Source organism: Symphodus melops (genome assembly GCF_947650265.1).
Source record: "Symphodus melops genome assembly, chromosome: 5".
Lineage (NCBI taxonomy): Eukaryota > Metazoa > Chordata > Actinopteri > Labriformes > Labridae > Symphodus > Symphodus melops.
In genome coordinates, this window is record NC_136695.1 from 20775207 (window position 1) to 20915376 (window position 140170).

At 41.8% G+C, this 140170-nt stretch overlaps 11 protein-coding genes across 21 annotated transcripts in view; 6 read left to right on the plus strand and 5 right to left on the minus strand.

Annotated features, from left to right (window-relative positions):
- Positions 1–11313: 11313 nt before the first annotated feature.
- LOC306824787 (small ribosomal subunit protein eS27-like) lies at positions 11314–15470 on the minus strand. Its single transcript, XM_079345137.1, has 4 exons — positions 15373–15470; positions 14773–14881; positions 14189–14299; positions 11314–12460 (listed from the first exon to the last, which is right to left on the minus strand). Exons 1-4 carry the CDS (start codon positions 15376–15378, stop codon positions 12432–12434), a joined length of 255 nt encoding a protein of 84 aa, XP_079201263.1. The 5' UTR covers positions 15379–15470; the 3' UTR covers positions 11314–12431.
- A 684-nt stretch (positions 15471–16154) lies between these two features.
- On the plus strand, positions 16155–31242 carry fam189b (family with sequence similarity 189 member B). 2 transcript variants are annotated; one of them, XM_079344945.1, is made up of 20 exons: positions 16155–16806; positions 17507–17567; positions 17903–17963; positions 18087–18164; positions 19803–19892; positions 20194–20259; positions 20413–20463; positions 23981–24037; positions 24898–25005; positions 25154–25270; positions 25635–25742; positions 25902–26062; positions 26187–26286; positions 26369–26441; positions 26671–26968; positions 27091–27452; positions 27530–27571; positions 28571–28749; positions 28852–28998; positions 29109–31242. In XM_079344945.1, exons 1-20 carry the CDS (start codon positions 16683–16685, stop codon positions 29361–29363), a joined length of 2538 nt encoding a protein of 845 aa, XP_079201071.1. In that variant the 5' UTR covers positions 16155–16682; the 3' UTR covers positions 29364–31242. The 2 variants fall into 2 exon arrangements, with proteins under 2 accessions (XP_079201071.1, XP_079201070.1); XM_079344944.1 differs by lacking the exons at positions 16155–16806; positions 17507–17567; positions 17903–17963; ... (2 more) ...; positions 20194–20259; positions 20413–20463 and adding exons at positions 22329–22595; positions 23588–23885.
- Positions 31243–31514: 272 nt separating this feature from the next.
- fdps (farnesyl diphosphate synthase (farnesyl pyrophosphate synthetase, dimethylallyltranstransferase, geranyltranstransferase)) lies at positions 31515–35156 on the plus strand. 2 transcript variants are annotated; one of them, XM_079345136.1, is made up of 10 exons: positions 31515–31697; positions 32170–32322; positions 32401–32541; positions 32874–32954; positions 33073–33195; positions 33274–33362; positions 33455–33527; positions 33647–33724; positions 33827–33961; positions 34489–35156. In XM_079345136.1, exons 1-10 carry the CDS (start codon positions 31695–31697, stop codon positions 34687–34689), a joined length of 1077 nt encoding a protein of 358 aa, XP_079201262.1. In that variant the 5' UTR covers positions 31515–31694; the 3' UTR covers positions 34690–35156. The 2 variants fall into 2 exon arrangements, with proteins under 2 accessions (XP_079201262.1, XP_079201261.1); XM_079345135.1 differs by lacking the exon at positions 31515–31697 and having other exon boundaries at positions 31801–32322.
- An 861-nt stretch (positions 35157–36017) lies between these two features.
- rusc1 (RUN and SH3 domain containing 1) lies at positions 36018–53159 on the plus strand. 3 transcript variants are annotated; one of them, XM_079343108.1, is made up of 13 exons: positions 36018–36118; positions 37733–41042; positions 44017–44847; positions 45887–46009; positions 46098–46174; positions 46605–46622; positions 46933–47107; positions 47433–47538; positions 48440–48486; positions 48563–49050; positions 49137–49372; positions 49576–49743; positions 50576–53159. In XM_079343108.1, the coding sequence occupies exons 2-13, from the start codon at positions 37847–37849 to the stop codon at positions 50739–50741; spliced, it is 5631 nt and encodes a 1876-aa protein (XP_079199234.1). In that variant the 5' UTR covers positions 36018–36118; positions 37733–37846; the 3' UTR covers positions 50742–53159. The 3 variants fall into 3 exon arrangements, with proteins under 3 accessions (XP_079199234.1, XP_079199235.1, XP_079199236.1); XM_079343109.1 differs by lacking the exon at positions 46605–46622; XM_079343110.1 differs by lacking the exon at positions 44017–44847.
- A 489-nt stretch (positions 53160–53648) lies between these two features.
- LOC306824420 (histone-lysine N-methyltransferase ASH1L-like) lies at positions 53649–70439 on the minus strand. 5 transcript variants are annotated; one of them, XM_079344556.1, is made up of 14 exons: positions 69479–70434; positions 65523–66385; positions 60387–64485; positions 58482–58830; positions 58130–58303; positions 57949–58043; positions 57782–57855; positions 57656–57701; positions 57038–57078; positions 56886–56956; positions 56618–56793; positions 55994–56085; positions 55718–55863; positions 53649–55643 (listed from the first exon to the last, which is right to left on the minus strand). In XM_079344556.1, the coding sequence occupies exons 2-13, from the start codon at positions 66174–66176 to the stop codon at positions 55735–55737; spliced, it is 6000 nt and encodes a 1999-aa protein (XP_079200682.1). In that variant the 5' UTR covers positions 66177–66385; positions 69479–70434; the 3' UTR covers positions 53649–55643; positions 55718–55734. The 5 variants fall into 5 exon arrangements, with proteins under 5 accessions (XP_079200682.1, XP_079200684.1, XP_079200683.1 ...); XM_079344558.1 differs by lacking the exons at positions 53649–55643; positions 55718–55863 and having other exon boundaries at positions 56609–56793; positions 69479–70436; XM_079344557.1 differs by lacking the exons at positions 53649–55643; positions 55718–55863 and having other exon boundaries at positions 56605–56793; positions 69479–70436.
- A 1169-nt stretch (positions 70440–71608) lies between these two features.
- Positions 71609–77477, plus strand: dap3 (death associated protein 3). Of its 3 annotated transcripts, none has more exons than XM_079344572.1 (13): positions 71609–71702; positions 71980–72021; positions 72821–72934; positions 73045–73146; positions 73270–73378; positions 73478–73570; positions 73658–73788; positions 74402–74482; positions 75708–75872; positions 75957–76016; positions 76113–76202; positions 77031–77148; positions 77247–77477. In XM_079344572.1, the coding sequence occupies exons 2-13, from the start codon at positions 71983–71985 to the stop codon at positions 77330–77332; spliced, it is 1188 nt and encodes a 395-aa protein (XP_079200698.1). In that variant the 5' UTR covers positions 71609–71702; positions 71980–71982; the 3' UTR covers positions 77333–77477. The 3 variants fall into 3 exon arrangements, with proteins under 3 accessions (XP_079200698.1, XP_079200696.1, XP_079200697.1); XM_079344570.1 differs by having other exon boundaries at positions 71613–71824; XM_079344571.1 differs by having other exon boundaries at positions 71613–71790.
- Positions 77478–78018: 541 nt separating this feature from the next.
- On the plus strand, positions 78019–83118 carry gba1 (glucosylceramidase beta 1). Its single transcript, XM_079344568.1, has 12 exons — positions 78019–78280; positions 78365–78442; positions 78591–78782; positions 78891–79037; positions 79948–80081; positions 80176–80348; positions 80427–80516; positions 80594–80741; positions 81098–81322; positions 81771–81934; positions 82386–82502; positions 82579–83118. Exons 2-12 carry the CDS (start codon positions 78370–78372, stop codon positions 82682–82684), a joined length of 1569 nt encoding a protein of 522 aa, XP_079200694.1. The 5' UTR covers positions 78019–78280; positions 78365–78369; the 3' UTR covers positions 82685–83118.
- A 63-nt stretch (positions 83119–83181) lies between these two features.
- Positions 83182–90228, minus strand: rnf115a (ring finger protein 115a). The gene is made up of 9 exons (XM_079344573.1): positions 90057–90228; positions 87668–87726; positions 87319–87373; positions 86814–87097; positions 86580–86648; positions 86410–86482; positions 86222–86315; positions 84886–85001; positions 83182–84311 (listed from the first exon to the last, which is right to left on the minus strand). The coding sequence occupies exons 1-9, from the start codon at positions 90132–90134 to the stop codon at positions 84192–84194; spliced, it is 948 nt and encodes a 315-aa protein (XP_079200699.1). The 5' UTR covers positions 90135–90228; the 3' UTR covers positions 83182–84191.
- A 63-nt stretch (positions 90229–90291) lies between these two features.
- Positions 90292–95246, plus strand: polr3c (polymerase (RNA) III (DNA directed) polypeptide C). The gene is made up of 13 exons (XM_079344567.1): positions 90292–90374; positions 91218–91364; positions 91698–91962; positions 92070–92362; positions 92515–92619; positions 93198–93371; positions 93464–93515; positions 93602–93662; positions 93757–93907; positions 94434–94535; positions 94645–94694; positions 94817–94966; positions 95071–95246. The coding sequence occupies exons 2-13, from the start codon at positions 91218–91220 to the stop codon at positions 95153–95155; spliced, it is 1635 nt and encodes a 544-aa protein (XP_079200693.1). The 5' UTR covers positions 90292–90374; the 3' UTR covers positions 95156–95246.
- A 76-nt stretch (positions 95247–95322) lies between these two features.
- On the minus strand, positions 95323–121264 carry itga10 (integrin, alpha 10). Its single transcript, XM_079344563.1, has 30 exons — positions 120500–121264; positions 114312–114423; positions 114105–114214; positions 113925–114013; positions 112079–112193; positions 111853–111980; positions 111079–111227; positions 105099–105249; positions 102399–102564; positions 101961–102034; positions 101739–101883; positions 100775–100923; positions 100515–100658; positions 100128–100334; positions 99890–100020; positions 99523–99689; positions 99214–99356; positions 99006–99116; positions 98275–98360; positions 98026–98167; positions 97827–97919; positions 97647–97723; positions 97462–97551; positions 97263–97347; positions 97059–97172; positions 96833–96940; positions 96634–96747; positions 96453–96548; positions 95808–95921; positions 95323–95712 (listed from the first exon to the last, which is right to left on the minus strand). The coding sequence occupies exons 1-30, from the start codon at positions 120549–120551 to the stop codon at positions 95659–95661; spliced, it is 3516 nt and encodes a 1171-aa protein (XP_079200689.1). The 5' UTR covers positions 120552–121264; the 3' UTR covers positions 95323–95658.
- Positions 121265–135580: 14316 nt separating this feature from the next.
- The window catches only part of crabp2a (cellular retinoic acid binding protein 2, a), a 5318-nt gene continuing 728 nt past the window's right edge, over positions 135581–140170 (minus strand). Inside the window, exons 2-4 of the mRNA XM_079344178.1 lie at positions 137424–137602; positions 136702–136818; positions 135581–136254 (exon numbers count right to left, since the gene is read on the minus strand). Of these exons, the coding sequence (XP_079200304.1) occupies positions 136204–136254; positions 136702–136818; positions 137424–137602 (347 nt within the window). The 3' untranslated portion in view covers positions 135581–136203. The remainder of the gene's footprint in view (positions 136255–136701; positions 136819–137423; positions 137603–140170) is intronic.

The window sequence follows — 140170 nt, forward strand, 5'->3', positions numbered from 1 at the left end:
GACACTGGCATTTATTTGGAACCGAAACAATGCTAGTGGTTTTCTGTCAAAACGTCTTTGCTTTCCTAGATTAAAGTATTACACAGAAAAAGAAGACAACCAGAGTTGAGTTAACGTGCATCAACACATATTTGCATTCATCAAGTTGAACACTGGGATGAGGCAATACCCCTTAAACTGGCATGTTTCATCATACAACAAGAACAACTGCAAATGAATTATACTTTGTACAAGGACCGCTGTCTTCTTAGCTTGATATTACTGAGCGAGATAGAGTGGAATTATTCCTTCCATATTAGCACTTTTCCTATTGCTGTAGTTTTTTTAGAGGCTTCGGAACTTTATGACATTATCAATCGTTTAAATAACAAAAAGCATAAAAAAGTATTCAATGAGGAACATTTTGACAATGTTAATTTTAAGCTTTAAGTGGTCATTAGTGTGGTGGTCCAGAAATCCTGGTAACGTCCCAGACTTCATTTACAAGTATACCTGATGTTAAACCTTTAAAACTCCTTTTAAATTATTTTGGTTCCTAAAGATTGTCTTTGCCATGGGTTGACCCTTCATCCATACTTCATCAAGTTGACTGCGGATCATTTTAAAATCTAAATCTTTATATTTCATAACCCCAAAAAGGTGAGGATTTGCCAAATGAGTCTTTCTTTGGGGACAGTTTGACGCTGTATTTCTTGCAGTGGCTCAGATATATTAATTTGATGAGATGTGAAACAACAGCTGCTATGATTGTCCGCAAGATGAAGTCCAGATTATTGAAAACAGAGACCTCTGAGTGAAAGATGCAGACAGAGGAATGCCAGAGGTTGGCTACCTTTCTCACTTTGGATATCTTTAAGCCCCTCACTCTAATGCTTTATATCATGCTGTTTCCCTGGTAACCAGAGAGACTGATCTACAAACACACACAGGTTAGTCTGTGTGTGAGATAGAGAGAGAAAGGAATAAGGGATTTGATTTACAATTTGTATGTCCAATTAAAGTGCAATTAAATCTGTGTTCAGTTTGTGTAAGCACTAACATGTTAAAGAGATGGAGAGTATTGTGAGCAGAACAGAGTGATGTTATTGATGTTGACGCTGGTTGTGTTGATAAAATGAGAAAGAGTTTGCTACAGTATTAACACAAAATCCCAACTCACTAACACAATATTGGTTAGAAAATACAGACACAAAATGACTGTTTTATACAAACCTAATACAACACATTCAGTCACCTTATGTGTCATGCATGCCGTGTCTATACTGTAATAAATGATTCTGTAGTCATTTAAATTTCATTTAATATATCTGATAAAATGTAATCGATATAAATGCACCCTACATTTAGTTAAGTAACTTTCAAACCAAAATGTTTGAGATAGTATCTTATTTTGGTTACATTAAATGTAATTGTTATGTTTAATGTAATTCTAAATTAAGAGAATTTTTAATGACTCCAACTCAATAGAATGAACCAGGTTTTATTTGGTGAGCACTTCCTGTTATGTTGCACCTTTTATCTGCTTTGAATTCAGCAGCTATCGTCCAGTCACAAGACATAAAGAAAGTGTGGATGATTTAACTCAACAATTTCATTTGGTTGACAAAGGCAAGGAGAGCTATTTTATACTGTAATGCTAATGACAACTTGTGGGTGGATGCTACGTGTAATATTTACAGTCGGATGCTTAATTACAAAACGAAATTTGCAAACAAAGTAACACTCATAGACACAGCAGAAAAGTAAATTATGCATATTATGTTAATGTGGGCTATAGTGTGATGGTATTACGCCATGATATCAGATAGATGTCACGAGTATTTGCACTAAGAAAACAATGAGCTATATTTTGAGAGTTACACTGTAAGCAGCTGTTGTTAATCTATGGTCAATTTTCAACACTAAAATACTGTTTTAATCTGTAGCTAGCAATGCATTGTGATGCTCACCCTGAAGCAAAGGGACAAAAGGCCATAAACAGTATAATGATGTTTTAAATTACAGGACACTACAGTATTTTTTTGAGAACTTAGATCAACTTGATCAGTAGTGTGGTATGTTAGACTGTTTGTCTTTTGTTTCTAAAAATATGCTACTGCTTATTTTTTTCAATTAGTTTTCTTATAAAATACCCAAAGCCATCAACTCCTTGGAGGATCATTTGAATAGCAGTATTAAGAGAAGGACACAATATGGAGGACATGTGCTACACATCAACGAGGCCTGCTTCATCAACATGCATCGGATTTTCAAACTACAATTAGACGGTAGGTCTTATCTCATCACGCCCCTCTTATCTCTCGCTCCCCCTTTCTCTCTCTCCCTGCTTTCATATCTATTGCGACACAGTTAGTAAGGCAGACATGATGAGGGAAATTGTAATTGTTTGAATTTAAAAAAAAATTAAAAAAGGAGGGTGAGGTTGCCGCGACCTCTCCTGACCCTCCCCCGCCCCCCAGGGGGCGTGATGCACGCCCCCCTGGGGGGCGGGGGAGGGTCACGCCCCCTTTAACAAAACATAAATACTTTTATTGTCAGATGATATAATTCACTCTAATTTTCAGTGATAAAAGAAGGAAAGTAAACTTATAATTAAGGTGAATTTATTCCAGTTAAAGGTCAGGTACAGTGCTGATAAATCTGAGAGAGTTGTATGTATTATTCATTAAGGTCATTAGAATATTTTTTCTCAGAATCTAACTTAAAAAATGACAGAAATTTGCCTTAGGACTATTTCTTATTAAAAAGATTAGCCTTGATTATTCCAAAACTACATTGTATGCCTACATCTTGAGTAGTATAGTTATTGAAAATTCATGGTTTGACTGATTTTTCTTTAACATGGTTAAAAAGTCAGAAATGTAAAAACAATCATTATTTTTGATCAAGTGCCTTTCTGTTTGGAGTTGGAAGTCATTTCTTCTTCCTGCTGGAGTGCATAGCACACTGGAAAATCTACAGAAAAGTAAATAAACTTATAAACTTCAAAAATCTTCATGTTATTGTGGTGGTGAGAATCCCCACCTCACAGCAAGTTGGTCCCTGATTTGTTTCCCAGAAGGGGTCTACCATGTTGAGCTATTTTATTTTGGCTTCTGCCTACTGGAGTCTGAACTATGCTTTTGAATTTCCGTTATGTAAAGGTTTGCAAAAAAAAAGAAAAAGATTTAAACTCTTCTATCTATCATTAAGTGTCATGTCTCCTTTCTCAATCAGTGCCACTTATGATATCTCTTATTATCGCTTAATAGTTAGTCAAGAAACCTTTATTTACTGAATGAAATCAAGTGATCTCAATCTTTATTTGTATCTCAATCTTTATTTGTATAGCGTCAATTCATAACAGGCGTTATCTCGAGACACTTTACAAAAGCAGGTAAAGGACCTTACTGTTTGTCTGTTCACATTAACGAAAGAGCAGGTAACAAGACCATGCTCACTGTTATGTTTACATATGTGATGCACCGTTGTACCACAGTGACACCTTGACATTAAAGTAGTAGTTAAATAACAAAACTGTAGGAAGATTTTACACTTCAGTGCTCAAGCCCAGTTACTTTTAAGTTTAATATGCCCCAGTTTTTTTCTTCCAGATCCAGATACTGTTTTAACTTCAGGATTAATGATATTAGAAATGAGTGTGTGTGTGTGTGTGTGTGTGTGTGTGTGTGTGTGTGTGTGTGTGTGTGTGTGTGTGTGTGTGTGTGTGTGTGTGTGTGTGTGTGTGTGTGTGTGTGACTTCAAGTCTTCAGCCTTGTCCAGTTTGGCCTAAGAAGCGATCCCACACTTACTAGCAGTCAACCACTACTTTTTATAGACACCTATGTCTACGTTATCATTCAATAGGGCTGGACGCACACAGTAAATGTTAAGTTAGTTACGACAATGTGCTTTCTGCATTTTCTGCTCAATTATCTTCTTTCATGCTTAGTGCATGAGAGGCTCGATTGAATTAGTTGGTTGTGCAAAACATACACAATAATGGAAGACATGTTGTCATTCTATTAGCGATTATTAATGCGTGCTTTTGTTAGTAATAGATCAGATGAGGGGCTCTTAAATATCTACCTGATATATTCATGCTTATATTTAATGTGCATTCAGCTGAAATCTAACACAGCCTCACAGCACAAACAATCAATAAATCTGTTGTGTAGTTTTAATACTCAAGAAGTTTGCCATCACCCAAAGAGGAACTCACACGGCAGTGTGTAGAGTAGATATATCTCTATCCAGGCATCTAGATTAATGGAGAGCAAAATTCCTGGAAAACCTTATTAATCCTGGTTTAGACTGCTGTGCAGTGGCAGCAGTGGGTCTTAACTTTGTCACCATCACCCATGAAGTCGACTGATACAATATTAACTCCATGGCAACGCAAGCCGCCTACACTACCCTCAGGCTGCGTGCAGTGGACGATCCTGTTTGTATGTGTGTGACTGAGAGAACGGGAACCATTGAGCGAGCAGAGGTTGTTAATTGACCTATTTTTCAGACTGCTCAGTTGAATCGGGAAGAAGGGAGAGACGATGGGGTTTTTAATGATGCCACGGGGGAATCGTGCTTTGCTTCCTCCCCTGACAGGACTTCATCTGTTGCCACTTTCTCTGACATAACTCGTCTGCCCGTAACTCTTGCATACACCCTCACAGCCGAGGACCATTTTCATTCCTACATTCAGTTTCTTGTATCCATTAACTCTGTTGGGGTCTTTTTCTGGGGTGGTGTCCCTGTCAGTGTCACGCCTCACTGTAGATGAACTGAAGCAGGTCCCAAGTCGGGACCTCAGAACAGTCAGCCAATTAGAGCCTAGATACAGTCGACTTCATGTCAGTCGTAATCATACCAAGGTGTTACCATTCAGGTGGGACTTCATAAATTGTGCATGTGTGATGGGTTTGTGTTTATTAGTGTTCAGGAAATTAAATAAAAAGAGGTGATAAAAAGTCAGGAAGTAGTTGTTGTTTTTTTTCGCTCCTGTGCTTCTTCGTGTATGCTATCTCCTCATCCTCTTCAGTCACAACCAAAACCTTGCTCACCATCCAAACACTCCCACAGGAACAGAACTTTTTCATTCATTTTTGTATATCTTCTGCTCTTTACTATTCTTCCCCCCTGCTGTTAGCTCTGGAGCCTTTTGCTTATCACACTTGAACACTCAGACAGATGCAGACTTGCACACACACAGTTGGATACAGTCACACACACACACACATACACACCAACAGAACTATAAATTATGTATTCATTTTAACTCTGTGCTTGCGCCCAAACCCTTGTCTTCACCTCCCTCTATCTCTCCCATTTTTGCCTGAGAAAGGATGTTGGTTTCTATAGCAACCGTCTGTTTCTGTACAAGATAGGAGTTTCCTTACACAGACTAGAAAAAGGATGCTGAGCGAGGGGAGTCACAAAGTCACACGCATTTACACGCAGTCTCTCTTGCACACAGAACTTAAATGCTTAACTTATTTGTGAAACTGATTATTAGCAATCAGTTTGCGCTTCACACTTTTAATTGAATATAGGATACATTGAGAAATGTTTGCTAATGAATGTAATTTGTTCAATTGTGCTTCATACTCATATTATACTATACTTGGTATAGAGCAATGATGAATGATGTTCCATGACATGTTTGTGTCTCATTATATGATACTGAGTCGCCGTCTCACTTTCCAGAGGGATGTAGGTCAGGTGAATGGCTGACTATAAATTGCTTTTTTGTGAGTGTTTGTGTGTTCACCACCTTCCTGCAAATGCTTGTACTCCTAGACGCTGGTTCAGTGTAACCTTGAACAGGAGGAGTGTAGACAATGAAGAAAATGGCAAACAGAGTGAATTTAATTAAATGAATAAATCAATGAATAGAGCTAACTGGAGCTATAAGCTGTCTTCAACATACAGCAGCACAAGTTTCATTTTTCAAGCAATTGTCCAGGTACTTTTTAAACTCACCCTTTATGAATTGTTGCTCTAATACAGAATGAATGTACGGTACATGCTTTTGCGTAAACTACAATGACAAATGTATGTGCAGCGCATTATTCTCTCATTGTGGAACATTCTATAAAGGGAAATAAACCCCTTCGCCAGCTGTGTGTAAACACACTTAGTAACAACTTGGCAAAACGAAACAACTGAATGACATCTGGCTGGTGATTATATATTTACATTTGATGAGCCTCTCTCCCATGCTACTATTGACAACAGTCCTAACACATTATCAGCCTCCTCCATTAGGGGCTCAGCTGCAATTAGCCAACACAAAGCAGTGTGCTCAAACATGAGAACAGCCTGTGTTTACATCTTCTCCCTGCCATCCTGTTTTTGTCTCCCTCTAATTCAGGAAGATGATCTGAACAAATATATTCATACTTTCGTATTTTAGAACTGCACTAGAAATGATTTATTCCCTGTAAGTCTACCAAAGTTAAATTCCCTGTGTGTTAAACATGCCTGGCCTAGTAATAAAACTGATTCTGATTCTGGGTATCCTGTTGATTTCACTTCCATTCTCCCTTTAGGCCATGTAGTGAGGGTAAAGAGATGAAGATGACAGGGTTTGACCAGAAGGGGGTGCAGTTTGATATCCCCACCTCCCCCTAAGAGACTCCCCATACTCCTCTTCATCCTTAAATGTTCTTTCCCACATGGTGCTGGCACACACACTCTCAGTAAGATGGCTATTTAAGAAACATGGTCAGAATAATTAATGCAGGAAATTATCACAGACACAGAAATGATTAATTTCAAACTGTGACAAGTTGGCATGATTGATTGTTTTTTACCAGGTTGCAGAGCTTTTTATACTCTTGGCCATTCAGGGAGAGCATCCATCACAGTGACCCCCACTAATACAGAGGAGTGTATTATTGTGTAAGTGTTCCGGTTCCTTGTGTGTGTGTGTGTGTGTGTGTGTGTGTGTGTGTGTGTGTGTGTGTGTGTGTGTGTGTGTGTGTGTGTGTGTGTGTGTGTGCTGTGTGTACTGTACTGTACTGTACTGTATGATGCCTGTGTGTGCTTGTAGGCATGTTAATGTATTTACTATGCGACTCTAAAGCTTGGGGGGACCCTGACTCTCTCTGTCTCTGAGAGATTAATGTATAAATATACTGGATGCACTAAAGTACTGAATGTAGAGGACTATTTAACACATACTAGGCTAAAGAGAAGCTTTTCTTGATAATAAAGAGTGGATTATAAAGTGTGGGGAATAGCTGAGATAATGGAAATGGCCTGCTGATTATACTACAGATCAACCAGTGTCATCAAAGGCATTACCATTACAGTCAGCAATCACAGTGATTGTTGCCAATTATGTCTTTACAACCCAATTACTACCTGCTTGTATATGTGTCTTTCTCTATGGCAAACAGGCAACAGAGGTCAGAAAACTCTTTAAATCAGATAATTGAATTTACATTTTTAAAATCCTTCACACTCACTCCCTATCTGTACCAGTGGCAGTGGTTTAGACAGTGGAAACATTTTGGATTATCCAGTTTAAGTTTACACAGCCAATATTTTCCACTGACTACATGTATAGACTTGATATTGCTATTTGACAATATCAATTATACATTGCTACTGATGATTAAAGGAGCACAATGTAAGATATCTACAGAATTAAATCCTAAAATTACCTAACTACATCATCATACATTAAGAAAATACACAATGTTTAAGTGCTGACTTCACTGTCAACAGTGCAGCACCCAGTATGTCCTCCTTCTAAGTTTCAAATCTGGTCCAGTATAGTCTGTTTAGGTTTCGTCCAGAGAAGTAGGCGGTTTTAGGGCCACCCCACAAGGTTGTTTTGAAGGCCCCTTGGTTGGCCAGGCAAACTACAAACCAACAGGTGATGCAGCAACAGAAGCAGGCAAGTGAACTGGTTCAGATATAACTAATTTAACACAACCTAAAAAGCCTCCACATTTTCCTCGTAAGCTCCATTACCAGAAGTGTGTGTACTAGGATAAGTATTGTATCTAATATCTTTTAAAAAAAATACAAATTTGTTAAAAGGCCGATGCAGAGTAGACTAAACACTGAAGCTTCACTGTCTGCGACATGGCAACCTTCATGGACATCGGCTCCTTTTGGTAGTTTTACACTGGACAAAAGTATATGGTGAATAAAATATGGTCATATTTCAAGATTCAACCAAATATTGGATATGTCAACAACAACAAAACATACAAAGTATGTTATTGTAAGACAATAATGTCAATGAAAATATTATTCCAACATTTTTTGGATAATCCAGCCACTGACTACATCACATTACCATGCACAAAGTGGCTCTGCACAATTCTGGTCAATTTACACTATGCAATATAGGAAAGCCTTAAATTCATAGCTGGCATATTGATGTCAATTTGAAGATATTAGACTATATATTTGATAATTCATTAGCTAAGAGCTAACATTAGCAGCCAGAGCGAGCTGAGTGCTAAAGCCTATAACTACACAATACAACAGGAGAGGCTTGAATCCAGTGTTAATGTAATGTAAGTTTGGAACAAATAACTAGCTGTTTAATTTTAGCCAAGGTGAAGTCATCTAAAACATATGGCAGCATGAGCTGAAATTCAATGGTGTAGCTAATTAATTAACAAATGTGTTGTTTTACTTTAATACATGGACAGATATACCTCTGGACTTTTTCAGTTTCTCGAACCAGAAGTTATGACAGGTAAAACCTGATATACAGAAGCACAACAAACGGCATTTGCTCTTCCAAATGCCGTTTATATGCCAAATGGATAATGCTTTTTTCCCCCCTTTTTCCCCCAGACAGAGTCTGTTGTCCATGACCTCTGTGTGTTGTCTTGTGCACAACGGATGCCAGCAGCCCTTTGCCGTGTTCTGTGTCAGTGTGTGCCTGGACACTAGCTCTGCTCGGCTGGAGGTCATTTCCATGGAGACTCACGGTATCAGCCAGACCTTGCATTAAAGTTAAGTTCCGCTAATTGTGCACTGGATGCTAATGATGTGTAATTGCTCTGTCCTTGGCAAAGAAGAAACCCCAACAAACAAAATGTTGTGCGTGTATGTGCATGTGCATTGACCAAGGTCACTGCAGTTGGCTTTGTGCATGTATTCAAACAGTGAAAGCCACACTCTCCACAAACACAGAAAAAAAAACACACTTCTTCATCCCTTCAATCTCTCCTGCATTCTGCTATAACCTCAGAAACATGCCTGGTCCTTTTTTCATTCATTCTTTATTCCTTTCTTTCGTTCTTTCTCTGATATATAAAGCTTATTTATTTCCAAGGACTTTCATTTTGCCAGATTTAAAGCTGGGACAAGAATTCAAACTGCTCTGATCAATACTTTAAAAACCTCATCTTTCCATGTCTCTGAATGACTTTTTCTGCACTCCCTATTGATCCTGCAGTCCAACCCTCCTCTCTGCCTCCTACTCAGAGATGACCTGGCACAGATGAATTTAAGATTCAGTAGCCACAGTCTGGTCTGCAGCACAACAGACACAAGCAACACCTTCCACACTTTTGTATGTATCATTCCAAGAACCACACAAACAGGAGAGCATATAAAATACCACATTAATGCTTAGATCAAGGAGCAGAGAAAAAAGGGGCTAGATGTAAAGATAAATGCAAAAGATCTTCCAAGGGCACATCTAATAATATCCTAAACACACTGACCGATGAATGTGTGTGTGTGTGTGTGTGTGTGTGTGTGTGTGTGTGTGTGTGTGTGTGTGTGTCAGCTGCTATAAGTGCCCTCTGAAAGAGGGCAACTAACAGAGAGCAAGGCTGCAAACTCATACGCTTCACTTGAGCACCCCCTGTCTACACCTTTACAGATTACAGTTCTTAAAGCCTTTTCACATTGAGATAACAACACCAGTAACAACATAACAATATATTTGTTTTTATTCTCTACAGGTGTTTACAGGTGTTATGTGGCTGCTGCTGTTCTTAAGAGAGTCCACGTTCCAGCTGTTCTTCACTGACCCTGTATTTTCTTTTAAGCACTGGCACTATTCCATAGTTCCTCTTTGTACATTTATTAAATTACAGGTAAATTGCCAAGTGGCCAAAACATGGATGGATTATGCAATAAAAATGATTCAGTCAATAATGGTTTTCTAAAGCCAGAAATAGTGGTGTTCGAAAATGCAGAGTGAAAATCCAGCTATGCCAATTTATGACTAAAATAACTTGTTTTAACAATTGACAGTTAAAAAGTAATATGAAAAGTATTTGAAACATTTCTTTGAATAAATCCTGCCACAGAAACAAGATCATATAGAATTGTTAAGAGGAAAATCAAATAAAGTAAATTATCTCATTTAAATAACAGAGAAGGTATTTCTTGGCCTTCTGCTTTTTAGTGTGTTTATTAATGTTTTCTTTCAAACTTGTCATGGGCCTTGTTTTGAGTCTACATCAAACAGGTTCTGTTTCTCTATAAGAAAACAGTGCTCATGTGGAAGTTTTAAAGTTAAGATAAAGCATGACGAAAAAAGGGATTCATGAGTTCAAATTCTTGAGAAAAGTTCAAGCCACAGCTCAAGTTTGATAAATATGTAATGACAATCTCAAAACCAACTAAGCTAATTAGTAACCACATACCTAACCAGGCAGCTCAGGTGTCCATGTATTCTATGATTATCTTTCATTTCTAACGCCCCCAAAAATAAATGCCAGAAAAGCAGTCAAGTGGCATCACTGCTACATAATGACAATATAAAACCTATTTTGAGGTCTTTTCTGCATTTATGTTTTCTTAAAGTTGTTTCCAGATCTATCAATTATCTTGCCCATGAACCTTTTTCAAGATATGTACAAAGACAGCACAACAACAGTGGTGAATGACCAACTGTAACATAAAACTTTGAAGACCTCAGCTCTCTCCATTAAGGCCTATGAACTCTAAAAGACAATACCAACTGAAATAAAATAACCAAGACCCACTTTCAACAAAAGGTCAAGTGCTAGCTAAAGACAGAACTGAGCTGTACTTGTGATAATCAGTGTTTAAAACTTGCAATTTACATTATTAAATTCCTATATTACTAGATAATGGTCTTTCACTGTATGTACTAGCATGAAGTGATTTGTCCGATTTTTTTGTTCCATTCATTTTAGAAATCAAAAACCCAACTACAGATGTCAGACATGAGCAGCAATAAACTGTATGCAGAAAGTCAGTTTCATGTTCAGTACTGTGTAACATAATGTACCTATCAATTTGTTTTGATTTTTTTCCAAAATGGCTGACAGACAAGTGATTGCTTATAATATATTGGTAGCTCAGTAAGCAGAAGGCACAACATTTAATCCCATTTGGTATTTATTTTAAATTATTTCCAATTTACAAGGAAGACAAGAAAAAACCTTCACCATAACATGAAACATGTATCATTCATTCCTCCCCAGATTTTATTTCTGTATACTGATAATTGCTTTCACATTAAAAGAGTGTGCAAACACCCTACATGCTCACAAACAAAAACAAAAGCTGTGAATAAACTGTAGGGCACAAATAATGTTCTATGTTGTAGCTCATGCTGTTTTTCTCTGCCAAAGCTTTTATTGCAGCTGCAGAAGAAATATATTACAGCATTTTATCAAGATAGCAAGCATGTGTAAAATCACAACCACAATACCCATTATGGTGGCTTTTAGTGATGCATCACTGTGTATTGGGTTTCTGTCAAAAAGCATCAATCAAGCAGACAATGATTCTCTATGAATCCATCCTTACACAAAGAGAAGCCTTGTACCAACACCACTTGCTTCAGAGCAGGAAGGCAACGCTTTGAAAACTCTATACTAGAATAAAATGTGGACTCAACTCTTGCATCAATCTGGCAGGTATACTTTGTTTTTCTTATAGTGTTTGGAATATAACCAGTTTGAACACACATTGTTAGGCAACCTGCACCTTCAAAATTGTATAACCTGCAGTGATATTTTGGCAGAAGTGTCTCTCATTGCGTAGAACTTTTCCACAATAATTCTTTAGAAAATTACACTTAAAGCCATGCATCGGTAATTCGTATGCTTCGAAAACAAAGCGCCAGAGCACTTAAATCCCCTGATCTGTTTGAGCCCTGTTTTAAGGGTCCTGAGTTTAGAAGTGCCTTCTAACAGACAGGTGACATCTGAGAGCCTTCATGAGAAAAAACAAAAGAACAAACTGGATGACCAAGTTGCAATATTATTTTAACATAAACAAACTATGTTTATTTAGAGAAACTAATTAATGGATATGTGTTGTTGATGGGATCTCAACAATGTTGATCACTCTTCTGTGCATATTCTGTAGACAGGCCTCTTATATTCAACGATTTGTATTCACGCCCTTCATTTTCTCATTGCGGCATCAGCTCCATGGCAGTGTTGCTCGGTCCTTTCTTTCTCAACTTCTTCCGACCACCTCCAGTCATCCTAGTGCTGTTTCCTTCTAAATGAGCATCCTGTAGAGAGATGAAGAACATTAAGTATACAACTTATTCCGTGTTGGTGCAAATCTAACCAACCCTCTAATTGAAAAGGCTGAATCTTGTGTAGTTTGTTTTGGCTGTTTAAAAGACATGGGGATCAAATTGTGATGATGAATTGTGACTACCCACTCTGTTTATATTACTTTAATTACAAATGACACAACCGAATCCAAGCTGTGACTATTTAATGTGTTTTACTAGTTTGCTAAATATACAACCTGAAAAACAAGAAAAAAATGTATGATGGCCAAAGTCACGGTGAAATTTTAAGATTCATCTTTGACTTGACAAGTTAGAATAAACCAGGGAAACCAAAAGCACTTTCAGATGGATTTTTTTCACAGCATCTTAAATGCCAGAGGTTATATATTTGTGGCCTTTTGGAAATTACTACGTATACAGTATAATAGAATGAACGTATTCAGCATGTTGTGTATAAACTGACTCACTGCCAAGGACACAACACAGAATACTTAAACTAATGTTATCTGCCTTTTTAAACACTGAGTCACCTCCAAACAACTGTGGTTTTAGTGCCGACAGTTGCAGCTGTGCCCATAGTAACTCATAGCACAGTTTACTGAGGAGCCCTTGGTTACCATGGCAGCAGAGTACAGGATAGAGTGGGTGAGACAATGAGACTCGGTGAAAACAAACCTTGGCCTCGCGCTCAACCAATTCACCAAAATGTTACATACGGTACATCATCACTTCTTCAGAGACTGACAGTGTTTAATGGTAGAAGACTTATTATACCTTTATGAGAATTTAAAATGTAACTTTGCTTTTGCTCAAATAAGCCTTAAAAAAAACATCTGAAAGAAAAGGTTGTGCTTGTAGCTGACTGTGTAGAAATAAATCAATCATGATGAATTTCTGTCACAGCCACAAGAGTCACTGTGTGCCTCAGTCGACACCCTCATCATGAAGAAAACATTGAGAGGGCAACACAGAGGCACGCACCCAAAAACAAATAAAAATGTTATATGACTTATATGCATTTTCTTATCTATATTTTAAAATGATATTTAAAATAAAACCATAGTTCAGTGAGAATGTGTTCAAATAAAAGAAATGTCTAAAAATATTCTTCAAATATGATTGCAGCAATGCATCCATCTGTTGCTCTTTGATAATAAAAAGGCACAAAGAGATGCTGAAATAAAACAATCATTAAAGGCTACTGAGGTCTTTTGTATGATTTTAATGCCAGTGTTTGGATAGACCAATAAGAATGTGCGTCTGTGCATAACATTGTATGCATTAAACCTCTTTCAGGTAAAGTAGGGGTCCCCAGTCTCTGGCACCATGATTTTGGGGCACACGCTGAAAAGTTTGGGAACCCGTCCTGGGGTAGTGGTCCTTTTAACCATGAAAACAATCTTTCAAGTCATGCGTTTGATTTTTGACATTTATGCTTTTAGTTGGAAAGTTAAGGGTCGGTGATAGATGACATGAAGGGTATAAAATGGGCTTGAGTCGGTGCAGACAATCCCCCCATATGATATTAATTCAGATTTTAAATAACTCAATTCTAAACTGTTACTAAATCAAACAAGGCAATGCTCAGAAATCTAGACCTTCGTATTCACTTTGTATCTGTATGCTAAATGAAAAAAATCAGGACTTCACATAAAGAGCGACAGGTGTAGTTGTAGTAGGAAATGCATAAGTCCCTCTCATAGGCACTTTTTTTTGTACCTTCTGTAAGACGAGCTTTCCCTCCTGTAGGCTGACAGAGGACTGTGGAACAGCCGACACACAGCACTACTGTCTGTGCATGACTGAACACTGTGGTGATCTTATAGCAGCCTGCAGAAAAGAAAGGGATTCATTTAAACAGCAGCCATGAAAATTAAACATTAAAAAGAAGCAGCAAGTGGCTAATATATATATATATATATATATATATATATATATATATAATATCTTATGACAGGTACACCTGCCTACTGATGTGTCCTTGTAGCTGTTTGTGTGTTAAGGAGTCACATGAAACTCATTATACAAACAGTCACAAGTATCCCTGTATGCCTCATTTGACACCCCGATCACCAAGGAAGTAATGAAAGGGCAACACATAGAGGCAACAACGTTTAAAAATAATAATACATCGAAACAAAAACATCCCATATGTTGAAACTCTTAAATATAAGCTCCAACATTATATCTAAGTTTATATTGAATTAAAAAATGTGTTCATAAGTACAAATGATTTTTGTTATTTTAAGTAATTTGTCTTTTCATATTTAACGAGGCTTTGCCAAGAAAAATCCACAGCTGACCTGGACATTTGACATCCATGAAGTAGGAGTTAGGACACTGTACGAGACGTTTTTTCTTGTGTGTCCTCTTTTCCTCCTCTGTGCTGGGGTGCAATAGATCCTTTGCAAGCTGAAATGAGTTCATAAACTGTTATTTCACTGATTCATGCAGATTAATTAAAATAACAACATGCTCTGTTTGTTTTAAAGATCCTATTTACGACTACAAAAAGCAAAGGTCGACACGTCTTTACAGCTTTCATATGACAGGAAATGTGATAACAGAAAATTAAAGGTGAAAGGACATTTTCCATTTGTTATACAGAATTTACGCTGACACAACCTAAGATGTCTTTGGAAAGTTTAAGTCTTTATCCTGAAAATAAAGACAATCTCCATGTGAATTACAGGAAGAAAACCCCCGAGCCTCGTGGCCGCTTTGTGTTACACGTGTCTCGCCATATTGCGTCCCTTTTCACATCTTCACAAATACATCATATCAAAACCAAGCGCGTCGACTACAGCGTGCACGGAGGTTTATTTAATATTGTATCAAGTTTCCGTCGTAAAATACACTTTTAAAAGTCTGATATTAAATCTAGAAATGTTAGAGTTACTTACTGGCATGTCTGCGTATCTGGGCGCTTACCGGAACAACACTGATGATGCACCGGAAACTCGTGGCTGAAAGAAAAGACAGGCCGGAAGACAGATTTTTCAGCTAACGAAATCAAATTTGAATCGATTTCTTTCCCCCCCTTTGTTTACTTTGTTTGTTTTTCAATAAAAATTTGTGCTTCATTAAATAAAGCAGTTAAAAAGAATTGTGTTGCTGTTACACTTGTCTGCAATGGATAGGTACGGTTACACTCTAAATATCCACCTGGTTATTATTATTATTATTATTATTATTATCATTATCATTATTATTATTATTATTATTATTATTATTATTATTATTATTATTATTATTATCGTAATAATGCTGCATTGTATCTAAAGGCACCTTTCAAAACACAGAGATAAAAACAGAAAAGTAGCAATTACATCGATAAAATTAACATTAAAAATACAACTTGTTGCTTTTATAATATTTTATTTTCAAATAAAAAGTGCTTTGTCCTTTCCGAGTAATAGTTAACTTAGGCCTACTACTTGAAACCAGTTATACAGCATTCAGGTAACATCTAAAACAGTTTATATGGTCTTTTAAAAGAAAAAAAAGATCAGACGAACAGTGACTTCTTACTCAATTTGACGTCGTATTTAATATGGAGGGTATGAAAGTATTCGGTTCTACGGAAGCACATTTCCACCTGGTAAAAAAAAGCCAAGTTTTCATTTTTAGTTTTTTAAACTAGGCTTCTCTTAGATTTCGGACAGCCAGGTATTCTTTTATTTGTTTTGTGATTAATTTGCGCCACCTTGTGGTCATGCCCTCAAGCTGCAGTTAGTTCCTGAGCCGTCCCCGTCATGGAGACTCCCACCCTACGTAGACCTTTTTCTGCGGATCTGGGATCTACGCTGACGGCAAGTTTTACTGCAGGGGGAAAAAAACACGTAGCCACCCCGGTGCGTTTGTAAACTGTGTAAAACACAGACTATCGGAGAACAGCAACAATGGACCTACTGAAGATCTGGACTTTTCCACAGTAGACTGTACAACTTTTCATGGAGTGTTTATTAAATCCAGCGCAATCCAAACAGAGCACAGAGGCACTGAGGGGGATCGGAATTTACCGGTGACAAGTCAGAGGGAGGAAAAAAGGATAGACTTGTAACATTATAGAAAACTTTTTCATCAAGTTTGCTTCATTTTACTGATCCAGATTTTCAAACTGATGTCGATGTAAAGTAGGCTACTCCAAGGAAGGTACAACAACCAATCTACTTTTCCTCATTTCCTAATTTCAAGAAAAAAAACTACAACCATGGCGAAAAAGTATGATTTCCTTTTCAAATTGTTGCTCATCGGAGACAGCGGAGTGGGAAAAACATGCCTGATTATTCGCTTCGCGGAGGACAACTTCAATTCTACATATATTTCCACCATCGGTATGTTGTCACTGCAGTGATATATTTGCTTTTTTAACCTAAACGACATGTCTGCAGGGGCTTGTCATTAGTGAGACATGTTGACATGATTTCAGTCTTTGATTCCAGCACTGTACCAACTGGTTTCTCGGGCTGTTTTCGTGTCTGAACAAGCCCTAGTGTTACAATTTCTTTTTTCCTTTTCATTCAGTCTTATCTTTCTCCTTTTTTCCTCTCCTATTGACTGTGTGTCTTTTCCCTGGCCCTCTCTCTCCCATCTCTCCTTCAGATCTCATTCCTCTCACTTGGCTCTTAGAGAGTCCACCCACCCTCATTCCTATCTTTTTCACCATCTCTATGTTCCCAGAAGAATGGTTGGTTTTTTCCTGGCCTGCACAGAACCCCCCCCCCCCCCCCCCCCCCCCCCCCCCCCGCCCATTGCTGTCTATCTATCTGTCCATCCAGCAGGAAAAGAAAACACAACTCACAGGGCTCTTTTCCTTTATACATCTCTGCTTGTTGAGTGTTCTGAGGGGGGTCAAAATCACAGGGGGAGTGACCACGAATCCACTTCTCTGAGGGTGACCTATATTCTATTATGTGTGTGTGTGTTAGTTAGTGTGTGTTTGCTCACTTGGGTTTGTTTTGAGTTCATATCTGAGGTATTTAACTCATCATCCCCCTCCTCTCTGCTCTTTCCTGTTCTCTTGTTGTCTCTCAGGCATTGACTTTAAAGTGAAAACCATCGATGTGGATGGGAAGAAAGTGAAACTACAAGTCTGGTGAGCGTTGACAGTTGGTTGTGTGTCTATGAGTGCTTTATTTTCGTGATTTGGCGTGGCAGAGTTGGCTGAGTAATACGAGTTAAAGGAAAAAAAGGAACCTCCCAATTGTTCTTCAAGTCAGGGCTTTATGACAGAGTTTATTGCCAAGTAAGCTATTTTACATGGCTGTCATGTAAGATTGTTGTGTCAGCAACATGAATTAAGCTTGCTTTAGCAGTGTACGATGGATTATTAAATTCCTGTATTTTCAATACCTCCAACTTCCTTTTTTTTTCTACAAGATTCTTGCAAGACATGCACAAGTTAACTCTGAATGTGTGTGCTTTGTGTAGGGACACAGCAGGCCAGGAGAGGTTCAAGACCATTACGACAGCTTACTACAGGGGAGCCATGGTGAGTAGACTGCAGACTGGAAAATCAGGCTGACATCACTGCTGCTTTTTTTTTGTTTTTTTGCTGCTCTTTACCTTCAACTGACTCCTTAAACCCTGTATCGTTTTTGTATGTCTGCGTCAGGGTATCATCCTGGTCTATGACATCACAGACGAGAAGTCCTATGAAAACATCCAGAACTGGATGAAGAGCATCAAGGAGGTGAGACTATGTCATGAAGACCAGGGGACATTTTAAAATGGTGATAAGTCAGTTGGATAAATGTTAGTCATTGACCGTTACGATTATGAACAATAAAACAGGAGTGATGTACCACTTGGTATTGAAAAAGGAAAGTTCACCCAAATCAAAATAAAAAGCCAAAAAGTTTTCACTGAAATATGTTTCTACGGAAAAAAACAAAAATCACGCCCCATCTATTATAAATAAAACTACATACTGATAAAGAACATTTTAAAATGATCAAAGTAGCAACAGATTCACACATCAATAAAAGTGATTGTGTGCTTTCGTACTTTCTTTGAATCCTTTCGGAGAGACAGAGTCCACTGAATAACATTTTGAACATCTGAATCGTTCTCTGAGACCACGACCTCCATTTATGGAGAGGCACAAGAATGTCATCCTACTCTGCTAGCAGTAGAATAGTTTTTTACAATAATGGCTAAATACTGACTAAAAAACGTTTATTTCTTCAGTTTGCATGATGTTTCAGAAGTATCAGAAGAAATCTAATAAATTATAACAAACCTACACCAATTGTCACTTGTACTCTATTTTCAGGGCACCTTTAGCTTAAAATGATAGTGGACAGGTCTTTGTTTTTTGACAAGAAATAAGGAGACAATGAAGAAGAAAACTGAATGTTTTTAGAGCTCTCAAACAGTGTTGTAGCAGGTCTCCATCATCCTCACATTATTATGAATGTTCTTTTCAGGTGAAAATTGTTAAAGATTATGGGTCATATTATGTTATGTTAACATTTTGTTGCAATGAAAAACAAAACATGAGCAACACACTGTAATTACAAATGATGATGCCTGGCTTAAAACTTCAGTTACTGTTTTCAGGCATTATCTGTGGAAACTACTTGAAAGAATAAACTAAATCCATAATAATCTGTAAGAAGAATCAATTACAACCCATGATACGCTTGAAGGATAGACAGCATTTGAGTCTTTTTTCTCAACTACTTTCGATGCATGGTAACTGTCTATAAGACTTCAGAAACAGTTTTCATATTGTTTGTAAACTGTTTCTTAACCATATTATGTTTTTTATGATGCGTGCTGCTGCCCTCTTGGCCTGATCACCCATGTGGAAAATATCTTGATCTCATTAAGTTCATTACATGGTTGAATAAAAGTATTAAAAAAAGAAGAGCCCTGTCTAGAAAAAGTGTTTATTCTTCGTTATACAAACTATCTTTTTGCATGAGATGTCTTTAAGATGAACTGGTGTTTGTTTTGTCTTGGTAGTCTAGCTGGTCAACAAATTCATAATACAAATTTAACAAAAAGGAAATTTGAATGCATTAATAGAGAAGTCGTAGCATCTGTGAAGTTGAATTTCAACAATTTCATGAAGCAGTCAAACTAAATATGAAAATGTACCCATCTTAGATCTTTGCTAAATGAAAATGAACAGCCTACAAATGCCCAAAGTCAACGTCCTCTCTCTAAATATTACGTTGTGGGTCAGTGCATCTCATTCAGTTCTGCCTTGACATGAAGACGTCTGCTTGTTCCTCTTTCTTTATTAGTGTACTTTCTGATACACTGTCTTCTAGACAAGATCTGAAGTTTCACTAATCAATTAACTGCATTCCTTCATTCCCAGAATGCATCAGCTGGGGTCAGTCGAATGTTACTCGGTAATAAGTGTGACATTGAGACCAAGCGGAAGGTTTCCAAGGAGACAGGAGAAAAGGTAAGATGCCCCTCGGAGATATATAGCACTGTATTTAGTTATATTTATTATAGTGTAATTTAGCAGTACATTAGTATATGAGTAGTGTTGCTTAACCATAATACTGCATTTGTCACAGGTCTCATTGTAAAAACCAGATCATAGAAGTGAAGACTTTTATAATTAATCTGAGGGAGGATTGTTTGAAGAAGGCACTGTGTGTGTTACATGCTTTCACTGTGCACCACTTTTACATTTACTCAAGATAAGAAGCAGGAAACTATTATTACCCATATCCTGACCTGCTGTCTGTTGTTTACAGTTGGCTAAGGATCACGGCATCAGGTTCTTTGAGACAAGCGCAAAGTCCAGCATTAATGTGGATGAGGTAAGCTGCAACTTGACTACTGACTGACAAAGTGCTCTCTTTATATTCATTAATATTTCACTTAAAAGTATGTTAACTTAGTTATATACTACCAAGTCCTAAACTTGACTTTTCTCTCTTTTTTTCTTTTTCTCTGTCTTTGTTTCCTCTCAGTCTTTTCTGTCTTTGGCACAAGACATACTCCAGAAATCCAGCAAGAAACCAGTAAGTCCAAACAAACGAAATCCTACGTCCTATGAAATAATACAGAAAGGAAACATTTTTTCTTCCTGAGTTTGGATTTGTAACTTTAAGTTGCACTAATTATGCTTGTCATTTTCTTTATTTGTGGATATTTTTTTTGTTCAACAGAGCCCAACAGGCCGAGAGGTGAAAATCACAAGCAGTTCAGAGAAAAAAACCTCCAAATGTCTTCTGCTCTAGATGTCATGCTGAGAACCAAATATAAAGCACTACACAAATCTAACAAACATGACAGTATTACTGCGCGAAATATACCACAGCAGGTCCTCTGTCTCCATCTGGTGGGATAATATATCAAATACAAACGTCACCATTTTTAAAAAAAATTATGTTTTTATACCAAAATGATTTTTCCTGTTATACTGTTTCCCCCGTAAGTGCAGTTTGACATAGAAATGCGTTATTGATTTCTCATTCTGCCTGTATTTCACATTGACATGTGAAAGTTGCGAAGAGGGGTCTTGGACATCTCACAGATAACTGACACAGCATTCTGTCTGACTCTCTACAATATCGCTACACTATCACCATGTTATCATTCCTGCAACACTCACTGCTTCACGTCTTAAGAGAACTTCAGCTGTATTTTGAGAATCTTTGCTTTCAAACATGTTCACAACACATATTTCAAAGTCCTTTTTGTTGTTGTGTACTGTACATAGGGTCTACCCTTCAATAATTGATTAACTGTGTCAGAAGTGCCCATTATAATGTATTCAACAGAATCCACTGTAACAGATGCCTCTGAATATTAAAATCCCAGAGTCGAGTATAAAGCGGTTATCTGGTTACATCCCATGAGAAGATGAAAATGTGCTCTTCCTCATGTTAATGAATTAAACAACTGTTGTGCGTAGCTGAATCACAAACAAACACTGATGGGTGAGCAAGCTTTGTTTTAGCCAATGAACGAATAGAGAACGTGAGAGGAGGGAGCAGAGATAAGTGCAATATGAGAAGTTGAGTGGAGACATGAAAGATGATGGATAATGCAAGTGAATTGACAGGATGTGAGGAAAGCAGCAGTGTACACTAGTACCCCTTTTTAATTGGTTTAGTGAGTCTTGCTTTTATCTGAAGTGCTTGGTAAAACTCCCTTAAATACTGTCATACATTAGCTACATTTGACACGACGGTTTTCTTCTTCAGGCAGTATCATTGTTTAAACTTTCTGATTTTAGGGATCATCAGATGTACTGTATGTCTTGAATCTGCCTTTCGTTCATTTCAGTCACATTGTTTTTTAGGTCTGCCACACAACTTTGTATTATACAGACCTACTGCTTGCTGAATAAAAATGTGAAACAAAATGATTTCTGTGCTTTATTTTGTAAATTGCCAAAGCATCATAATCACAGTTGGTAGGTTGTTCATGAATTTTGTAAATGTTTTTTGTTTTTTTCTGAGAGGTTATACAAAGTTTAATACAACCCCAGAGAACAATAACAAGCATTACATAGAGATTAGGAAGTAAAACAAAACGAAAGAAATGTGCAGAAGAAGCCATAGGAACTGAGACGGGTTTGTCAAGAGATGAAAGAATGAGGAAAACATATATTACCGTTTAGTTAAATAATATTTTGTGTGTGTCAGGAACACTTACAGAAAGTACAGTATATCAAATTACAAAAATAATGCTGGTTATACCTATATCAGTTGGCTACGTGGGACACCCGTTTTTAGTAGGACCCTCTGCGGCCTGCTTTTTAAACTATCCTCAGTTCAGCCGCCAGTTCGACGACAGTGTTCCTCCTTACTGCTGCTGCAGCAGCATGAGCTTGTCGCTAAGCAACCGCCCCTCCCTCTCAGCATCAGCACCACGACGGTGTGCGCGCGATATGCCGCATCCTCAAGTTGCCTGCACGTTCTTCTTCTGCTGCGTGCCTTGTCATCACGCAGGGCAGGATTTATTTCGAAAACACGATACATCCCTCTTTTTTTTCCGTAGCGTGAGAGCTTTACCAAAGACCCGAGGAAATAGCGCGAGGGCTGCAAGGGGAGGGGCTATTTAATTTAAGCGAACTTGGATTCTTTTAAACATGTAGGTAGGCTCTGTTTTTGTTTTCATGTGACGCCTGGTGGGAGTCAGAGAGGTAGGCTAAACGTCCGGGATACACACAATCACGCACACACGCGTACACAGACAGACACACAAACACACACACACATACACACACGGGTCTGAACGGGATGCCCGCGTGACTGCAGGGAGGAAAGAGACGACGGAGAAGCAGGAGGAGGGGGTTTAGGTGCGTGAGTGGACCACCACCGCAAAACCCCCCGAGGTAACGTAGTGAAAGATTAAAAACTGTGAAGAAACTCCCACCCCGGCAGCTATTTTTGGTGCAGTTTGAAAATCGATGTAGGATCTATATTTCCTGTTCATGTCGAGGTAATAAGTCTCAGCTTCCCGAACGAACCGATGTGATCTTGGGACTTTGATCTCCACATCGTTGTTTCTTTTTTCTCCTTACGTGACGGGATGAAGAGGAGCTAAGAGAAGGTCGTGAGAGGAGGGGAGGGCACATGAAGCTCCTCTGGGGTGGACTCGCGACGTGACCGCCTCATGTTATCTCTTCGGAGAGGTGAAACGACGAGGGATCGGCCGCTTTCTTTGGGATGCTTTAACATTTTGCGGCCTGCTCGGGTCTTCAGTTACCGTAATGCCACTGACGCTTGGGGGCAGAAGAAGACGAAGAGGGGGGAGCAACGCAAAGAATATCAGTATAGCAGTAATTTCTAATGTGTGATTGTGTTCTCACCAGTATGCATGACTGAGCCAAATAATGCTGAGACTGTTTTCTCAAGCCTGCAGTGGCCCAGGGAGAAATGTTCTATAGACTAAAAACAATTATGGCTGAAACGTCAAATGAGGTGAGAAAAGTGGCTGTGAGAGTTTAGTGGCTGCTCAATTCTCTACTTTATGCTGACAAAGTTCTTGGACTCCCTGACTGGACTACACCATGGGGCATTGCGGAGAACCTATGGCACTTGCCAGTGGAGAGATTGGTGCATCATTTTGAGTGGAGCCCTGAATCCAGCATTTATGTTCCTCTTCTACTCTCCTGCACTTCTACCCACATAGCTGAACTTCGTTTTATGAAGGTGTAAGAGTGATATCTCGCCATCGCCAAGCTTCCTCCACAATCATGCCTTCACCATCCGACTCCAGTAGCGTGGCTTCAGCCTCAGGTTCTCGAGGATGGTCAGACAGCCGCAGGGGCATGTCCGGTCGGGGGCCTGGTGGGGCTCGCCTGCTCTTGTACCTGGGGCTTTGCCACCTAGGCCTCGGGGGCATGGTCCTGGCCTTCTCTTTTACCAGCATAGCCTTCACCTCATCAGCTCGCGTGAGGCAGTCTTGTCCATTCTGGGCTGGATTTTTTGTAAGTGTAACTCATTCTGATAGTATTTGAAGTAAAACAACAGAGATTCTGAAGGGTCTGTTGTCTGATGTACAGTGTGTGGTGTCTCTCTGCAGGTGGTGGCGTCAGGGATAGTTGGAATCATCTCATGGAGGAGACCTCTTACGCTGGTGGTATGTATATGTCTATCTGATTCCTAGCTGTGAGTCTCAAATTAAGTGTCACTGAGCAATACTGGTTGAAGTTGATTCCTAGGCCAAAGGGCCACAGGGGAAAAAAAACCTTTTAGCTTCCCAGAAGGTCCTTTAAAAAGTGATGTGGAGCTTTTGGTCTAATGGTACAATCCGCAGACTGAGTGTATATCCAGCTTACATAACATTATAAAGTTGTAAATGTTTCTTAACAATATAAAGGTATAATAAATTAACTATCCTCATTTCTGTCTAAAATAAGGTGTTGTATTTTGGACAATATCACACATGGTTCCAACAATGTTCAATGAATTGATTGAGTTTGAATTTGGGGTTGTAATGTGTATCGCACTTTACTTAATGTACTTCTATTAACAAGACTTTCGACCCGAGTCCAGTCCAGCTAATTTTTGGTGATTATGGTTGACTGTCATAGAAGAACTCTACAATGCACCTTACGACATCATCAAACTTCAGTATTTTATTATTGTTTTTTTTCAGTTATCTCTTAACTTTAAAACCAGCAGTTCAAATGTAAAAAGTGAAAGCGGTAAATCACAATTGCAGTAAAGCCATGAATGTTCTTATATTGCATCTACCTCAGAATATTTTTGGGGCTTAATCTTCCCATGTGCATGATTTCAGTGCAAAAACCAAACAGTTTACTTTGCTCATTAACACTCCTTCCCTTCAGCAGAAGGGAAGGTTGTTCCTCAAAGCTACCTGCCAAGTTGTTTGGTTGGAAGAATAAAACTCTGCACACTCTTGGCTGAACATGACACAAGTTTTGACATCCTGCACCAAATCTAAACATGGCTCTGTGTCTTTGTGTTCCTGACTAGGTGTCTCTGTTCATGCTGCTGTCCGCAGTGTGTGTGATCCTCAGTCTGGCAGGCTCTATGCTCTCCTGTCAGAACGCACAGATGGTCAAGTCCATGCTCACCTGCCAGGTACACAACAATGTGCACGTATTGTCTTCTGCCTCACGCTGAAATGCCCTTCTAGCCAGATACATAAGAGAATGTGCAGGGACAAACAATCAAATCAATATGTTTGTAATGTGAAGTTCAGTGTTTTAATAAAATCCTCTCTGTGTAGGTGGAGAATGGTCATTGTGTCTGTTGTGCACCCACACACTCCTGCTCCATTACAGAAGAGGAGACCCTGGTCCTCTATCTGAACGCTGACTGTCACTCCATCAGACGTCAACTAAAGGTGGGTAGAACGTGTATTGACGTGTACTGGAGACCTAAATCAACATTTTATTGCCCTAAGTTTATTGTGAAGGAAAGGTTCAAAATTGTTCAAGCCTTTGTTGGAAGACACGTCAGGTGTAATAATTAGCTGTAGCCATTTCTCATGTACACGTCAGTCATTTTAGATTTTTATGAATTTTATCAGTGCATTCAGAGTTTATCTAAGCGCCATTTTCAGTCTTCAGTTACATAGACAAAAACTGTAAAACAAAAGGACACTTTCACTTATATGAAGAAAAAAAACGTAACCTCGACCTACAGTCGGACTAACATGCCTCTACTCTGACAGAATTCCATTTTCTAAGTCTACCATCTCTCTGCAGGACCTTTTGTTCAGTGCGTGTGGTCTCAGCATTCTCTCCACCATCATCTGTACTCTGTCCACTGTGACCTGCAGTATTCACATATTCTCTCTGGACCTTGTGCACCTGGTGAGTGCACACACAGCACATTTTACACCAGTCTGGCTTTTTGTGTTGTCGTTATTGCAAAAGTACTCAGCAATAAATGATACTGCTGTATTCAGGGATTAGACCTTAGAAATATTTATTTCTATTTTTTCATGAGCTAAATGTGTTCTCCCTCCTTAGCTGGCCCCACATCGCTCTCGTTCAGTCAACCCAGAATGCACCACTCCCCAGGATGCCTTTCTGACCAACATCATGGACTTTGAGGAGTTTGTACCACCCATCCCTCCGCCCCCTTATTACCCTCCCGAGTACACGTGCAGCTCTGAAACAGATGCTCAAAGGTATAATACATAATTAGTAGGATTATATATCACGAACAGTCTTGCACATGTTAAGAAAACAGCCACACATACGAGTAAAGGGAGGAAATGATCCGTTTGATGTTTTTGTTTGAACTTCACATAGCATCACCTATAATGGCTCCATGGAGAGTCCTGTCCCTCTCTACCCCACTGACTGCCCCCCTCCTTATGAAGCTGTGATGGGACAGAGAGCTGCGAGCCAGGTGGGTATGGGTGTGTCTGTGTCTGTTTGTGTTAAGTATGACTTATTGACCTTGCTTATCCTTTTCTACTGTGGCTGTCAAGGCAACAATGTATGATGCCCACGGCACTGAGCTGTCTGGAGAGAGAGGAACTTCTACTGCCTTCAGTGGAGAAGGTGATCGACTATCCCACATTGTAACTTTTACGGTACTTGTTGAAAGCTAAGGTGGCATTTTGGATTGGACAGGAAAAATATTATTCTAATTAAAATTGTGAGGTATTAAGTGTTACTAATAATGTAATATACCTAGAAAATTAAAATGAATACGAAATACTTTGTCAGTCAATCAAGGTTATAGTGAAACAAGAAAAACAACAACTCATGATTACTTTATTTGTATTAGTTTCCATGGACAGTGGCTCTCTATTGATGTCAGAGATTGTGGACATACCTGACGATTCTTCCCCGTCTGAGGACTCCTGTCTGATGGAGGTGGGTCTCAGGAACCAGGGGGAGAGGGGAACAAGGAGTGCAGGTGAGGGGGGAGATGGAGGGGAGAGTAGTGAGTACATCAGCTTTAGAGGCCCGCCATCTCAAACCCCCGAGAGTCCATTGGCTGGAGGGCCGAGAGCCAGGCGCTTCATCAGAGGAGAGAGGTCCAATTCCTGCTCTTCCCCCAGCACTGCGACCACCACATACAGGTGAGGACGCACACGCAAACATACAGAACCAGTGTCAGCTGCGTTACTGTCGTATAAAATTAAGCCGTTCATCAGCATAACCACAAACAGAAATAGTATAGGCTCTCGTTTTTTTCCTGCAGATCTCCAGTTTTACGTCGCCAGGCCATGCTAGCTAGCAGCTGTTCCCAGCTGGAAGCTATAGGAAACTCCACCTCTACACAGCATTCCTCTGTCACAGAGACACGTGGCCATTCCTCCCTTTCCTCACGCCAAGGAGCTGCCCCGATCTCCTCTGCGCCTCCCATTTCACCTTCCTCAGCGGCCCTTGAGCCAATTGCTAGTCAAGGTACTGGGCCACAGCTCCTGGGCCAACTGCTGAGCTTCCGACGAATGGCTGGGAAAAGTGAAAAGGATGGAGAAGGTTTACGAAAGGACAGCGAGGGGCTCCTACGTCTGGTGAGGTCACACAGTGAGCCAGGCTTTGGCTCCTCCACTGATACAGGTAAGTTAGACACAACTGTGATTGCATCTTTTTCATCACCATTTAATGTTGTGCCACTTATGCGTCTTTTTTTTCAGTTGACTTTGGCTCTGGAGGAAGCAAAGCATCTACAGACACAGGTGAGCAGAAAACCGAGGGGATGGGATTCGATGATGTGATAGCACTTGTTTCTGTCTTTTCATATCTGACATTTCAACAACAGAAAAAAAAAAAAAAGCAACGCCCTCAGTTTGTTTTGGAGTGATATAACTCGAGACATTTGCACATCATCACCATCATCAATCAAACACTCTTGGAATCTATTGCTGATTTAATCATGTGACAGATGTTGAATTGACAGACATGGATCAAAATACGGTTTAGAACCCTCACGCCCACAAAAGGGAATCGTTGAGCATTCAAATTTTTTTGTTCAACCATTTTCCTCCAAATCATTTTTGGAAGATTTTGCCGAATAGGCATATTTCTAATGTGGTTAGAAATTGTTAAATTTCTGGAGTGATGGTAGCCAAGTGGTTATATTGTGTGCCCCATATATGGAGGCTATATTCCTCATTGTAGGTCTTGCTGCATGTCACTCTCTCCACTCAACATTTCCTGTGTCCCTTCATCTGTCCTCTGCAAAAAAAAGCCAAAAGCCCCAAAATACATAAAAAAAAGAAATGCTGTGTTTCTGTCGTTGGATTGAAGGGATTTAGTGACCTACTTTCTTCATTAATTAAAATAAAACTTTAAAAGACGTTTGTGACACAAATGCAATGGATCGTTTCTAAAATTCAGCAAATATCTCCTCCTGGTGGACCAGCTGTCTGTTTGTTCACAGCCCCTGACTCTGTAAATGGCAAACAAACAGTGGATCAGAGTGAGCTAATACACACATGTATATGCGTCGGCAGATTCCGACAAACTCCTTGTCATTTGCTTATTATTAGAGTTGGTTTCTTGGCATTGCCATGGATTTAAAGGATGGAAAATCTGAACCACTATTGAGAAGGGGTTTATTTGTTTGGCTGTTGAGTGTCGGCAGCCCCCCCTAGTTTTATCTTAACCTAAGCTTTAAAACTTGGACGATGAGTGCCTCAGTTTTTTCTCCTTTTTGCTGATTTTACCTCTTGAAGGTCCGTCCTCTGAGGCGTGTTTGTTGCCGCGCACCTCTTTGCCTCCTGCAGCAGCTTTGCCAAGAAAAGGCAGCATGAAATCAGCAGCAGCCACCGGGATACAGGTTCCCTCGAAACCACCACCCACCTCACCTCTGCGTTTACCTAAAGACTGCAACCGTTCTCTTGGAGACCTAAAGGTTAGTCTGACAGTCATTAGTCCAACATACAGAAGAAAAAGTAACACCGATGTAAGTCTATTTAGTTTTTCTCCTTACTGATCTTTTTTACTTCACCTTCAGGTGACTCGAGTTTGGATGGCTCGCTTCCTGCAGCGCTCCAGACGCAACCTCTCGCCCTCCTCTGAGCATGCTGGGAACACAGGGCAGGGGCAGAAAAGAAGGACTGGAGCTGAGGGCGCTGCCACCAACCATCTGCCTTTGGAACAAGTATGACATCAAGTTCAGATTATTCATTACTTTTCAGATAACTCATTATTTAATTGTTTTTCTATATTGGCTTTACCACTTTGAAAGTGTTTTCTTTCTGAAATCCTCAGGTTTTTCGGACCACTTGGAGCACCAACAGAGGACACCCCACCCATCACTCCCATCAACCTCATCGCCGCGGACACCATCATTCCCACAGTGACAGTCGCCACAACCGACAATACAGCGGCCGAACTCCAGAGGGGATCCACCTGCGCAGCTGTGGGGATTTAAGCTCCTCCTCCTCTTTGTCGCTACGTAGATTAGTGACACCTCATCCTCCGCATGGGTCATCAGGAGCTCTCTACTTTGAGTCTGTGCTGTGATGAGGAGAGTAGAGGGAATCTGAGTCCACAGAGTTGTGACAAAGTGGAGGTACAAGGAAGACCTGAGGTGGTTTAAGTGGAGACATCCAGTACTGAATTTTGATGACTTCCCTTCATATCCTCCATTTCACCTGAAGCCAACTGTGCAAATGGCCTTATTCAGTGGTGCTCTTTAACACTCTGATTAACATCAACCAAGCGCTCCGATACTTTTCAGGATCAGTGAAAGTGTCACTGGATGCTTTTCTCTTGGTGTCCCCGTTTAAACAAATTTATTCAAAGACTGGTCGAGACAACAAATCAAAGGCATCCCCTCTGCTGTATTCTCAAGTCCCTCTCTCCCACCTTGACTAAAAATGTGTTTTCCTCAAGGCTGGGGGCAAAAGTCAACAAGCATTCATGCTACAGCAGCCACTGACTCACGTCTATTACATAGTTATGGGTCACAATATGCTTTTGACCCTTTTTACATTGCTATCCATCCACAGGATCGCTCGGGTCAAGTGACAACAGAAACCTGTATTTCGTCTTCCATTCATTAAAAAATTCCGTCTCGAAGTAAAAAATTAGTAAGAGGAGTACAATCAAAGAAAACCAGATGTGGTTGCACGAGGACAACTGCTCCCACATTCAAAATCTTTTACTGAGTTGCTCATTTTTGTCCTTTGTTTTGCAAATTCAGATTCATACTTTCTCGACACTCTTCCACCCACATTTCGGCCTTCAGAGAAGAAGCAGTCAGCATTTGTCACATTAATCTGAACACATAGACACATACTCAGCCTTTGAAATATATTCTCTGAGGGTGGTGCTTGGACACATTGGTTTGATTTGCATTTGTGCATGTTTTTGCAGCCTCCCAAATACAACAGGAACCTTGTGCATTCAATCCTGACCGTCTGTTTATCTGAGTAACACACCCTCAGAATGTCTTTATCTGCATGTTTTGACAATGCTTCTGATTTTTTTTCCTCTTGCACCCAAGACCTATAATGGTTTCCATTTTAAAATGTGTGTGCGTGTGTGTGTGTGTGAGTTAACATATAGCTGGAGAAGGTCAGAATCAAAGATGGTTCAGTGCTCCCGAAGTTTCCTTGCAGATGGCTCCAAACATGCCTCAGCATCCTGATTTCAATTTGACAGGGTTTGAAAGTGTTTAGGGTGCATAGGTTTTTAAGTGACACCGGCGAGAGCAGCCTAATCGTGTAAGATAAGGAGGAATAAACTGCACTCTGATCATATGAAGAGTCTGTTGCAATAAATGTACAGACAATATTTTACTGATGTTTGTCTTGAAACTATTTGGTGGCACACTTCTCTTTGGACTTGCAGGGACTTGTGGATGGGTGCTGACAATCCAGTGACGCTGAACTTAAGGGGTCAGACTGATCAGGATTCTTGAACTTTAAATATTTCAATATTTGTGGCCGATCTGAGTTTTTCTGTCTTTGGAAGTTGTTTTTGGTGTGCCCACAAAGTGATGATATATTGACCCCATAAGAGTAATGGTACATTTTGGATACACTACTATTTAATTAACCAATTTTAAAAATGTACATAATACACTATTAGCCTGCACACAGATACAAACACACAAATACACTCCCCTATAAAAGGCACTGAGCTGTATTTCTACCTCTCTTGTCTTGCGTGAATTATTATTTAATTGAGGAAAAAATGTATATCTGTATGGCAGGATAGCCAGGATAGAGCCTTGTTACCTGAATTATAAATCTATCTAAATATGACAACTATTTCAAGATTTTGATGCTGTTTTAATGGCAAAGCTTTCAATGCAAGTTATGTATTTCAAGATATGAAATAAATGAAAGACATCAAATAAAAATACCTGGATGTTTGATACATTTCATGAGGGCACACACGATATATTTTCATTTGTGTTTCTTTTAGTCTCATTGATTCACTTCTTTCACCTTAATCCACTCCTTCACAGTAAAACTATAATGGGCTCATCCCTAACTACACAAATCTCCCCTCTCCACACTTTAACCCCGCCCCTTCTCAAGCCCTATTGGTCAGGCAGTGTGAAAGCCCATCCTGGTTCGATACTACCGGCCAATCAAAGTGTTTAATGTCAAATGGAGCCTTCGAAATCCTCGCCTCCACGCTACATTCACAATGAATGCTGGGAGATTTAGTTCTGTTGCTTTGGAATAAAATGGGCAGTGCCGCGAAAGTGAACTACAATCTGCATATCCTGGTTTCAAGAGACGTTCACAGACCTCAGGTTGACAGCAAGACATAGAAACAGAAGATAAACTATTTTGCTGTACTATACTGAACACATTGGGATAAGGCGACAGTTTCATTATGGTATGTATAGGCATGTGTATGATGATTATTTTTTTTAATTATAATTATTCGTAATGCTATAGCTAGCCTTGTTGACAGACTGGATGCATGAACACAACGCAGACGTACGTCAGCTAACGCTTCTTTTCGTGACAAGGAAATTATATACTGAGTTATAGTGTTGTCTTTGTTCTTGTTTAGTAGGCTTAAGTAGTGGATTTACAGTATGCCACAGTGGAGCTAATTAGCTCTGAAGTTTCCCTAAACCGGAACAAGTTACTAAAGCTGTGATGTAGTAGTTACCGGTGCAGCCCGACATGGAGGACACATCTCTTTAACCGTGGACGAGGGGAGTTTGTCGGTTTTATCAAATATGAGACGCTTGCTCTGCACGGTCCTTCATGGCCCTAACATACTTCGGAGCATGTGGCTGTCCGTCTCTCCGCCCAAACTGAAGCACAAATCTCTTCTGCTGTTCGCCTCGTCTTTGCAGGGGGACAACATTTGCAATGGGACACACAGCAAAAAGGCACTGCTGTCAGACCCGCAGCTATTTGAAGCCCAGTTCGAAGAGTTGGTGACGGAGCTAGCAGAGCAGGATCACACCGACCCTGCTCTAACTGATGCTCTGAAGAGGCTTAAAGAGGTATGCACTTAATGCTGTCTTATCTGTTGCTGATTTTCTTTTAACAAGGACTTCATAGAGATCCCATTCATGTTGTAGGTGTTGGTGTACAATTCTCCTGGAGGCAAGAGGAACAGAGGCTTGTCTGTGATTGGTTCACTGAGGGAGCTTCTCCCACCCACTCAGCTCTCACAGGACACAGTGCAGAGGGCCCTCACGGTTGGCTGGTGTATAGAGTTGGTAAGGACTTTTCTTTATTCCACCCATATCTGCAGCACATACATTTATATCAAGTTGATGGGTTAGGAAGGTCAAAAACCAGAGTAACAGATTGATCCATTTTTTGGCTGGGGTCTTTTCAATGACTGTGTTGATGAGGAAAAAATAACTTGATTTCTTACAAATTAAGTTTGTGGTGTTGGATTATCTTTGGCATTAAGGTCATGCTTTACAAAATGTATTATATTGCTTGTCCTTCATCTCACAAGCTCTGAGGCTGACTGTTGTAATGCCACTTTGCAGAGAAGGTACATTCCTAAAGTCACCTGTGTTGCAACTTTGATCCTTTGCAGCTTCAGGCGTTTTTCCTCGTGGCAGATGATATCATGGACGCGTCTGTGACACGCAGAGGACAGCCCTGCTGGTACAAGAAGGTGGGACTTGTAATGTAACTCACATTTTTGTGTTGTTACTTTTTCTGATTTATAAAAAAAAGTGTTTCACAGTAGCATGTCATCGGTTTCTCATGTGTTCTTTCCGTTTGTTTTAAAGGACGGGATAGGTCTTGATGCCATCAATGACTCATTTCTCCTCGAAGGGTCAATCTACAGACTTCTTCGCAGACATTGCAGAGATCAGCCCTACTACGTGCACCTACTGGAGCTGTTTACTGAGGTATTATAAGTCCTGATAGATCACACATCCACAGACACAGAAAACATAGGATTCTCACAACAGCTCTGTTTATTTCAGACATCTTTCCAAACAGAGCTCGGACAAGCGCTGGACCTTATGACAGCTCCTCCTGGTCAGATTGACCTGAACAGATTCACCATGGAGAGGTGGGGAATATAAATCTGTAAAGTAACTTTGCATTGAAGATTGTTGTTAACAAAGCAAAGCGGTTAAAATATGTCCTTCTCTTGTCTTCCAGGTATAAAGCTATTGTTAAATACAAAACTGCCTTTTACTCATTTTACCTCCCAGTTGCAGCTGCAATGTACATGGTGAGTGTTTTTAACATTTTCAGCCATGACAGAATGATATAGGCATGACTTTGATGAGATGACATTGGAAGTTTAAGAGAACTTGTCTGTAAATTAGTTTTTGTACCTCACTTTAATAGGCTGGCATTAAGAGTGAAGAGGAACACAATAACGCAAAACACATCTTGCTTGAGATGGGAGAGTTCTTTCAGATTCAGGTAATATATTTTTATGTCATCCTGTTGCTGAGGCGGCACATAATAAATAATACGCCGCCGACTTTACAGAGTTAATAACAACCTGATGTGTGTTGCTTGCAGGATGATTATCTGGACTGTTATGGAGACCCTGCTGTGACAGGAAAGATTGGTACAGACATCCAGGATAACAAATGTAGCTGGCTGGTTGTGAAAGCTCTGGAAATTATGAACTCTGAACAGAGAGCAGAGCTGGAGGTGAGACATCATATGACAACCCTTTGTTATTTGAACACACGTGTACATGTGTTTCTTGGCCACAAACATGCCCAGAAGTTTGTGTTTTGCACGTTACAGGTTTCCATCGCAGTTTCCTTACATTTCTATAAAATGCTTTTTTGAGAACCTGCCTTTTCTGTAGATCATACTTCGTCCTCCCACCCTCTCTGGATTTCCATAAAGAAAAGCGCAATCGTCACTTTAAATGCAGGAATAGCTCCCTGAGATGTAAAAATAATTAAGTGGATTTTTCAAATAATGGTTATACATTATAGAAATGCAGCTGTGAATTTCTTTTCATACCATAATTACAACAACTTGTAATGTACAAGGAGGTTATCAGAATGAAGTGTCATTTTGTCACAGATATTTCATACTTTGTTCATTTAGCTAAGTCATCATTCAATAAAGACGCAAAGTCCCTGCAGAATCAGGACCGAATTCATTTTGATAATGTGTTCCTTCTTGATTTGGTGCAAAACTTGATTACATCTTCTCCTCCTCAGGCATGTTACGGACGCCATGATGATGCAAGTGTTCAAAAGGTCAAAGCGCTATACAACACGCTAGAGATGCCAACAGTCTACAAGAAATATGAAGATCAGAGCTACCAGCGGCTACAGGAACTAATCGCATGTCACGCTCAGAATCTCCCTCACGCAGTCTTCCTCAGCTTCGCCCAGAAGATCTACAAAAGGAACAAGTGAGAGGGAATGGATCCATTAACACTGTGAGGTGCATGAGCCAGGTTATCATGAAACTCTAAACATGGCTTAAAGGCTCTGCGACCCACTCGCAGGAGCTGAAAAGGACTGTGTACAAATCTTCTGGAAGTTTATCAACTGCAGTGATGTTGTAGATATTTGTTTGTAAATTACTTAAAGCTTCCTGTTTTTTTTGCTTCATGTTGTTTCTTTATTTAAGAATCTGGCTAAGGCTAAGTTTTCGATTGCAGGAATAAGAGATACATAAAATCAGATTAGATGGTCAATGTAGTTTTAAATTTGAGGAGAAAAAAAACTTAATTGGTGATGCGTTGGTTTCCTGATAAAGGAAACAGTCAAAACTGATCCACTTTATAGTTTTATATGTTTGTACATGGCTGCTATAAAGTCTGTATACTGGCCTGGATGTTATGTTTTCAATAAATAATAAATAGACTGTATTTTTCTCACATTTGTACTCTTTGGTTGTTTTTTAAGCAAAAACAAATCTCTTATTGAAAAACAAAGTATTGGTCAAATGTTTCACCCAATCACTTAAATATACTAAAGTTTGCAGCTGTTGAAATGTAAGGCTTTGGTAATTTAGGTTGTCGTGTGTACACTCTTCGGTTCGGGAAATATTGGCCAGTGGAGAAAAATCAAGTAACTTCATATTGGAAATTATGAAACTTTTATTAAATCTTAGTGAATCATTGTTTTATTAATATTATTGTAAACCACAACGAGCAGTCGCAGAGGATGTCCACATCATTTAGTTTTCGGTAGTAAGACACTTTAAGTATTGTCTTTTACAAGACAGTGAAAGTCATACTGAAATTATATTAACCAAAACTACTTCTCTTTTGAGAAGATGGATCTATGAAATGACCTAGCTTTCAATAAAGATAAAGAAAACAGATTACAAACCATGAAGATATTGATGATTGATAACTATAGGCTACATGCTGCGTTTGTAAACAGTTGGAAAATGTCTTTTTGAAATTAAAGCATATTTTACTATTTTAGTCTACATGTATAATGTGTAGACTAACTTTTGTGACCCAAGCTGTATAAAAAAAAGTAAAGCAACAAAAGCAAGTCTTTAGTAGTTTTATTCACTTAAAGACAAAACAAATAAGTGCATGAATGAATGTCGAACACACAGATTTTAGACTCTCTCTTTGAACGCAGGCCTTAAAAGTCGTCATTCGAAGGATAAACACTGAAAATGACTGACGTTTAATTGGATTTTAAAACAAGGCAACCGAGGGGTGGGGTTTGGTGGTGGTAACGGGGATGGTGGTCTGATGCTCGCGCGAGAACACAGATGCTGATGCTGTTAACGTCGTTCACAGATTCACATTCACTCGGACTGGTATGAGAGTCGCTCGACGAGATGGAGACCTTCATCCATCTTAACCCCAATCTGACGGTGAGTCGAGTCTTTATGCATTATTTGAAGATATTTTATTTGATGTGCTTTCAAATGCGCGTGCAGGGTCTAGTCTGGTAAACCAAACCGTGTGATTTACGCACGGAGTCTGCGTACATCAAGAAACATACAGACCTTCTTATTAACAGTGATATCTCTGGAATCGTTTTGTGCAAAATTCTCCATTATTGTCTTATTTATATCTGTATCCTTATATGATGTGTAGTCATCTAATTACAATAGGGTTGGATGGGCCTATATATCAGGACGATGCGGTTGGAAGTACCCCCTCTCCTCCTCCCCCCTCCTCCTCCTCCTCCTATCCTCCCTGTCTCCATCAGCTCTGTGGGATCAATATGTGCAGGGGTATACACTGTGCACAAGACGGGTTAAATTACATATGATCATAGCCTGTTTCTTATGTTATTTTAGAGCTATGATGGCTTTTGTGTATATTATTCCAAACCAAAGGCGTAAGCAGATGAGTGTTAAATATTCCTCAGTGACGTGAAGGGCACAGTGGAGGAATATATGAGCAATAGCCCTTGGTATATGAGCTTAAAAAGGCACTGTTGTTCACTGCTGCTGCATGATTATTTCATGCTCCAGTTAAATTGTCGTTATTTTTCATGTTTTGCTCCAGGTACTGTTTCTTTATAGACTTTTCTTTTCATGGAGATGGTTCTGTCTCTTATCATCTTCTAAGGATGGACTGGCACAGATGGAGACAGTTTGACTACAGTCATGAATGTCAGAGCTCTGTGAAGCTGAACATAACAGATTCAGATGATGAGTGACAGTTATTAGGCTATAAATTAGATGACAACGATTATCATAGGAACCATTTCATGTGATATGTGTGGGTGTGTGTTTTGAATTTCAATAGAAAGATAACAAAGCTGAGCACAAAGAGCACAACAAAACAGCAGATAAGACGTTGAAGACACTCACCTGCAGAAAAACTACACTTCATTGTGCCACATCTTTTTTTAAACAGATTTTTGTTGTGTCCTGAATGTTTAAACAAATGTGTTTTAAAGTATAAAAGAAGAATACAAAGAATTATGTGGTTCATTGGCCAAATGCTTTATTAATTACATGATCTATACTATGTCAGACTAAAAAAAAAAAAAAAATATCCCAAGATGTCACCTCCATGTCTTTGTTTTTATGAGCCTCAAAAACTTCAACATGCTCTTTTTACTACAATACATACCTAAAAGAAGCAAGTGTTTGATTTCAGAGGCTCGAGCCGATAACTATTATTCATTAGATAATTTAGTCACTGAGAGTTTGCTTGTTCATGTTCTGTCAATTTATGGATTGAGTAACTTAATTAGCTCTTCTTTCTAAAGTGGTGATGCAGTATCTTTTCTTCTCTTCTGTGTGTTTCAGTGTGTGTGGGTCCTTATCACTGCCGTCTTGTCCCAGGACGTTGGCTGTGATAATTATAACAGAGAAAGCCCAGAGCAAAGAGACTAAATGAACAGTCCAGATGAAGGATTTAACTTCAAAGACATAGCCTAAGATGGCACATGTAGAGCATGAAAACCGTCTTTGAAGAGCAGAATTTTGTCATAGTCGTTATTTACTCTATTTCCTTTTATGTTACAGGATCTTGGGATCCAGGCCAAGATGTGACCGTCACGACGCGTCACCGTTTGGATCTGTCCAGCTTTTACAACCCTTGTTTCTATAGCAACGTAAATATCATAGCATCCTTAAACAATGCAGTCCTCCTCTCAGCCTCTAAAGCCACGGCGCTTTGACGCCAGCAGACGGACCAGTGCTTCAGCTGGACCAAAGGCTCAAGGCGCTGCATTTCAGAGGGAGGATAAAAACATGAACACAATTACCACGCCCTCCCCACGCCGTGCTACCAAAGGCCCCACTGCACCCACCAGGGCCAGGGTTGGAGTGCAGCCTCGAGCACCAGTAAGCCAAACCAGGTTTAGCTCACAAAAAGCAAGTTCTACCATCTCCAAAACAGCCAAACCCAAACCTAAGAGTGCTCGTACATCTGCCGTGACTAAAATTGCACCGGCAGCCGCACCTCCACTGCTCCCCTCTGTTCTCCCACTTGACCCGAACTGCAACGAACCAAGCCTTCCGTGTCTGTGTTGCGATGGACGCTCGCCGCAGGATAACAACAGCATGTTCAACCATAACCATAACAACAACAACACCATTTCTATCAGGCAGCAACTGAAGCTACCACCTCCTCCACCAGCATTATTGCCCCAGAGGCATGATGGGAATGGAGCCAAGGAGCAGTCACAGCCTGTCTCAGAAGCACATGCCAAGATGGAGCCCTCAGCCTGCCCTACCGGTCTGGAAAATGAAGCGAAAAACACGGATAAATGTGCCAATCTCATCAACAAGAAGCACGTAAAAGTCGAGGAAGACGATGATGAGGAAGAAAGCAGCGGAGATTTTGATATTGACGATGATGACGAGGCCGACAATGATGATGACGACGATGATGATGACGACGACACTCTGGTACCATCATGCTGTGACTGTCCTCCCTCCCTCTTGGAGTTCTCTCTGTCCTCTTCTACCTCATCGTCCTCCACTTCAATCAGCTCCTGCTCTGATCTGGAGTCTGACTGTGCAGATCAATCCGCCTCCATCTGCTCTTCTCACGACCAAGATGATCTATCCATGGCTCTGTCCCCTAAGACCCAATCTTTTGAATGCCAGCCCCCCTTGCGTTCACCCCCCTCCCTCCCTCTTAGCAATCCCTTCTCCCAAAATTGTCCTTGCTCCCCAGATGAGGGCTACCCCTCCGCCCTTGACTCCCCATCTCCTGACTACCTAGGTGTCAAAGGTGATTCTGAGGTTGCAAAACTAGGCTTGCTTGACTTTCTCGAGTCAGTTGGTGAGTTTGGTAAAATGGAGCGCTTCAGCCAAGTGATCCAAGTGGCTCGCTGGGATCTGGAGGGTGAGCAACACTGGGATGTTCTGAGGGATCGACTGGATCACCTGGATCGCTTGGAGAAGGTGAATAGGGAAGTAAAACTGGCTTATATTGCCAAACTCCACGAGAAGGGATTTGATCTAGGAGATCTGGAGGAGCAGGATCTCTCAGATGTAATGGATGAAATGGGAAACATCGACATTCCCTGGAAGTTGTATAAAAGTCGAGGGGTGATGGGAGAGTCTCAGGAATTCTCAGATGCAGGGGTTGACCTCACTGCTCCCTCAGATTGCGAGGATCCTCTTGCTCCTGATTCCCTCACCCCTTCCCCGGTTGAGCCGCCACCTAGACCCCCTAAACCCCCAGTTCGTCATGCTAGTGTAAGCTCTGACCTCCACACCTACATCAATATCAGCAGGGAGACCACCTCCATGGCTGTTTCTACATCCCCTACTATGACTACCTTCTCCCCCAACTCTTCCTCCCCAACATTCACCACTTTTAGGTGTGAGAAACCCCTACCACCATCTCCTCCCTCCATCCCTCCCCTCCCCACCTCAAAACCAGTCCCATACCTTACCCTCTATACCACTCCTTCTCCACCTCCAGCTATTCCCACCCCAACTCCTCCTATCCCCCCTCCTCGAAAGCGTCACCTTGCCAGAAAGGAGGCCCAGCGAATCGCCGCTCTTCAACAGGAACAGGAAAAGACCCCTTTTTGCCTTCCTCCTCCAACCACACGACCCCCACCTCTACCTCCTCCCCCTGTAGTCTCAGTGTCCTCCTCCTCTCCCCCTGCCATACCACCTCCGCCCGCCCTGCCTCCTCCCCCATCCTTCCACACACTGGATGTGGAAATTCGGAAGCTGCTGATGCTTGCCGGGTTGACTCAAGCTGAGCTCCTCAAACTCAGCCCCGAGCTCGGAGTTTGTGTTGGAGGCCTGGAGGATGAGGGAGACGGAAATAATGTTTTCTCGTCCAGGTCTGTTGAGCCACAGGAGTTCAGACTAAAAGAGCAGGAGGATAAGGAATGTGACACAGAAATGTTAGCCAGAGATGCATGGAGCAGCAGAGGCAAGTTGATCTGCGATGGTCGAGCAGATGTAGCTGAAGAAGGCAGAAAGAAAGAGGAAAACATGGATGTTCAAAAAACCACCTCGTTCACTGAGTTGGCAAGGAGAAGAAAAAGGAACAATGGTGTGACCTCTGACCATTACTACAGCACCAACCTTAGCAATACACATGAAACTAAAACAAACAAAATTAACCTTGAATCTTTCCAATATCACACAGTGTTTCCAGATTCACCTCCCCCTCCTCCTCCTCCTCGCCCCTTACCCCCTATCCCCTCGTCTCATCCACCCGTCAAAGTTAGCACTCTCTCAGCCAATTCTGCCCAACCGGAGAGATTTGATTGGCTCATAGCATTCACACCTGAATGCGAAGGCCCCCCTAAAACTCGTACCCTGGAAAGGAAAAAATCTCCTAGGGAAGCTCCCAAGAAGCTCACTTCATCAGGGTCGTCTCCAGGCGTACCTCCCAAGACCACAACTTTTAAAGAGATGCGCTTCCGTAACAAGAGCGCCTCCCTTCCAACAAAGGTGATTACTGACCCAGATCCCGATCCAACAGTTATTACACCAGATGCAGATATACTCTACAACCTGAGGTGGAGAAGAGAAAAGGAAGGAAGTGATGGCCAGCATTGGGAGTACACATCTCAGGCTCAGGCCTTCTTCATGCAGCCGCCACCGGCCCTCACCTCCATGGCCGCTCTGAAGGAGATGCTCCAGAGAGCGGACAAGGAGGGGGGACAACTGGAGCTGTGCCCATCTCAGAAGATTGGCTGCTCCATCAGTGACAGCAGCCTGTGGACCACTGGCAGAGAGTGGGAGTGTGAACAAGATAAGAGTGTGGAAAAGGAAGTCAAAGAAGAGGAAGAGGAGAAGGTGGAGGTGAGAGGACGAGCCGATGGAGAGAGGACTTTCGAGTCAAGAACTTCAGGTGAGTATGAATCCCGATGTTGCTGCCATCAAAAATAAAGTAGGAAGGTGAAATTGATGACACGCGGGAAGAAATCTGCATGTGTGTATATTTGTGCGTACAGTTTGTATAGACAAAAACATAAATAGAGCTGTATCAACACTGACACCAGTATGTGGTATCGGTGAGTATGCCAGTTAATTTACAAATCAAATACCTAAGACTAATTAGGCTCCATAACTTAATAACAAACAACAACAATGCGATACTAACAAAGACTGTAAAATTAGTCAAAACTTAATGCTTTTGCACTAAGGGTACCTTTATTTATAGCCCAGTACAGATACTTGGGATCAGCCATTACTCAAGTTGAGGTATCAGAATTGATATTGGTATCCAGAAATAACAAGTGGTATCATATCTGCACATTTACTGCAAAGTCACTCAGCAGAATTTAAAAGAGACAACAACTCTGGGATGGCAGAGGATGAAGAGAGACAGACAGCATAAACAACAAAACAGTCAGCTAGTTAACTTTTTTCAGGGATGCACAAATAATATTTTCAAACAAAAGAAAAAGACAGAAACCAAGGGAGGTGAAAAGTTGACTCGCTTATAGAGATGATGCACTGATACAACAGAGAAGAGATGTGGGATGAGCCTGAGCCAGAGAGGGATGATGCATTATATGACAGATAAATGAAAACAGGGAGAGGAACAAGATAGTGAAAGCTGGAGTTGGAATATGAGTAACAGTAGGAAGATGGAGAGAGAAAGCAAGTTAAGGGAGTGAGGGTAATATGAGGAGAAGTAGGAGGTTGGAAAGTTTCCAGCCAGTATTTCCTGCACTGGTTATCAGAGTGTGATGTCATCACTGCCTCATTCAATTATTCATCCACTCTTCAGACCAACAGGAGGGGGATAATGGTGTGCCCACTGAGCTCACAACCTTTCTCTCCCTCCTTTCCACCACTGACTCTCAGCTTTACTCTCTTGTTTGTTTCTTGCTAAATGTCTTTAAATATCAACATATTATCTTCCACTATTAGCTGTAGTTCCAGTCGAAGTAGGATCTTTGGATTCTTTTCTATTGATGTTTATCCTCTCTCTCCAATGCCCTCCACCCTTGCTCCCTAGAGTGGCACAGAGAGCTAAGATCAAGTTACTCATCTAATACAGAGCCGCAGTAGTCTCCATAGAAATCAAGGGTTCAAGTGCTAATGCCTAGGTACTGTAATGTTTAAATGAAGCAGCTCATGTTCTTTCAGAACCAAAAAGTGTCTCATTTAATTGGTATACACACTTTTGAGAGATGTACAACAATCTTCTGCACTTGTGAAACATTACAGTGTGCATAAAAGATGGCATCCCAAAGGGATTCACATAAAACACAAATGGAAAAAAATCACAAAAAAAGAATTTTGCCAGAATAAGAGATGAAAACTTTAAAAACATTAAAAAATACAAAAATCAATTCAGAAAAAAATCATGAAAAAAATAAACTAAATGCCATGGATAAAGCTAGTGTAGAGCACGTGAGATGATAAAGTTTAGACCGAGGCTAAAACAGTACATTAAAATTACATTACATTAAACATTAAAGAGAGAGCTTGTCATACTTGTGGGAGATGCGTTATAAACATTCACTGAGAAGCAGGAGAGGACTCTAGTGATCTCGCTGGAACATAAATCTCTGATGTTTGGGGCAGGTTCATTATAAACTGTTTTTAAAAAGGAAAGTGTCTTAAGCCTGGTGGATATGTGTCCCATTATTACTTCAGTATTATCACATTACTTACATTTGCTTTCTGTTTCCCACATTCAAATGAATTACAAAGTAACTATATGCTGAGGGGAACAAGCCAGTAAAAAAAAAGAAGGTGTGTACACCTTTAAGAACCCAAGGGGCGGACCTAATAAATAAACCAATTGCCGAGAGCTGTGCCAGAAAAATAGGAAGTATCATGTGTTAGTTCCTTTTGAGAGTCAGCTCAAGTCTAGCTACGGTATGGTTGCATTTAGCTGATTGTTTTAACCCATATCCTATCAGTCTGTCTCAGGCAAATGAGTGTAAAGAAAAGTACTTCTTCACAGTGTTTTCAGCTTCACAGGGATAGACACAGTGATTGAGAAGAAGCGAACAGAAGTCTGTATCTGTCTATCTGTTGACTGACTCAGCATTATTTCGTATGTGCTGTCCTGGTGGAGAGGGGAGAGAGGTAGAGAGACGTAGAAACAAAGAGAGAGAAAAGAAAGAGGGAGCGAGAGAGAAGGTGATCCAGAGGTGATGATGGCATGCACTGCAGTAAAGTACTAAAAACTGTTCGATTGGAACTCACTGTACAGTATCATACTTTATATTCATAGCTTTTAGGACAAGCTGGAAATGAAAGTGAAACCAGATGCTGTAAAGAAAACTCTGATTTCTAATATGATTAATCTTTGGGATTGATGGTGGCATTTTAATTTCAGTCTTTAGTGAATGAGAGGCTGATTGACAGAGTAATCATTTCAACTGCATCAAATAGACTGCTGAACAGTGGTGTTTTATGGCAACGATGTCATTTCCTGTTGTGTCACAATCTAAATAAAAAAAGACTGCAGTTATTACTCTTCATAAATCAACTCCATTGACTCATACACTGTCTGTGTAACTGTCAATCAACTGTTTGACTTGTTTAAATGATGCATTTCTGCATGATATTACATGTTAACGATCTCTGCTGGAAAACATTCATGAATGTGCATTTTTCTCTGGACAGACTCTAACATAATTCTGCATCTCTTTCTCCTTCCCATTTCGTTGCCACTTTTTTTTTTGCTTTAATATTCCTTGTTTTTCTCACCTTTCCATCCCATTCTGCTGTTTCCACTTGTTTGTTCACTTTTCTCCCATATGTCACTATGCTTGTGTGCCCCTCTGTATCCTGCACCTTAAAATGTCTCTCCTCTTTTTTTTTTTCTTCTTTTTTTTTTTTAACTTTCCAATATGCAGTTTCCTCCCCCCCACTGTCCCTCACCCAGTCCTCCCAACCCTACTTCCTCCACGCAACCCTCCCTCCCTTTCGCCCCGGCTACTGTAACTCCCAGCCTTTTGCAGATCCCAGACCCAACAGACATGCAGGCAGGGAGTCCAGAGACAAACACAGCAGCACTCAACAGGGCCCGGCTGACAGCTCAGCTTGTGTCCACACGGATGTTTCTAATGCTAATATAAGCTCTGGGTTTAACTATGACTCCCTGGCTGATTTTGGTGTAGACTCTCCAGGTGATGATGGGGATTTCATTAACACTTGCAAGGACTTTGAGTCTGACTCAATCTGTAATTTTGACTCCCTCTACTGCAGTGAATTAGACATACACACAAAGTCAAAAACACATGTGTGTGAAACCGGAGACACTCTGGGTTGCTCCACCCCATATAAGAACATTGATGTCATGATGACCTATTCGAACAGCATCAGCACCATGGACTCACTGTACTCAGAAAAACGCACACACTCGCATACGGACAAGGAAAGAACATCTAAAGAGCTTCCCCCTCTTCCAACATATTACCTTTACCACCCTAAAAACTGCCCCCTGCACAGGGGTGCCCCGCCCCGACTCTCTCCTATTGGAGCCCTCTCCCCTCCTCTGCGCTCAGGAGTGCCCCCACCTGGTGCAGCAGGCTACAGCCTCAGCTCCCCGCTTTTCCCTCGCTCTCACACCTTGCCTGCCCTCGCTGCTCCCCTCTACTATCCAAACCTCTACCCCCCTATCCCACCCAGGGCGCCCCCCCTACCCCCAAAACTCTACCAGGCTCCTCCGCAGTCAAGTGTGGCGAGTAAGATTTCTCTCTCCCTACATTTTACTCTCTCTCTCTTTTTTCTCAGCCATCTTGCTTGCATGTACGTCTGTCCGTCCTTCTGTGTTCTCTTCTGTGGATCTGGTGGCCTTCACACTTCTGTCACCTACTCAATCCAGCTAGTTTGCAGATTTGAAAGAACTCTGTAACTGTAGATGTTTTATGTATCAGGAGTCAGCTCTCTGCAGGTAGCCTGATACGTCTCATCTACAGGGTGCTTTCATATCTGCAGAAGGCCCGTGTGCGGATAACAGCTGCTCCTGTCAGAGGGTGTCTCTCATCACTCTCATCACTCTCTTTGTCTTCTTCCGTCTGTCTTTGTGTCAGTCCCCCTCTTGTTTTTGTTTTTTGCACGACGTGGTAAAATGCATTTCATGCCAGGCAGGCACAGCCCAAAAAAAAGCTTGATGATAATCCAGTGTAGGGATTTTTTTAATTTGGTTTAACCTTTTTTGTCTGTGTGTTTACTTACTAGCTAAGGTCCACTGCATTCTGTTTATTATAAGAATGTTTGTATTTATATAATTACATTATATAAATCTGTCAGAACATCAACTTTCCCTTTGCACTTCTGTGTAGTTTTTTTTCCTGACTGATGTGGCAGCTCGTAGGTTTGCTTCCCCCCCCCCTTGTAACTCTGCAGTTCCTCCTGTGCATTGTTGTGCTTGTTTGAGGGGTTTTTTTTTGTGTCAGTCAACATTAATGCATGGGATCATGTATATCCCTGCTGCATACAGAAAGTACTGTAGTCGTCTTCACAGATCCAGATGTTGAAAGCCAGTCACAGTAAACAAATGTTCACAGGATGTCCTCACACGCTGTTGTCAGTTTTACCATCTGCTTTTAACTGCCTTTTCCAATGCTTCTCATTGCTTAATTGCTCCCTCTAATAACACAAATATTTCAGTGAAAGTGTAACTGTCTGTGGTGAGCTATTATACATCTCACATGAACTGTGGTTGTTTAAAACAAAATCTTTTTCAGTAAGTCATTTTTTGTTTTGTGCTGTCACTATCAGCTGTTCGCAGTGTTTCATTCGCTGGCTCAGTACAGAGGACAGGGACTTCCTGGATGGGCGAAGATGTGGATTATCCAATGAGAGGTCTGGGCCTGTCCTCTCTGTTCCTGCAGGAGAAAAAAGGTGAACACATTATTTCAACTGTATAGATCTTTGTTCCTAAATGTTGTAGCTCTCACAGTTTAACAGACAGTCATTATTTTTCTCCCAGCTCTGGTCAGTGCGGTCAGTGTTGCAGTGGAAGCCATCTTGGCCCAGTTCAGTTCTTCACGGACAGTTGTTCAGAAGGTCAGTCCCTGCTGGATTGGGTTTTGACATGTTTATGTTTCACTTTCTAGCAGTTAATCTCCAGGATTTTTTCAAATTAAAAAAAATAATTTTTTCAAGTTTTTAGCGAGGAGTTTATTGACAAAAAGTTTGATTGCCCTGTAGACTTCAGCTTTATATGGCTACCTTGGGAAACAAACTGCATGTAAGTGTAATGACAGATCTATCCTGTCGAGAGAAAATACGTTAGTTAAGAAGGTTTTCTAAGATAAGAAGAGGGACATTTGTTGGTCACATCTGCACAATGTGTTCAAAGGTGCCATAAACTGAAACAAATCTTTGTGTCGAGAAACAGAATGTCAAACTGTATTCATTTGTTTTTCATCTTTTAAATCCTTACCCATCTGTTTCTTCTCGTCCTGACTCTGCTTATTTTTCCATCTCTCCTCAGTCTATCTCAGTTAACAAGGTACTAGAAAATCTTTTGACGTACCTATCTTGTAGAATTGAGACATTTTAACTAACTCCGCCCCTGAATCATCTCTCATGACATCATACTGACCCTCGTTGCTCGCTGTTTCTCTCAAACTCTCATTTGTGTCCCATTTTCTTCCTTCTCTCTCTCTCTCTCTCTCTCTCTCTCTCTCTCTCTCTCTCTCTCTCTCTCTCTCCTCCTGTCTGATTCAATCTGCTGCTCTACCTCTCACTGCACATTTTCTTTCTCACTCCATTCCATTTTCCTCTCCTCTCCACTGCCCTCTTTTTTTCACTCCTCCCAGGCCTTATCAGGAGACAGCACTATAAATCCTTCCCTGGGCCGTCTGGTGCTGCAGTGCCTCTGCCCTGCCCTGCACAGCCTGCTGACTGATGGTTTGAAACCCCACCAGACTGACCTGATTGCGGGCAGGAGGCCAAACTCTGCCTGGGGTCTGGTCCAGGCCTCCACACAGCCAGGTAGCATTCAAAGGATCATAGGGGAATTAGCATTTATAGATTTTGACTCTAAAGATACAATGTTAGGCAGATTTTTTGTTTGTTTTCCCCAGGGTGATAAAGATGAACCCTGGACTTAGTCTCTCTGTCCTTTTTCCCACACATCAGTCAATACTTGTTGATTTTAGTGTCTGAAATGCTGAATTAAGCGAACAACAGGATGCAGATATTGATTGGCCTATTAGGCCCAAGTTTCACTGCAATATTTTGCTCCCAGTAGTAAATTCTTCTATTGATCCCTTTCATCCGCTCTTTGCCTACGCTTTCTCCCAACCCACTTCTCAAGGTCCAAAAACACAAGCCTTGTTCAACCTTCAAGTTCGAGTCAGAGAGCTGCCCCAGCTGAGACAGAGCAAGCAAAGGTTCAATGCGTTCCTGCTCGGCCTTCTGAAGTAAGTCTAGTTTCGTGTGGTTGACTTATTTCACACAGAAATGTAAAGCATGTTAATGATTCTGGTAGAAAAAGTAAATGGATTGAATGAAAACCACCCCCAAAAAACCAACACAAAGTTTGACAAACACACAAAATCACCCAAAAAAACCAAAACAAAAGTAAAAGCCCAGAACTGAAGATACACACACAAACCTGCCAATGGCACACTCATTCACACACACTCACAGGGAGGAGGTGTACTATTAATTCCCAAAACAACATGTGAAGTACATTTACAACCATATGTTGTTGTTGTTTAACGTGACTCCCTCTCTAACCGTTTGCCCTGCCGCTGTGTGGCACTGCCCACTCAGGGACTCTGTTTCTCGGGTCTTTATAGAGGACAACGGATGGACAACCAAAATATTTTCTTTGGCCTTAAAAAGATAAAAGAGATAAAAATCTAATCAACTTTGAGCTACATATTGTCACTTGATATTGATCGCAGACTCTTGTTGTCAGATGTTTATTAGAAGTCGTCACTTGCTGGGGAATCAGGACGGGAGGAGCGGGTTAAATGTGGAGACAGGAGGGTAGGGATGAAGGAGGTGTGTCGGAGGAGAGCATTTGTTTTGGCTTAAAAATCTGCTCTGAAAGTCACATAGTAAGCCTTTAAGTCTCCAATTACAGCAGTAGTTTTCTAAATGAGGCTTTTTCTTCCTCAAGATATCCCTTCAGAATTGAATCCAAACTGACCAAAGGATGATTATTACAAGCGAGATAAAAACTTTCTGATGTCCAAAACAATTCTCAAATTAGTAGTCAGATAACAATTTTTTGAATGTCTACCAATATTTTTTTTATTTTCATGCACCTCTTTATATCCTCATGTTTACTTTTCTCTCTATTTTTCTCTTTAGTACGAAGCGTCTTGATTTCTGGCTGTCTCACCTTCAGTCCTGCTGTGGTAAGTTTCCTCTTTTTCTTTATGTATACATTTTAATGTTTTAGAAATGTGTAACTGTGATCTCTCTTCCTCTCAGATGTGCTGGAGACATATTACCGTCCCACTTCTTTCATGCGACTGTCGCTGTCTGCATGCCAGCCTCTGTTCGAGGAGCTGCTCCTGGTGCTGCAGCCTCTCAGCCTGCTAACATTCAACCTCGACCTGCTCTTCCAGCACCACCATCTAGAGCCAGACAGTCACAGGCCGGAGATCCCCAGCCCACCTTCTCAGGATGCTGGATCAACAGAAAAATCTGGAACCACAGGCTGCAGATATATTGAAACCCTGTCAGAGGTCAACTTTGAAAGCCCAGAACTGCAGGCCACCAAAGAAAAAGCATCAACTCTGGTTAATGCAAAGAATGGAGGATCAGGAGAGTCAGCACAGATCAGTGCTGTACCCTTAAAGGTTTCTGTCTCTCTGGCACAGACCAGTCCTCAGCTGATGTGGGTACAGGAGAAAGAGATTGGAGCATTACCTCCTCCTGAAGATGATGAGGACAGCCTTGCCCAGCAGGCTGGACAGGTATTCACCTCTGTCTAGCTGTTGAGTTTGTGTTGTGTAAGACGATGTTTGATCCCATGGGGCTGATAGTTTTGTTTTAATCACAGGTGATCCAGCAAGGATGGGGGGCCGTGATGCGTTTGGGGGGAAGACTGAGTAGGAACTTGTCAGAGCTGAGCCTGAAAAAGGATGAAGTGAAGACGGACCTGTCGGATCTGCAGATCCAGACAGAGAGCGACTTCGCCCCGGTCAGCTGTAGCGCTCAGGTTCCCTGGGGTTTTGGGCGGCTGTTTGGAGCCTCTAGAAGCCTCAACAGCCCACCTGGAAACACACCACCTACCAGGTTAGCCAACACATGATACACTTCTATCTTAAGCTACAGATAAAGCAAAGAATTTATCTGAATGAAAACATAGAAGAAAACAAATATTAGGTACTTGAAAAACTGTAAGTGAATACAATTACATAAACAAAACTTGCATGATTTAAAAGCTGAGACAGCTTTGTTTTTCAACTCCTCTTTTCCTCATTGGTCCGTCTCCACAGGCGACCCTCTCAGTGGCTTGCTCCTGGTGTCACTGCACTGACCCGAATGGTGAGCAGCAACTCCACCCCACTCTTAAGGAGGGCTGCAGAGCAGCAGGAAGAGAGTGAAGCAGAGCGAGAGAAAGACATTGATACACTAGAGATGAAGGACAAGCCCAGGCCACTCAGGTAAAACAGACATAAAGGGTGATGCATTTTTACAAGGACAGAAGCAACGTAATTGATTAGAGACTGGAGTGATAGATACATTTCACAATGAAAATCTCCAACCACAGATGCAGTGTTGATTTAACTTGATACATCTGACATTTTCTATTAGCTTCAAAACAAATACTAAAGAATCATATTACAACTAACAGTCTTGTCTCGGATGACAGTTGCCCACCACAAGGTGGAGCTTTACTCAGAGGTAAAAATGAACTAAATGTTCAAATATAGAGACAAAAAAATATCCAACAACATAGAGTTGTGAAAATCACGTCTTCCCTCTTAAAGACATTTATCCAACCAGCAGACCTCAAAGACACCTTTGAAACATGAAAAATAAAGTGAGAGAGAACACATAAACAAAAGAACTGACATGTTAATGCAACTGCGTCATCGGCCATTCAATCTGACCACATAAAAAATGCATTAAATATGCTCATTTTGATTTAAAAAAATCAAAATTTGTTTTAGAATATATTATTAAAAAGTCCACAATATGGTAGATAGTTGAAAATAGATACATTATAGAAATCCGATAACACTTAGTTTGCTGTAAATGTCCTTTAGGGCGTCATGGTGTCTCTTTTTTAGACACGTTTTCTTTCCCTCCAAAGAGCACATGTGGGTGTGGGAAGTACTCCGCAACTCAATATTTGTCTTTCTAAGCCCATAACTGATGACTCATCCGTTTGACTTTGAACAATCCTGCGATCTGACTCATCAAAAGATTTAGCTGACGTTGGTGTAGATGTGGTACAATTGGGCTGAAATGGTCTCTGCTGTGTGTCCTCAGGTCAGTGCGAACGCTGTGCGACCACAACGGAACTGGATCAGAGCTCAGCTTCTGCAAAGGGGAGGAACTTGTGGTGTTAGGAGGAGTCGATCAAGACTGGATCCGCTGTCGTCAGGGAGACATAGAGGGGCTGGTACCTATTGGCTACACCTCCCTCATCATGTGACTTCAGCACCAAAACTGCTGCAATCAGACAATAAAAAATAAATAAATAATTATAGATATATAGATATATTTAAGGCAAGTATTGAGAGGTTTTGGTGAGGCTCTACTACTCAGGAAAAGGGATATTTCTCTGTTTAAGTTTGACTCGAGTGCAAAGTACCATCTGCTCTGCTCTATGTGCATCAGGAGCAGTGTGCAGCTTTTCTCCCTGTATGAACATATGGGAGTTTTTCCTAGCATCATCATCCACCCAGTTTGGTAGCATTAAACTAATGTATTTTAACAGCAGGAATGCAGCAGATGGTGTGAAATAATGACTCGAGTCAAACTGAGATCATTTCACACTGGAAGACCTTTGATCTTGAAGTGAAGTATCCCTTTTAAAATGTCCCCCACCCCCCATTTCTGCTTCCCTTGTCAGCCACTGATCTGAAAACAATCACAGGGGAACAACTCTGTGCAATCAACTGCAAGTAGATTCAAGTGCTGTCAGATCATCGGCTGCCTGTTGTGAGGAGGCAATGGCCTGAGAGTAGCCACTTAATATCTCGATGCCAGCTGACGGGAGCAGGTTGTCGGGTGAAGAAGACATGTCTGAGTACTGGGCCTTAGCTCTTGTTACATACTGCGTAGTGATGTAGTGAATTGTAGCTGTGTAGATCTGTGTCCTATTGACTTTCACCCCTATTGACCATCTTTATCGCCTGGTTCATGTGTGTTTGACATGTTTCTGCTAATATATTTGACTGTATAAATATACATAAAAAAAATATAAATATATATATAAAATATTAAAATTTAGAATAATATTCCCAAGATAGATAGAAAGATAGATGATAAAGAGAAAGCAGGTAGTAAAATAAAAGCAGCAGCCTGAGAGAGTGGATGAGTGAAAACAATTCGGTTACTTCTTTACCTTCACATCTGTAACTTAACATACGGTGGTCGTCATACATGCAAAAGAAAAAGGTAAATGTGTTTGTTTTAAGTATGAAATCCAGTATCTTCCCTCCTGTGCGCTTTATGTATTGCCATTGTCTTGACATCATATTCAGAGTTATTAGATTTAGCCTCATACTTTGATGCATTGTAATGTGCCATGAATGATTTCAATGAATGCCAGAACACTTCTACATTTTCCCCTCTGTCATAAAAAAAAAAAAAAAAAAGTTAACATCTGGAAAACAGCAATCTGTAGCTAATCTCTCAACCTGTCCATACCCTTAAAGGGCAGCGGCATGTGTTAAAGTGCAACTTCACAAAAATATGCTCAGCTCCTTTTCCAACCATCTTACCTTGAATTGAATGCAGTGACCAAACTCCAGATGTTTGCAATTCCTTCATGCTTTTGTGAAGTCTATAGGTTTGGTGGCTGGTCTTCACTTCGTACCTCAGCTTCTGTATTTAACTCCCCGCCATGTTTGCTCATCATGATCATTGATATTAATGATAGTGGTAGTACAAGTGGTTGTGGTGTATGTGATCTGTTGATTCTGATGTTGCTCATATGAAATACATTGCTTTGTTTCATGATATTTATTTGTTATTCTCTATAGTATATATTGATAACTATGCATATGGTTCAATGTAAAACTAAAAGCCTTTTCTTTCTTCTTCTTTTTTTTACAGTCATAGCTTTGGTTACATGTTTTAATGCAAGTTGCGAAAAAGTTCAAACAAAGGACCCTGACTTTAAGGCTGACACTAAAGGACCTCTGTTTAATTCTGCAGGAAAGTTTTCAAATGACGATCAATCAGGGAACGCTTAGTTCTTCAAAGTCTCCACGTTAGTATGTTAATGCCATGTAGCATGACATTACTGTCATTTATGGCAAGTGTCTGGTAGCGTTGAGTTAAACCAGTACTCCTATCATGTAATAATTATGATCACAATAAATGCCATAAAATGAATAATGCGTACATGTTAGAAATATTATCCAAATAAAGATACAACATCAGTTAACTTTTTAGGCAATGTTTAAGTCCAAATACATTTTATTGGATGTATTTATTGAGCTCAAGGTCTCTGAAAGGAATAGCTCTATCTGACCCATCTAATGTCTCTCTATCTATCTGGGTTCATTATGTGTGTGTGCGTGCGTGTGTGTGTGTGTGCGTGTGTGTGAGTGAGTGTGCACATGGCAGCAGCTTAAGTGGCAGTGAAAGCAGAGATGAGGGTGAGCGCATCTGCGTGTCTGCACATCCTGCACTTTCACCTGTGTGTGTGTGTGTAAGTGTAACAATGAGTTCTGTACCTTCTTCCTCCTCTTCTCTTTCTCTGATGTCATGTAGCCTGTAGACATCCCTCTGTGTCCGACTATTGCATAGAGTTCAGTGCCCCTTTAGTGTCAGTCACTGTCCACCTCCTGCATGTGCTTGTTTGTAAATACACTAAATAAAATGATGCATATAAACCAAAGCTGTGCAGCCGGGGTTTTTTTGCACTGAAGTCACAGAAAGGCATCATTAAGCAGAGCATTATATGTAATCATACTTCATTAAAATGACTCCTCTCTAAAATACTGAAAAAATACTGAAACACCAACAACCCTCTCTGTTAATGGGGAAAACTTCTTCCACGTTTGTGCTCTGATGTAAAGATCCCAGGAGGCCTTTGGATGTTGCATAGGGCAGAAAGGAGAACAAATCTCCAGAGAGAGGTGTGCAGCCTACCCCATCTTGTAACAGTGTTCCTTTGAAAGTGTCCTTCATTGTGGGTCATTGTGGTGGACACAGTGCCAGATATACAATCTAATACCACTAGATAGCACTGTTTGCTGAAGCTAATTAAAACCACTGCAGTAACCTCCAAAACACACACACACACACACACACACACACACACACACGCAAAGCAAAATTAAGCCTGGACACTGCTAAATGAAGAGTCCGCAGGGTTTAGCACTAGTAGACATAAAATGCTTTTATTATTGTGGTTATAGAGGCAAAAAGTTTGATCTGACATTCTATGGTGTTGGGTTATATCCATTTTTGATGTTTTGTTTTTCAGAAGCACGTTATCAGAGGCAACAGGTAAAGGTTACATTTCATGCAAACTAGATAAATAACTCTTTATGTGTACCTTTGCTATAAAGTTAATCATCCACTGGCAATAATGTAGTGCTCTTAGTTAAAAAAAGTAAAGAGGAAAAATATACATGCAGTATGTAAACAGTCAAAGAAATTGCACTTTCTCGCCTCGTTATTTGAAGCCACACTACTGATAGAGAGCAGAAGTTTTTACACTGGAAAAAAGCTAAGTCACTGTCACTGATTGTCTGACCAATATAAAAACAAAAGGTACGCTCAGCTAAAAAAAGAAACAGGTTACATTATCCTACAAAAAAAATCCTATACAATCATAGTCAATTTCAAAGAGAAATGACTGAAATATTGGTCAGCTTCATTATCTGTAAAAAAAAAAAAAGTTAGTAAAATGACAGGCTTGATATGATGTTAAAAGTACATTTGCGATAATATTGACATTTATGATCGTCATTTTACACGCTACTGCTGATAGAAGGAAAACAGGTCTCGCTCTCTATTTACATTCACATGAAACTAAACGCTTATGCTGACTTCCACTGGATTAGCCCAATGCTTCTTATAGGAGAACAACCTACTATGCAACTGTACATAAAAATAACGTCCAATCCTCGAATATTCACATCTATAAAAAAAAAAAAAAAAAACCACAACAGAGGAAGTCTTTATATAGTCCTTATCAGAGGAGATATTGCTTTAAAAGACTGCATGAGTTCGCTTTGTTACGTACACAACAACAACATGGCACTTCTACAGAGCATTTAGGGCAAATTAATTCTACTTTACATTCCCTTTCCTCTCCGGTCCCCCCCCCCCCCCCCCCCCCGACACACCAAGGACATTCTGATTGTCAATGCTCCAGAGCAAAGAGCGAAACATTCTCAAAGGCAGTCCGAAGTAAACAAAACACTTTTTTTAAAACCCCTTCTTAAAGAAGCAATACTGAAAATAGTCAATAAACATTCCTCTCATGAATATACGTTGTCTATTTCTTTAGCAGATAGTACTCAAGCTGTTAGATTTTTTTCAAAAATAACTTCTTTCTTAAAACCTCATTAGAAATTCTCTTGTAGCAATGCCAAAATTCCTATCACTAAGCCCACCCCCCTCTCTCCCTCCCCAGCCTATTCACTGGTACATAGCAGACACTGTCTTGGTAAAGTGAAGAAAAACCCCCCTAACACTGTCTCAACAGCTTTTTAACTGGTTCACTCCTCCTCGTGTCATTTTCCCAAAGGTGCAGTGTGACTTTGAAAGCTTAACAATTAAACGAGGGTTCAATCCTGACCTACTTAGGGCTACATTTTTGTTCTCCCGGGTATATTTTGGTGAACTCCTTGTCTCTTGGAAACTTCAGAGCTGAAATGCTGAGTACCATATATGTCCACTTTCCAAGCAAAGTTGTGTCTTTTCCAGTTTACTTAAGGTGCCGAAGTAAGAGCAATCAAAGTGTATGCTTGTGTGTTTTTTAAACTGAGTCCACTCAGCATACATACAGTCTTTAGTGTGCTTGTTCCTCCAGCACTAGTGCAAATTCCTTTCAGCTGGTCTGTTTCTTTCTTTTTTCATCCGGGACAGTCTATCTCTCATCATCCCTCGCCGTTTGGACAAAGGATGTGTTGCCATGGTTTCATCCTTGGTGTGATGCCCTTCAGAGCAATAGGTTCAACACGCTCATCTGTCCGTGTGCAGGATGTCTTTCTTGCTTTTGCAGCCTCCATAATTCTCCTGTTCTTGTCTCCCTCTTTTTTCTCTCTTGTTCTCTGAGGCAGTGCCACTGTTAAGAGCAGTGTTGTGACATCACTTCCTGACCATCTGTCTAGCGGTAGGCCTTGTCCTTTCTTCAGAGTGGTCCCACCTGCATAGGAATGAGATACAATCAACCAAACTATGCATACTTCTCAAAGGCAAACAATATGTTGCTCGACTTACCCTTCTCCGTTAGCTTATTAATGCTGCAGGGTTAAAAGTAAATCATTCAGACGCTTCCTCCTCTGTTCTCTGCTGCAGACCTCTTCCTCCCCTCGCTTTTCTTCCTCTCCCTCCTCCCCCTCTGGTCTATTCTGGGTTTTGGTGGACTGTAGAGATAAAGTATGCTCAGATAATTACATAAGCAGATTTGTCTCCTTCTTGAAATTTGCAGTCTTAATAGAAACACTTTTTTTTGTTTTCCTTTCATTTTCTGCATGGGTGCATTGGTTGACTCACACAGGGGCTGGCAGTGAGTGAGCTGGAGGTGTCCTGACTCTGATGGTGGGGGTCACTGCTGATAACCGTCACCTCCACCCCCACTTGCTGATCTGAGGGTCAGAAGTCAAACAGTATTCTCAATGTTAGTGAAGGCGTTGTGGAGCCGAGTGAAAGCAGCGCATCATGTCTTTCGCAGAGATGTCAGTAATTATGCCTTTTTTCCACCCTTGATTTCTATCTGCAATCAGTGAGGGAGTCTTTGATGGAAACGGTGGTTTGACTGCTAATGGAGAAAGTCAATTCCTGCTAGGTTCTTGGACAGCAGCAGAGGATGGCAGAAATAGGGAAACATTTCTTCAGCCTGATATTCTGTGGTTGGAAAAACACTTATTTGGTGCTCCTGAGTATGATATGGAAAGACAGGCCAAACATGAGGACTGTAAGCAGAGCACACACACGCACACACACACACACACACACACATGCACACATTCAGTTAAAAGACACGACACAAAGCACCAGAAGAGATGTACACAGATATACAGTAAAAAAATGAAAATGTAAGGAGTTCAACCACAAACACAAAATCATTCACAAACACCTACAGAAACGAAAACTAACACACACACTTGCTTCATGGACCTGACTTGATGTGGCTGTCTTCCACATTGGCTCCATCACAGGACAGACGTGGACAGTCCCGCTCCTCTCCCTCCGGATCTCTTCCCCTCTCCCTCTCTATCCTCAGTCGGATCTGTCGGTCTCTCACCAGCTCCAAGTTCCTCATGAGGAACACGTGCTGCTTCACCACAAAACTCCTGGAGAAACATTCACACAGCATCAGATCACTTGCAATGTGTCGGGTCGTTTGTTTTGAAATGCGAATAACTTTGTTTGTTTTTTTCAATACCTCTCAGTGCTGCTCAGAGGCTCCATGTCGAGGTGAGGAAACAGACTGGTGATTTCACTTGAGCTCTCCTCCTAAAAAGTACAAAAGATGTTATAGTTATTGAAGCTGCTTTCTTCACTGCAGAGACACAACCGATAAGAACGTGTGCGCACCTCTGTCTGGTGAGAGGAGGAAGACCTTTCCTTTAGCCGGCCTGATATAAACAGAGAGAGACAAAGAGATAAGACTGTGTGAGAACATTGATCTAATCCATCTGGTAAACCTGAAAATAACACATCTCGTTCACCATATTAACAAAGCAGCCGTCTTCCTCTCACACAGGGTGGGGAGCTCAAATGCAAATGTGACGTTCCACTGCTGCGTTCCAAGTTATAAAAGTTTATGAATAAAGGGCACTCAACAATGATTATCATTTGACCACTTCTGGAAAAATGAGTTACCCAAAAGACAACTGTGCATAGTTCAAAGAAAATCAGCACATTTATATAGAAAACAGCTCATCCGAGAAATCAAGCACTTCCTAGAAAGCGTTTTGTTAACTTACATTAGATTTACTTCTCTAAGTAGACTCGTATCCTCTGTCTCCCTCCCTGCACAATCTGGAGGCAATGAACTTATAACAGTAAGTAGAAAGCTTCTCTTTCCTAGAAAACTCTCCACTGCTGCCGTCGTGTAGCTCATCAGTATAACAGCATTTGAACTTCTCACCCTGACTATGACATCAGAGGAAAATGGCTGCTGTGTAAACATAAACAGTACTGGTAACTCACAGTAACGCCTCTTCCTCTTTAGTGGGACGGCAGGCTGCTTTTCAAGCTGCGACAACAAAAGTTTTCATGAATGATTCAGTTTGACAGTCGAACCTTCCGATTATTACTTTTGGAGATCTACTTTACCTTATCGTGCTCCCACAGCCACATGACATCATAAGGTAGCTGGAAATGAATCCGCTTCAGTCTAAGGTACTTCCCTGTCAGACACAGAGGGCGCTTAGATGACCTATCACAGCTGCAGCAAGCTGCAACACTGTTTGCAGCTTCTTACTACTGTATACTGTACTCACCAACATGGATTGGAGCAGGAAGAAGGCTGTATTCACGCTCCTCTGGGGTGTATTCCATACTCTCTCTGTATGAGTTCTGGGCCAGGGAGGGGGGACTAGAAAAAAAACACATGTCAAACAAATAAAAATCTGACAAGCCAACAAAGTAAAAACCATTTGTGCAGAATTTCCCTTGACTCACTCTGTAGTTTTGTAATCATCAGAGTATAGACCTGCCCTCAGAAACGTCTTCCTGGGAGGAAAATCTTCTCGCTCCTCTCTTTGGATGGTAACTGGTTGGGATGGGGCCTGGTCGACCTCTGATTGGCTGAAACATTCAGGAGGGGTGTCACACCCGGGTTTGTCCTCAGCGACACTAAAAGGAAAGCATAAAGAGAGATAGAACGATAGAGAGAAAAAAAGAAAGAGAGAAAAGGCACTGGTTTAGCACACAGTGCTGAAAACGATCGGTTAATTTAGCAGTTTTGAGTGGTTGTATTCGATGTTTAAGTCAACCAGCTCAGCTACTACATAAAACAGTTGTGGTTGTTTACCTCTGATGACAGGGAGAGTCACCATACTTTCTCTTTCGTCCTCTCTTCCGCTTGGCCTGCAGCTCCAACTCTGTCACCTGCTGCAGTGCCTCGCTCTCTCCATCTTTCTCTGGCCTTCTTTCTTCTTTTTTCCTTCCCACTTCTATCCCATCTCTGTTGTGGCTGTGTCCTGGCATGAGGTTGGCCGATGACATGGAGGGTGCTGCAGATAAGTGCATGGGGGAGGATACAGTGGAGGGCAGTGGGTGCTTTCTTGGACGTCCTGGCCCTCTTTTGTTTTTCCCTGCCATACTGTCTGGAGTTGGCACGCTTTTTTGCTGCCCCCGGCTTCTTGAGTCACCTTGTAAACCTTCAGTCATTGAGACAGAGAGAGAGGGAGGGAGGGAGGGAGGGGTTGAGGAGGGGTGTAAGTGGCGGAGAGGAAATGAGACAGATGTGGATCAGTGATTGAGCCAGCAGGAGGTGTGAGGTGAGGCCAGTCTTGGCTGAGTCATGCGGATGGGCCACAGATAAGGTGAGTCACAACATTTCCTCTGACCAGATCACTTCTGGGAAATGCATTTAGAAGTGATTTATGCACACACACACACACACACACATACACACACACACACACACACACAGGCAAGCAAATAACCACAAGAATGGATACGAACACTGTGGAGAGTGCATACTTTTTATATGAGCGTGCAAATGTAGGCACCCTGCGCATAAACTGTTTTTGCAGTTAATGTGGAAAACTGTCTCTAAACGCTGAGTAAAGAACGACAGAGAGAAAGAGTGTGCTGTGCTAGCATCTAGTTCTTAAAAGACATGTGGGTTTAGTTAGATGATGAGCTGATGTCAAATGTATTCCACCCTTTCAAAAACAACATTTTCCCCTCACAAGCTCTCTTTGCCCAAATTCTGACCTCCATGCAATCCTTCATCAATCTCTGCTGTGGTCATCTATCTTTTTGTTCCATTTTCCACAGCCCCTGACAAGACTGACCACTCTTTCCTTATTGGATTTTTCCAAGTCAAATAGGCCCCGTTGGCCAGCAGTGAAGGATAGGCCAGGCTTTAAATAGCCAATCTGGTGGTTTACTAATGACTGTGTTCTCTGAGTAGCCCCAGCCTGTAACAGCATGTGGTTCACTGCAGACCGGGGAAGATTTCAAAGATTACCATCAAGATGTTGCCCTCCTTCTATAACACTTTTAATAACTTCCAACATAAAGTGGTTGCTGAGTGTTTGCATAGTTGGTGTGTGTGAATGGCATGTTCCTTGCACGGCAGAGGGGGACTGAATTTGGCTATAAAAAGAACAGAGTCAGATTTCCTCTCAAAATTCCTCCAGGCTTGATGTGTGGCTCAACACCTGAGGAAAATCAAGGCTGTCACATTTTCTGGCAAACTATTGACGCCTAGATCTCATCTCCAAATTGTGTAAATATAAAAATCTGTCATGCTGTTGCAAGTAAAGGATCCATTAGCATAACACTTTAACTTAGCTAGCTGTTGTGATTCGAGTATTTCTGGATTCATTTCTATCATCACTGGTTAAAGGCTGCACTGATATTGCTCTTTTCCAGTATTTTGATCAGTCAAAGCGCTTTACGCTCTATGTCACGGTCTTTCACACACACACACACACACACACACACACACACACACACTGTAATTGAAAGCATATTCACACTTTGGTTCAAGATTTCTTAAACTATTTTAATTCTATGTATTCTTCTTTTGTTGAACATATTCGCTGCCAATTTAACGTTACAGGATTTTTCAGGAGATTTTTGCCAACACCAGCATGACCGCATTAGCTCGACCATTTGCACCAATATCGCCACCAATGTTGACGCAGCCTCACACTGAGTCACCAAGTACACTTGTATTATAAAACCATTCACACTTGCTCACCTGTTTCTCTCCTCTCTGACCACACCGGCTGATCTCTTATCCATGACCTGTCTGCCCATCCTGGATTCTGACCGACCAATCCGCTCCTCAGACCTCTCCCCCCTGATGCCATGACAGCGGTGGTAAAAAGGTTGGTGTGTGTTGGGGATGGTGATTTCCTATACATATCTGACTCTTGAATGTCCTCGCTAGTTTCATCCTCTCCGTCTGATTCGATCAGTCGGCCTTTATGTTTCTCCCCAGCTAAGCCCCTCCATGTTGGATCTGAGTTTCCAAATCCTGCCCTTCCCAGGCCCCCAAATTTTGTCCAGCTCTGACTTATGCCGCCCCAGCCTCCTCCAAAGGAAGAAAGGTGAGAGGAACCAAGACCCAGTGAGGTAAGTGATGTGTTTTTGTACCTCTCCGCTGAAGATGCTGATGTGACAGCAGTAGAATCCTTTCTCTTGTCACATAACCAAGGCGATTCTTTAGACAGCATCCTCCCTATTCCTCTTGGCCTTTTCCCGCCTCCGTCCCCTTGCCCCAAAATGAACCCTGACTTTGCCTTCGAACTGACCATCCCCTCTCTTTCCACTCCACCTTCCTCTTCATCCTCATGCAAATCCTCCTCGTCATCCATGTCTCGCTCGCAGTGCCTGTGTCGGTGCTTATGCTTGTGTTTGTGTTCACTTCTCCCACAGCCACACACCAGGTTGGATGTGAACCCTGAGCCGAGGTGTTGCCCTCCTCCACTGCCTCTTTCTACATCTCCATCAACCTCTCCCCCTAAAGCTCCCTCCCTCAGCAACCTGCTCCTCCGCCTGTGGAATCTGGCGGGGTTGAGGAAGAAATGGGCATGATGGGGCTGATGGGAGGTGTATTGATGTGGGGAGGAAAGAGGGTAGGAGCTGGGGAGGTGGTGGTAAAGGGCTGTGGTTGGGGGATAGCTGCTGTAGTAGCCCATATTTTCAACGGTGTCCTGGAATTTTGAGGGGCAACCACATTGCCTGCGGTCCGTCTTCCTATTGCAATGCACAGGCTGGCAGGGGTAGAAAGGGTGGGGCGAGAAAGAATGATTCGCAGGGTAGGATGAAGGGTGAGGCGAATAGAAGCCATTCAGATTGATCCTGAAGATGTTGGAGCGGAGAGAATGCGAGGAGGAGTGATGACGTCTTCCTCCAGCAGAGCTCCCACTCCCATCAAAGCCCTGTGAAAGTCCCATCCTTGCCCAACCTCGCCGTCCAATATGGACTTCGCCGAACTGCCCAATTAGATCTTCTAGTTCCGCCAGAAACTCTGGATCGGGCATGTGCAGCTGCTGGTGCTTCTTTTTATGTTTATTCTTCTGTCGCTTCAGTGCATTATGCCCAAGACAAGGATAAAAGTCGGAGTGAGTGCATTTATTGTGTCCTGGGCAGGGGCATGGGCACATGCAAGTACAAGAAGGTGAGCAGTCGTAATCCCTACGCCTGTGCCTGTGCCTGTGGTGCTCCATAGTACTTGCATTGGTGATTGGGTTTGTTGGTCTTGGTGCGTGAGCGAGGGATGATGAAACCGAAGAAGGGCGATCCACAACAGAGGAGGGATGCCTTTGGCCCCCCAGAATCACTCCTGAGCCCTGGCCCAACCTGAGCAAGCCCAGAGTTCCCCGCATCTCTCCTCGCTCAGAAACACTGTTGTTGTCCGTCCCAATTCCACTATCACTTGGCAGCGTCTCTTCACTGTGTGACTCACTCCTTGGAGAGGGGATGGCCTCTTTCAGGTGGCCAGGGGAGCCAGGAGTGTGATGCAGTGGAGGGGTGGGACAGTAGAGCTTACAAGAAGACTGGTGGAAGGGGAAGTGATGCCTCCCCTGACACGGACAACTCCTCTTCACAAAGGGAGAGAGGGATGAGGATGAGGGAGGACGAGGTGAGGTACAGGAGGAAGATGGGGAAGGGAGGGAAAATGGATGGGGGAAAAGAAGGGAGGATGCTGGTTCTGTGAGGCTGCCTTCACTATAAGGACTCTGGGCCCCACTGGAGTGGGTAAGAGATGGGGAGGGAAATGGGTGCGAGTTGAGTTGGTTGGAGAAAAGAGATGTTTCGGAGGGATTGGTGAACTGAGATGACTGAGTGGAGTTTTTAGAGCTGAATTGGGGTGTTGTATTTGTTTGGGCTTTAGGTTTTCGTCCTCTCCTCTTGCCCATATAGATGGTCCCTCTCTTGCTCACATTGATCTGAGGGCCTAGCTTACTCCCAAAGGAGGAGGACAGGGCTGAGAGCGTGTGTACTGTTGTTGCCTCAATCGATTTACACATTCTCGCAGAGGTCCCCCCATCTGCTGCCACACTTCCCTCCTTTCTAACATACCCAGACAGCATTTCTTTGTGTAGTCTCCTCTTCTTTCTTTTCTTCATCTCATTAATCAACCTCCTGATCTTTAGCTGCCTGTTCCCTTTGTCAGGAGGATGAAAATCTTTACTTCTGTCCCTATCATCAGTGCAAATCAGTGCATCTTCACTTTGGTCCTCGAGTAGAGGTCGTTTTGGTGGACGGCCACGCTTCTTGGGGCTGGATATAGACTGAGTGGCACACTGCAGTATGGAACTTGGCTCCAGCACAGGGGCTTTTTGGATACCATCATAACCCAGAAGAGGCAGCTCAGTTGGAAAAGTGTTTGGAGATAGTCTAGGCGGAGGTTCATCTAAGTTAGAGCTCTGCGATTTAGGGCGGCCCCTTTTCCTAGCAGAAGTTACTGGGCATCTAGGAGCAGGAGGGCTAGGGTCTGATGTTAGGGGACTATGCTTTGGGGAAAGAGGTTTGGAAGGAAAGGAGCTGCTTGTTGAAGAGCTAGAGGATCCTTGGTGTGACTCATCAGTCTGCTGAATAGTGGCTTTGGCAGAAAGCAACGTCTTGGGGTTCTGGGGGAAATTTAGTAACGAATTATGCTGGGAATCTGAAGAGCCTTCTTGATTTTCCACTCTCTGGGCTCGATGCACCAGCTTGGTCCAGCTGGGCCGCCTGGCTTTGCGTTTCTTGAGCGGTCGGCTGTCCTGCTCTCGTGGGGAAGAAGGGGGGGAAACAGAGGTACGGGCTGCAGAATTGGGCAGAGGCGCACAAGAGAAGGGTTGGCTTGGAGACACAGTTATATGTCTTAAGACATCTTGTTCTTTTGATTTACCAGTGTCACATGTTGCTGCCTCAGCTTGTTTAACTGGCTTGAAACTGTCATCTGCTTTGTTTATCTCATCATGTCTACCTGAATTCACTAATTTACAGTTTGTATCTATTTTACCACTGACAACTGTTTCTCCACATTTGACAATATCTTCTTCTTTGTTTTCCCTTTCTGGGCTGAGCGTATCCCTCTTGTTCTCAACCTGTCCTCTTTGAACCTTTAGTTCATCTCTCCATGAGTCGTCAGTCTTACGTCTTTCATCCTTTAGTTTACCATGTCTCGATTTCCCGTCCTTCCCCTTCTCCTTCTTTTTCTTCTTGCCTTCTTCCTGTCTGCTTTCACCTTTCGCTTCCAATTTATCTCGTTTTGACTTTTTGTCTCTCCTCCTCTCTTTCCGTGCTTTCTTGTCTTTTTCTCTCTTTTTTTCAGGTGAGGGCTTTAACGAGGGATCCTGCACTTGGGATTGGGCAGAGGAGGGCTCCGCAGAAGAGGAGGACTGGGGTTTTGGGGTGACCAAGGAAAAAGGAGAGTCTGGCCCACTCTTATTGGACAGGCTAGGTTCTTTAAGGGAGCAGTTGGAAACTGGATGCCTTGTCAGAGTGTCCACAGAAGAAATGGAGGGAGAGCTGCTGGGTTTTCCAACTTTGATTTTTGACGATTCAGAAGTGCAAAGGATGTCAGCAGAGCCTTTACCATTGGATAATCCCTTTTGTTTTGATGTTTGTACCAAACCATTGTGTTTCTTGGAGGTCTTTCCCTCACTTTTGGCTTCTGGTTCAGACAGGACTTTGATGCATGTGCTTGAAGGAGTATTTGAAGTTGTCTGGTCAACTGTTGATGGACAGGGTTTATACCCTGTTGGAACAGACAGGCCATTGACACCAGAGAGCTTCTCTTTCTTCACTCTCTCAGACGAGCGATTTGAATTTACCTCAGTCTTATCCCCCAGCTTGACAGGAACCTGCAGAATGCAAACACAGAATCTCGGTCATAGCCAACAATTGCTTGGATGTCCATTAGTTTGCTTTTGACAACTGTACAAGACAATGGGGACGAGACAATAACCCTAAATGCTTTTGTTTCTGTCCACTCATTAAAAGAGAGAGTGGAGACAAAATGAGTCAATCAGGCAGAGAAAGGAGGGCATACTCAGAAGAAGGAGAGAGTGAGGTGGTGGAAACAGGAATGGGGTTGACACTGAAATACAAGGAGAAATACAAAGGCGAGAAAGGGAGCGAAAGGGAGTGGGACATGGACAGAGGGGGAGTGAAAGATAAATGAGAGCAGGTAAAGAGAGAAAAGAGGGGAAGTAAAAATAGAAGAGGGACTGATATAGAGAGCCAAGCAGAGTCAGAACGCTGGGAGAGAGAGAGAGAGAGAGAGAGAGAGAGAGAGAGAGTGAGAGAGAGAGAGTGAGAGAGGGAGAGAGAGAGCAAGCTGTGCTATTGGTAGCTATAAATTGCCACTAATACAGATGAGAAGGCTTGACATTTCGTACTTGTCCTGTAATTTTGGTATGCTGCAGCCTGAGTGGTGTTTGTGCAGCTAAAGCAATAAGCTTCCTCTTGGGTGATTGTCATAGGGACTGATGGACCAATGTCTGTAATAGCTCCAAGTGGTTGCTGTGCTCTTGTCCTATTTATAGGTTTGTTTGTTTAAATAGGCTGCTTAGGTTTCACTATTGAGACAATAACTCATTTGACCTTATTACAACTGAGCATAAAGCCCTGCAATGTTGCACCATGCAACCCTGTCTGGTGGTAAACTGCATAAAAACAAAACAGAACAACAGCACATATTTGTCATTAATAATGTATGCATACCTTCAGTGACTTGAACTCTTCTCCACGATAAACTCACTTTATCTTACAGCAGGTTTTAAACAAATGGTGTGTGTGTGTGTGTGTGTGTGAGAGAGAGAGAGTAGGGGAGAGAGAGAGAGAGAGAGAGAGAGAGAGAGAGAGAGAGAGAGGAAAACTGCCCTTATATTGAACTTACCTGTTTGGCAGACTTGGCTCCTTGACTGGTTGTGGTAGGTGTGGAAGCTGTAGGTAATGCTGATGATAACGTCAGTGGCTGCGATGGCAAAGCTGATGATAATGCAGGTGGTGGCGAAGCAGCAGACGCAGTTTGTTTTGATGTGGTCTGGGCAGCATCTGAGCCTGAGCGTTGATCTCTGGTTGCCTTGTCTGGAACAGAGCTGGTTTTACTCTGCTGGACCACTCCTCCTTCTCCATCCCCCCTCAGCGGTATCCCCCTGCCTTGTCTTTGATAGGTCCGGAAAGTCGGTTTGCAGACGTAGCTCTCCAAGATCTTGGGTGGTTTCTTTGTGCGTTTGGCCTCAAGTCCGATCCGGACTCGTACGTTTCCCTCTGGGCAGCTTGTCTCTCTACTGGAGATCTGAAGCTGTTGCTGCCCCGCACTTCCACAGCGCCCCTCGATGAGCAACTCCAGCACTGCCCCCTTGTCTCCGTCCCTCTTTTTTCCTGCTCCTCGTTTTTCTTCCTCCTTTTCCTCAACATCTCCATTCTCCCCCTCACCTCCCCTCTTTTTCTCGGCCACTTCATCTCTTTTAGAGTCTGCAGGTGCAGAGTTAGGGTCCAGAGTGGAGTTTGTGGTTGGAGGGGTTCCCCCCTTCACTCTCTGGTCCATCAGAGAAGTTAGGGGGGAGCAGTACAACGCTTTTGGGTTTCCAGTATTAAACACTTTTAAATGACTCGGGGGATTTGGCTAGGTCTGGGGAAAACAGCTGGATGAAGGTGTTAGTTGAGAGATTTTAAGAATATCCTGTAACAGTCCATAAACAATTAGTCCTTTCTCCAGCGAAGGAAGATCTCTCTCTCTTGTCCTTTAGGCTTGAACTGAGCAAGACAGAAAGAAAAAGGAAAGACAGACAGACACAGACAAAGAGACAGAAAGTCCAGTGATTAGTCATTTCAGTGAGCTCAGATGCTAAGTAGTAGCAGTACAGGAATTGAAGGGAAAGTCCCCTTCCTGCAGGCAGCTGTAGAGAGGTGCTAAAGTCTGTGTCCACAGAGAGAATCTCATCATACAGAAAACCCAGGGGGCCCATCAACGCCGCCGATTCCCAGAATGTTGACACTAACTGGAGAAGAATTACTTTTATTCTTCAATAAAAAAAATGGCAACTGTCAAAGACAGCAAACAGTCCCTAAACCTCAACGCTTTTACTTACGTTCTAATCCTTACTCTGCGTCTCCCCCTTTCAATCGATATATCAATCAATCAGTTCCTGACTAATTCAAACACTTGATCCAGTCTCCTCCCCTCCTCTCCCCACTGTCTGTGCGCCTTCTGTTCTCAGCTACTCCCACAAGCACTTCTCCACCCACCCTTCCCTCTGCTGTACTTTCTTTTCTCTCTGAAAAAAAACCCCCCTCCACTTTTCATGTTTGGCAGAAAGCTTTTGCATGCATTCTCTATTAGTCCCATCCACGTTCTCTCTCTCTCCCTCTCTCTCTCTCTCTGTAGACCACACAGTAAAATGGTCAACTCATACACTGTATCCATGTTAATCAGAACCATATTTCCTCCTCCTCTTCGTTCTTTTCCTCCTCTCAAACCTAAATCCCTCCATTCATGATCCGACAGTTCTCCTCCTCCCCCTTTCAGTAGTGGTAACACAAATCCGTAGGAAAGGGTAAAACTTATTTTTGGAAAGGAGTGCAAATTCCTCCTCCTCCCTTTGCTTCCTCTTAGTCAAGAAAGCTTTTCGTTGACCCCATTGTAAATTGACTTTTAATGTGACATTACAACGAGAAGCACACCCTAAAAAAACATTTGTCTTACCAGAGAGAACATTTACTCTCACTCATGCTGCGTGCATCTTAGTTATTACCAAACATATCTAACAGGAGCATCATCTTCTGTCACTCTTCCCTCATTAAACCGTCTCTCATTAAAGCAGACTCTCATCCATTTTCTAATAAAACACACCCTGCCAGGCATTCATGCATCTCTCTCCTGAGAGCTTCTCTTGTGAAATAGTCTCTAAACGCACTGAGCTGCCCCCTTTAACTTCGAGAAGCATCTCATTTAATGTTTTCATTAAAGAGCTCACAGAGCTATCTCGCCTGCCTTTTGGTCCCTCCACACCCAAACCCTTTCCTTGAATCATACTGAGCTCAAATCAACATCTGTTCCAGTAACTGCTGTTATGTAACCATTTTTGCGAAGCATTTTCCAAGGCCAAACCTCTTTACAATAAAATGAGTATAAGGAAGGACAGTGGCCCTTCAAAAACTGATGCTACTCGCTCACGACATCAAGACTTATATTATGTGTGGATATAGTATAGACATCTTCATTAGTACATGCCTCTAATTCTGCCGAAAATGTATTGTTAGGCAAGTATGCCATTCAAAGCACTGATCCAATACCATAACAAATTAGCCCCGAAATTCAATTGAGGTCAATTATCATGCTCGTAAAAAAAACCCCAACAGAAATAAATAAATAACCAATGTGAGGCTAGCAGTAGTGTTATGTGCTATGTAAAGCTATAGACCCTAACCAGTGTTTTTGCAAATAAATAAAAAGAATTATTCTCAATTGTTATTGTGTTCATCAAACAAGACCAGCAGAGATACTCTGTATCAGACAACACAGTCCATGTATCAGGAAGGGAAAAGTGGTACTGAATCCTCTTTCATGACCTCTGACCTAGAAACCTTGCATTTACTAAAAGGAGCAACGTGAAGAGGATACGGGCCTGAGAAGAATACTGACTCACATCAGTTTCAGTCTGCTTGAGCAAAGTGACTATGAGAAGAGAGTAAGAGTGGCAGGTTTTCAAACTAAAAAGGGCAAGCCCATTCAACATCAGTCAAAGTGCATACTAATAGCTTTTTATACTCTCCCGAGCTATACCTCTCAGACATAACTCAAAATTATTCCAACGTTAGACGAGGAGCTATTTCCAGTGACAGGATGATGGGTGGTCTTGACACTAGAGTCAGTGTGGTTCCTTGGCAGCGCTGAGGTGACGATTAAATCAAGATAATGGCCCACCATATTTCCAGCCATCATCACCAATCCATGACGGTGTAGTTATCATCAATAACTACAACACCATCATCATCATCATCATCATCATCATCATCATCTGCCTGACAACAGCACAAGCACAGCAAGCCCACAGCTGGATATGAAGTTTGCTGTGATGGCATCTCAAAATATTGAAGCGTGAAGAGTCACATTGTCAATGCAGCTGTACTTTACGCACGCTGGGAAGTTTCTCACACGCACACACACACACTTCTCTCACATTTAGAAGTGTGTTGGTCGTACATTGTGTACCCAGGTCGCAGCTGCGTAGGCTGACTGATGTTGCTACTGTAGATACAGTATGGGCAGTGGGGGTATTACGGCACTGGAGCGACCTATCACAGGTTTACTGAGGACGTGAACAGGGGGCTTCCTTCTTAATAATGACTTTGCGCACCTCTGAAAACCACTAGCCGCCTGATACTGTCGCACTTACAAATTATACACACATGCACGTGTTGCTGTTGTCGTCACTCCGTCTCCATATTTCAATAACCCCACATTTTAAGCATCCTAAAGCAAACAGAGATCGATGCAAATCCAAACTCAACATGGAAGTGATGTGCGACGTAGCGTCAAGATGTGCTTGCTTGTGGTGTTTGTGATGTGAATTAGACCCGATCCACCTTTTTTTTTTTTCCCTCTATCTGTCCTCTGCCAGCCCTTCTTCTTCTTCTGCTGGTGTCAGCAACACTGAAATAAGAAATATCACCATGCACGGAGAAACACACTCAGCAACAAGGGATAAAATTAGCAGCAAAGCGGATGCACAGAAAAATCTCACTAACCTCCAGTGCTGTGAGATCGCTGATGAAGATGACAGGCCTCTGCACATATTAATACAGGCTGCCATGAAAATCTGAAATAAGGCTACGTAGGCTACTTACCCGAGAGCGCGTCCCGTAGCCAACTGCGTTTAGGCAGGAGGGTTAAGGTGTTGCTGTCCTGCTATCCTCTTAGCGCCAGCAGCGATCCGGAGCTTTTGGTGCATTAGATGTTGCTTTGATTGCATAAGTAAGGCCAGCGGAGGTTAAAACACCTCCTAAAACCGAGTTTTTAATCCCATCGGAGCGCGGAGCCCACTGTGAAACAACATTGGCGCGGGTGTTTTCATAATCATACAGTCGACAGATCTTCATCGGCGCGTCTCCGCAGCTAGGTGGCGGACTGGTAACACTAGATCTTATTTGCCCACTTCTTCTCTCGGGGAAAGTTACGTCTCTCTCCCGCCAGCAATAATGGCTCGGATTGTGCTCCCATACGTACATGCACACGGGCTGTTAACGTGTCAGTAAGACGGGGTCATCGCAACTGCAGCAGCAGCGTGCGTGCGTGCGTGCGGAGCTTCAGGCTGACAGCGCGCAGGGGTCTGTAGGATGTGCGGGAATGCAATTGCGTGGCCATTTTCATGTGGCCAGAGGAGGAGATAAACGGTGAACACAGCACAGGATCTCATTGCGGTTCATAATAGCCGATTGGGGAGGGCGATTTAGACGTTTAATAAAATGGCGACGACTTGGCTAAAGTTAGCTCCTGGAAGGATTTGGGGAGCTTTTTCAAAAGTTGTGACTCTTCTTGTGATATGGGACTCAGTTTACTATATTGTGGGAGGAAGGGGGCATAGTGGGTTTAGGACTTGTCAATAACTTAATATAAAATAGCTTTTTATCTGTTACAGAAAATATTGATCCACAACTTAAACCAATGATTTCCCCCCTTATGCTGTATGAATAACACTAAATACATCAAGATCATAATATTGTAGAATAGGCATTTACCTAACAGCAAATAACAATAGGCTATAACATTGAAGTGAAAATAGAAGCCCAATAAGATGTTGAGCGTTTTTTTTATTATTATTATTTAAAAAATAAAATAAAATACACTGTTATTAACAGGGGCGTATCCGGACAAAATGTAGGCTAAGGGTGGCACGAAGTATGCACACTGACAGGAAATAAATAAATAAAATACATTTACTTACCCTTTCTGTATCCATTATTCCGATCTACGATTAACATCATACAGAAGTCATACTCAAATAATTTTCTTGACTTTACAAAGTAACACATATTCATAATTTTCTCCCTTTAGTTGTACATAAATCAAACAAACTTCAAGTCATAATTAAAGTAAATGAGAAAATGAGAAATTCTAAATTAAAAGGCCAATTTTCTAACAGCCTGCTGCGACATAACTCAGTATTTGAGACACCCCTCTGACCCCTCCCCCTCCCTTTGCCAAGGATTTGTTGCTATTCCAATTACCCAATAACAGATAAAAAGGTTAGTTGTTGCATATTCAGGGAATAAATTTAAAATGTATTTAAGCAGGATAAACCAAATTGCATATTTGGAGCATGGGATGACTTTTTTTTATTTCAAATAAAAGTAATGCAAGTTTTGTTGGCAATCTTCCTTTTTTCTATAATTACAGCAGCAAATACTGTAAATTTCCCCATTCTGGGTTAAAGGAGTGTCTTATCTCATTGAATTTTACTGCACACAGAACATACTGTAGTGTGAAGTGTGTTTAAATATACCTGTAATAAACGAGTGACAAATATATGAAAATGCATTTCAAACAGAAACATTAAAAAGCAAGTGAATCTGAATGGAGTTATAAGTGAGTATTAAACACAAGGACGGGATGTAGAGTGGAGTAAATAGACTAGCTAAACATATAAGGCTTCTGAAAATGAAACTACATGAGTTTACTGGCATTTTAAGATATGAAGTGAGCTTGGTGCATGTTGCAGAGAATATGACCTTTACAGAAGTAAACGGTATCTTTCTAAACTACTACTAACTATACGTTTATAAAAGTAGTTTTTCAGTTGTTTATGACTAAAACAAATTTACAGTGTGGTACAGCTGCTCATCTGTATTCATTTTTGTTGCAGAAGCAATATGTGAAACTCCTGATAATAATTTGTTTGATCAAGATCTGAGGTCTAATTCTGCTCTGTTTGTTGGTGTGGCCTGGCTCGTGTGACATCACCTCATTGGCTTGTAAGACTTGCGATGGAGTACGTCACTTCCTGCTCTGCGCTACATGATGGCGATGTCCATGACAGACCTGGCACATTGACTTCGTCTGGAGATTTTCACGGTAGCCACTTTTAAAAAAGCTTTTCCGGAGACGTGTGTCATCAATTGAATCTTAAACCTGAAACCCTCGTCCCTGGATATTAAATGAAGTAAACCGCTTTATTTTCTCCAATCATATTGCCTGTAAGTTACGTATGTGTGCGATTTGCCCCTGCTAGCAGTTAGCTCAGTGTTTACGCAAGGTTACAGGACTCTACATATTGTGCATGTTTCATGCTACCTGGGAACTTACAATCCCTGAAATACTAAACTAATTGAAGTCGTCTTCCTTCCTCCAGATAATGGCTCTTCACAGACTGTCCTTCAGACTACGGCAAGCGGTAGGACCAGTGCTATCAGTCATTTAAACACTGTACTTTAACGTTAATACTTTAATCCTTTAAATGAATTGTTCAAATAAATATCCGGTGTGTATTTAGTGCACATGTCAGTAAACTATTTTTTTTGTAATACTGTCATTAATGTTTAAACATTTGCTTATTATGCAAATCAATTTAAAGACACATTTATTATTATTATTATTATTATTATTATTATTATTATTATTTAACCAAGAAGGGAAACTCATTGACATTAAAAATAAAAAACACAAGCTGCTCATCAGACAATGAGCAGCCAAACATAGAAATACAAAAATACATCAATTACATCATAAATAAATCCAACTGAAAGACAAAAATAACAGATCATCGGAACAGCAAGCGTTTGTCAGAATCATCCATAAACTTATCAGAAATTTTACATAAACATAATATGTACATTTTCAGAGTTGTTCACATTGGGTGCTTCACATTTAGGGATGTATTGATTCACTCAACTCACGATACGATTCTCTCACGATTTATTTGAAGAGAATCTGGAGGTGATCAGAGCTTCTCATTGGGCTGTCGATTAAATGCTGCATCATGTTGGTTTTGCTGTTTGTCAAGTTCTCTGTATTGTTGTAACATTTGCACACAGTTTTTGTCTTTCATTTTCTGTCTTGGGGAAGCCAAAATGCTTCCACTGTCATGGTAACGCCTGCTTATGACAACCAACCTCCTCTGCTCCACCATATCACTGTGATTCGTTTTTCAGAGAACCAATTCGAACCTTTACACCAGATTCAACTTTTTGCAGGTTCCGCATGCCAGGTCCCTTCATACCAGTGGATGTGGGCAGCAGCAGGAGGCTCTGGCTGTAGAGTCAGAACCAGAGCCCTTCTCAGTTTTTAGAACACGAGAGAATGATCCGGTAAGTAGATCCGACTTAACCCGTCCAAATATTCTTGTCTTTCTTCGTGGTGGCAGTGTAAACATATTGTGTGATGTAAGGCTATGAGCTCAGTGTTTGTCTTTTGGCAGGCATGCCAGTCTGAGAGTCAGATTGGACAGTATTACACTCTGCCCTCTGCACACATCCACACTGTGTTCCCTCATGGCCTCCCTCGGCGCTTTCAACAACAGGTCAGTGCTTATGCCATAGTTTTCAATTCTTTTTATTTTAACCTACTTAAACTATTGATGATTATTTTTTTTTGCTGGTTTATTCCATTACAGTATTCAAATGTCTTCCATGTCTGATTTCAGGTGAAGACATTTAATGAAGCCTGTATGATGGTGAGGCAGCCTGCTCTTGAGGTCATTGATTACCTGAAGAAAACAGACATCAGCAAACCTCCTGTGCGATATTTATTCTGTATCCTTTTGAACACTCACCGACAAACGCACAAAGACCGACTTCTCTTCTTTTGATGCCTCTGAATAATCCCGTTGTTAACCTTATCAAGTGGCTCAGATGGGTTAAAGGGCAGCGGGAAGACGATGTCTCTCTGTCACACCGTCCACTTCTGCTACACACAGGGATGGCTGGTTCTGCACGTTCCAGATGGTGAGACAAATGAAGTGAGCGGCTGACTCAAAGCGGAGCCTACACGAGTACAGGAAGGGCTAACTTCTTGTCTGTGTTGTTTCACAGCTCATGTCTGGGTGAAGAACTGTAAAGAGCTGCTGCCCTCGTCTTTTAACTCCTCTCGCTTTGATCAGCCGTTACAAGCCACCGAATGGTTACGCAACTTCAGAACCACCAATGAGCCCTTTCTTTCAAAGGTAAACATAATTATACAATGTACCTGCCAGAGTCTTCAAAATCCATTCAAATTCGGTTAGAGAGAAGTTAACGTATTTATCCCATGAGTAAGACTTTAAATAAGCCTGGTTTGTGTCCTCACTGTGCTCACATGCCGATGAAAATAAACCACTGTCAAGCAAAATGTAGCGCTGTAAGAGAAGGAGTATGCACAGTGTTTATGATTGAAGGGAACATTTTGTTGAAATGAGTTGAATTTAGTGGGGAAGGAGTAATTTAATCGCTCAATCAGTCACTGCTCCAGAGCAGGCAAATACAATGAATGGTAGTTATTCATGCAATATCTGTATAAAAAGGATGCCTTATATGGTAAGTATTAACATGTGATTACCGTGTGTTTACATTGGGTTTTTGTTAAAAAAGCAAAGTATAAGCTCTAATAAACAGTCTTTCTCTAAAGAATGTTCTCGAACATATCGATGAACATGATTCATGCTAGCATTAAATTGACCAAAGTGTAGTATTGAAATAAGTAAGTAGATTTTTTTTTTTTTCATGAAACAAAATGAACATGGTGTATAAAACTGTCTCTGACACTGCACACTAAATGAGACTGAGCGGTTTCTGTCCCAGATTAAGACCAAACAGCGCTACGTGTGGACCAAGAGAGAGTCCACTGAGGAGGGAAGCTCGCTAGCAGAGCTGGTGGATCAGGTGAGTCTTTGTTTAGATATCCTGCCCTCTGTCTATCTCATTGTGACAGAAAATACCTTTAGAATTTTCAAGAACAGAAACGGTTTTTATTTATCCTCATTGTGGATGTGAGTGATTTCTCTCTGGTCAGACATTTTCAGTTCTATTTTCTATCTGTTTCCCTTAATTACCTCCTGTCCCACCAACCTCCCCTGAAGGAGTCTTTAAAGTTTCATTCTGACATCCTTACCTGGCCTGTGCTTATTGATCTCTAGCCTGGGCAGGTGGTGGATCCACACAGTATTTCTGGAGCACACTTTCTGACAAATGCAGAAAAGAGTCTCTGAGTTCTTATTAGCTTTTTCACTTTTATATTCCACTGCACCATTTTCCTTATAATTATCCAAATATTTGAGACTCGAGAACTTCAAAATGACTTTCGTCAGACTTGTCATTCAAACTTACTTTAGGTCACTGTTGGAGTTACCGGGAGGTTGTCGAAGGCTTTTATCAGGTCTGATATTGATTTGCAGCCTTTTGTCAGCAAATTAAAAGAGAGACGGAATCAAGGTCATGAGTCTTTTACCAACATGGTCGAAAAAAATGAAACGTAAGTCGTTGTCACTTCATGCTATACACTGAAGAAAATAAACATTTTAACCTCCCGCTGAGGCATCTTCATCGACATTTTAGTTGTAAACAGGCTTAAAATGTGAGAATGGTGCATGTTAGTCCGACACTAGACCACAGAAAAACAGCTCAGTTAGATTTTGTAGTACATAATTGTGGTATCAGTTAACATTCCTCAGTTCCAGAAAGTTCAAAGGGAAAACTGAATCTTAAAAATGTTAGTTTTCTAGTTTTATTCCCCCCTTTTTATCATCTGTCATAATGTGGGATCTGTATTGAGCACAATGCAAATCATCATGTGTGTTTTATTCTTTAGTTATTTGCTTAATGCATAAACGAGGAGCCGGCTAATGTCATACTTTCAGATTCTTTACATTCCAGACTTAAAATTATAAGCTCCAGTCAAACTGACTCAAGTGATAATTAAATTGAGTCAATCATTTTGTTCAAACGGCTCCATCTGGAGCCACTGAAGGCTCCGTACAGCTTTCTCTCACATTTACTGGAGTTCTCTGTGAGACTCTGTACCAGACTTTGTAGGATAACGTGAGTGAAGAAGCTCTCTCACTGTGCTGGATGTTGTCTTCAGGCTTATGTTGGTGTTTCTCCCCTGCAGGGCATATCTCGTGTGAAGAGCAGCAGTGACGTTGTGGGGGCGGTGATGAAGGAGCTGAGGCTGCAGAGCGGGCAGCCGGAGTCAGATTTCCGCCTGGCCGTGGCTGTGGACGGTGTCAACGCCCTGTGGGGAAAATCCACCATCAAGAAGGAGGATAAGAGTGCTGTAAGGAAACACAGTGACAGTTCTTTTATACTCATCGAAATCTTCAGTTAGTAACACTAGTATTTCTCTCTTTGTGTCCATCAGGTGGATCCTGAAGAGCTCACTTTAGTCTATAACCTGAGGAAACTGATGAGAAATGACTGGGTGAGCAGGAAACACTCGAGGCGATAACGCTTAAAGCTTTATGAGAATGTTTTAGATTGATTTATTTTTTTTAATAACGTTCACTCTCTGACTCAGACGGGAGGCGCCATCATCACAACTCTGTCTCAGACGGGGTCTCTCTACACTTCAAGATCTGAATATTTGCCTCAAGAGCTGCTGGGAGAGGTCAGAAGTCATCTTTTTCTACTTAATAATCGAAGGCAAAACTTTCCCTCGAGCTTTGACAACACATTAACCTTTTCCTTCTTTATTCGAACCCTGGTCTTTAGTCAGGAAACTGCAAACCTGCCCGAGAGACCAGAGTTATTCTGTTTATTCTAAGCATCTCAACATCAACAAAACAGCCAGTTATATCCAGTGTATTACAAGTGCACAGGTTATGCGCTGCATTTATCAACTAAGGACGACTCAGCCTTTGTTTTCTGTATCGTTTCTTTCATTCTGTGCTAAGCGGGTTGTTTAACATAACAAGCAAAGTGTTTGCAGAACAGCAACCTCACACTATTCATGTGTCAGTTTTGTTCCCATTCTGTCTTCTCTGTTCATGTAGTTTTACGCCTGAAGCTTTATCAGTTTGCAGCATTACACCGTGAGATTGTGTTGCCGTAGTAACATTTTTAGTGGTTGTATTCATGTGATGTCTGCATGTTAAAAGATTCATAGATCCAAAGATCCATCCGTATGATCAATCTTTCATTATCATTCTGCCATTTTTACAAACATGGACAACAGTCAAACAGTGAAAGACGGGTTGTTGATCGCCCTCATTATACTGAATGCATGGAATAAAGCTCCTCTAATATATGCAAGATCAGTAATATTATGCATGTTTCCATCCCTTTCTATAGGTTAATATCTGTATATATAAGAACAGTAGTAAAGTGATATATTCAGTTATTCATTCAGTATATCTAAATGTTGGTAATACATGTTGTGATATGTTTATGGATGAAAATGCTTAATGTATAATTGTCTCTGTCCTTCGCTCATCAGACGGGGTTTGACAACATGGATCCATTCATCCCAGTGTCGGTGCCAAACTACAGCGAGAAAGAGTTTGAAAGCTGTTACCTTTATTACATGGACCGCCACTGGCTACAGCACCCACAGAGTAAGTGTTGAGACTCTGGATGTTTTGCTCTCTAAAATAACCTAAAAGTATGTAAGTTTGTGATTTCATTAACTACAACTGGTTTTCTTTCTCATCAGGCCAAACAGAAGAAGGAAAGAAAGAAATCATCTTTTTGTGCAACAGAAATCCGTCAATGATGGACAGAGTTTGTGCCTCTCTCTGAAGTTATAAAGACACATAAAGCACCACCATGAATATCAGTGTCTCAGAAGTACATAAACAAGTGTCCACGTCTGTAATATGTGTCCTACTGTAAATTATGATGCATGTGTGTAACTTTGATAATAAAATTAAACGGTTTGAAAAAATGTTTGTTTTTATATTATCTTATTCTTAAATTCAACATGTCTGTAATTGTGACTACCTGCCAAAATGTTCAGATGAGGAGCTGCCTCCAGCTACACCCTCAATAATGGACCTGGAGGGCCAGCTCCTCAGCAGGGCTGGAGTCTGCAGCCTTTGGTCCTGTTAAATATTAGCGATATAGTGACACTGGGACCAACAACATGGCCTACATTATATTAACTTGCTTAACATAAGGATTTTAATTATATTAAAAGTGATAAAACACAATATACACGGTCTATATAAAACAATTAGTATGCCTAATAACTACAAAATGATATGCTTCATTTATGGTAGAAACTCAGTAAGCTTTTTTCATGACCAGGTTGGGTAAATACAAACAATTAAATAAAAACATAGCCTGATACAGCAATTAATTACTAGCCTTCACATAAACGGTAACCTTTACTGAGTTAGAAATGTCAAACCCTTCTTTCCTTACTTAAGTGGGGTACAAGCCCCATGTTTACAGTCTACGGATACAGCGCCACCTGGCTGTGGGTCAGAATATTGCATGCGTGTTCACGTGACAATTTGAAGAAGTCACATGACTGTCCAAAAGTCTCATTCGCTCGTCAAAACATCAGCGGGCTTAAACGGCGGAGTTGATCAACTCAAGGTGACGACGAGATGTGATTTTTGTTATTACTTTGCAGTACATGACAGAGTTTGTATCCGGAACCTGTGAGGTGAGATGATCCCCTGTACAGTCCTCAAAGTGACATGACAATAAAATGTGTGTGAGTCAGCGAATTGACAGAAGCAGGTGGGTTAATGTTGCTTCCTGACAATTCTACTCTAAACTTTTTTTAAAAATCCAATTTAAACTCTCGATCTTCTGTCTCTCCAGATAAAATGGCGTCTTCATTACTGTTATTTTTACATTTGGCCTTTGTTGTCCTCATTGCAGAAGTGACCATCTCAACAGGTGAGGCACATCATTCATGGAAACAGCTGAATTGATATGGAGATGTTCATGTTTTATGTCCTCTGTTGTTATTTGCATGTATATTAATCATCATAAATCATCACACAGGAAAGTACAATTCACGTCTCTCTTGCTTTTCTTCTTCCAGGAAGTAATACATGTGTTGCAAGAAAGTTTGGCTATGACTCTGTTGTGTGTGAGTGCAATTCCACATACTGTGACAGTGTTGGGTCAGCCACTTTGCCTCCTCTGGGTCAGTACTCGTCCTACCTGAGCAGCATGGCAGGCAGCAGACTGGAGGCAGCGCAGGGTCAGGTCCAGGTGAACAGCACAGGGACAGGTGAGTGATGGTGGAGGCTTTATTGTGAATGCCTGTGGTAATCGAGCAGGTGAGGAGGAGCATCTCTTTTTATTTATTTATTTATTTATTTTTGTGTGTTGCTTTCAGGTCTCAGGTTGACAATCGTTCCCTACCAGAAGTACCAGAGGATCAGGGGATTTGGTGGAGCTATGACAGACGCAGCAGCCATCAACATCCTGTCTCTGTCTGCGGGTGCACAGGATCAACTGCTCAGACAGTACTTCTCACCTGAAGGTATAACATAGTGTCTCAGATAATTGTAATAGTTCATCTTTAAATCATGTATATGATAAGGGTTAAAGTAAACTGATCCAATAAATAAGTACATTGACTGGAGTTAATGATTTTAATATTAGTAATTAAGAAAAACAATATCTTTAGAAACTCATGTGCTTTTTGGTCTCTCATGATTATGACGCTCCATACTCACAGAGCAGGCCCTGGTCGGATCAGAATTGGCTTTCACAGAGTACATTTACACATACGAGATATTTGTCTCTGTGTTTTGGTGCAAAAACTGTAAAGAAAAAGAAAACTAGCAAGAACTTAAATAATGTATAATGAGTAATTACAAAGATATATAGATATAGATATATATATATATATATATATATATATATATATATATATATATATATATATATATATATATATATAGAAAATAGAGTATAAACAACAGAAAATGTGCAGAAGGTGCAGTATTAAAAGTCCATTGAGTGTTAGTGTAACGTATGAAAGCAGATTCAGCCTTCACATTACTCTGATGTTCTCTGACTGTGGGGCTGAGGAGAGGTCTGTGTGACGTGAAAGGGGGGAGACATTATTCATGAGCCTGAAAGCTGAGGGGAAGGCACTGTTTTTGTGGCATGAAATTTTGGTCCTGATAGGCTGCAGCTTCTTCTTAGAGGGTCTCAAACAGTTCATGTCTGGGGTGGGAGGGGGGCCTCAGGGTCCTGGAGGTGAACAGGTCATGGAGAGATGGTGGATTGCACCCTCAGCAGAGCGGATGATACGCTGCTTTAGAGGAGGAGAGGATGGACTCGATGATGTCATTATAGAAGTGCACCATCATGGTCTTTGGACAGTCTTAATGATATTGACTAGTCAGCCAGACTTAGCTGTTTTTGGCACTCTGTCTTTGCAGGTATTGGCTACAACGTGGTGCGTGTTCCCATGGCAAGCTGTGACTTCTCCACCCGTCTGTACACGTATGCCGATACACCTGGAGACTACAACCTTGATAATTTCACTCTGTCTACTGAGGACGTAAAGATGAAGGTCTATCATTTTTTCCCCCTCTCTCACATATAAATGCACGTCATTTCATCCTCATCACTTCTCCTCCTCCTCACCATCTTCCCTCCTCCCTCAGATCCCTCTCCTGCAGCGAGCTCAGGCCTTATCACCTCGCCCCTTGTCTCTGCTTGCGAGTGCCTGGAGTGCCCCCGCCTGGTTGAAAACTAACGGTGCACTCATAGGAAAAGGATCCCTAAAGGGCCAGCCTGGGGGCAAAGAGTACAAAACCTGGGCTCAGTATTATATCAGGTGACACATGGGGTGGTCACATGTTGGAAGTACTCAATAAGAAGATGGTGGTAACCTTTTTTTTTTTTTTCCTCCTAGGTTCCTTGATGAATATGCTAAATATAACATGACCTTCTGGGCTCTGACCACAGGGAACGAGCCCACTGCAGGAGAGATGACCCACTACAGGTACATTGTTTTACACACAATAAGAGTGTCATGGCCGCTTAATTTCACAGCAGACTGAGAAATATCTTTTACGGCAGTTTCCAGGCTCTAGGCTTCACTCCTGAGGAGCAGAGGGACTGGGTGGCTCTGGACCTGGGCCCTGCTCTGCACGCTTCGTCACATGCTCACACACACGTCCTCATCCTGGATGACAACCGCCTGCTGCTGCCGCACTGGGCCAAAGTGGTGAGTCCAAGGACGGAGAGAGAGAGAGAGGGGAAAGTCATTTTGCACTTTGAATTAACTCACGGCTACACTGATGTCAAAACTAGAAATGAGGCTTTAAATAAGTGTGAAAATCAGATTAATAGATAAAACACACACAGATATACGGTATCATGTCAGACTGTAGTGTCTGAGCTAGATTAAAAGCTTTCATCATGAAAATAAAACACCTCAGTTTGTTCGGTCTCCTGACAGCCTTAAGTAGGACACTAAATGTTTATCTTTGCTAACATTTCTACCCACAGAGAGCACAAGAGGTTATTTGAGACCAGTAAGTATGAAAAAAATGACTTTTTTTTTCTCTCTTGTTCCTCCAGGTGTTAAATGATATTCATGCAGGAAAGTACATTCATGGTGTTGCAGTTCACTGGTACATGAACAGTCTGGTCCCAGCTGAGATAAGCCTGGGAGTCACACATCACCTGTACCCAGAGTATTACCTGTTCGGCACAGAGGCATGCTCGGGCTGGAACCCTCTCGACAGAGGGGTGAAGCTGGGTAGCTGGGACCGAGCTGAACAGTACGCACACGACATTATAGAGGTGAGATCATCTTTGCTTATGCATGAGGGTTGTACCTGTTCAATCACATCCACCGTAGCAGATGTGAGATATGGCAGGCTGGGAGCTGTTCCTGTAAGGTGAAACACCTCCCTCCATGCTGCAGTGCAGGTTTGGAAGTCGCACTCTGCTGCACAAACTGCCTGCAGGCCATCAAAGCAAGCTGGAACTGGTGTTTAGTTTCTTCTGTCTTCACCCTCTCTCAAAGGAAACTAGACTCCCTCCTTTCTATCCATTTTGCATTGGCGAATTCAGAGGCTAGACACATTGAGAATCAGGAGGGATTTGTTGAAGTGGATGTGTTGTCTTTGTGACATTTAAATAAAACAGCTATCAGTCCAAAGAATTCATGAAGAGAAAACACCTCCAACAACAGAGCTGCAGACTTGACGCTAACCTGTGGGTGTTTTTTTTTGTTTCTCCATGGCAGGACTTAAATCATTACGTGGTGGGTTGGACTGACTGGAACTTGGCGTTGGACCAGACTGGTGGGCCAAACTGGGTGAAAAACTTTGTAGACAGCCCTGTTATAGTCGATGCAAAGCGGGACGTCTTCTACAAGCAGCCCAGCTTCTATAGCATGGCCCACTTCAGGTAAAACAACAAAACAACAAAAAAAGAAAACCGGGTCTACTTTGACCTCTTTGACCCTCATAATGGCAGCAGGCTTGCAGTGTGTGAATCTATGAGGGCTTGAGATGGTATAAAGTGAGGAATGGGACACTCTTCTATCAGACATTGCCTTGAAACTAGATGGGGCATTCAATAATAAGATCTCCATGACACATTTATAAACAGTATTACTTAGGGGATACTAGATTTTCTTGAAAATTAGCGGGGTCTGAAAAATCAAGTCCTTCACCTCATCAAACCAACAATGAACTCTGACCCGACAGGGAGTCTGAAAAGTCCACATCAGAGCCCTCAGTATCTTGAGGACTGTGGGACGTAACTAAGAACTCTCACACGGGGAACTCGCCTTAAAGTCAGCTCGTCTTTGAGTGTTGATATTGGCAGATCATTTTCCAAATCACTTCTTCCACAGTAAGTTCCTGTGGGAGGGGTCTCAGAGAGTGGGCGTGTCCACGAGTGAAGAAACCCACCTGGAATATTCTGCCTTCATCAGACTAGATGGCTCAGTAGTGCTCATCGTGCTCAACAGGTACAAAGAGTTAAATTTGTTGGTGTGGGCCGGAGAATAAAGTTTGATAAACTGAACCGGTTTGTGTGTTTTATAGGTCATCATCAGTGATCAGGTTTGAAGTTTGGGATCCAGCTGTTGGCTACATATCCTCCGTCGCTCCTGCTCATTCAGTGCTCACGCTCACCTGGAACACACACTGATCACTGTCCATGTCACAAGAAGTGTGCATTACTAGCTGGAAGCTTCCCACCATCAAAGAACTGATTACATTGAGGACTCGGTTGGCATCAATCCATTCGTGCATATTCTCATATTTGGCACAAGATTTCCTTTGTCTGGCTTTTCTGCATAGCTTTAATTTTATTTGTAACTTAAATGAACCTCAACAGAACAGGAGTAACATCATTCATGTGACTGAAAAAATAATTGCACTGATTTTTAAGGAAACATACTTGAATGTAGCAGTTCACCTGAATGGGGAACTGGTGCCTTGATTTGCGGTTTAGAAGTAATTTAAGTGTCCCACACACTTCTTTAAAAAAAAAATTAAAAAAAATCCTAAGTAATATACAGATAATGTAAAGGTCTTCTGTTGCTATTTAATCTGTGAATTTTAAATAAAGCATCACATTAAGTGTTCTGTCTCATTTAAATAATCTAATGGTAATGTCCCGGACAGTCTGAACAACACTTAAACTTTAAGATTTTTTTTGTCAATTTATTAATACATCATAGACATTTTTTTCATATATATAATATACAGTTCAATAACCAGGTATTTCACATTTGTGTCTCCATTCTCATTGTTTTTTTTTCCTTTGCAAACCATAAATTGGACTAAAATTATTTACATCAAAAAGAAGTGATAAAAATGTGAAACAAAGGACAATCATAAACAGAGGAGTAAAATGATGGGCTGCCATCTGTTTGTTATATATACACCAGTGAGAGTAGCTTTCAGGTTTTTGTTAATCCACCAAGATCCATATTTCTTTTATTGTATTTTATTCCCTTACTGGTATGCCAGTATTTTTTCATGGTGCTACAGAGTGTAAGCAATCCCTTGCTTCCAATTGGATGTCACAGCTTCAGTGTGAGCATTAAACAGCAATATCTGTGAAAAAAAAAATCTCATTAAAACTAAGCTGTGATAACCCCTTCATAAATGTTACATTTATTACAGGGCTCTACGGATTCTTGTTGTCACACCATGTAAATAGCCAAGAGTTGAAGTGGCCCTGACTGTACATCTTTTGGCCTTACAGGGCTCAGTTGCAGGTTTGAGCTATTTGAGTAAAGAGGGTACGGTGTATGATGTCAAGTCTGGCATTTCCTCACAATAGTGTATCGCAGCAGTGCATTCCAGAAAAGATGGTAAAAAGGAGTTTTCTTGAGAAGTGGAAGTAGAGAAGACATGGCCTGATCATGATCAATCGAGGCTGGTTTGAAACAAGGCAAAAAAAAACAAAAAACAGAAGAGAGGTCCAGCAGACCTCAGGTGGCTGTTAAGACGTCTGTACGGGTTTCTGTATACACAGTTGAGGAAAAAAGGCATCAAAATAAAAAATTAAAATACAAAAAAACAAATATCAGAGATGATTATGACTGCAACGGAGATGAAAAGAGGAAAAGTGAGAAGCGGTAGTCTTCTCTGTGTGTTGTTGGAGGTGGGCGAGGAGGAGCGAGGGATGGTGGTCGGTGGGTGTCTCAGAAGGACCATCTCTCCTGTGTGCGGGGATCCATGGAGAGGGAGGGGGACTCTGAGAGGGGCTGGTTGCTGCTGTCTTCACCGTTCAAACTCTTCCTACACACTGGACATGTGTCATGCTGTGTGGCCACGGAGCAGAATAAAGATAGCATCAGCTTTGGGCAGTTTCTAAGTTAGTGGATATTTTTTATTTTAGCCACATTTTACATCATTCTCTGCTGGTCTTTCACATTGAATACCCACACTTCTCGGTCTAATAAGCAACATTTCCCACCGTTTATTTCTTATTTAGCTGTGAGCCAAACTGTTTTAATGGGCGACACAGTACCTCATTTGAATAAACACAAAACAGGATTTAGTTGTCCAAATACAACTACTAAAATTAGACAGTCTAATGCTCCTACTCATGTTATAGAGATGTTTTCTAAAAACTACAGAGTCAAACAGTTGGAGGAAATGATTTTGTTTTTTAGAGAAATGTTTTGTGCTGTGAGGCGATTTATGACTTTACTGACGGATTTCAGGCCTTTCCTGGGATGTGTTGTCATCAAAAGAAAATCTAGAAAATCAAGGAGTCTTATGTAGAACTACATAGGGGATGACACAGTCAAAATCTCTTAAGTCTTCATACCCTCACAAACACTACAGACATCACATCCGGTGCTTCATGTCATTGCCATTGTTGTGACTCACCATTTCCAGCCATGGTACTATACAATCTGAATGAAAGAAGTGGTTACAGGGAAGCTGTCTGACTGGCTCTCCCACTGCAAAATCTTCTTTGCACACTGGACATTCCATACAGCAGTCTACAGGAGAAAGAGAAGAAATGGGACGATTAACTCGAATATACCAATGAATGAGTCAGCAGCCCTGCAATATCTGAGCTTCACTACTAACCACACACTTCAAGCTGAATGGATAAATGAGACAGCAGAGTTTATTGAAGGAACAGATAAGGGGAGACGAAAGACCCATAAGACGTCGTCTCAAGAATACGTGTGGAGCAAAGTGACTCTGAAGGTGAGCAGGCAGCTTGACCTGAACACGTCATGTGTCAGAGACGTTTCTTGACGGGCAGCTACAGCATGTAAACGAGTGCGCTTTTCAGATTGTCCAATCAAATGTGCAACTTAAATAAGTGTTTCATTAGCAGATTTATTTGATTGTACTGGACAGAATTTAGAGCGAGCTTCTTTAACAGGTAAGACTGTTTGAAACTTTACAACCTGATAGGAATAACTACCACACTACATAAAGGCTGGATATTACTAAGCACATAGTGATACACCTGAAGGGTTTACCTTTCAATGATAAAAGCAGAGAGGAGGAAAACCCATGTGAATAAAAAATGATTTCCATTGTCTTTTATTTATTATTCACAACACAAACACTTCCATCAATCGTTTCAGGAAAGGGCCCTCAAGGGTGGAAGTAAAGAGAAGTGATGATAAAATAGGAGGGGATGAAATGCTTGTGGTTGAATATATGAAGGAGTAAAACTGTGAAAGAGATAATGCAGTCATGAAATCATCACCCTTTGTTACGTTCAACGCTCAGTTATTGTCTTTGACACGCCATGTTTGTGACTTTGACATTTACAGTTTACAACATTCATGTTAATTGACAAATTGTCTGAGATTATGAATATTTACCATTTCCAATCAGTCCATTCACTTCCTAATTTATCACTCCGCAGTAACAAGAATGGCATTTTGTAGTTAACAACAGTCTGTTGAATGATTATTTTTTCTATATTTTTATTCACATGCATTCTTATCACTCCATTTTTCATTCACCTGGGTTTTTTCCCTCACCTCTGCTTTTATCATTAAAACATGTCTTACTTTCACCCTTCATAAAACAGAAAAACTACGCAACAGATCGTAGAACAGCTGATTCCATCATAAGACGTGAACTTGAAAAATAGTCGTAATACATATATTGAATAGGAGGACTTGACTCAAAGCCATGACGATGTCTGTTCACAACCTAAACGTGGTGAGGCGAGTGAAACAAAGACACTGACCTGCTTGTTCCTGAGAGATATTGACAGTCGGAAGAGAAGAAATCTTCTCTTTCTCTGCTGGAGGAGGCCCTGTGTTCTCCAACTGACCTAGTAACTACACAAACACAGACACATGACGCCACATTCAGAAACTGCTCAGAACCTGAACGTGCGCAGGGACGACACGTTAACGTTCAGTTGGTTTTTACCTGTGTTATCACGGCATCTAAGCCTCCCTGTCCCCATGCGTAGTCTCCTGGGTTAGAGTGCAGCATCCCCGTCCTGAGAGAGACACAGACACCACAGGTAGATAAGAAACAGCAGCAACACTTAGACAGAAGCACTACCACTGTGACACTACTGTGATGTCATCGCTCACCATGACAGGGGAGGGGAGCCAGGGACTCCAGAGTTGGCAAAGAGACCAGCAAGAAACTGTTGTACAATCCTGAGACAGACAGGAAATACACAACAGTTAATGTCATCGCCAAAAATAAGAACACTTAAGACCGTAAAAGCAGAAATAGCGCTGCTATTATAAAAAGTGGGAGTATGCAAAGCAGGAAGGAGAGCCAGGAGAATGATAAGGAAGATGTAGTCGGCTCCTACTCACCCTTCAACGGCGGGCGAGCGGTCTGGTCTACTGCTGCCTCTGGACCGGTATCTCCTCGGGTTGTGCAGGCGAGGGGGGCGCCCTGGTCCCCAGTGATCTGCAGCTCCTAGTAGACCCCCCATTGGCCCACCCAGTCCTGCTGGGACCGACCCCCCGATTGGTCCCCCTCCCAAACCCCCCAGGTCACTGAGGCTCCCCAAGCGGCCTCCAGGGAGCCGAGGTTCTGAGTCGGGTGTGTCGGCGTCTGTTGTGAATGGCCGCTCCAGTAACAACAGGTGCCATAGCTACAGGGAGGATGGGACAGGGCAAAGGAGGGAGCAGGTCGGGGTTTAAAAAAAAAAAAAGAGAGAGAGAGAGAGAGAGAGAGAGAGAGAGAGAGAGAGAGAGAGAGAGAGAGCGCCAACATAGAGGTTAGAGAAGTAGAAGGCAGGTAGAGAAGAAGACATAAAATCATTGTTCCAATCTCCCCGATTTTGACCATCAAATCCATCAGATCCGCTCTTACCTCTGCAAACTGTGTGGCTGTGTCATCTATCCCGTTAGCACCTCCCTCCAGGAGACTGAGGACAACAGCACACGAGGAAACAAAGACACACTGATCACATACGTTTCACTACCCTGAAGAAACTGCACAGACAAAAATCTTTTAGGACGTAACACTAAATTCTCTGTCTTCCGTCACATGCTCCAACATAAATCAGAACAATTCAAGATATATTTTTTAAAAAGAGTCAGAAAACTTCTTACAGTCAAAGCAGTTGCCTTTGTTTGAAACTAAACACTAATAGGTCTTAACAGCTCATGCTGTCTGGAGACGCGCGATATATATACCTAGAAAAATGTAAGCCTCTTACCTGGAGTCCTCCGTTACTTCTTCAATGAACCCTGATTCACACCTTGGACAGATGTACTCCTGGAAAGAGTCACCGCAAAAATCACACACAGACACACACACACACACACACGTCACACGGGTTAGGAGATATGTTCACTATTATTTCCTAGAACTCAAGGTGATGCATTCAAATGTCCTCCTTTGTTTGACCAACAGTGTTACAAACTGAAATTCCAAAAGACGTTTTTGGATTTATAATGTTTCATTAATAAACAATATTTATACACTTGGTTGCACGTGATCTGAGTTAAAAGTAAAACAAGCACTTTAAGCTGATCGTATTATTTTGAAACGACTTTAAGAACCTTGAGATCCCCTCTCTTCAATATGGACTACTCTGTGTTTTTATCTGACATTTATACACAAAACCCCAAAAAACTCAACAGAACATGCAGATCTAGCATGACAACATAGTGAAGCGGGGCGAACCCTTTTACAGCACACCGAACCTTCGACTGATATCTGGAATACATCATCTATGTGCTTGTCCAGCCCCTGAGTTCAATCATAGAAATATATCAAAGACAAAATAATGCTGACAAGACCTTTTCAGTTTCTCTTAGCAAAGTTAATATCATTATCATGTCCTAATAATAACGTCATATTTATGGTAGTTTGTGGTGATGTTTGATGATGTATGAATGCAGCCCAGGAGGTAAAGCTGGTCTGCCAACCACGCCTAACATGCGCAGCGTTTCAAAAAGCAGCCGGCAGAATGAGGAAGAAACGACTGCCAGTTCACATAGCCGGATCAAATGTTGGCTCCTCAGTGAGAGCTCCATGCTCTCAATGGAACAGGGTCATTCAGGAACCACAGAGGCTTGCATGAAATTAATAGGGATTTTTTTTGGGGGGGGAAAGGAGGTCACTGAAATTGGGGGTCTGCAACCAGGAGTCGTTGAGAAAACCTGCATTTAAAAAAAAAAAAAAATCTGCTTATGCAGGTTGTTGTGTAATTTTCTTGTAGACCGTTTTTTTTTAAGTTTGATAAAAATGGACACATGACTGAGAGGGGGCCTTGAGGACATACTGTAGTAGTGTGGGCTGATAAAACCAGCGGGGTTGCAGACAGTTGGCTGAGTGAAGACATGCCACAGGACTGAGCGTGTCTCAGACAGGCAGGCCAGTTTCAAGATCGTGACAACGCAGGATGGAATTACCCTGAACCATATTATAAAAAAGACGCTGACAACAAATAATTTGGTAGACTGACTGACTGTTGGACACGTACCCAATATACAGTATAAATACTTAATCCAGTTTATCTTTAGAATCAGTAGTTTTCTTTTTCTTGTTTTTAATTTTTAAGGTTTATCATGAATCAATCTAATTTTATTGTCAATTAATGTAACAACAACGTTCCATTTAATGGACAACCTGCTTGTTGAATGATAAATTTAACAACAAATATATATTTAAAAAAATATTTTAATAAACTGAATTTAATGTGTGGATAAAACAAAAGAACATCCGCAGTGAACTCAAATAATTTGGCATAAATGTATTCATTTTAAAAACTGCCATAAAGACACATAAAGAGTCACAATTGGGATGCTGGGCCTAAACAATACTTAATATTTGAGCATAATAATAATAACAATAAAGACAACCTTTTCCAAAGTCTCTCATGAGTTGAATGAAGACATCTTTAAAGGACACTGACATTTAACCTCAATACATTCATGAACAACTATTGGGCTGTTGTATTCAACTGGATTAGATTTGGCTTGGTATATATCTAATGAAGTCCTAGATGTGTGTACATGAGGAAAACATAACCTTGTGTGGGATGTCTGCTTACTCAATGCTGAGCTCGAGCAAGTTATTGGTCAAGATCTTGTCGGACTTTAAAACTGAAACCAAAAACAAAGTGTTTATGTGCCACAGAATTCCCCTAAATGTATCCTGGCAAAGAGGGGAAGTTTTTCTGTTTTGTTTTTTGAAGCAAAAACTGAAACTATATTAATGTAAGACAACATATGTTAATATAGTCTGTGAAATGATTAAATCCCAAGTTAAACAGCAGAGATCTTCTCTCGGCTGTTCACTGTTCATTTGAACATAAACACAAATCCCCCAAGCTGTCAAGCACACTGGCTTAAAACGTGAGAATCATTTTAGACCTGTCCATGTGGTGTTTTTTTTCTATATCTGAAGACATTTAGGAGTGTCACGAGTTTATTAAGTGACTTAAAAACAACAACAAACGCCGCTAACTACTAGCAGGTTAGCTGCTGTTTAGCCTGTAGCAGACGAGCGACACAAACGTTAGAGAAACGCCGGCATGTCAACCGCACATCGTTCACACGGTGGAGCCACAAATAATCACACAAACACGTCAGCCTTACCGGGAGTTTGGGGTTCACTTCGCCCTTACAACAGTGACAGAAAAACCGATGCGGTGGAACAGCCGCAGCCTCCGCCATCTTCCCCCAGAGCAGCACAAACACTGACGTCGGTCCTCCACAAAGTGAAGACAGCTGTCCGCCTCCAGCCCGGCATGCACCGCGGCGGCTACGACCGAGCGACGCCGGAGACCGGAAGTGCTCGTGTGTTGACAACGAACGACATGCTGCATGTGTTTGTGTGGATAGTATTCACACAGTCTGTGGTTTTGACGTCTGTTTTTGGGGGCTTTAAAGGAAGGATTCTCCCTGTCCAGTGAGGTCTGTTAAAGAGGAAAGTACCAGCAGAAGTTTATTATTTACTCGCATGCAAAGTGTATTCACCTTTCTGGTCAGCCGTCATTGACCAGCAGATTTTCTACTTCTCAGGGGGCTTAATATTTCAAGTTTTATTACAAACAAGTTAAGCTATGTTTAATTGAAATGCTCAAATGTAACATTTGGTTTTCATGCGTGCCTAAACTCAACTTTGTGTAGCCTCTGTCACCATGTATATTACAAGATCTTACATCATTTCAGCAAAGTAATCCTCAATAATAAAACACAACTCAGGAGAAAAGATTTGACAGGCCTTCCTACACAAACACTAGTAATCAGTAATGTTAGGATCTGTTTTCTTACATTGGTAAGCATGGGCAATGCATTTCTGTAGTGAAGCATTGGTTATTCCAACAGATCTGTAACATGGCTTATGCTTTAAAGAATAGCTTAAACACAAAAAAACAAGCCATTTAAAGGTCCAAATCAAAGTACGTTTTAATGTTACTCACATATGAACAATGCTGTGAAAACTGCGATATGTTTTTTTTTTTTTTAAATCTCTCATTTGATGATTTTATTTCAGGAATTCATAGAAACACTGGTTGATATTTTCACACATTGTGTAACGGACAAGTATTTTCTTGAACAACAGTCTCATTACAGATATTATTTTTGCAAATACATGCCTCCCACAAGAACTTCAGTTTAGGCTCTTTAATGCTTTTAATTAGTGCTTGATTAGATACAGGTGTTCTGAGAAGGTCAGACAATCAAACTGAACCTACAGTAAATACTGTTAAGCACAAGGACAGTTTGATATTTATTGGTGTCTTGTTTGTACAGATGACGGCCCAGGAGGTTCGTCTGTGTGCTCTCCTGCTGCGGGAGCACTTTGGAGAACTGGTGGAAAAAGTGGGGACACACCTTCTCCGAAGTGGAGCACAGAATTTGAGAGCCCTCATTCATGAGACTGGCATCTCTCTTGACCTGGTAACACTCCTACCTATAGTGTTCAGACTGTTTCTATTTCACACCATGTAGACATTAGCATACATTGTATTTTATGTTTCATAAGTAAAGCAATGTCAGGGAGAATTAAAATGTAAGAAAAATTGACTTAATCATGGGTTTTTTATATGATAGTTCAAAGCTGGTAGAAATACAATTTTTTTTATGCAAGGAAAATTATACATATACAATTCCTTTTTCTTGAAGCTTATTGGAGTAACAAGAGTAGAATGATTCATGTTTATAAGTTCCTACTTTTATCAGCAATAGTTTTGTTACCCGTGTTAATTAAATGCCTCTTCTCTGCCACTGTAGGTAAAGAAGTCCTTGTGTGTGCTTGTGCAGCACGGGGTCTGTGTGTTCAGCGCAGGCCGTAAAGGACCTGGGAGCCCGACGGAGTATCTGACCAGCAGTGATCACATCCTGAGAATTCTACGATACCCACGTTACATCTACACTGCCAAAACCCTGTATGGTGACACCGGAGAGCTAATCATAGAGGAGTTGCTCCAGAGGGGGGACATGACCATGAGCAGCACGGTTAAGACAGTGGCTGACCGCCTAACCCAGAACATGGAAGGTCTGTAACTTAAAGATGTTGTTAATCGAAGATTGTAGAAATGTCTACGTCTCCTGCAGCTGTGCGCTCTATCTAAAACATCCATCTTCTCTTTGTCTTGCCTTTAGATGGTCACAGCATGGATTACAGTGAAGTGTCTTTGTCTTTTTCCAAACTGGTGGAGACCCATTTTCTTCAGCGCTGCCCTCCAATGGCAGCAGCAGGAAAAAAAGAAAGTACTCCTTCAGCTACACCGGGTACTCCTGCTGCCCCTGTTAGCACAGCTCCGCCCTCAGCAGAGAGCTTCCCCGACTGTTACAAGGTGCCTCACCTAACACTCACAGGGAGAGGCAAACGGCAACTCTCCAGCGAAGATGGAGAGGAACAAAGGAACGCAAAGAAGGCTAGAATGGATACAGAGGTGGGAAAATGTTTTAAGCATGTTTGCTTCAAATTTAAAAATGCATTTACCGGTACCTCTCTTCTTGTCCCTGTTCCTTCAGATAATAAATTGTTTAACTTTTGTGTGACCTTTCACCTCTCTTTCTTTGTGTCTTCCTCTTCTGTGCTCAGACGCATGGTGATGAGGGGATTTACTGGCAGGTGAATTTTGAGAGGTTCCACCTCCACTTCAGAGACCAGGCCATCATCAGTGCTGTAGCCAACAAACTTGGACAGGTCTGGTTTCCATGTGGATGCTTAAAATATATTATTTTAAGATGTTTTTTTTTTACATGAATCCCCCCTTTTATATTTAAAGAATATTGGAGGTAAAAGCTTACATAGGTCCTTGCAAAAATAACTAAATCCTTTCATCAGCACATTTAAAGCTCAATAATGAACAATTGATATCCTGTCAAGGAAAAGACTGGAAGGTGGCAAAAACATACACCAACAGTTGTTATTAGGACAAAAGAAGATATGGCTTGTTAACTTTGAAAGTACCTGTGGGATGTGTTACATTCAGAGTGAGACTTGCTGTTCCAGCTGCATTGTTGGTGTTTGGGTGAACTGACAGGCTGCCAGCTTTAGATTCAGAGTGAAAAACACGTTCATGTTGGTATGAATACACAAAATACAATAAGTCTGAAACTAAAGCTGAGAACAAATTCGCTCAAGACACACAATAAATCTCAGGATTAATTTAGAGTAAAGAACTATCTATTAACGGATAGAAGAGAAATCATACAGCCAATTAGTTTTATGAGTCACTGGATAATAGAAATTCTCTTTCCACATGCCTGTAAATACCACAGACGAGCAGTGAGATAGTGAGGACGATGCTGAGGATGAGCGAGGTGACGACCTCGCCCACAGCCACCTGCACAAAGCCTCTCTCAGCCAATGAGATCTTCAGATCCCTCCCCAATAGTTACAGCATTGCCAGGCCCATCCTAGACCAGTACCTCACACTGCTGGTTGATGACCCGGTAAGACCTTTGGAAGACAAATGTCACATTAATGACTAATAGTTTCTACCTTCAAGATGTCCCTGAATCCACTTCATCTTTGCTTTTCTCAGATGGAGTTTGTGGGGAAGGCTGGAGAAAGTGGAGGGGGGATGTATGTTGTCAGTATCCTTTTTTTTCTTTTTTTTAAGGATGTGCTATCGAATTCACGAGAACAGGGATGTATGTGCTTTTCTTAACAAATTTCTCAGATCTGCACAGAGCACTGGCCAACCTGGCTCGGGCCACACTTGAGTCAGTCGTGCAGGAGAGGTGGGCCAGTATCTTTAAAAAAAAAAAAAAAATACAGTATGTGTGCTTAATGTTCTGTATTGTCAAATGAATCCATCTTTATTTTGATCATCAGATTTGGTTCCAGATCTGCACGCATCTTCCGCCTGTTGCTAAGGAAACGTCACCTGGAGCAGAAACAGGTGGAGGATTTTGCTATGATTCCAGCGAAAGAGGCTAAAGACATGCTGTACACGCTGCTCTCAGAGAACCTGGTGCAGCTACAGGTATATTCTTAAATGATTTCTTTCTTTGTATCGATCTTTAATTACTGAGACGTTACCATATTTAGACACCTTATTTTTAAACGCTGTATCTGATTTGCGATGAGGAAAAAATTATGAAGTGCAATATACATGGCAGGTTTCATGTCTCTCTTCAAGCCAATTCTGTTACTGTACCAACATGAGACTTCCTGGAGAGTGGGAGTAATCCAAAAAGATCTCATCCAAAAACCTACTTTGAAGTGATCTGCCGCACATGTATTAGATGCACTTCGTAAGTGAGGTATTCCTAAAACTCTACAAGTACTGTAGAGTAGCCCAGTGTTACATCCTGTTCATGGTCAATGGTGAACGAAGAACATTATTAAAGTGACCATGTTGCAGTATCCCTGGCATATTGACAGTTTGAATGGGCACACTGAAAGGATGTGGCTCTAAACAGTTCAGGAACCAGCTCCAGTTCATGTTTTGTAATCCACCTACTCACTCTCTCCGAACAGTCATGATGTGTTTTGTTTTTTATTCTCAGGAAATCCCTAAGACCCCTGACTATGCTCCCTCTCGTACCTTCTATCTTTACACCGTCAACCAGCTGCCTACTGCAAGAATGCTGCTTCAGAACTGCTACAAGGTAAATTAGCAAGTGTCAGAGCTCTGGCTAGAAGAGGACCACACAAAGATATCTGTATTACCGTATGGCCTGTTTGCTCTCAGTAATGTGTGAACATTTTTGTGTACAGACAGTAGCAAACCTCATAGAGCGCCGCCTGTTTGAGACCAAAGACAGCAAGTGAGTCCATCAAAACTGTGTGCAAATGTTGTCCGTGTGATACTGTGTCAAACGACTGCAAACATTTTATTATGACGCACACAATGCCTCGTTTAGTTGATGGATTTCTGCTCGGTCCACAGGCGTCTGTTGGAAAAGTCTCAGAGAATCGAGGCCATTCTGGCATCTCTTCAGGCCAGCGGGGCCGAGCCCGAACAGCTGACAGAGGTGGAGGAGATGATCACTGGATCTGAGAAGCAACAATTAACGTCTCTGCGGCTCCATATCAACAAGTAAGAGGGAGACAACAGAATTACAACTCCTTTAGTATTGTTGACATCATTGAATCACAGCTTTGGTCTGTTTGTTGTCTCACTGCATTTCGTTCCCCCTGCAGGTTAGATTCAGCAGAGAACCAGGTAGATGAAACCATCTTTCTTCTGGAGTCCTACGTTAACTCCACCGCCACAGCACCAAGCTGAGTCACATGTGCTTTTGCCAGTGTGATTTTAAAATAGTTTCTATGTCTGAATTGTTTCAGTTTGGAGTGAAATAAAATCTAAATTTATTGTTTTTTCTGCTTTTTACTGCAAGTTTCAGCAAATGAATAAACTGAGCGCAGCAAAACTTTTTTTTTTTTTTATTAAAGAACAAACATAAAACAAGACAAAACACAGGACACATTGATCATATGAAATGAGAAACCATAACGACGTCTGCATATTAAATAGAAGAATTGTGGTTTAATACACTTTGGGAATTCTTTAAAAATAGAACATTATTTACATAAGTGCTCCCGACCCTGGAATTAGCGGGTAGTGCATTTCTGTTGGACCCTCATGATTCTCTCTTTGGTCCTGGAGGTCCCTGTTGTCTGTGAATCGAGTCCAGTCGCAGACTATCTCTGTGCCCAGTAATAGACGGACTCAGCTCATGTGGTAGTCATCAGGGCAAATGACTGTTGTCATGGCAGCAGAAATTGGGTTCAATCCTCATGGTTCTCATCCTCTCCTCTCTGTTTGCGTGCAAAGAATCCCAGCTGGTAAGAAAAAAAACGAGGGACTGATTGATTGGTCTGTCCAAAACAAATCCATTATGCTGTAGAAATATTGTGGTCAATATGTCACTAAGTACCTTCCATAGTATGAAAATGATAAGGGCCAGTAGCAGCAAACCTCCGATGATGCTACCAATTAAAATCCACAGTGAGATAGGAATAGCTCTGCCCTTTAGCACCTCCAGTACAGTCTACAGAAGGAAACGTGACAGAAGATGGTTCAGAAACAAAATACTCCAATTTCTGCAGCTCAAAATCACAGCACAGACTTCTTTATTTAGCTGCTTAAGCTTAATAGCTGAATATCAGCTGGTAAAGATCAACGTACAGTGGACCTTATTTCTTAAAAATAAAACGCTAAAGAAAACATTGTGAGAAGAAGCAATGTTTCAGACGTATTAAACTGAAAGATACTGTCTGACAACAGCATGAAGTGAATGCACATTCTTTTCAATTTAAAAGACAATTAATACACTAATGGTGTTGATGACCTTTTTATGTTAATGGTTAATATATCTGTATACTGGCAACTCGTATGATTCTAAACATGTCTGCTTCAGAAAGGCCAAGAAGCTGAAAAGGCTTCCTAACCATATACACATACAAGTCGTACAAAGAAGTCTTTCTAGTTAGTTTTTATGCTGTCTCTGACAGGCTCGACACTTTTTAATTTTAGAACAACCCGAAATACACGAGTGAGCTGCTTTACTGTGTCGTCTTACCTCCCTCCAGACTGTCCCTGTGCCCAAAGTGATGAGGTTGGTCTCCTGAGCTGCGAGGCGATAGGCACCTATTATCCTCACTGACTTATATTTGGCCTACAAAAAGAGACAGGGGTGATGACTGATGTTTGTGTCACAGGACAGAAAAATATGAGCTCATCTGGGCCGTTGTTGAACTCACTTTTCTGAAGAAATCATCATGAACTCTGCGGCTGACACGAATAATAGCAGATTGCCCTCTCAGAAGCTGTTGGACTTCACACACCACCTCAGTGCACCATGACCTGCTGCAGTTCTTCACACACAGACAAACAGCACGTTAGTGTGTTATGTGATGCTGCGCAGTGTTCAGCAGCTGCTGTGTCACCAGGGGGCCTCACCAGCACGTCATTCTGCATCATGTCTTCAGGATGGAGCGAGCGCACGTCTCTCTGTCTGGCCTTCAGCTGGGCAAGATCACTCAGCACACTGCAGTTCACCCCTGTGGCCTGTGTGTGTGTGTGTGTGTGTGTGTGTGGGTGTGGGTGGGGGGGGACACGGGACGTTACATATGTCAGACATGATCTAAAAGAGAGAGACAAAGACTCAAGCAGCAGCTCTACTCACGTTGTATGAAAACACATCAGTGACAGTCATGAAGACGCTGTCTCCGGCAGCCACAGAGGGCAGATGCAGCCTGAGCTCCAGATTACTCACAGAGTAACAGCCGAGGTTCTGCAGCTACAAACACACAAAAACATGCTCTAATCTACTGACAAAATTATGACTCTACATACTTGAAGTATTAACATCATAGCCATTGTTTAATACCCTGAGGTGTGTGTAAAACTCTGGTCCAATTGCCTCTGACACCGTCCGAGTAGGGTGGACCTCATATCGGTTCAAATTAGAGTCACTGCACAGATAAGGAAAAACCCAGAAACAAACACATGACAATTAACAAGAAATTTATAATTTTTTTAAAATTGGAATATTTGATTTAAAGGTAGAGCATGCTAATCAAACGTACCTGCTAACAAACGTGTCTGGTTCATACTGGACAAAACTCTGCAGCTGAACACTGTTGTCCCCCAAAGTGTTCTCTCTCTCTATACTGTCACTGTCGAAGAATCACAAAGACACACCAATCAGCAGCTTTCACAGGAAACGCACCTTTAATCTCACACTTTGTAATGAAGACCACATTTGAGCTACCTGGCAGCGTGAAGCTTCATCTGCACTCGACTGTGCAGAGATGTGCAGCTGAACTCAAACTCCAGCATGAAGTTAACCTGCAAACATGAGAGAGAGGAGGCTGCTGAAGTGACACATGACACCTGGAGGAAGTGAAGTATGAGTGGGGGAGTGATGGTTATTCCTTCAGCGTGGACGTACTTTTGACTGGGAGCGGAAAACCGGATAGCTCACGTTACACGAGTGGCTGTTGGCACCGAGTGCTGTACACTCGATCTTAAAGTGGGCATCCTCCTACAGGAGAAGAAAGTGAGTTTTTAGGCATAAATCTACATATATTAGATGAATATTTATGGTGTGCTTACTGATGCATTTGGAAGTTGATTTTGGAGTGATTTACCCTAATGCTGAGGCTGGAGAAGTGCAGGTTGCGTGAGTAGTGCAGCGTCAGACTCGTGTTGTAGGCGTTCTCCAGTCTGTTCTGAAGCTGCACCTCCACCGCCAGACGCCTACGAGGGCTGCGAATCACATAAGGCTTCTGTCTGTGGAACCAAACACAATGAGAACTCCCTCAAAACTGGGTAGCAGGCTGATCGTTTCAAACTCTTGGAAAGCGAAGAGAATAGAGAAAACATCTCCAAATCTGAACCTTGTCCCTGAGATGTCCATATGAGCCTGCAGCACCAGGTCTGTGGTGCACACGTCGTCCTCCCCGCAGTCTTTGAAGAACTGTATCTGAAGAGGTACAAATGGATAGGAAGACAATGTGTCTTAGTAAAGCCTTCTCATACATGCACTGCATCTTCGAACCAGAAGTTTTGGGGGTGAGCTGGGAAAACAAACGGCCAAATTATTCACCCCTCACTTTACCCAGACTTTTTCCTGCCAGCCCCCGTGTAAAAAGTCTGCAAGAAGCTGAGCTGATGTGTGAACGCAGTAGGTATTATTCAGGAAAAGTTACAGTGAGAGTGGGCGGAGTTATGACATTAATATCATGTGACTGGTGAGGAAACTTGAAGGCTCGTTTGTGCACGTAATGAAGATGCTTCATACTCTTCTTGGCTCGCTGGAATGTTCTTTTGCATTTAAATGTTGATACTGTCAAAATGTCCCATTAATGTAAACGCAAAAACTGTCATCATAGTGTTGGACTCTGTTTCTTCTTCCGCCATATTGGATTTGTTGTAAACATTACTGGCAGTATCCCTTTCCATTCTCCTGAGGCCCCTCCTCTTTCTAGAAAGCTTTTGAACAGTAAAAGTCTCCCATGTTGAGGACCATGTGTGAAAGGGGATAACAGGACGACTGTTCAGGAACATTCTAGACATTTTCAGGCTGCCTGAAGGGGGCTCAAGAACGCCGGTAAAATGTGCCGCTTACTGTTTTCTTGACAGTGGTTGGCCAACCTTCATCCAGCACCGGCCCACTCTCTGTATTGTTGATCTTGAAGCGCAGGGAGAAGCTAATAGGACGGATGTAATCGGCGGTGTCCTACAACAAAGACGGGAAAACAATGCCAGGTGATGAGAAAGTTCTGTGTGTTTTGAGTTTCAACAATAATAAAAATCAACAATTTAGGAACCCTCACATAGACATGGAAGGGCAGTTTGTGGCAGAGAGTTTTTCCCGTGTGGACAGGGACAGCCAGCTGCGTCTGTCTGTGCGAGCTGTCGTCAAAAAGCGCACGAGCAGACAACTTCCTGTCGTCAAGCGTGGCCGACACCCACAGATCTGAGGAGAGAGAGCAGGTAATTAGGACAGATGGTGAGTGTTGGAAAATTCCCACTCTAGTTGTTTGTGTCTGGCCAATTCACAACACACACACACACACACACACACATATAATGTCCCTGTTAGAAGGATTAGAGAGGACGAGTGCACAAATATAGTGTTATACCAAAGCTGTTGCTGTGCGGTCCAGGGGAACGGGAGACAGTTGTGAAGCAGGCGGTGGCATTGAGACAGGCGGACTCTCTGCCTCCCCTCTGGCATGTTTTCTGGATGACGTTGATGGAGTGCGGCTCAAAGGACAGACTCACATTGATCTGGACGATGCTTCGAGAGCTGCACCGAGGAGAGACAGGGCATGATAAAACAGGGTTTATTTGTCAGCCATGTGACACCAAAGACATGCAGCAACACGTCGTGGATGTGAATCTAAACAGATCAGTTGTGTTTTTGAGCTTCATTATCCATCCGTGCTCGAGGGTACAACGTGTTCTTGAAATGCCTTTCCCCTTTTCTCCAAACATTTCTCGACGCACCTGAGTAGCACCGCACTCCCCTGTGCTCCAACTGCCAAGTCTATCAGCTCATCTCCATCCAAGTCCAACCGAGCGCTTACACTGCGGCCAAAATACTGCAGGGAGGGGGAGATCGATGACCCAGCAATACGCTGAGATGATGAGAAAGAGACAAAAAAAAAAACAACAACACCGAATCAGCTTTGACTGAATTCTTAAAAAAACTGAAGAAATGTTATGGTAGGAAGATGACAAGTACCTGCTTATAATTGTGGATGACGTATATGCCGTTGCCGTGATAGACGTAGAGGGCCCCCCTGTGTTCATCCTCCAGTGGGGCTCCCACCAGCAGGTCAGTGAAGCCATCATGGTTGAGGTCTGGAGCGGCCGCAAGTGCGTAACCGAACCTGGCATCCTGGGACTTCTCCTCAGACTTCAGGGTGCCATTGGAGACAAACACCTCCTCCTGGGACACAAAAAGGACAAGGAAGGAAGGCTGAGCATTTACAGGGGGAAAGACCAATTTTCAGGTTTTGAGATTAATGATGAGAAGATTCAACAAGAACTGAATAAATGCTGTATTTTCCCTGAGTGTTTGCGTCGTTATCCGTAGGGAGGAGAATGATCAGTGTTCCTGCTGTCTTACCCCACTGAGAGTATAAATGTAGACTCTGCCGGCCTCCTTGTTGCCTGAGCCGAGGAACATTGGAGCAGCAACTAGAAGGACATCAGTGATGCCATCCTGGTCGATATCCAGCCCACACACCTCGCTGCCATAGTAAGACCCAATCTACACACAGAGACATGCTCTGTCAGATGACCGCCAGCAGGTGGAGCCCTTGCTTTAATCTCTGGTGAAATTAGAGTCTCGCTCCACACTGAGGTGACCCATGAATAGAGCTTTACCTGTTCTCCATTGAGTGCCTGTACAATGTTGACATCTCCCTCATCACTGAGCTCAAATAGGATCACTTTGCCTTTGTGTTTGAATCGAGGAGCCCCAGCCACATACAGCCTCTTCCAGTCTCCGACTATTACAGAGGACACTGTGTAGCCTGAAAACACACACACACAGGTACACGTCATGTGAAACTCCAAATAATCGGAAATAATCTGAAAATGACCACAAGCCCATTTGGATTGCACTGCTGTCTCGTATTTTCAACCTGAACTAAGTGTCTCGGCCTCATGTTCTAGTTTGTGGCTGCCTCAGTTTGCATGTTTATACAGTGAAAAATGTGGTCAGTGTGTTTATAACACGCTGATAGAAATCTCTGACGTGTGATTTGAGAGTTAACTCCACAGCAGAAGTTCATTCAAAAGTTATGGTTCGAATCGGACTTGTTTTTTATGGTTCAAAAAGGGGACGATTGGAAAGGATCACACACATTGTGCAGCTTTTATTTCCTCAAACTGGGCTCGGGGGCGTTTGATTTTTTTTAAAGTGGTAAACTGGTCCCAGTGGGCCAGAAGAGCACGGTTTGGCAGCTTTCTTGTACGAGTTAACAAATTGAACGTATCTTAGGGTTGTGACAAAATTCAACATTTTCAGATGTAGTTCTGCCTTTCAGGAGGTTTTGAAAGTGGAATGTCTCTTTATCTTGATATTTCAAAGACCAAACTATAAATCGGTGTATTGTTTGGGATGATTTTGAGCTCAGAAGTCATTTTCTTCATTTCTTCCTTTTATGACGACGATTCAAACTGCGAAGCCAGTTTTCTGTTTCATGTGAACAAACTCATGAATATTCCACCCTGGTAGAACACATTTCACAGCACCTTAATACCAACACAATTATCTGTCATAGTTATGTAGCAACATGTAAAAACTACTAATACGATCCATTTCGTGTTTCATATTTGCGTGTACCTAAATAAGCAGCATGATTTTTCAGCTCCAGTGGAAACTCGCTTTCAAACGCTTCTCTTGGCGGTATGATGCGTCCGTTGGTCCCTTCCTTCAAAACACCACCGTCCCAGTCGTAGGCGCCCACCATCCCAAACAAAATGCCATCCTGAAGAACAGAGAGCGGCGTGGATGAGACGTCCAGGTAAACAGGGACGCTTCACACAGAGACAAACAGGAACTTACGTCCAGCATGTGTGTGGAGAAGCCAATCTGAGACATCTCCATGTGGAACGAGCTCTGGTTGTTGCCCAGCGTGCCTACAGGCGGAGACAGAACGTAATGTCAGGCAGGTTTGTTTTTTTTTCTGCACCCATCTCCTCCCATCCTTCCTCTCCATCTCAGGATCTGACCCACAAGGCATCAGAGGCACCCTGACTCACCCTGAGGACCACAGGTGGCAGACTTGCCTCACCCTTTCCTCTCCCCCCCGTCTCTTCCTTTTCACATTCCCCTAAATATTTCAAAGGGGATCATCCCATTTCCTTAGCCTTCCTCTCTCTGTTCCTGAGACTATCGTGATAGCTGTACACTAAATCTACCTTCCTCTCATTTCTTGCTTTCTCTGCAGGTTTAAAAAAATCTTTAAATTTTTTTTTTTTTTTAAATCATCCACTAACAAACCTTCCAGAGTGAAGATACGATCCCCAAGAGCATCCACGATGTCATTGAGCGCAGCTTCATCGGTCACATTGAAAAAGTATTTGTCATCCGGGTCGCTGGCGATGTACTTGATCTCGCTAATGAACGTCTCAGGATCCTGCTGCCGGCGAATGTAATGACCCAAAACCTAGAGCGCAGCGTGAGAGAAAGAGAAAGGGAGGGAAAAAAAAAACATGAAACGAATGAGTAGATACTGCAGACTTAATGAAACACTGAGGGTTACTCTGGAAGCGGAGAAAGACTATCTGACATGTTTGAACACATTTTTATTTCCAGTTCAGTCAGGTGCTTCTGATTTCAGGCCACCATGAGTTTTATTGTTGTGCTTATTGTTTTTGCTGTTCGTTGTGGGGGGGGGGGGGGGGGTTAGTGTCCATTGGTTCTCTGTATTTTACCGTAAAGCACTTTGGTTGGCCACTCGCTCTTTTAAATGTGCTATTTAATTAAAACTGACATTGACTGACATCACACGCATTGTCTTCATGTAGGGATAAAGAGAGATATCACAGGAGTCAGAGGGAATAGAAGAGAAGGCCAACAGCAACACTTGGTCCTCTCATCCTTACGTTACCTTGAACACTTCATGGTCTGTGTCATTTACAAGGAACAACCTAAAAAAGCAACACATCGACTGGAAAGCTCAAAAGCGGACGACATGGTAGCTAGCAGAGGTTTGTAAATGAGGGGTGTAGGCCTCGCAACGAGGTGAAGAGATGACTGATGCAGGAGATAGACTGTAGCAGCAGTGGTCTATGGCTTAATGCCTGAAGTACAAATGAGAAAATTCCATAAGAGAAACCAAACCCAAGAATCTCCCCCTGTGACTCCAGCTGCCAAGCAAACTAAGGAAATCCTCTGTTTTCAAAGGGCACGGGGAGCGAGAGGGGTGGAGTGTGTAACATGAAGACAGACCACGTTTAAATATGTACATTAAGAATTCATAGAGGCTGAGAAATTCCACTCAGGCTGCCAAATGTGTCCAGCTTAAATAAAATCATGAGCAGAGAAAGAGAAGAAAAACCATTTCAAATGTAAAGCACATTTAAAGATTTAAGGGATTTTTGTAAACAACATGTGCTTCATTCAGAATCAGAAATGCTATATTAATCATAGGGGGGGAAATTAAGTCAGAATACATATTTCCATATACTGTATTCATAGCTGAACATAAACGTCCCCTAAAAACACACTTTCAGCCCCTGGCCTGCCTTAATGTATAAAACACAGTCTTGTTTTGAAGGCTCTGCACTCCCCTGTGAGACATTTCCATTGAACACAAACAGACAGGCAGCAGCTCAGAGAGCGACACCAAAACATGACTGCTGTTAGAAGGACTACTCACCTGTCATCGCTTTTCAACGATCCGGGGAAACGCGCCAGAAAAACAAAATCTAAAAAACCCCCAAAACACTTCTGTCAACTGCTTTCAATGTTTGTTTGTTTTTCTCTTTGTATTAGCGTGACTCTGTGACGTGTCTTTGAGTAAATACAACTTTTCTTTTTTTTTTTTGCATTAAAGGCTTCAAGAGAAATCTGCTCTACTGAAACACTGAATGTCTGTCTTTGATTGTCCGTTTCCTTCTCTGTTATTATCCTTTTGTTGACATAGTATAACCTTCTGCACATGTCAGGTAGAGTTGCAATTTAAAGACCTCGCCGTGAAATAACCATAACAACCCATTTGAACACAATTTCTGGGTTTCAGGCCAATATCCTCTCCCCGTTTCCACTCTTCAGCTCGTTTAACGTTTGCCCAAATGACTAAATGACAACTCATTTTCTCAGCCCTCCTACAAAGAGTTCAGCTATACATTTATAGAAGTCATTGACGCGTTTAAACTTGAACTGCCTTTGAGAGAAGAGTATAAAACTCTGGTATTACCGGAGGAGCAACACGTTCCATCATCTGACTTACATCAGGGTTATCTTCTATCAGTCTTCTGAAACAATTATTCGGAGACAGAAATCACTAAGTTTACCGGGATACCTGACTTTAGTGAGACAGAGTCAGGAAGACTCTAAGAAATAAACCCCTTAGTAACAGATGTTTACCAGCACTAACTCATGAAGAAACAATGATTCTAAAATCCGGACTATCAAAGTGGAGGCTTGAATCTGATTCATAAAATACAAGGTGCATCTGATGTACATGGTGTACACATATTTCCTTCCCAGTAAGGCTTCGTGCTCTTTTCCTTCGAGGTTTCGGTGGAGTCTGGATGTTCTGCAGCTATTCTTGTTGTGGGAGGGGAGGGGTCTGCAACCCGTGCTACCACCAGAGCCCGTCTGCCACCAAAACCACTGTTCAGTGTGTGTCGGGGGCTTAGGTGGGGCTTTCCCTGGGGAAAGGAAGAGTTTTTGTTCCCACTAGGCTATTTTAGTGCACCCAAGGGGGTCATTTTGTAATTTGGAGATGTTATTTTTGGGGGGGGGGGGCGTGGTGGTGGTATTGTGTGGTTACTTGAGGGTTCAGTTGGTCACAGCACCACAATGTGTGAGGAATGTCAGGGATGCTCTACACACCCAACTAATAATCTGGGCTGGTTACTTGTTCGTCCCTTTTCATAGTAGACAAAATATCCTCAATTAAAACTTTGTTCATCCTTCGACCAATAAAGAAAAAATCCTTTCTCATCAGTTTCTTGATGTAGATGTACTCACAGCGATGGCATATCTTGTGATGTTCCTGTTCTCGCACTCCTTGAGAGCGTCGGGTAGCTCCTCCCCGTCATGTGACTCCCCGTCTGTCACTACAATCATTACTTTGGTGGCACCATCTCTTGCTCCGCGCTCAGCACTGAAAGCCTCCGTGCTAGGAAGAAAAAGAGGAGACACTGAGATATGAACCTTCGCAAGTAAGTTTGCTGATCCATGATAAGATCGTATGGTATGATCCTGGACCTTAAGAGAGAAACAGAAATAAAGAGAAGGAGCAGAGAAGTGAAAAACAAGAACTTTAAGAGGCTGAGGGAGGATATTGGGATAGTAGCCACGTGGTTTCCCGAAATCTCAAATAGACTCTTCCTTTAAAAGAAAACCACTTTAAAGAGCTTCTTCTGACAAACTGCTGAAAGAGCAAGAGAATGGATAGAAATGGTCAATATCACAACTGGCCCAACTTCTCCAACTTCATTAATCAGACATTACACTCATACACGAGCTGACAGTTGACTCAAATTGGTCATTGCATGCAGCTAACATTTGTCATTGCACACAACAACCGCATCTGTGCATTCCCATCCGGTTGTGCAATGATACAGAAAGAAAACCTAAATGACACACACACACACACACACACGAACATGCACATAAATGGGCTCAAGCCGCACCCTGTTTGTCTGCAGGAAACCTGTTTTCAGTGGGACCTGCTTCAAGCATTGAATAGGGTTGGTAAGCCTCAGACCAACACACACACACACACACACACACACACACACACACACACACACACACACAAACGTGGTGAACTGGGGATAGTAGTCACTGCGAGTGAACTCAGTCATTTTCAGGCCTAACTCCAGCCCTTGTCTAAATATAACATCGTGGTCAGCCGCAAGAAACTCAGAGTTAAAAACAACCAATTCCCCTATGCAGACTGCAAATTACATGGGGTGCAGAGAGGGAGAGGGGAGCCGAAAACAGGAGGGAGCAGAGAGGAGAGGGGAACGAAAAGATAAGTTAAACGCAGGCAAATGAGAAAATGAAAATGGCAGAAACGCAAACATTGAGTCAAGAAAAAAATAGCAAGAAAAAAAGCAAAGCGGGAAAAAAAGACGAGACAATTAAAGGAGCTTAAATTTAACAGGACAATAAAATAGAGCCAAATTTTACAACTAAGACTTGCAAATCCCACTCTGATGTGGTATTGCAATTACGTGATGTATAAAAAGAAAAAGAAAAAGAAAAAAGGATGGGAAGAAGAGAAAAGAGGGAGGAAAAAGTACAAATGGGGAAGAGTAATGACAACATGACGAGACAACGCTGACACAAACAGGTTAAGAGGGAAGGAAGAATGAGAAGGTGAAGAGGAACAGAGATGAGTAAAAGGAACGAGGAGATGAAAGAGGAGAGAAAGTGAGGGATGCTAATTGGGAGGCCTGGTTGTATTTCCAACACGTTTTATGGAGTCACAGCAGTGTGGTAATGACACGGCGCAGTGGTCTGTGAGTGTGCGTTTGTGTGTGAGTGAGAGCGTCTCAGACGGGTGGAGCGACATAAAAAAATCAGAGGCTGATCCAATTGTAGAGGGTTGTTTGATGTTCATGCATCACTCTGTCATCTACTGTAAATTCAAAATGTTCCCTGTTTACTCCATTACTATCATTAACACGTCAACTTGACAATGTGTGAGGGTACGAAGCCACTTTACAACCCTCTGTGCGGGAGGGCTTTGTGTCTGTTTCTTTCTCTTTTTAAAAAGTTCTTTAAACATTTATTAATGCTGAGAGCAAGACCTTTAAACACTTAATGTTTGTGAAATGAGATGTGTTCAGTCTGTAAGTTCAAGAAGCTACTGCCATGAAGCAGCAGCTATTAGCTTAGCATAGAACAAACAGATCAACATGTCTCGTACAGTCAGGTGTAAAAAGACAACCCGTTAAGAGGCCAGTGAATCATGTTCAGTCAAACACTGTACAGTCAGGTCTGTTGTTGGTCTCACATATTTTCTGTGTAAGTCTTTGAATGTCGATGTTCTTGAATTAAAAGGATGTGAATCAAAACATTGTCTTTTATCCTTATCGTCACACACTTTCTACATGTATTTGTCACACTTGTGTTTATTGTAAATGTTTCTGTTAAAGCTAAACAGCCTGAATTTCCCTCAGGATCAATAAAGTATCTATCTATCTATCTATCATCTATCTATCTATCTAAACAGTCAACATCAAGTGCTCGGCTGTCAAACGTCAACAGCTATGTGTTGATGTTTCAGTGTTCACCAATTCTCCACACAAAAATATAATCCTCAAAAGCCTTCAAGGCCAAATATTTATAGCCATGTTCACCAAGTGCACGGGTTAAGGGGTAAGGTTTATAATAAGGACAAGGTCTGAGTAAAGGTTTAAGGTCAACAATTTAGGGGACAGGGTTAAAGTCGAGTTGGGGGGGAGGGGGGGTGAATTAGCTCTTTTAAGGACACCAAAAGAATGTGTGAGCGAGCATAATGGGATTTTCAGGGAAAGTCACCTTACGATGCAATAAACGGCCCAAAAACTAACATTTCACGATACAGTGATTCTGTGGTTGTTGATAAACTGCAAGACATTCACATTATGACACATCGACGAAGTTGGAGTAATATGTTGACCTGTGATAGTAGCTGGCAAGCTAGCAGGTTAGCTTTGGTTGGTCTGATAAACGTTAGCGTGTTTCAGTCGTTAAAGTAAACAGCTGTAATGAAAAGGTTAACTGTTAAAGTTAACTTTTGCCCTCTTTTACTCACACATCATTCATGTCATAAGCGCCACTGTAAGGCATCATGAAGTAATATATTGGCAGGGAAATCTTTTCATTTAAATATCAATATTTGACCCCAGATTTTCAATAACTGCCTCACACAAGTCAGGGTGAAGATCGAGTGTGGAATCATTATTTCGTCCCACTCCCAAAGTCCTTCATGTGTGTAGGTGTCCAGAGTGTGCTGTAAGTGTCTCTGTATTTTTACAGCTGCAGGAGCTAGCTTGGCTGACCAGGCTGGGTCAGTATGTACTGTAACTGCAGCCATGCTGAGCCAGCAGCAGACTAGTCTAGCTCAGCTAATCTTGCTGTTTTTTCTACCCCATCACTTTCCTGCCTGGTGCCATTGCTGCTATCTCTCCATCTGTGCAGTATGTATGTGTGTTTGTGTAAGAGTAGTCACACTGAAACTAAGCTGATGTTCCTCCATATTTCCTTCCTTTGATACTCAATTACATCCCTTCCCCTTTTTTTTTTTATGATGACAAGTCTAATTAATTTATCAGGACATGACACTGTGGCAACCTACTGAAGGCTTCTGTGTTTAGTTTCACGACTGCCGAGGAGTCGAGTTAGCGTTTGAAACATCTGACACGGTGAGAAAATGAGAGACAGCTGAAGGTAAACAGCAAAAAGAAAGTGTGTAGTTATGTCTCGGTTTCCAGTCAGTGGCGTTTTAACGCCACAGTAACACTATTTTACTGGCTCCATTTTCCAGTCACTGCTTTTCAACTACCTTCTAAATGTTCCCCCTAAACTTCTCCAACTTTTACCTTTGAATGTACCAGAAAACAGGAACTCTCCAATTACCTGTATTTTTGTGCGTGCGTGCGTGCGTGCGTGCGTCAAGGTTAAACAAGCCTCTAAAATACACATTCCAAAAATGGAAGTTGTGGCCACACATCAGGTCTGGGTGTGGCGCTCTATGGGAGCACGACTTTAATAAAGCAAGAATTTTATTTGAAAAAGAACGAGATATTCTAAGACTTAGAGGTTTCCTCTGACCCTTAACCCACAGGGTTCTTTGTTTAGACTTGGGTTACCAGCTTGTATACCTTCAGGATACTTATACAAAGAGAAGTCAAGAGGAAGCTGTTTAGATTTAGTTCCAAAGAAAGACAAACAGCAAATTGTGACAGGATTTCTGGATATCCATTGTATTGCCATCATATTGCCAGCTCAAGGCGGAAAATGAATGCTCCTGTTAAGCCACGTCTGAAATGTCTATGTTAACTCGCAGAGTGGTAATGATGGGGAGAAGTTGTTCCACCTCCGATCTTACATTAGAGGTAGTAACAGAGGAGTAACAATGGGAGTCAGAGAAGCCTTGAATGGCACTTACTGTAAGTGCTGTGTGTGTGTGTGTGTGTGTGTGTGTGTGTGTGTGTGTGTGTGTGTGTGTGTGTGTGTGTGTGTGTGTGTGTGTGTGCATGCTGAAGTGTGTGTGTATGTGGAGTTCCTGGGTTTGTTAAATGTCTTGCCTCGTGGGTGTCCACAACGCCATAACGTAACAAATCACACACTGGGACACCGATATTTAGCCTTTAAAGAGGCAATGTGCAAGTCTGCAGGCTTGATAATGGAGGAACTTTGTCACACCAAGCCTGATGTGTCTCATCCCTAGCAGCACATGCTTTATGTAAAAAAGTACCGTAAGTTCCGGACTATTGAGCGCACCTGGATATAAGCCGCACCGGCTAAAAATAAGTAAATAAATGTATTTGTACATATATAAGCCGCACTTGATTATAAGCCGCAGGTGTCCACGTTATAACAAGAGCTATTTACACAGAAAGACGTGACATAAAACCATTTTTTTAACTTTTAATTAAATACGTACTACCGGTAACATCCGCAAATACGAAGCCTACTGTAAATCCTTTATCAAACAGTGTCTGTAACGCGGCTGATGAAAAAGATAACCGTAATACATTTCACAAGAAAAAGTCCATCCATTCACTGCCTCAGAATGACTTCATCACTCACTTCCTAAGTCTCTTTTTCGCGCAGCAGCTCTATTAGCTTCTTTGACAGCCAGCTCGATCGCCTTTAACTTGAAAGCTGCATCATATGTATTTCTCCGTGTGTTTTCCATGATGAGGGTGCGTGCATGAAGCGCAAAATGACTGATATTAAGATCCGATGCGACGAGGTCAAATGTTTTTGCGGCACAAGCTCATTCCAAGAAAAATCCATAAATAAGCCGCATCGTTGTAAAAGCCGCAGTGTTAAAAACCGTGACAAAAAAAAGTAGCGGCTTATAGTCCGGAATTTACGGTATATGAACATGAGATTATGTAAGAATTAGCAGCCTTACTCGATTGAACTTTTATAAACCTCTGCTGTGTTGTTTTTTTGTCTCGTTTGGGGTTCTCACACTTACCAAAAGGTGCTCAAGGAAAGTGACTGACAGAGTTGTCTACAGTTTTCTTTTGAACTGTTTTTTATAAACAAGCAACCTGCAATACACAATAAACACGCTGACCACGACGTCCTCCCTCTTGTTTTGATTGTTCTACTGTTGCTATACCAACCCTTTGCTGTCCCTTTTTTTGTGCTTTTATTGATGGTGCGTTTGCACACAGACTGTGAGAGTCATGTTTTTCTGTTTGCTCTGAATGTGTCTAGTGATTTATCAACTTCAGCAGGTTGCTATGGCATCTCTGATGACAAACAGTTGCTTTTTTTTTTTTTTTAACCAGAAAACAAAAGCACCAATTATTTTTCAGATGTATTTCATTTGTTTTGAGCTTGTAATTTGGATTCCAACAACTTCACCTGCTCAGTGTTATACTGTTTTCTATTTGATAACTTTTCTGTCCACTCGATGATCTTGGGTGAGTAGAATATCATAGGTCAGAGACTTTTCAATATAAACACCCGTCTGCTCCAAACAGGAAATATTGTATGTCTGATGAGAACAAAGAAAATCAACTAACACTAATACAGTATGTAATATTTCAAGATGTAAAATCAAAACAGTGAGCTGGAAGAGGCTGAAATAGCTTTTTTTAAGAGTCTAGAAGAAAATAGATCGGGTTGATAAAGCTGACATAAGAATGATGTATTTTAACAGGTAGACGTTTTCCAGTTTGTAAGGCACATTTTAAATGATTTTAGTAGAAAGCATACGAGCAAGCAAGAGTGAAGTATCTGTGATTGATGCAGGGATAGATGGGCCTACCAAGCCATGTGGATGGCATATGCAGTGCGAGTCTCTCGTCCCTCCTGTCTGCTGATGTTCTTGGCAGCCTCCACCACCTCCTGTGTGGTCTGGTAGTCCTTCAGAGACCACTCATGGACTGCAACCTCGCCGTACTGCAGAATGCCAACCTGAGTGCACACACACACACACACACACACACACACACACATACACACATTGTGTATGAAGGATTTCATTAATGCCACATGTTCGTGGTTGTACTGGCAGATATTGTAGTTGCAGAAAGAAACGTCTCTTCTCAGACTCTTGTTTCTCGGGGGAACTATCATTTTAAGTACCAGTACTGTTCTTTAAGCAAACAGTGCACTCTGGGAATTTTGAATTCATTCAGAAACCAAAGTATTTCCTTTTCACCTCAAGTTGCCTGCCCCCCCCCCCCCCCCCAAAGAAAAATTTTAAACCCAAACCTTCTCTCCCTCCTCTTGTTGTTTCTCTCAGACTAATGTCCCCATATGCACACATTTATTCCTCCACAAGCTAACTCGGCTCATGTCCCTTTACTTCACTAAAGCAATTTATTTTGGTCATATCTGCCAAACTGGTTCTTTATACATGTCACTCTATGCATGTTTCCACTCAGCTTGTCTTACTGTTCTGGGCAACAGCTAAGGGGTTCCAGAAGTTTGATTTGGAGACTAGCGAAAAAATTACAACCCGCAAGTTTCCATTACCGATGTAAATAATATTTAAAGGCAATGCAAATACACAACAACTTCTGTGTTTTTTTTTCACCTGCATCTGGTCCGGGCTGATGTGAAACTTGCTGAGGATGTTGCTGAGGAAGTTCTGGACCTCATACCAGGGGTAGATACTGTTTGAGCCATCCAGCACGATCACAATGTCCATGTATGTGGAGCACCCTGCCACATGTGGGAGTTTTGAAGACATTTGGTTAGCTAAAACAGCGCCACGCAGTGCTTTTCTCTGCCTCAGTGTGTTTGTAAAAATGCGTGGTTACTTTGCGCTGTAGGAGCGATCGTTTCTCTCGGTTCTAGGTCATCGCTGACAGAGGCACAGATGCCGGTGCTGAACATAGATGTACCGCACGCCTGAGACCACAGAGGGGCACATGCCTGTGGAAAACACACAAACAACACACACATCAACATCTGTCTTAAAGGTGAGGCAAATGCAGGAGCAGCTAAAGTCAATTTTCAGCAGTTTATGTTTTAATTGTTTCAATCAAAGTCATGTAGGTATTTCTGTCTTTATCAAAGGGTTTTAGTGCATTTACAAATGTTCATAAGTGACCACAGAATAAACAGAAAACAAGAGACGTGGAACACAGAGAAAACAAGTCAAGAGAAGGAGTAACTCGTGGAAAAATGACAATAGTGTGGTTTGGGGGATAAAAAAGTGAGAGAAAAGTGGAGAAAGACGGAGACTATTGTTGACATGTTGGCAGTCGCTGCTGTCATGAGCGGTTTCAAGGCGCTGAAGCACCAGACCAGAGACGCAACTTAAATGTGATTGTGTTAAATGTAGAGGGAGGGTGAGGGGTGGCAGGGCATCACATAAAAAATATTTCTGTCTTCAAAGCATGTTGTTTATTTGGCTTGATATCTAAAGGGAGCAATGGGTGGGTGGGGGTTAAAAGAGAAACTGAAAGCAGAGAAACAAAACAGAGGGAGCAAAAGTGGGGTGAACTATTGGAAGAAAGAGAGAAGAGAGAAATATCCTGGTTTTCTTGCCCTGTCATTATGGACGGTTTGTCCTCAGACACAGACAGGCAGGACGAGAAGACATGGAGAGAGGAAGGAGAGACTGGAATGAGTGAGCCGAGGGAGAAAAAAAAAAAAAAAAGCATGCGAGGTGCTATGGCTTTTGGTAGGTCTGTCATTAACAAAGGGCCGGAGACGCATTCCGATCCTGTTTTAGACCTTACCACGAGGGTAAGGATAAACACACAAGGGTGCACACAAATACACGCCGCACACACAATAAAATAGGCTAAGCTGGATGGAGTTTGCGATCTGTGCACGACTCCACACTCGAATCAGCAGAAAGAAAAAAAACAACAAAATATCAACCTGGTGGACACCAAAACACACAACAGCACTTGCTTAATACAGACAAACCGACACACACACACACACACACACACACATTTATCAGCTGGCTGGCACAGATAAAAAGACGTTTATTTCTCTGCAAGCTAGAATTCCCAAACCCAGAGTATCAGGATAGAAGGCCGACAGCTGTATGTGTCCATCAGAGTGAAAAAGTGAGATTTAACGTACTTAAAGTTGGACTCTGAAGGTTTGACAAAAACCCTCAAAAAACGATTACGCTTGAAGGTAAGCTGTGAAGTGTCAGCATACATAGTAAACACTGAACAAATTCTTTACAGCTGACTTGTGTTTGGTTTTGAAGGAGCTCAGAATCACACATTAAAAGTAAATAGAATTACCACTGTTTTTAATGTTAAATATCCAATAATGAGCTTTTGTATACTTAACAGATTTGAGATTTTACTTGGCCAGGTCTTGTTGTATCAACTGTGCCAAATAATCCATGAGGAAATAAATAACAAGGATTTAGTACGTAAGTCTTTAGACACTGTGTGTTACTTTGTTTCTCAGCATATGAATCTCCTGAAAGGTATTCAGGAAGTGCGGGATAAACCACACATGGTCACATCTCAATTCAAATAAAAACACAAAAACAGAGCTGAATCATTCAAACTCTGTCCAGCCAAACACAACCTGGTCTCACCACATCCCCTCAGGCTCCCTCACATGAACTCCCCACCATGTAGCAAAATAAAACAGAAAGTCTTGTTTGTCAATGTTGAGACCACATACCAGGAATCCGTCAGGTGAGTCCGGAGTGAGCGTCATCCCCAGGTGAGAATTCCTCAGGTTTTTAGAAACGTTCTGGAGAGCAGTTTCACCTGAGGTCCATGAACAGAACGGTTTGCTTTACAATAAACACATTTTTTTTGAGGCGAGTTTTTTTCAGATGGGAATATTTGTTTTTCTCACCTAAATTGACTTTACTGCAGCTCGAGTTCTTCTCCTCTCCCACAATGCATTTGTACACATCTCCCTTCCTGTTGTTGGGTGGCCCATCCCAGGGAGCACCAACCAGCATCCTTCAACAGAATGACACAGTCAAAGTCCTTGTTCATCCTCTCATTGGAAGATGTTCAATAACCGTCGCTCTGTCTTCGTCTGTCGACACACACTTACGATTTCTCGCCGTCAGCTTCATGTTGTAAAACAGAAAAACCAAACAGTGCGTCCTCGGGACCCGTGAAGATGCGTGGATGCTTTACATCTATGTTGAAACACTGACACAACTCTGAAACACACAACAGAAACGATGATTACAGTTAAAACAAATACAGCTTTCACATGAACTTTTTCATTTGCGTTCCCTAAAACCTTGAACCCCAGTCATGGCGCAATCATACTGAAGACCCAACTCTGTTGCATAAAACTTTGTCAGAGTAAGGTTTGAGGAAACCTTTGATCACAGCCTCTCGTATGTTACTCAGTAATGTGTACGGTCTTCACATGTCTCTATGCACTCCCCTGACAATGTCTGGTTATGCTCCTGATGAGTCATCAGCAGGATGGTGTACTGGGGGAACTCCTCCCAGAGATCAGGACATCAGTGAGTCATGGTAATGAGAGGACCAGTGAATGGCATCAATACCTTTGTCAACCAGAAACTGGACACACTCTAAGGGAATGAGACTGGGCACTGTCCTGCACCATGGGGAACCCAGGGTCCACTACACAAGTGTTAGGTCTTACAAGCACTCAGGACTTTATCCCTGGGACTATTGGTTATGGAGGTCTATGCAACCGTCCAAGGATATGCCTCCCCAGACCATGACTGACCCATTGCCAAACATGTCCTGCTGGATGATCTTACAGGCAGCACAATATTTATCATGGCGACTCCAGACTCTTTCAGGCGCGTGTCACATATGCTCAGTGTGAACCTGCTCGCCTCTGTGAAGAGCACATGAAGCCAATCATGGTGGACCTGACAATTCTGGTGTTCTCTGGCAAATGCCATTTGGGCAGCATGATGCTGAGCTGAGCTGAGCATAGGTCCAACTAGAGGATCAGTCAGGAAGGATTAAGAGAGAGTCATTGTCTGTGGCCAACACAAACCCTTTCCCTTTGCTTTGTCTTGCTGTTGCCTCTCCATTGCACCTGCTTATCACTTTCATTTGCACCAAAGCAGGTGAAATTGATTCACTATTACTTGTTCCTCCATAACAGATGGATTGATATCCCTTTAGTTTAATTGACTGAAAATTAACTGTCAAGATTCAGTGATCCCATTCACTGTCTAAAATTGCAAATATATCGCCAGAAATAACCTCAACTATAAACATGTTATTCACTTTTAAGTAACACAGTCTGCTCACCAGTAATTCATAAATAAACATGATTAGCTTCTGAACTACCTTTTAGTAACTCCATGTTTATAATGACGATATAAGAGTAATATCAATCCTCCAAACAGCCCGCTGCAACTAATGTGCAAACTGTGTACACAACGGTACATATAGGGTGCAAAGTCAGATCATTATTTTCCCTCTTGGCCTGAGGAGAGGGGAACTGGGGGAGGGTCGGGAGGGTGCTGAAAAAATGGATAAATAGATTGAGCAGCGACAACCTCCGGAAAAAGGGAGTTCAGTCCGAGGGGAAAGCTGGAAAGGAGAGGGGAGAGAAGAGGCAAAGCAGGGAAGGGTGTGGGTTAGAAAAACTATGTAGCATAGTAAGCCCCCTGTTATCACACACAAGCCTGCCCTTCATACACACAGAGAAGAAATAAGGAAACAAGATGGTAGTCAGACAGTTCAATGAGCTGTTAGAATTAAAGTTTAAACAGAAGCATGAAAACATATTCCAACTGGCAAAATGTAAGACATCCCATTTGTTTTACAGTCTGAAAGGGACAGTCTAAATACATGTCTACATGTGTTAATGCACACCTGACTAGAATATAAACTAAATGGAATATTTAAAAAAAGATTGAAAACACTATGAATGTCGGATTTACAAAGGCAAATTAAATCATTTTAATGTTGGTACATTGAAGAATCTAGTTTTTTTTAAAACATTTATGAAATATTAAATCAAATGAGCTGCTAAACTCTTGTATATTCACTTTTAAGGGGCCATAAGACTTTGTGTCTTCTGACTTACTCGTGGCTCTGCTTTTACCTGAATGCTAAGTTAGCTTACATACTCAAAATGACAAAACTAACATGCTGATGTTTAGGTTGTTGATGTAAAACTGATCTGCCTGTATATAACAGCCTGTATACTTTCTTAGTCTTTACTTCTTAGGAAGATAATGTCCTCTTACTAGCAAATATCTTTCAGTAAGTTGGTGGCTATTGTGAATTTCAAAACCAGTATTCAATAAAAACAAAATTTGACCTGATGATGGTGCCAAAACATTACCCAAACATCTTGAGTTCATCCAGGATTTAGTCTGTGGTGAAATTCTAGGCAATGCAAGGTTGTTCAAATGTTTGACGGGCCTTTCTTGTCGAGTGGACTGCTACAGTATGAGAAGTTCATGTCATAAACCCTTTTTTCCCCCAAACTGCTTCCTAACCAAAGATGCATCAATTAGAGTTTTTCCACTCTTACAAGTAATAAATAAACAGCTCTGGTTAGCTATTACTGCAAATACAATATGTGAGGAGGAGCCCGGTTAATTACCTCATAAATGATTTGCCTAAAATTGCATAATTTTGACACTTTAATCAAATTACACGTTAATCAATTAAAAGCTTGGGCATTTTTGGACAACAGCCACAACGCCAAACTCACTCACAAAGGTGATATAATGGTGGCTGAGTTGATTTCTTAAAAGCAGTCTATGAACTCATTCCAAGGGACGATGTCAGAAGACAACAGGAAATAAACTCTCCTTGTTATTTGGCTAGAATTCACAATTCCACTCAAATTAAAGAGCATCATGATGTTTTATTTTCAGTTCAGTTTCATAACAAAGTATGCCACTCTTGAGAGTTGGTATTCAACATGTCCCTCTTGTGTATGTTATTTGTATCCCTGACAGCAGGGTGTGTTGGATGTGTTCGGATGAGGATAGATTTGACTTGACATGTAATTAAGTATCATCCAGACGCATCGACAGCAACTTTACTGTACTGTTGAAATGACAAGAAAAGTAGTCCAAGACCAGAACACGGATGCTGTGATTACACATAAACTACTCCTGCACTTGTTGAGAAATACTTTCCAACAAATACACACTGACACACACTGACTTTGGCCAGGCCAATCAGAGGGGGATTCCACTTGGTTTTGAGAGAGAAACTAGATCCGTCCACTGTTTCTCTTCCATCTCTGCTTCTACCTTTCTCACATACTGTAGGTTTTTTTTTCACTTTTCTCTTGACAACAGATGTTTTCATTCTGTAATATAATTGCATTCAGAGTTTCTTCTTTTTCTTGTGCTCAGATTTACACACTGGACATCTGTAGCTACAATGTTGCTGTTGGTTGGAATGGCATTATGCCACAGACATTTCTTAGACCATCTTGGTATCTCAAAAACCACTGCAGGCTTTGTCAGGAAATCCTGTATTGACTTCAATGCTCCAAAAAGATCTCTGTTGATGATTTTGGTGGATTTTGTGCATGCCAGCATTAGCATGTAACTCCACTGCTGTGTCGAGGTAAAGCTGCACAATTGTCAGCTGCAGACTCTAAAGAAAGTTTCTGCTCATCCTGAGGATCTGTGCGAGCTTCCAATATTCAAATATTCAAATCACTGAGGGATTTTCATGGGATAGGGCCATGTGATTCCACACAGATGTTTTATAAACTCCGCTAATGGGAATATGCGTAGGCAACTATAAAGTAATTCCTTAGTGCAAAACCTTCAATTTGATCATTTTCATATTAAAATGTACGAACCCAAGACCTTTCAATCTGACCTTGTTGCAACAAGTTACTCTCTCGTTCTCTCCGAGCCCTCTTATACATGCATACGTGCATCTTTTCTTGTGGAAACATCCCCCAGCTTATTCCAAATGTCTTTCCAAAACAAACCAAAACCTCTGATAACAAGCCCTGCTACTTCGTTCATTGATGTCATTCTCCTATTTCACTCATTCTCTCATAAACCATAAATTGCTCTTTTCTTTGACCCCCTCTCCTATAACATAAACATATAAACACACTGTAACTCTACCACAACACCCCTAAAACTGCACCATCACTCCCTGTCCTTTCCTCCCTCCCCTGGTTCCATTTACATTTGAGGTTTATATATGACACCATACCACAGCCTGTCTGACCACCCATTGCCATGACAACTAGTGGCAAACATTTACAGAGCCAAACTAGGTCCAGACTCCCTCAACCAAGCGGTCAACTCGAGGCATTACTGCTGCTCGATGTGTATAGTTGTGATTGTTTGGAAACTGAACTTGACATTATGTTTTCATACTATAGAAACCACTACTTACAGAAGTATGCATTGATGTATGATGTTTGATTAGACTAACACATTTGAGTTTCACTCTCTTATTTTTGTTTTTGTCTCTTTAATTCACATCCCTCACTTGTAGCACCTCTGCAAATTGCACTTGAGTTATCTGCTGGACTGTCTGTTTCTGTCATCTTCATTTAACCAACTCATGTTTCCCAAACATCTCTCCCCCTCCATCTTCTCTCACCCACTTTCACAGCTTTTCTATCCATTATCCCCATCACGCTCTGTTCTCATCTCTGTCACCCTCTCGTGGGAAATGGGGGTGGAAGACGAGGGGGAGTAGGAATGAGAGCGAGCGAATGATGGGAGAGTAAAATAACAGAAGAAGATAGCAGGGAGAATAATGGCGTAAATTTATGAATGACCAGTGGAACTGAGTCAAACATAAACTCACAGACACACCTGTATTCGACATCTCAGAAAAGCATAACAGAGTGTTACAGATACAGGGTGCCTGCTGGCCACATTAAGGGAACTCTGCTGAATCCATTAACATTACAAACATACTCACTCAACTACATGCTTATGTATAACACGTGAACAAAGCAGCACACACACACACACACACACACACACACACACATGCAAGGATTCTTAAACATAAGCTAGAGTGCAAATTAAATAAAAGGCTACACAGTGGTGAAATATGTATATGCTCAATTTAAACAGAAAATGAAACATATCAGCTCAAACCACAGGCATAACTTGGCTTGTGGCATGTGTAAATAGGTCTGTGTATGAATCTGTGGTAAGAGTGACTGAATCTCCAGTTTCTAGATTAGAAGCATTTTACATGGAAACTGGCTGCACGGATCATTTTGCAGCCAACATGTTAAAACGCAGCATGACAATCTAAACATTAACTTCAGAGTGCAGGTACAACTTTTACATGCCTTGCACAACATAATACCTCAACCTATTGATATCATTGTGCGTAGCACTTATACTGCTGCTTATCAGTTCTGTAAAAAAGTTTTCGCAGACAACAATGGCCTTTTTCTGTGGTTTCTTTGAGGTGGGCACGAATGGCTCAAAGAGGTGTGTGAGGCGGCGCAGTGAACACGACTAAGGAGGTTGGCTGATGTTCACGCTTCATAAAAGCAAATAGCACAGACGACTTATTAGGGGAACTGTAGACAAGTAGTCCAAGCGATGAAAGTGGCTGATATGGCTGTTGAGGTTGGGTTACTTTGCTACCAGGGTCAGGAGGAGTCAGCTGTAAGAGGAGATGAACCAGTAACCTTTTGGCAGAGTATACATCAGCAAATATCTCTGATTGCTCCAGACATCTTCTGGCAGAGCTAAAGGCTTCCAACATGAATGAAATATGTCCTCAGTTCTCACAAAACGGATAGATTTACAGCATTTTCCGACTTTGAACGAGAAACCATCACTTTGTTGGATCATGCACAACTTCCTACAGCTTTGATCTGTTTGGCAAATGGAGTGTGGCCATATGTTTTAATGTATGTGCCTCTCTTCTCTCCTACACACAACTGCGTTAGGAATGTTTTCATGGTCAGCCATTAACTGTCAAACAGAACAAAGATCTCTGGGCCTCTGGGAGGCAAGCATGACACAATTATTCACATGTGTTGTCCGTTAAAGTGCAAAAGTAGGGGAGGTTAAAGAGCATGTCATAGAGTTAGACAGTTCTGGAGGACAGGGGAGCAACTGGGCAGTGAAAAGGCATCAATCATGAACAAGAGGCTTGACATAATATAGTTCCTCAAAGGTGAAACAAATGAGCTTAAAGGGCAGTGGTGGAATAATTTCCTCTCTAATTAAGCTAAATGGCAATACCCTTTCTTATTTTAAGAGGGAACAAACACTTTTTGATGTTTAATATTTAAATAAAACAAACTAAAATAGTTCTTACCTTTAAGAAGGAAGATGAACTGCAGGCACAACAGGTATTTACACAGCTCCATTTCTGAATTATTTTGTTTGTTTTCGTTTACACTGTGGTTCCCCCTAGTTTGTCGAAAATGCAGTGAATCGGCGTCCCACCAAACAAACAAACAAACATACAAAATCCAACGCCCGCTTCTTCAGCTCTTTATCTCCTCGAGAGGTCGAATCCGGCCAAACGGTGCTGCTGGGTCATGACTGCTGTGCGCGTGGGGGGCTCAGGTTCGGTCTCTCACTAAAAGCAGTCCGGAGTTGGCTTTAGATTAAAATAAAATTAAAAGCACTTCGTTTTCTCTGCTTCTTCAAATCACTGTAGAATATTATGTGGATGACACCACAGTTATATCTTCGCAATTTAAGAAAAGAAAAAAAAAACTGAAACAAATTGACCCCTCAACGACCTTTGTTTTGGCCGTGAAAATCCTGCACCTGTCCCATCAAACAAGAGGCCGCAGTTCAGAGTCATTAAACCATTACTAATGTGCAACACCTTCCCAAACAGTCAGTCGGCACTGCGCTTTATCTCGGCGGGCTCCGGAGCGCGTCTCTGAAGATCAAACTCCTCCGCTCATCAAGCCAAAAACTTTGTTATGAGCGGCTCTGCTTATTATCCATGGTCCTCGCCAATAGTTTATTCTCACTAAACACTAAAACCCTGTAGTTTCCAGTGAGCTTCTGTTCATGTAAATATGTGCCTCCAGTAACGGGTTTCTCTCACTTTGAAATGAAAGAGCGCATTTATCCTCAGAGCTCCCCTCCTTCCACCCGTCCTCCTCCATCCAGACTCCTCTCTGAGCAACTGCTTCACAAAACCTCAAAGCAACATCTCTCCCTCTCACTTTTTTCAAACGTCTCACATATGTTCACTCTCAACATCTTTTACATTGCTCTCATCTAGTCTAATATTTGTTTTAGCTGCTCCTCGTAGATCCCAAAACAAGCTATCTTGTTTCACAATTTTATGAAACACATAAATCACGACTGATGCTTAATGAAAATGATTTAGACATCTATCTGAAAATATCTGGAAAACCTTTGTTTTCATAGTTTCTCAGTTATTCAGTCTGAACTCAACGATTCGTTAAAAAAAGTCATAAATAATCTGTGTATCTGATGCCATTTGTATAATAAAAGTCGAGGGGGAGTGTCTCTGTGCTTCTGGCAGCCATTAAACAAAGCAAGCCTCATGCAAAAATTTGAAAGCGGTTTTATTAACATAAACTAAGTCTATATAATGCATCCAACAATAATTAAATAGAAGCTTCTAAACAATCTATAGGTGTGAGAGAATAACATAGCAGCATTGGTGTTGGTACATGGCAAATCATGCAGGTGATACTAATATAATAATTACATTCAAAATGTTGTAAAATAGCTGCTCAATACCTTTATAAGATCCATGCTGTTTCCTGATATGAAAAGTCCAAACGTTGTCCATTTCACTGTGATTAGTATTAGTATATATTATCATGTTATCATGCGTGTTTCTGCCATCTTGGCCAAGTCAGTCTTGTGAAAGAGATATTGATCTCAATGGGTTAATTACCTGGTTAAATATATATATATATAAATATGTATATATGTTTGTTTGTATCGAGTATTATTGAGAAATACTCATGATGGACTGAGGAAAGCTAAACAATATCAAAATGATAATTCCCTGAGAGCACTTATTAAAATTAACTATTTCAATTTGAAAGGTGTTTATGTTTAAACACTATAAATTATAATGTTTTCATTAAAGTGCATACTGTTTATTCCTCCTCATAAATAGGCTAACTGAAAAATCTTGAGTAAAAAACATTTGGAAAATGTTCCTTAAGATATTATTACAATAATCTTTATCCTTCAAAACACTCCATGGGCGTTCCTATCAGAAGGTGACAATGTCCCCATCTACAGGACACAATAGGTCAGAGGCGCAGTTTGAATTTTTTGGTAAGGCATACAACAACCCTTCACGTGTGACTCCAACAGAAGCCTGTTTTCTTTTAAGAATGTTGACAATATTTAAATCCACATGCATATTAAGGTTACATCAAGGTCACTGAATGCAAGACAGGAACATAAAGTGTTGTGGATTTGTTCAATTCATTAATTCATAATAATAATAATAATAATAATAATAATGATAATAATAATAATATGTAAATGTCTATAAATAATGCTCCACGTGGTAATGAATTACAAATAGAACACTGTCCCATTTGTCCTGAGTATCTAAAAAAGCTCTTTGGCGCCACCCTCAGTTCTCTGCTTCCAAAATAAAATAACATTTATTTAAACCGAAAAGTCAGGTTTTAACGCTTTACAGTCTTTGTTTTTGGTTATTTCGCTGTTGATAAGTCTCCAAAAAGTACCGTCTCCCTTTTACCGAGTTTACGTTGATATATTTTGTCAACAATAACTAAATTAAGAATAAGATGAAATGTTCGGTTTCCATGGGTAACCATCAATGACAGTAGGTTTTATATTACTTCATATTACTTTGTCAGGCCTTCTTGTAGAGTACTACATTCTTCATGGTGTCAATATCTGAGTAAACAATGAACCTACCTATATATATATATATATATATATATATATATATATATATATATATATATATATATATATATATATATACATATGTGTGTGTGTGTGTGTGTGTGTGTATATATATATATATATATATATATAATATTGCATAATGAATAGAGCACCCAGGACATGTTTCTATCTATCTCCTCATTACATCCAATATTTGCGGTTGAATTACATCAGTGTTACACAAAATCTGTTGTGAGATTCATATCCACTTCCCTTTTAGATCTTATTTTCAACCAAATCCTCCTGAGGTTAAAATAAAAAGTGCTACTGCTGGCAGCTGCATTGACAGTATCACATATCACCACTAGATGTCGCTCAGCCTCAGCTGATGATTTTTCCAACAGTGTCAGAACTACCTAATGGTGAACCTGAAGACTAACACAGCTGTTATCTATAACTTCTATATCTGGTTGCAGAGCTCATACTAGGCCATGTGTCTACTTTTTGTCATTGGTGTGTTTAGTGATGATCGGCTCATGGCATATTGTATCAAATATAATGAGTTGTTTTTGTTTCTGAGGTTTCTGATTTTTTTTCCTCTTTCGCAAATTAGCTTTCTCATTTATGAGACAAATCATGGGGCGGTGAGCTTCTGCCAGAACTTGGATGGACAGAGTTCATTGGGTTTGAGAGTAAATCCGTAAGTGGCCAACAAATCTTGAAGTTTGACTTCATTCGTTTTTTATTTATATCTGTTAAAAAGGCCAGCTCAAGTTGGACTGTTCCAAACCTCCCCTACAACAGTGGTAGGTTCCGGCTCCGTAGTGTCTGTCAGTGTTTTGACGGAGAGAGACCGGAGAGTTTGAAGTTTAGTTGCAAGGATGACAATGTAACAGAAAGGGTGCTGCTTTGTTCTTTTTCACGTTTTGTGTGCGTCCACTGAATGTGAGTACATTTAAAAGTTAATCAATGCTAAATCATCGAAAGTGAGAGTTAGCCACTTGATGTTTGATGTTTATATGGATCTTTATGATCACGTGAGTTGACGTAGAGAGTTTTCAAGTTTGTAATGAGCCTCTGCTTATTTGATTGCTTCATTGAATTGTTTAGTGCACCTTTCCAACATTATTTGTTATCTTAAGCATGTTATGTTGGAATATAATGTCATTTAGTTTCTTATACTGAAAGGAATTTGTTAGCTTAACACTTTGTATATTTCTCTTGTTTATTTCCTTTCAGAAACCACACACACACACTCATAAACATACACAACCAAGAGATGTTACACATTCCTGTGTATGTACACCCTTTCAAGATTTTTATTAAACCGTTATAACTGGAACCTGCGACTCTTGCGTGATTCACACATTCACACCAGTGGTGGTTGGATTTTTTTCTGAACACAAGTTTTGAGAGAAGCCTCAGTCAGCTGATCTTTCTTTTATGGTCCTTCGAGCCGGAGTTCCATCCTACCACTGATAAAGATGTCCAGGTTGCCAGACGAACAGCGCAGTGTGCGTGTCAGGAGGAAGTCATCCCTCCCTGCACACCTTAAAGATTATGACCTCTCAGGATTCCCTATCCAGCATGCAGAGAACCTTCCTCCTTCAGCTGCTACTCCTCTTCATCAAGAGGACATTGATGAAGACAATGCATGTGGCGGAGAGCGTTCACTGTCACCTATCAGTCAGGAAGAAGTTCCTTCTTCACGGTGGGAAGTTAAAGATCAATGGCCTCCTAAAAGAGACTATCAGACAATTGATCCTGAGAAAACAGCACTCTTTAATGAATTAGAGGAGCTTAAGTTGCAGAATGCTAGACTTCGCTATGAAAAGGAGCACAGTAAGATTAAGCTAGAGCAGCTCAGCCATCAGAGTTCCCATGACTCGTATCAGCTCCACAGACAAGTAGAACACTTAGGAGTTCTGATCCAGCAGCTGCAGTCGGACCGCTCTTCTCAACAGCTAAAGTCAACCAGCCTTCCTAACATAGAGCAGCAGACGCAAAATCGCAAACGCGAACCCATCAGTGTAGAAACACATAGACAGTCTTACCCTAGCTCTTCAGATAGTGAGGAAAGCGAAGAGCGTCGTTACAGGACAATACCACGCAGAGATTTAACGCCACGTGAGGGCGATGATACAACCAGGAGGCTGGGTACACCCCACAGGCTTCGTCACTCCCGTCACCGAACGCCAAGCCCAGTAGGTGGACAGGAGCGGACCTACAGGGGCCCAACACCCACAATCCCTGACATGAGCCACCCGAACCCCCGAGAGTTCAACCGGCTAAGTATTGCCCTAGACAATCTTCTTCCTCGAGATGCTTCTGAGAGATTCAAGTATCAAATACTTGTTGACCACCTTAAGACTGAAGAGGAACAGTTAATTGCTGACTCCTACTGCAGCTCCAAATATCCATTTACCGATACCATGGAAGCCCTCAAGATGCAGTATGGACAGCCCCACCAGTTAGCTTTACAACGCATTGCTGAACTGATGGATGGGCCTAACATTGCAAGTGGCGATGCACGTGCCTTTAGAATGTTTGCCCTGCGTGTGCGCTCCCTAGTGAGCATGTTGGAGCAACTTGGAAGAAAAGGCTCAGTTGAACTAGAGTGTGGCTCACATGTCTCCCGACTGTTGAGTAAACTCCCACATGATCTTCGCTCCAATTTCCGCCGTTCCGTACACCCCCACAGGGTGCCTGTGCCCACTCTCATTGACCTGGCTGATTGGCTCGAATTTGAACTTCAAGTGCAGGAAGACAACACCCGATTCTGCAGTAGCTCATCAAGGGAGAAGGAGACAAAGACCAAAGGACAACCGAAGATCTCCAAGTCTACTTCATGGCCTTCAGCAGTTCTTATGAACACCGCAGCTATGCCTCAGAAGGTGGCAGCTCCACTACCAATCTCCACAGTGACAAGTAATAAATACTGCCCCTACTGTGATAACAGTAAACATTCCCTCAATAACTGTGCTAACTTTAAGATGCTCAGCTCCTGCCAGAAACAGACCTGGATTCAGGATAACCATCGCTGCTGGCGCTGTGGCAGAGGCCACCGGGCGGCTGAATGTAATCTCAAGATGCTCTGCAAAAGCTGTAACAGTAGACACCTCCTAGCCCTACATGACATCAACAACCGGGCCAAAGACGGTAAAGAGCAGTCTTCAGGGAAGATGGAGCGCATGAAAGAACCCTTCAGCACGGCCACGGAAGAAATCTTGTACATAGATCGACCATTAGAGGGACGCAAGGTCCTTCTCAAAATCAGCAAGGTGGTGTTGAGGAATGGCAATAGAACTCTGGATGCCTATGCCATTCTGGACGATGGTTCTGAACGTACTATTCTCCTCCAGTCAGCAGCCCGACAACTAGGCCTCCGAGGAGAACCTGAGGACCTCCCTCTCAGAACTGTCAGACAAGAGCTCCAGATTCTACATGGTGCCATGGTCTCCTTCACTGTTTCCCCCGCAGCGGAACCAAATCGTGTGTTTTCCATCAGCAAAGCCTTTACTGCAAAACGCCTAGGGTTAGCTGAACACACACATCCAGTTGAGTCCCTGCAGAAGAAGTACAGGCACCTGAGAGATCTGCCCCTGCAGCCGTTGCACCTTGTACAACCCGTTTTGCTGATAGGCTCTGATCACCCTCATTTGATCACACCAATAGAACCAGTACACCTTGGCCCCCCTGGAGGCCCTGCAGCAGTAAAGACCCGCCTCGGATGGACTCTCCAAGGCCCAGCACCGGGATTAAGACACTGTCTGTCTGAACAGCAGTGCCTGTTCACTTCTATTCTGTCACCAAAAGCAGACATCTACAGTCATGTTGAGAGACTGTGGCAACTGGACAGCCTGCCCTGGAGAAGTGAAAAGGCCTGCACCCGCTCACAACAGGACAAGGAAGCCATAGCTCTTCTGGAGAGCAAAACCGTAAGAGTCAATATAGAAGGTGTCCAGCGATATGCCACTCCTCTCTTGCGTGTTCAGAACATGCCTCCAGTCAAGGCACCCAAGGAGGCAGTCCTGCCTCAGCTCAGAGCCACAGAGAAAAGACTGATTAGAGATCCAGAGAAAGCAGAGGCCTATAACGCCGAAATTACAAGGTTGGCCACTGCAGGCTACATCAAGAAGCTGGAACATGGCACTGAAGACACTCCAACCAGCTGGTATATCCCCCACCACATGGTAACCCATAATGGGAAACACAGAGTGGTCTTCAACTGCTCATTCGAGTTTAAAGGCACAAACCTGAACAAGCTCCTACTCCCAGGACCAACCCTGGGACCCTCTTTGTTGGCAGTGCTACTAAGATTCCGCGAACATGCTGTTGCCCTCAGTAGCGACATTCGGGGCATGTTTCACCAAGTCAGGTTGCTCCCTGAAGACCAACCCCTCCTTAGATTCTTGTGGCGAGACCTGAAATGCGAAGAGCCGCCCAACATCTACGAATGGAGAGTACTCCCATTTGGCACTACCTGCTCTCCCTGCTGTGCCACGTTTGCTCTCCAGAAACATGCCATTGATCACAGTATCGAAGGTGAGGACATCAGAGAGGCAGTCCTGATGTCATTCTACGTTGACAACTGTCTACGAAGTCTGAAATCTGAGGATGAAGCCAAAGCCCTCGTCGACAAACTGCAGGACACTTTAGCAAGTGGTGGTTTTGAACTGAGGCAGTGGGCTAGTAATAGACCATCTGTTATATCTCATCTCCCAACTGAGATCAGATCAGAGAAGACAGAGCTGTGGATAACTCAAGGTCAACCAAACACCTCTGAACTAGCTCTTGGACTCTTCTGGAATTGCTCCTTAGACATGCTTTCTTACAAGCACCGCCCCATTGAGCACCCAGCAGTCACTCTCCGAATCATTTTCAAGTGCATGACCACGAGGGCAGTGCATTTGGATCTCCTCTCCAGCATTGATGCAGACTCCTTCCTCATGGCTATGAGGAGGTTTGTGGCACGGCGTGGCAAGCCTTATGAGTTACTCTCCGACCGGGGCACTAACTTTAAAGGAGGAGAGCGTGAACTACAAGAGGCATTCCATTCACTGCAGCCAGAACTTCAAGCACTACTCGCCCTCCAGCAGATTAAGTTCAACTTCAATCCACCGAGTGCTCCCCATTTTGGTGGCTGTTGGGAGAGAGAGATAAGATCACTCAAGCAAGCCCTCCGAGTCGTCATTGGATCTCAGTCCCTCAAGGAAGAGGTCCTCCAAACATTGCTCGTGGAAATTGAGGGGATCCTCAATTCCAAACCATTAGGCTACACCTCCTCTGATGTGGCAGACCTTGATCCTGTTACCCCCAACATCCTGCTGATGGGGCGGCCAGATGCATCACTGCCACAGGTGGTTTACCCAGAGTCAGAGCTCCTCAGTCGACGGCGGTGGCGACACAGTCAACTGTTGGCTGACCACTTTTGGAGGCGTTTTGTTAGATCTTACCTGCCTGACCTCCAGAAACGGCAGAAGTGGTGGTCTGACTCCCAAAACATGCAAGTTGGAGACAGTGTCATGATCGTTGACCCGCAGCTTCCTCGGGCCTCATGGCCTATTGGTACGATTACTCATACTGTTCCGGCCCCTGATGGTAAAGTAAGGACTGTGGACATTAAAGTGGGTGATCGCTCCTACACCAGACCAGTAGCCCGCATCGTCAGTCTTCCAAAACTGCCAGACTAAAAGATCAAGACTGTGGCTTATTGCCTTTTTGTATTGTTCAGATTTCCTACAGAAATCTGGGGGCGGCTGTTAAAAAGGCCAGCTCAAGTTGGACTGTTCCAAACCTCCCCTACAACAGTGGTAGGTTCCGGCTCCGTAGTGTCTGTCAGTGTTTTGACGGAGAGAGACCGGAGAGTTTGAAGTTTAGTTGCAAGGATGACAATGTAACAGAAAGGGTGCTGCTTTGTTCTTTTTCACGTTTTGTGTGCGTCCACTGAATGTGAGTACATTTAAAAGTTAATCAATGCTAAATCATCGAAAGTGAGAGTTAGCCACTTGATGTTTGATGTTTATATGGATCTTTATGATCACGTGAGTTGACGTAGAGAGTTTTCAAGTTTGTAATGAGCCTCTGCTTATTTGATTGCTTCATTGAATTGTTTAGTGCACCTTTCCAACATTATTTGTTATCTTAAGCATGTTATGTTGGAATATAATGTCATTTAGTTTCTTATACTGAAAGGAATTTGTTAGCTTAACACTTTGTATATTTCTCTTGTTTATTTCCTTTCAGAAACCACACACACACACTCATAAACATACACAACCAAGAGATGTTACACATTCCTGTGTATGTACACCCTTTCAAGATTTTTATTAAACCGTTATAACTGGAACCTGCGACTCTTGCGTGATTCACACATTCACACCAGTGGTGGTTGGATTTTTTTCTGAACACAAGTTTTGAGAGAAGCCTCAGTCAGCTGATCTTTCTTTTAATATCAATGAGAGCAAAAGGTAATGAGTGTTCAGTAATTGACCTCTGTCTCTCCATTAGTGCTCCTACAGTTACTGCCTCAATGACATTGGACTCAATCAGTGTCCTTGCATTTAGTGCCATGCATTTCTTGGCACTAACCTTTTCTGCTTTCTGTTTTCCTCATTTGAAAAAAAAAATCTCATATTACTGATACAATAAGAAACACTGACTTTTTGACAATTGAATTGACCCATATTTTTGGCCTCTTTTGACAGGTCGCTTTTGTACCTTGACTCGCATGTTGTCTTGCAAATGCATGTTTGGTCAGATGCGCTAGCTCACATGCAAACAAATCCATGGTCACTGTACACAACTGCAGATTACTGCAAAGAGGTGGAGCTGGAACCTAAGCCAAGACCCACACACACATACACACATATACAGACAGAATGTTTCACACCAGCTGGAGCTATGCAAGAGCCCATTAACGTCAGACATTAAATCGAACTTTGCAAAGTCACGCTGTTTTTACAACACAACTTCAATTGATGCAGAGTAGTTTTCTTTTATTCCCTCCCAAAACCACTCCTGTACAGCGGTATGAATATAGATGCTTTCTTGTTTTACAGTCTCTGCAAGAGAAGATACGTCAGACTTCAGGGTTTTAGAGCACAGTATTTATGCAATGCATCTTTCTTGTTAACTCCTTATTGTGCATAGAGATGAGGATGAAAGTATAAAATGTACCACCATAAAATATACAGAGATAAGTGTGAGCTTTATTCAAGTCAGCTGCAAAGCTTTTATGTTTAATAGATGTTAAAAGAAAAGCAAATAGACATTTAAGAATGAGGAGCAAAGGAATGCCTGCTGGGCGTGCTACATTAGTTGGCATGTCCTTGAGATATTTTGCCTGTTGGATGATCAGTATTTCAGCGTCACACATAGAGCTTGGCTTTGTGGATGGATAGATGGGGGGCAGTAGGAGACTATAGCACTAGTGTGTTACTGTCATCAGTGCAGCACTGTAGATGTGATTTGTGAGTAAGGTAGACGGTAGTGGCAGTGTAGTGTTAGCAGACTAGCCTGTTTTCTATCTGTCATCAGGTGCGTCTGCAGTGTCACTCCTGTTTGGTTTGGCAGGAGCTGTGCCAAAATGACCTTGAGCTATCATGTGGATTTTCTGTCAGGGTTCTGTTCTCACTCGATTCCCATGAAAAGTACACGCCTTTGCTTTTTCAAAAAATGCAAGTGTGTTTGCAGGAAATGCATGCCAGTAGGCTTTTTGTGTGTGTGTTTTTTGTTTTTTTTTACAAGGTGTGTTTCCTCCACCCCTGCTTCCCAAAATCCTCTGCAACCAATCAACCCACACCAGAGCTCACCACAGCCAGCGCTAACACTGTGTCCAGCAATGACATGCTGGCCTGTGGTATGCTTTGGCCTGGCAGCCGTCTGGAGCTGGTCAAATGAGGAAAGAGCTGCAGAGAGGGATGGAAGAAAATAAGCAAAAGAAAGAGGAGATGATAAACTGGGCCTCATGTTTGCAGAAATCAAAAGCAGTCCCTTTAAAACGGCAACTTACCGGTACTTTATTTCTCTTATTTTATCCCCGTTTGAAGATTTTTGTAACATTTGTTTTCCTTCTGTTTAGTCCTATGTAAAGGACAGTAGTAACAGCGGGTGTACTTATTTCACTAAACATGTCATGGGTGAAATGGCCATTCGCTTGCATGTGTGTGACTGAGTATGAACTGACAGTGAGCTGACCTTATGAAAAATAAAGGATGAGTCATAGAGTTCTGACAGCTGATCACACTGGCATCTTTTGGTAATTCACATGTTGCGATTGTGGTCTATCAGTGTACTGATGGTGCACTTCTACACCCTGTCAAAGAGTCCATCCTTGCATCCTCCATCACCATAAATAATTGTACGCTGCTGCCATTGTAAACAAAAAAGACAAATTGCAGGGTACCATTCTCTCCAAAGTGATTGGTAGGATGCTGTTATCCATCCAGGACCTGTAAACCTTAAAGAGACAGAGAGCAGATTGTGGAAACTTTTTTGCGATGCTCCCCTGTGGAGGAGGAGGCTGCAATCCATCAGGAACAAAACTTTACACCACGAAAACTGCTTCTTCTAGAATACAGCTTATTGAACAAAGCTGTGCAGCTGGTCTTCACCATATACGCTTCAAACAGCTGTCAGTATGTTACATCATCCCTTTTCTTTTACTTTTTTCTCTTTACATGGCACTTATTTTTACATTGCATACAGTGTACTTTTTTTTTACTCCTTCCTTGGTAAATATTTTCTATATATTTGTTTCTTTAATGTGGATATCAATTATATTGCACTTATTCTAATATTTCTTTATATTTCTTAATTTTTCTATTTAGCATTTATGCATCTTGTCTTGAAATATTTAAGTAAAAATCATTGCTTCTCCCACACACTGCCTCTTTATCCTAGTCAGTCTTTTCCCAGTATCTTCCATCTTTTCATCATCTCCCTCAGTCTATCCAGAGGTCACCGTCGGAGTCTGTAATTAGATTTATCATTAAATCTGTCATCCCTACAAAGACCTCATTCAGCCTACCTCTGCTATACTGTAAGATCATTGTCTTGGAGGGTGATGATCATGCAGAGCAGATGATCAGATACTGTTTCAGTATCAGTTCAGTGACTCTCACCACTGAACTTGGCAGTTGGCAAATTACATAATCAAACTTCAAGCTCACTTCTCTCGATGTGGAAAGGTCCTCTTATTAAAATTAGACAAGGAAGTTAAAAGGAAGCTTTCGTCCTTACCTAACCAGTCTCTGACTCGGTGTTTCCATTTCACTCCTCTTTCATTTTGATTTTCCCTCATGGAAGAATCCTCTTCCCAGAGGAGATTTTATGAGCATGGTTTGAGCGTCCTGTGGCTCTTTGTGCCAATGTGCCAACCATATTCTGGTGATTCCCAAATGTCTTCCCGTGACCTTTACTGAATACCTTCCACACACTCTCATGTCTTTCCTTTGCCTTATGAACCCTTCTGTCTGACCGGGAAAAGAGAGGAAAATCGAAAGATAATTTGATTTGATATGTAGAACTTAGTTACTTTGTGTACAAGAGAGAATGCATTGAATTGGGCTGTTTCAGTGGTTCTTCTTTTTTTGGTAATTTACCTCTTTCCCTACAGTAAAGCAGTAAAAATACAAGTTATACAATGTGAGAGCTGTTGTGTGGGTGGGTGTGTGTGTGTGTGTGTGTGGGTGTGTGTGTGTGTGCATGCTTGTGTTTGTGCGTGCGGGGTGCCCTCGTATACTATTTTTGACCAATGTTTTACAAGTGGCCCCCGCTGGTTCCTGGGTGGTCTAATTGTGTTTGCCACAAGAGATTGGTGCACTTTACCACAGTGCGTGTGACTGTTTGATGTATCAGTTTGTGTGTGTGGGTGTAAATCAATATCCTGGAGGGTGGCGGTACAGTATGTGAGGGTGTTTAATGATACTCTGCTGTCATCACACTGTCACATAGATGTTCTTTTTTATGAATGTGTGCAACTTCAGAACATTACCGGAGGTATGGAGGCTCATTTTTTTCTCATCATGCCACCCCCCCCACCCCCCGCCCCCCCCCCCCCCCCCCCCCCCCCCCTGCAAGGCATTGTCCTGCAAACCCTTCTAATACTTCACTACCTAACCCAGAATGCACTTGACCTTCTTGGCAGTAATTGCTTCCACCAGATCACAAATCACTTGTCTTGACTTTTGTGACATACTCTGCCGTATAAGTATGCAGACATGTACACACACTGCACCCCTCCCTGCACATAATTCATCTGTCAAGCTGTAACCTGACTCAGCCGTGGCTGCTGGGCACCTAAACTAACCTGCTCTCACAAACCGTCACCAGCAGCACGACTGGTTGCTGTGCAAATGCCTGTGGTTACCTTGTTACAGGTTACAGGTTACAAGGATATCAAATTGCTGCTGCTTAATTGCGATAGATGAAGTGCATTTGTTTTTCATAGCAAATGTCTTCACCTTACAGGGTTTTTTATTTTTATTTTATTGGTATATATATTTGTATTTTACAGTTTCTACACAGTGAGGCTGCTGGTTTGCTTACAGGCAATTTATGAGCGAGGTTAAGATGCCGATCTGCCTTCTGTTCCTTGTTACACTTTCTGCAAAGCTGGCAACATGCAGGGATAACGATGCAGTCAGGAAGCCAGGGCAGATTTTTAACTTTGTTCTTGTTTTTTAGACCTTTTGGTGCTACATCTTTCAGGATCTTTGTGCACCATGAGGTTTATTTATTAACCTTTTGGGTGAGCCACAACAGTGTTTTATGAGCTACATGTACAGTGTGAGTGTTTGATGGTATGTGTTAAGAGTTCCCAGAATGTGCGCTATTAGTTTGGTATGTGATTATTGTGTGTGTGTGTGTTTTTTTTTTTTAAGGGGGTCCGGTGCTGGTCGGGCGTTTTGAAGGGGGCCAGGCAGCTGTCTTTTACTGCCCCAGGGGGTAATAAACAGTGAGGAAGGGGTGGTTATTTACCCCTTTTTATTAGGGCAGGAGGCAGAGAACGGTACTTTATTGAGGTCACACTCTAACTACGCACAGCTGTAGGGCAAACAGAATAATAAAAAAGAGATAGTTGGTAAAAAAAAAAAAAAAAAGTTTCAGCATCAATAAATTCCTCTCTCAGGAATCCCTCTCTATCTCGTTTTTACTTGTCTAACTGTATAGTGTGTGTGTGTGTTGGTGTGAATGAAATGGGGCTCATCCATCTTTCTCTCACTTTTTCATTTCCAGGTCCTTTAACAGCCGCCTGCTTCTTGTTAAGGATACGCTGTGCTACAGTATGTACAACTCCTGTTTGAACAATGTCAATCAACTGTACCCTGTAATCCAATTGGCATTTCCTGCCATTTAAGATATGCCCCTTAGTCAGTTAATATTCGATGATTGACCAGGAAGTAGTTCTCAGTCCAAAGTGACCCTTCCTAAAATAGTCTGAAGTTCTCCATCCCTGTCAACAAAAAAGCAAATGTTTCATAAATTAAGATATTTAAAGGGGCAGGCTGTGCAATGAACAGATTGGTGCCACTCTCGTGTCTGCACCGTCACTATAGTATATTGAAAACTAAAGGCAGCTAAATGTTAGCTTAGCTTAGCATTAAGATTGGGAACAGAAAGAAATGGCTATCCTGCTTACCAGCATCTCTTCATGTAACAAATCCACATCTTACATAGAGTATACTTGGATGATATAGAAATGTTACCATTACATATGAATTGTTCCCATTTTTAAGAGGTTCCATTTGTACTATTTTTGAGGCCATGTATATTTTTCAAACAAACAAGTAAGTAAATGTTCCCAGCTAAGAAATAGTCCAGTACATCAACCAGTATAAAGCAGCTTCTTATATTTTTTAGACTGGTTTTTCTTTCTTTTTTTGAAATGTGTCTTCTACTTTACTTATCCCCTTTATCAGATAGGACAGAAGAGAGACATGATATACTGGCATGTGAGAGTGGAGGATGACAAGCAGCTGACTATGATTTTCAATGAATTAGATAATTAGGAGATAAGGCATTGATAAGTGAGCTGTAGGTTTGGCAGGAGGCCTTTTTTTCCTTTTTGAACTGTGCCAGGTTAGCTTATTCCGTTTCCAGTCTTTTTCAAAAGCTATGCTAATAGGCTCGCTCTTGTCAAGAAAGTAAACACTACATTTTTTAAGTCTAGCAGCCTTCAAACATTTCCCAGACAAATATGAACCATAATAACAGCAATGGAAATAGAACCAAAACCGAGCAAAGGAAATGAGGATAAATGGCCCTCAGATTCTTGAAAAAAATATGAAAAAGTGAAGTGGATGAAGAGACAGAGGGATAGAGAAGGACTGAAAGGGAGGGGACAGAACAGTTATTCTAGTTGCAGACAGCTGACAGAAAGCCTAAAAAAAGATGGAGCCATCTACTGTGCGCATATTCCACAGCTACACTCACAATCCATAAAGCATATGCACAGCTAAATGCTAATGGTTTTCCAAACACGAGGGCCAACATTTGATGCCAAACTGAAGTCATATCATGCTTTATTGTTTTCCCATAGAAATTGAAGTTTCCTAGGATCATATTTCATATAAAAAGGACACAAAGTAAAAACTTTAGCTGTACTGTATCAGACTCCTAGTGTAGTAATAAATATAAAATGGGGCTGTGAAATAGAAAAGGTTAAGTTGTGGGGCTACAGGATGAAAAAGAAGGGACACATTAAAAACTGACCTGAAACTTGAAGAGCTCAAATATTGGTTTACATATCTACAAAGTACAAATATACTCTCGCTCCTCTTCTGCTGCCACACACACACACACACACACACACACACACACACACACACACTCACATATGCACAATGCCAAATGAAAAGGCTGACATTCAGAAGATCCAACATACAAAGTGACACGTTTAAAACACAGCTGGGCACATTTGAAGCAGCGGAGTCAGACAGCTAAGACCATTGTGATGATATAATGTGTTACATAGTTGATACATTTACCACACTAACAACGTAGGGAAGCTAACAGAGATACTGAAACTACACACTGCTATCTCTTAGCACTGGCTTTACAGTGCAGTGTTGTGACGCAAGTGGTGAAGCAGGACAGCAGGATGGCTGGAAGGACGATGAGTGGGAGAAGTGCTCTTGTTTACTGTCGTTCATAGACTCTGGTGCATACCACATCGTCCGCTTTCATGGTCTGAAAAGAAAGAAGATTGTGGATGTTATTTTTGACACGACAAGCACTAAAACAAGTTATCCACAGTTTAATCATTTTAGTTCCCTCTAAAACTCCAAATAGAACTATTTTCAATGTACCCAATGCGTTCAATGTGCAAAAGTAAAAGACCCTGCAGAGACACTGGACATTATGTGTAAGGAGGAAACTTTATGGATGTCTGATTTTTATGGAATCACAGTTTGATGTAAAACACATTGTCTGTACTAAATATAAAGTGATTTCAAACTTCTGCAAAACGTTTTTTCCCACCATGTCTTCATCAAAAACATTTACTCACTCCTCTTTTCTTCCTCAGCTACAGATATAGCTAACCTTACAGTAGTTACCAAAGTGACAACAAACAGTCTGAGTGTAGCTGACATGTGTTTTCAGGACTAGGGAGATAGCAAGTATGTTGTGCTTTACCAGGATCAGCTTGCCATCATTAGTGATCTCCCGGGTCCAAGACGTCTTCGGACCTTCTCCTTTCTGAAGAGTCTGCTCACAGCTGATCTTGTTGTCAGTTTCCCAAAGTGGAAGACTCTGAGGAGACGGAGACGAAGGAAAACCGTGAGACACGTTTTGCACATTCTTGGGTAAAAAGAAAAAAAAATGGATACACACATTTATATTAAAGGAAATTGGACATAATGAGAGGGCGGCTAATTGAAATAAAAACAAAGATGGAGCAGCACGGTCAATGAGAGGTGATAACTTGTGATGCACTCATCGTTATAGAGCAGTGCGCTGGCTGCTTGCATATGTTTGCTTTAGAGATGGCCAAACAGAGGCCTTCTTTGGGGGGGGAAAGGGAAGCAACGAGGAGAAGCAGAAAGGGAAAGAGGGCAGGAAAGGCCATTAAGGGGGAATGAAGGGAAGATAGGAAGTTTAAAGGGTTCGTAAAGAGTGTGGAAAAACATAATGTAGCATGATAGGCCTTCAGAGACAAAGGGTGGGGTCAAGATATGCTATCAGACCAAATATGATGAAAAGCCAATTTAAACAGATTGATGTAATGTGGTTAACTCCCTCTCCATACCCCCATTTCTTCTCTGCGTGTGTGTTGCCTTTGCGGTTGTGTGTGTTTGTTGTGCAAAGAAAGGAAAGGGGGGGAAAAAAGAGTTAGCCTAAGAACAAGTGCTATGTACCGTGCAGGGACGCCCGTCCACTGTGGCCTCATTGAACTCCTGCCCCACGGTGAAGGTGATGTTAGTGGTGCGGACTGTGGTCGAAGTTTTAATGTTCAACGTCTCTCCGTCTTGTTTAATCTCCACAAGAGGCTTGGCTGCTGCCTTTACCGCAATCATACGCAGCATCATGTTCACGTCTACAAAAACAAGAAGAGAGAAAAACAAGGACGTCAGGGCAAAACGTTTTTTCGTGCGTCGTTACAGCTACATGAGAAAATACTCCCAAGCAACAAGTGAAGACTTTTCTAGTTCACCCACTCAGTTCACAAGAAATGCATTTTATTTGAGTAGCAGTGTAGGTTTAATTGGATCCACCCCGAAGGAGCAGAGCCAATTAAACAAATGTTTGCAAAATGATCCAAACCCACAAGCCTTAGACTTTGTGGTTTAGATGTTTGTTCACAGCCTCCTCGTGCACACTCAGGGTAACAGGAGCAGTCTTCCACTGCACAACTCTGTCCAATAATGATGACAGAGGAAACTTTGAGGTCATACGATAAAAGCATGCCCAGCACATCTGCATTCCACCCACACTTAATCATCATCATCATCACACACACACACACACACGCACAAAGTTCTACACACATAAGAATTAATGATTCATAGGTTCTGCAATGCAACCAGCAATGGAACATTCTCTTTCTTTATTTTCACTATTTTTGGGCAATTTGCCTTTACTGATAGCACAGCTACAGAGTGGCTGGACTTGTGGGGGAGACAGAGTAGCAGATGACATGCAAACAGCATCAAGATCCGGAGTTGAACCTGTGACCTGTGCTGCGAGGACTGTAGCCTCTGTACATTTGGCACCTGCTCTACTGACTGAGTTAAAGCAGCGCCCCATTTTTTTTTAATAGTACACTTAAAATTCTAGTGTTGAAGTAAAACTGATGATCCAGTGTGGGGGAAAAGAATTGGTGGGGGGTGGGGGGCAGACAGGCTAAGGGGGAAGCAGTGGTCTGTGTGTGGTGTGTGAAGATCTCTGTCCAAGTGTTAGGGGAAGTGTGTGTTCATCTTCCAGTGTGTATCTGCCACCGCCGAGTTGGGTTTCGCACTTCTCACCTCTCACACATTCCCACCTGTCACCAAGGGTAAATATATACACATGGAGAAACACACAGTCATTCAGCGTGCATCAGGTTGTCCAGGCTGCACACTGTATGTCTCCTGCACACGAGGAGTACGGTGTGTGTTCGCATTGTCATCTTCTCAGTAAGTGCCGAGCAAGCTGCTTTGTGCGAAACTCATCGTGTGACATCACCATTTAACAGCAACACTACTTTATTGAGCGTCATTTTTTTTAACTTATTTCATTTAGTGGACCAACGTCTTTTATTGTCTCGCAGATATGAATTCACAAGAAAGATATATATTTTGTTATTGGCGGCAGAGACAGGTTTACAGCAGGAATTATTGGTCAAGTCAAGTATCTGGAGAAGGAATTGCTATCAATTTTAAGACGTTTTTAAAGAAAAGTTGACCCAGACTTGATTTATCCAGTTTAAAAATGTTATCGGTTTTGTGACTTTTCTCTATGTTATACCGTTTGCCATTTTAACCACAGTAGCACACTTTTGTCTAAGAGAGCAGATGAAAATAATTCACAGATCTGCTGATAATAGAAAATATTTTTTATGTAAATGTTGATAAAGATCCTTTTTTTTTAATAAAAAAAACTGCAAAAAAACTCCTCCAAAAAATATGTATTTTTCAGGCAACATGTGGACCATCAGGCGTGAAGTGACTTCTCTATCTCAGACTCAGTCAAGTCAAGTGCTGGCCTTTAGACCCTTTCAGAGATATGAGGGGGAAATCTTATCAAGTTACTGAAAGTTTTTTTGGTTTTTTTTCTTCTCGAATTTACTAATAACCTGAACAGACTTTTGCCAAACTGTGACCAAGATGCTTAAATTCACACAGGTCTGGTCACATGGACAGAAACACACACACACACATAAGGACAGATAGACGGACAGAGGGTCAGGGTCAGATGTCAAAGAGCAGAGGGCAGAGGAAGCATTTGGGACACAGAGAGATGAGGGAAGAGGGGAGGCGATCAGGAGTGTGAAAAAGAAGAGAGGATAGACGGCCAGAGGAGGCTGCTGGGTGCTGACAGGCTGCATACAGCTGGGTTGTACCCCCCACCGCGACCAAGGACCATTCCTCTCTGTCAGTCAAGCCAATGCAGAGGTAGATAGGAAAGTGTACCCTGATACCTGTGGTGGGGAATTTTACTAGAAACTACTGTACATGTGTCTTGTTGACATGTTTGCCTCTTTATAGCCACCATCCTACTTCATGTCTCTGACATACCTGCACACACTCAAAGAGAAAGTGCTTTAAAGGGTCCATTTGAAGACATGTTAAAAGTCCTACTTGTGGATCACTCTAACAGTCTAAACTCCTTCAAAGTGATGATGCGCCTGGATTGAGAACAATTGTGGCATTTAGCAGTTATGCATTGTGTGTGATTGTGCACTCTCATCCCTCCGTGTGCGTTAACGTGATGATGTGATTTCCAGGTGCGCAATGGCTAGTCTTTTAATGGGAATTGGCTACTGATGACTGAAGAGTTTTGCACGCGCACATGCAAGGAAACACACAAGCACACACGACCAGACTCTAAATGAACCACAAGTGGGAATCTCCGCAGCAGGTGTTTGTCCTTTTTCCCGGACTGTCACTTCAGATAACGATGCGAC

Coding starts and splice junctions, on each gene's coding strand:
- LOC306824787 (XM_079345137.1), bottom strand. Junction 14,300..14,772: donor CATGGATGTCAAATGTCCAG/GTCAGCTGTGGA, acceptor TCTTTTCTGCAG/GCTGCTATAAGATCACCACA. Junction 12,461..14,188: donor GAAAGCTCGTCTTACAGAAG/GTACAAAAAAAA, acceptor ATCTCTCTACAG/GATGCTCATTTAGAAGGAAA.
- fam189b (XM_079344945.1), top strand. CDS start 16,683: ATGGCGAAAAAGTATGATTTCCTTTTCAAATTGTTGCTCATCGGAGAC. Junction 20,260..20,412: donor CCAGCATTAATGTGGATGAG/GTAAGCTGCAAC, acceptor GTTTCCTCTCAG/TCTTTTCTGTCTTTGGCACA. Junction 24,038..24,897: donor GGAGACCTCTTACGCTGGTG/GTATGTATATGT, acceptor GTTCCTGACTAG/GTGTCTCTGTTCATGCTGCT.
- fdps (XM_079345135.1), top strand. CDS start 32,050: ATGAGACGCTTGCTCTGCACGGTCCTTCATGGCCCTAACATACTTCGG. Junction 32,323..32,400: donor CTCTGAAGAGGCTTAAAGAG/GTATGCACTTAA, acceptor TTCATGTTGTAG/GTGTTGGTGTACAATTCTCC. Junction 33,363..33,454: donor AACAGATTCACCATGGAGAG/GTGGGGAATATA, acceptor CTTGTCTTCCAG/GTATAAAGCTATTGTTAAAT.
- rusc1 (XM_079343108.1), top strand. CDS start 37,847: ATGCAGTCCTCCTCTCAGCCTCTAAAGCCACGGCGCTTTGACGCCAGC. Junction 46,010..46,097: donor GTTCCTGCAGGAGAAAAAAG/GTGAACACATTA, acceptor TTTTTCTCCCAG/CTCTGGTCAGTGCGGTCAGT. Junction 49,373..49,575: donor GGAAACACACCACCTACCAG/GTTAGCCAACAC, acceptor CCGTCTCCACAG/GCGACCCTCTCAGTGGCTTG.
- LOC306824420 (XM_079344556.1), bottom strand. CDS start 66,176: ATGGACCAGAGAGTGAAGGGGGGAACCCCTCCAACCACAAACTCCACT. Junction 64,486..65,522: donor GAGCCAAGTCTGCCAAACAG/GTAAGTTCAATA, acceptor TGCATTCTGCAG/GTTCCTGTCAAGCTGGGGGA. Junction 57,856..57,948: donor TCCTGCTCCAATCCATGTTG/GTGAGTACAGTA, acceptor TGTGTCTGACAG/GGAAGTACCTTAGACTGAAG.
- dap3 (XM_079344572.1), top strand. CDS start 71,983: ATGGCTCTTCACAGACTGTCCTTCAGACTACGGCAAGCG. Junction 76,203..77,030: donor CTCAAGAGCTGCTGGGAGAG/GTCAGAAGTCAT, acceptor TTCGCTCATCAG/ACGGGGTTTGACAACATGGA. Junction 77,149..77,246: donor CTGGCTACAGCACCCACAGA/GTAAGTGTTGAG, acceptor CTTTCTCATCAG/GCCAAACAGAAGAAGGAAAG.
- gba1 (XM_079344568.1), top strand. CDS start 78,370: ATGGCGTCTTCATTACTGTTATTTTTACATTTGGCCTTTGTTGTCCTC. Junction 78,443..78,590: donor AGAAGTGACCATCTCAACAG/GTGAGGCACATC, acceptor TTCTTCTTCCAG/GAAGTAATACATGTGTTGCA. Junction 78,783..78,890: donor GGTGAACAGCACAGGGACAG/GTGAGTGATGGT, acceptor TGTTGCTTTCAG/GTCTCAGGTTGACAATCGTT.
- rnf115a (XM_079344573.1), bottom strand. CDS start 90,134: ATGGCGGAGGCTGCGGCTGTTCCACCGCATCGGTTTTTCTGTCACTGT. Junction 87,098..87,318: donor CAGCCACACAGTTTGCAGAG/GTAAGAGCGGAT, acceptor TCCTCCCTGTAG/CTATGGCACCTGTTGTTACT. Junction 84,312..84,885: donor TAGTACCATGGCTGGAAATG/GTGAGTCACAAC, acceptor GTGGCCACACAG/CATGACACATGTCCAGTGTG.
- polr3c (XM_079344567.1), top strand. CDS start 91,218: ATGACGGCCCAGGAGGTTCGTCTGTGTGCTCTCCTGCTGCGGGAGCAC. Junction 93,908..94,433: donor AGAACCTGGTGCAGCTACAG/GTATATTCTTAA, acceptor TTTTATTCTCAG/GAAATCCCTAAGACCCCTGA. Junction 94,967..95,070: donor CTGCGGCTCCATATCAACAA/GTAAGAGGGAGA, acceptor TTCCCCCTGCAG/GTTAGATTCAGCAGAGAACC.
- itga10 (XM_079344563.1), bottom strand. CDS start 120,551: ATGGAGCTGTGTAAATACCTGTTGTGCCTGCAGTTCATCTTCCTTCTT. Junction 112,194..113,924: donor ACTCACCTGACGGATTCCTG/GTATGTGGTCTC, acceptor TGTTTTCCACAG/GCATGTGCCCCTCTGTGGTC. Junction 95,713..95,807: donor TCATTTTCATACTATGGAAG/GTACTTAGTGAC, acceptor TTTTCTTACCAG/CTGGGATTCTTTGCACGCAA.